Source organism: Neopsephotus bourkii, unplaced genomic scaffold (genome assembly GCF_033783945.1).
Source record: "Neopsephotus bourkii isolate Nb327-2 ecotype Australia unplaced genomic scaffold, CSIRO-AGI_Nbou_v1 NB_318, whole genome shotgun sequence".
In the NCBI taxonomy this organism is placed as follows: Eukaryota; Metazoa; Chordata; class Aves; order Psittaciformes; family Psittacidae; genus Neopsephotus; species Neopsephotus bourkii.
The window spans coordinates 10123301-10247699 of NW_026900826.1; the positions used below are offsets into that span (position 1 = coordinate 10123301).

A 124399-nucleotide genomic window follows, 5' to 3' on the forward strand; every position below is an offset into this window, starting at 1 on the left:
AATGCCAGGAGCTGAAGCATGCACTAGGCAAGGAGGCAGGCTCCACAGTCGGCATTGCTACAGGAGGGGTTTAATACAGGCACATCCTACCGGTGATCCCTTGCCAGGATTGGGGTGGGTATGGAGCAATGGAGCAGCTACCTGATGTTCCCTTCCCATGACTGCATCATCCAGCATGAGCTGCAGGGGATGCAGCCAAGAAAACACCAGTGCTAGGAGGTCAGCCAGCTCCCCAGATATGATCACAAGCCCCATTATCTCTTCAAACCTTATACAATTGCCTTCTCCATTCCAGATCTATTCCTCCTCATCTAAATCCTCCTCCTGTTCTTCCCCATCTCTCATCTGTGGTCACTCTCAGAGCATCACGGCCTCCCCAGAAGCGAGGGAAGCTGCAGGAGAACCTGATGCCCTGGGCCGCCACTCACCACAGCTAATGGGATAGACTCCAATTGACTGGCCCTAGCGATTTAAAGTTAATAAAATGTTAAAAGCAGCCCTATAAATCACCCATGCAGGAAGTGACCTGGACAGGAGGCCTAACGAGTTAGCAGAGGGTTTTATTTAAAAGCCATTTGTCTGAGGAGTGCAACGCAAAGAGTCAAATAACTCTTAGGAAAACAGCAGTGCTGGAGCTACCAGGAGGATTAGAGAGGGCTGGATATTTACAGCCGCGGATGTCAGTCTTTGCAGTGCTAACCGGCCCCTGCATCCCAGCTCATCCCAGCTCCCAGAAGGAATCAGGACAAGCCAGACCTCAGCTCTGATTTATGTTATTAGCTCACTACAACAGCCTCTTGCAGGCCTCTGAAACAGGACCCTGTGTCAGGCTGGTGACAGCATCTTCCTCCAGGCGCAGCTCCCCTGCGTTACACAGGGACTACACACATGGAGAAGCTGCGATTCCCTTGTTACTGCACAGAGCTGGTGCCTCTGTTTGCAAGGAGAAAACAGGAAGCCCCAGGACCTCACAATGCCAAACAATCCCAGAAGTTGAGTTTAGGGTTCCTAAACCGAATTCCCGCTCCTCAGCTGTGAATACTGATGCTGTGAGTACTGATCTTGCAGTATCGGGAAGGAGTTTCACCTCCATCAGCCCAGTCTCAGCCCCAGCTCACCCTCCACAAACCCAACTGTACTTCTTTAACCTCAAAGAGCAAAGAGCAGACAAGGGTGTTTCACTGGCACTAGGGCTCAGCTCCTTCCCAAGCACCCCCATTGCTCCCCCACCGCAGGAAGCCTTCAAAATACCCCAAAGGCCTTTTACAGCAGGAGGAAAGGCAGCGCATGCCTGCGAAGCCTCCAGAGCATCGTTAAGAGGCAAGTTATAGACAATTATCCTTGGAAGTACACCGGGGAAGCAGAGGCAGTCGTAAGGCACTGGTCCCACCCAAGACTGGCTCCTTGCAGCAGCCCAGGCTTCCTCCTAAACCTACGAGCAAATTCCCAGATGGGATACGGTCTGCAGGGAGCAGGTTACACCAGGAGCTACCCCAACCTCAGAATCACCCTTTAGTTGCAGGACAAGGGCAGTTCTCACCCGCTCCAGCTGAGGCGGAGAGGAGCAGACAGCAAGCAGGGAGCTGTGCGTGCTGCCCAGGCAACAGTGCCTACCTGGGCAAAACAGGAGATGCAGCAACCCAAGAAATAACCCAGCTTTCACTTGTATTTCATAGAATCATGGAGTGGTTTGGGTTGGAAGGGACCTTAAAGCTCATCCAGCTCCACACAGGCAGGGACCCCTTTCACTGGAGCAGCTTGCTCCAAGCCCCTGTGTCCAACCTGGCCTTGAACACTGCCAGGGATGGGGCAGCCACAGCTTCCTTGAGTAGCCTGTTCCAGTGTCTCACCACCCTCATAGTAAAGAATTTCTTCCTTATAACTCCCCTAAGTTTGAACCCATCACCCCTTGTCCTATCGCCACAGTCCCTGATGAAGAGTCCCTCTCCAGCATCCTTGCAGCCCCCTTCAGACACTGGAAGCTGCTCTGAGGTCTCTGCGCAGCTTCTCTTCTCCAGGCTGAACAAGCCCAGCTCTCTCAGCCTGGCTCCATATTGGAGGTGCTCCAGCCCCTGATCATGACTCTCCTCTGGACTTGCTCCAACAGCTCCGTGTCTGTACGCTGGAGACACCAGAACCCCTTGCTTTGCACAGACAGACAGACAAATAGACACGGTCCTTACCTTGGCAGGGATGCAGAAGCTGGGTCCCAGCAGCTGGTTCCTAGCAGCAGCCTAGCAGCGCTGGGGGGCTGCTCCAGCGGCTCTGCATGCAGCTCATGGCTCCCGGGCACAGGGGGCTGCGGGTGACAAAGGCACAGGAGACATCAGGCTGAGCACACACGGCCTCCATCACCCACCCAGCAAACCGGGCCCCAGAGTGAGTCCAACTCCAGTGTTAGCAAGGTGACGAGCTTGCAGTTTTCTATGTTGCTCTTATTTCCCCCCTCCCCACTATCAAGGGAGCAAGAGGATTCAGGCAGAAACTGCTTAGCTCTGGACCCTGAGCAGATGTGAACACCTGAAGGGGTCCATCAGCCCCTGAGAGGCTCCTGCCAGGCATAGGAACAGTTCTTAGAGGGTGTTACTGTGCTTCCAGCATCACTGGTCTGGAGGGAGGGAGGGAAAGCACAAGCAGCCCCCCTGCCCGCTGATGCACACAGCTAGAACATGCGAAGGAAGGAACCCCGTGGGTCAATGGGCCCAGCCAGGGTCTCATGAGGCCAGGGGCAGCTCTGTCCCTGCTCCCATGTGAAGGGGTCTCACTGCCAATCTCAGACATACAAAGAAAGGCAGGTCCTTGACCCGCTGATCTGCAAGTGCTCCTCCTGACTCTGATGCTGAAACAGAAGCAAGACCCTTTCCTGACAGAGGAGGAGGCACCTTCACCCCTCTTCTCCCCAGCTTCACCCTCACCTGCAGCACTATCCTCTCCAGCATGGTTCTGATTTAATACTCTTACACAGTGGTGAGGTCCCCAAGGCAGAGCTCACATCCTTTTTTGCATCTCAAACAGTTTTGAGCAGTCAGTGTTCAACAAATTAGTAATAAAGTGATGGCACCTTGAAAAATAGACTCTCCCATCCTCAGAAAAAGGGGCCACATCTCCCAATTACTCCAAAGGGCACCGCTTTAGACCTTGCTGAGCGAATGGTATTTAGATGCAGCCACTTTTTAATGGGAATGATGTGATCCTGCAACGGCTGCAGTCAAGTGTAGCACATCTTAAGATATCCTCATGCTGCACAGCAAGAGGGCAGGGAGGAAGAGGGAGGGAAGGAAATGCTGTTAGCTTAGGTGTCCTGTAGCAGCCATCCCCAGCCCGAGGTCTGGCATCCCATCCCAAGGTGCCAGTCCTGCTCAGCATCTCTCGGTCATGAGGAGTATTCACGAGGCTCATGGAGGAGCCTGGCAAATATTTGCCAAGGATTCCTCCAAATCTCTGAGCCCGCCATGTGCTTGCTGCAAATTTGTTTGCTGATCGTGGTCCTCGTGCTAATTTGCAGATGGAGAGCAAAGAATATGTACCTCGTAGGGGAAGGAGAGCGAGGAGGACCCCGTTCCACAGGGAAGACAATGCCACCGACCCTAATGAGGGCTCATAATTAGCACCTACAGCATCGGGACGCAGGTGGGATGCTGACTGTGGCCAAGGGAAGTGGTGTCTCAGCACAGACAGGACTGGGGAATGGAAGGATGCTGACGGCTGCGTGTCAGCAGCACATCTTCAGCCCATGGCTGGTGTTTCCCCTGTTCAAGCTCCCCGCACGGGCACATAGCAAAGGAAAAGCATGCTTTCCCCTTCCCGGCTGCCCCAGCTCACTCCCCAGTGAGCTTCCCACCAGTCTCTCTGGCGGCTTTTCCTCTGCTCTTGGCTCCTTCCCAAGCTCCAGCCCAGGCCAAGCACGCTGCTAATTAGCTGCACTAATTAATCACAGTTTCCATTGTTTATTCCTTTGTTCTCGCACAAACACCGCGCTGCCTGGCGTGGGAAGCTGCCACGGGCCTTCACGGAGCACCAGCCCGGCTGCGGAACAAAGCTGGAGCGGCTGACCCAGCGGAACCACAGGGCCTGAGGCTGCTGCCAGCCCCACGGGGGCATGGAGCAGGCTGGAGCATCCCAATTCCCATCTGCGGGCACAAGCACCACAGCCTGGTCTCCCTCTCTCCAGCCATGGGGATGGATGGATGGATGGATGGATGGATGGATGGATGGATGGATGGATGGATGGATATCTGACCATCAGATTTCCCCCAGGGAGACTCCCCACACTTGTTCCCAGGCGCGGGCGCCACAGCCGGAGCTGGCACATGGCCCCGGATATGGGAGCCATCTGCCTGCTCCCATGTAATCCTCCTGCATGCCAAAATCCTGCCTTTGAGCTCATCGGATCCACTGCCTGAGCATTAGGCACCCACAAAGCACAAGCTGAGCTCCCTTGTAAGGTGGTTCCCACTCCCTGAGGCAGCCCTGGTACCCTAGAAGCATGAGGGGGGGTAGGAGGATGCCCTGTCTGTGAGTCCTTGCCGGTGCTGGCAGGCTGTGCCGGGATGAACCCAACAAGACCATTACCTCTCTGCTTGCTCCCTTTTGTCAGGGCTTTTTTTAACCAGGTCTTTTTGCAAAGGTAAAAAACCAGACACCACCAAGGGGAGAGAAAAGGACTGTTAATCCAAGGGAGCCTGTGTTGTTAAATACAGAGAAATCCAAATCTGGAGTCCAACAGAGGCCAAGGTTTCCAGGCTTTGACACAGCTGACAAGCTGGAGCACAATGGGAAAATAAGCACACAGAAATAGGCAGGCAGGATAAAGGATTTACTGCCTCTTTCACAGAAACAAAAGAATAAGCTTAAATACTCCATTTAGGAGCTGGGAGGGGGGGGAATAGATCTGCAGGAAGGATATCTGAGCAGCAGGATTACAGGGAGGTGAAGAAAAACCACATCCTGCCTGCCCGGGGTGCAAGAGGGGATGGTGCTGCATCCCAGCCCAGCCTGCACCTCACAGCATCCACACACTCTCCTCCCTGGAGCATTTCTCCTGGGCTAACCCTAGCAGTGAGATCCCCCTCTTTGCCTAAATCCCTCTGCAGCACCTAGGTGCCACCCATCCCAACTAGTGAGGTTGAGGGTCAGACAGGCTTTTCCACGATGGGAAGGCTCCAGGCTCCAGGTTGCCCTCTATTTCTAAGGAGTTCATCTCAGCCCACCCCTGCAGGGCCACAGGCCTAGCGGAAGGAGAGCAGGGCTTTGGGGAACGGTTCCCTGCCGCCATCACTCCAGGTTTGTCCTCATTAGAGACAAGTTTGGAGCTCCCTGAAAGTTTCCTCCAACTCGTGATGAAAGGGAAACTCTGCGGAGAGCAGACAGGAGCCCGCTTTCCCTGATGAAAGCTCTGCAGTGGCATTTGGGGGGGTTCACTTTGAGTAGCGTCAGGCAGAACAGAACATTGCAACCAGCCAGGAAGAAGGTCTTACCCTTTCCATGGCAGGAAACCAAGTTTCCCAGCTGGAGCCCGGGACAGAACCCACCCTGGTCCTGCTGAGAAGCGAGTTAAAAGCCAAAGCCATCATTTCTGGGCTGAAACATCACAAGATTCACAACACACGGCCTGGAAGCGCCTTGCCAGAGCAGCTCAGACTGTATTTCTGAAAGCCCCAGGTGGCCAGGAGCTTCTGGAGGGTCATTTAGCCCATTCCCCCTTTAGGAATGGGGATTCACTGTGCCTAAAGCATGCCTGATGGTTACGGTCAAGCCTGGCTTTCAACATCGCCAGCAAAGCCAATCCTACAACCCTCCTTGGCAGCTTACTTGCTGCTTAATTGCCCTGATAGTTCTGCATTGAGGGGTTTGCTGTAAAAAGCAGCCTATTTCTCAGCAGCAACAAATACTTGGGAAAGCTTGCTCTCTGGCAAACTCTATTGTTCATCCCTTCCATATAAAACGTTCCTAATGAGGAGGGAAAGCAGGATCTTGGCTTCTTTCAAAACAATCTGAAATATTATATTAAAAACATGCACTGAGTGCTGACATATTTACTGTGTTGCTTTATAAAGTAAATTGCCTGAGCTAATTCAGAGCTTGACACCATTCAGACAGCACATAACAATGGGACTGGGAGGATCCCACTTTAGGCAGGTATGGAGCACCTCGGAGCTGCCAGACAGCCCTGACTCCGGTTCCAGTGGGACCTGAAAGCCACCGGTATCATCCAGCTGCAAGGAGAGGGATGTACAACCACTCGACATGTTCACATGAGGATGGCAGCAGGTTTCAGCCCTCATGACTCCTCCCTACCCAATCTCCCATCTCCTCATCTAGATATCGACAGAGGTCCAAGCTGGGAGGACATGGTACATACCATGCCAGGCTGTCCTGGCAATAGGCACCCATACCGTGGGAGCAAATCTCAGCCTTCCCCTCACCACACCAAGCCCAATCCCTTAGAAGCAGGAAGAAAGTCTCAGTTCATAGAATCATAGAATATTTAGGGCTGGAAAGGTCCTTAAGATCATCCAGTTCCAACCCCCTGCCATGGGCAGGGACAGCTCCCACTAAACCATGCCACCCAAGGCTCTGTCCAACCTGGCCTTGAACACAGCCAAGGATGGAGCATTCACAACCTCCCTGGGCAACCCATTCCAGTGCCTCACCACCCTAACAGGAAAGAACTTCTTCCTTATATCCAATCTAAACTTCCTCTGATTAAGTTTCAACCTGTTACCCCTTGTCCTATCAGTAGTGTTTGAGCTGGAGACATCTGGGTTTCTCTCCATTTAAAGGACCAACATCTTACAGGGTCTCAGCACAGGGAACGCTACAGCTGGGACAAGCATGGAGCATGTTTATGTGCATGTACCTGCAACCTAAACTCCTTCTGCAGAGTGGGTCACTGACATAAGGTCCTGGCTCCCCAGGACAGGTTGGTGCAGAACCAAAGCACACATCACAACTGCCAGGATGCAACCAAATCCAGGATGCTGCCCCATGTCAGGATGCAACCACAGCCCCCAGGCAGGGCACAGAACCTCAGAAGCCCTGGTGTGCCCTGACCTTTGACTCAGGACCCCAAGCCCTCTGAGAAGGTTCAGCAGCACCTCATCACTTCCACCCTCTCCAGACTCCCTTGGATTTAGCCACAACAGCAAACGGGCAGGCTCCCTACAGCCAGATCCACTGAGCAAGAGGCATGACAACAAATCAGAGGGACCTGGGGCCCCTCCTCATTTATATTCCCCTCCAGCTGTAGCCTTCAACATGGCTGAGGAATGCAAGGCAAGACAAGGCCTACAGAGAATGCCTAAAGATTATTCCTCTCAGATTCCAATTTATTTTCCATTATTAATGCTTTTGAAAGCCCAACACGTCCTGCAAACATAAAGAGCATGTTAAACATGCGGGCGGGAGAGCTGCAGAGCTGAGATGAGCACGTACCTGGCACAGGCACCCACCCAGCCAACCAGGGAGACATGGCCCCAGCAAGGCAAAGGGAAAAGCTTTGGGGCAAGCAAGCACCACCCTTGATCAGCAGACCCTGAAACAGAAGCTTGTTATCCCCCATAGGGTGGTCCCTCACCATGTCCCACAGCCCTGGAAAAGTGAGAGCATCATCCCCGAAAGCAGAGGTACCGCAAGCCTATGGCTGAGCATCACTCAGCAACAGAGAGAAGGCAGGACTGGGGGAGAGCCACTTGCATGAAGGATGAGAGGAGCTGGAGTCTTCCATAATGTAGAGAAAATTGCTTTCACCAACTAGCTGCAGGTCTAAAGCAATTACATCTGGGGGAAAGCCGAGATCACGTCTGAGTGCTGCACGCACGGTGGGTGCATTCTGAAATGCAAGAACTGAGCAAGGGAAAAACAGACAGAGAAAATGTCTTTTAAAAAATGATTTGATGCAGTAGGTGCTGAGAAGATGAAATAGGGATAACTCAGGGACGGGACGCATCCTGGAGCCAGCCAGACATCCCAGCAATGGGACAACAGAGAGCGTGGAAGAGGAGCTTGGGCAGCAAGCTCCCAGTGACACTGGGTGAGCAGGTGAGTGCTGTCTGGCCCAGCAGAAATAGGATGTGCCTTAATTAAAGCACCATTTGCCCTCCTATTCAGCTGCCCATGCAGGAAAATGGTGAGAAGCAAGAGTGACTGCAGTGACAGCATCAGGATCAGATCTCAGTGGGCTTGAACACCCTGGCAACACGCTGCCCTCAGATGAACACAAGAGGGATGTGGAGCTGCTGGAGCAAATCCAGAGGAGGCCATGGAGATGCTGCGAGGGCTGGAGCAGCTCTGCTCTGGAGCCAGGCTGAGAGAGCTGGGCTGGGGCAGCCTGGAGAAGAGAAGGCTCCTGAAGGGGAGACCTTAGAGCAGCTCCAGTGCCTAAAGGGGCTGCAGGAAAGCTGGAGAGGGGCTGGGGACAAGGGCCTGTAGGGACAGGCCAAGGGGAATGGCTTGAACCTGCCAAGGGGAGACTGAGCTGAGCTCTTAGGCAGAAGCTCTTCCCTGTGAGGGTGCTGAGGCGCTGGCACAGGGTGCCCAGAGAAGCTGTGGCTGCCCCATCCCTGGCAGTGCTCAAGGCCAGGTTGGACACAGGGGCTTGGAGCAAGCTGCTCCAGTGGAACATGGGGTTGGAACTGGGTGAGCTTTAACGTCCCTTCAACCCAAACCATTCTATTATTCTATGATGCTATGAAATACTGAGCCACCTTATGACTTCCATTCACAGACCTACAGGCTGACACAAAAACACACCCCAACACCTCCCAGTTAAAGCTTTTCAAAGACAGATGTAGACTGGGAGGCAACTGCTTTATTTGACCATAGATGAGAAGCTCCTTCAAGCTATAAGAAATCCTTGTGATCTTCCCTGTCAAGCCGTCACCCTTCACCACTGTTTTTCCCCTCTAATCTGCTGGAATTCAGAAGGATCCCAGGCCTCAAGCACATCTTCTCTAATTACCAACTGGGGCCGAGCTGCCCCGATCCCTGGAGCACTGACTGCTGCCGGCACTCCTTAGACACCCAATTTATCAGGCAGATGCCTCTTTTGCTTCCCAGCCACGCATCTTCCCCTCGTCTTTATCTGCTCTGGGGACAAGCATGGGAAGCGGAGCAGCAGCACCCACGGCTGCTGGTGACAGAGCCCCTTTTCAAAGGGCGCTGCCTTGCTTTTATTACCAGCTCTGGCCAAGTAGAATTGAGACATGAAGTAGATTTGTGCCCCAGATAACGGCATTTATTAGACAAGCTATTGAGGAGAAAACAAAAGCTAACAGTGGAGAGCCAGGAAGAGCAAGGATTAAAGAGAAAGCATCAAGAATACAAAGGGAAGCACTGTTAATACTTGGTGCTTCCTATCGGTGAATAGAAACCTTGAGTAGTCCCTAATGAAGCCTTAGCAAAGGTTAGTGTCACCCCACAAGAGGTGACAAACAGAAAGGTGTCCGCACTTCAAACAAAGCAGCATCCAACCCCTTCCTTCATGGTCAGATGTGGCTGAGCATCTCTGCCCCAGGGTGGCAGCCTCCAGCATGCCCATGACCCTTCTCTTTGCCTATATGAGCACCAGACACTGACCACACACTAGGATGCTAGGATCTGGGATGGCTGCTCCATCCCGTCACTGCACCCCACAGCCTGACCAAGGCAGGATGAGGAGGGAAGGGGAATTTAGTCTCTGCAACCCCTGAAGTGAGCAGAGCACTTCTGATAAAGCCAGAATTTTGCCTTCCCATGAGGAATGACTTGAAAATCATGGATCCATCTAGATTTTCCTATTGGACACCATCTGGTTTTCTCCCCACCAAAGGAGACACGTTCCTGCAAACCTTCCAATAAAAGCACATATTTTTGTGGGGGAAAGAAGTCTTCCATAGGAATCCTAACTATTTGATGATTCTTTCATCTTCCCTTGCTTGCTGGTTCACCACTGGCCAGTCCAAGCCCCTGGCTGGGGCAGGAGCTGGCAGCATAGGGTGAGGTGAAGAAGGAGCCCAGGCAGGAGCACGAGGGTGCCCTTGCAGCCTGGCAGCTCCCGAGATGTTCATTGCTTGTGACATGTTGTCAAAGGGAGACGCGCCTCATTAGTCAGAGCCAAAGCAAATGAGAAGGCTCCTTGGCCAATTATAACCAAAGATCTCAAATCAGGGATGCTCCATGGGGCTCACCACTTCCCCTTCAGCCCCGCCAACGAGTGAGAAACCAAGGTGAGATGGAACATAGATCCAAGTCCCGGCTTTTCCCTTTCACCAAGGTGGTGAATTCCCCATTTCCAGCAACCACCACACAGTCAGGCTGGATTCGGCATGGCCAGCTGGGAAAGCGCAGAGCCCCAGCAGCCACACCGGGAAAGCTGGAAAATGAGAGGCTTCCTTTTGCAAGGTTCTGTTTCCCAACTCCTGAAGCAGAGCTCATTGACTCTCCTGAGTGGCATTCTCTGCTCAAAACGTCTATTTTTAAAAGCTTTTCTCTTTTAAATGACGTGGTTTTCCTCTGTGGGTTAAGCTGAGCTGGCACATGCCTTTTGTGCGTGCTTTGTTTTTCATCTCACCTAGCAGGAGGGGAGAGGCTGCAGCCCTCCCCAGGCACCATCACCCAGGGCTGGCAGGGGACGGACACCCCTCGTCCCACAACAGCTTGCCCTGGAAGGCCACCTCCTCTATGGTTAAAGCCACTGGGATCCTTCCCGTCATATCCCATGTTGTTGGGGTGACCTGCCCCATGGATCCCAGCCCATCCCCTGGGCATGCAGGTGTTCATGCTGCCCTTCCCTCCCCAGCCCTGGCCCAGCCCCAGGCAGGTTGGGTCCAGCCCAGCAGCATCTGCTTAAATGAAACAATAAACAAGGAGCTGCTGCAGATTTCCCTTACACTGCAGTTCCTTATTAATCCCCACGGTAAACACAGAGGGGGAAAAAAAAAGAAGCAATTAACCTAAGAGGGATGCTTTCGGTTTAAAGATACAAATGGATGCTAAAAGCAGACAAAGGAGCCGGAGCAAACACATGGCAGAAGGAGTAGGGAGCAGCATCCCTGGCAAGGGAAGGAAGAGCATCAGGGCTTGTGCCAGCAGTGCCCAGGATCCATCACCATCATGGGAATGCAACCTGCACCATCCTATACCCATGCAGGGTCTGTCACCCTGGTGGGGCTTCATAGGGAGAGAGGCACCCCCTGAGCATCCCCATATACACCCCAGCCCGAACAGATTCTCCTCCCAGTCGGGCTTGCCATAGGAGCAGGCTGCAGGACATGGGGCTCTGGGGAATGGTCAGGCAGCAAAGCTGCAGTTACTTGACTGGAAAAGGGCCGGAACACTGGAAGTAACCTCCTGTGCCCGGTGACTAATGCTGCACACGGCTGCTTTAATGAGAAATGGCCATTTGAAGCTTAACAGCTCTCGGCAGCAGATTCCCCTCCTCTTCCCACTGTAGCTGCTTCCCATACAGTGCCCCAGCTAATTAATTACAGAGCACAATCCAATCAGTCAGGCCATCCTATTGCAGTTAAAGGCATTTAAGAGATAATGCCATGAAACTCCAGACGGACTGGCCTGACCCCAGCTTCCGACACCACCGGAGTACTTGGAAGCTGCCACCACCACCCCGGGTGACATCCCACATCCAAGCACACTGAAAAACCCCTTCAGTGCTCCCTGTGCACTGGATTTCTGAGCCCCTGATGACTCTAATGAGACCTGTGCTGTCCTCTCCCACTCATACCTCGCCCCTGGCCTCGCTGTGCCCACCAAACACACTCCAGCCTGGCTTAACACATGCACAGGGTGAGGGAGATGCCATCAGCTCTGCTTCTGCCTGCTCCGTATTTGCTTTCAGCATGGCAGAAGGCAGAGACTGGCTTCGCTGGAAACGGGCTTTGATGGCAAGGGGAGGAAGGAGAGCGGCTAAAGTGACAGGATGCTGCTGGACAAGCAGCCTCTTTATGGTTATTATTGTTGGCATTGATGCGCTGATCTCCATATGGGATGTTCTCAGCTTTGCAGGGATGGTTTAAATCTCTTCCCCGGGCTAAAAGCATGGGAGTTCAACCAAAAACTGAAGTGCTGAAGAATAAGTTATTAAACCCCTTTGACAAAGGTGGGGGCTTGTGTTAGCTCAGCCCATTTGGTCCTGAATCACTGCCCCTCCAACAGCCCCGGCAAGAGATTTATTCAGTGGGTGCCCTTAGTACCTCAAGGCAGCCTTGTTTCCTTAATCACACCCATCTGGGGCCAAATCCTGACCAACATTGCTGGAACCCTGCTGGTTCCCAATGGTATTAGAGGAAAATGGCTTTCTAATGGCATTAGAGAGAAAACCTGTGGCAGGCGACCCCAGCACCCCTGCAAAGGCTGGCTGTGGGTACACTGCTTTGTGCCAGCTGCGCTCCCAGCTGCCTCTTGTTCGATGATGAAAGCAGCTGATGCTGTGATTTACTGATCCTACCCGGGGTTAATTTTGCCTACCAGGGTGAGGATAAGCTCTTGGATTTGCAAACATTTTGAGGATTGTGGGTTTAATTATTTTTTTCCCCTTATTGTGTGTGCATGCATCAAAAGCTCTTATGCCTTGATCCGAAGCCAAGGCGAGGGATATACATCAAGTCTAAATACGCTCCTGTCACAGGTGGCATCAAAAGCTTGTTGCAGGTGAATAGACAGAGGGTTCTGCTCTCACTTGGTCCAGCCCATCTCACAACAGCTTGACCTCCAAGTGAGGAAAAGTCTGTTCTGTGCAGTCACTCATCCAAAATGCCTTTGCAGAGCTGCAGGCACAGCTAACTATGGCAAGGAACAGAAAGCACCTTCTCAGAGCCATCTTCCAGAGCCACCCCAGCTATCCTGCCTCAGGACCAGCACCATGCATCCCAGCACTGCAGCCCTGGCAGGGTGGGACATCCCCTGTGGGCACCGAGCTCCTCTGACACAGCACTCTGGAGAGGGAGGAGGCTTTTCCCTATGGAGCTGGGGAATCTAAACTCTTCCAGCGCTTATCTTGAGAGCTTCTGTAAAGCATTGAAGGGATTTTGGTGGGAGGAGGGAGAAGCTGGTCGATAAACCCTGAGGCCATCCCACCTTCCATGCCTAGTAGGTAGCTTTGGAGTATGTCTCCTGATGGTCCTGCAAAGACTATCTTGGGAACCAACAGAAACGAAGCAACGCTGAAAAAGCATCAGCCCCTCATCGAGAATGGCATCGACTTGAGGTTGTGCTGCCAGCCCAGAGCTGCACCGAGCCCCCAGAGCAATGCACCGGAGAAACTTGTTAGCCTTCAGCATCCATCTTCCCTTTTGCACAGCAGCTGGAGCACCAGGATCACTACTGGAGCCCGCTCCATCCCATTTTCTGTTCCCTGATCTGAACCCTTCCTAGGAGCCTCCAATTAAAGCACGGAACTGTTCTCAGCTCAGCCTCCCATGCATGAAAACTTCCTGTTATTTTGCACCTGCCAAGAGCTGTGTCCCAGCAGATTTCTCTTGAACTGACACTTGAGGATAATTAAACCCCTCTCTCTTCTCCGTTAGCAGCACAGCAGATAAAAAGGAGAGCCCCGGGGCTCTCAGGTCGCTGTTGCGGTGTGTGGCTCCTGTACAAGCCAGCAACATGAGATGAGACTCCGTTTCTCAACAGAGACATGGGCAGGGTGGCAGCTCTGCAACCTGCCCTAATTTGGTGCATTCGGGGCTGATCAGGTGAAGGAGGAGCTGGAAATCGAATGTCTGGGATCAAATCAAAGCCCCCTTGGTGCTAAACCTAGGGTATCCTCCATCACTGAGATCCCAAGGGGTGCAGCCGCGAAGGTCCAGGCACCCTCCTCGTTGCCTCTGGCTCTATCCCAGTGCAGGGACTGGCTCCCATCACACACACAGAGCTCCCCACAGCCCTGGTGCCCCACAGACCCAGCCCAAAGTTGGCGGCTTTTGTGGAGCGGGTGGCCGGGCGGGCAAGCAGCCGGCCTGCAGCAGCCGGCAGCCCCACGCCACGCTCTGCCCGTCTGCCGTGCGCGCTGCCGGAGGTTACTGCATGCATCGAACCTCAAAGCCGCGCTTCGATCGGGGCGGCTTTGAGGCTGGCGTTGAGCATCTGCCATCGCTCCGGGCTGGGCCTCCAGCACCCCTGGCCGGGGGTCCCCAACCCACCTGCCCCAAGGAGCCCCTTCGCACCGGGGGAACGGGGGGTTCCTCACCCCAGCCTCGCTGACAGGGGGCTGGGTCCCCCTTGCTCCGAGGTGTCGCAGGTGCCGCCCCCAGGGGATGGACCCCCCCCAAGCCCGAGCTCCGCTCCCGCCGCCGTTACCTGCGAGGGCTCGGTGTGCGGCCGGGCGAGCTGCGCCGCGCTGCAGCTGGGCTCGGCTCCGCGGGGCTCGGCGCATCCTCCGCCGCTCGGCCGGGCTCCCGCGCCCCGCTCCCCGCCGCTCTCCGCTCGGCTCCGCGCTGCTCCGCGCTCCGCTCGCCCGCACCCCGCTCCGGCGGCGGGGGCGAGCGCATACCCCGGCGCTGGCGGCTGCTGCCGGGCCCCGAGCAACGCGGCTCCAGGCTCCGCTCGCCGCTGCCGTACCGAAGCGCCCCGCCCGCCCCGCCTCCCGCTCCCCTCCGCGCCCGGCCCCGGTGACAAATCGCGGTCGGGATTGCTTTAAAGAGAGAGCGCCCGCAGAGCCAGCCCGGGGGTGCTGTTTGACACATACACACACAGAGACCCAGGGGCGCACGGCAGCCCCCGGGGCTGTCCATCACCCCTTGAGCTCCCCTGGGCGCCGGGCATGCGGTGCGGCTGAGCCCCGACAGCTCAGTGCACTGATGGCTGCCTTTGTTGCTATTGCAGCCATCAGTGCGGTGAGCTGTCGGGGCTCAGCTGTGTGTACCCCCACCGGTGCAGGGCACAGGCAACCCCCAGCAAGCAGGACACAAAGCAACACACCTCTGCTATCAGAGACCATTATCGATGTCCACAGCTGCCTGAAAGGAGGTTGTAGTGAAATGGGTGTTGGTCTCTGGTCCCAAGGAACAAGGGATGGGACAAGAGGAACCGGCCTCAAGCTGCACCAGGGCAGGTTTAGATGGAGCTGAGGAACAATTCCTGCCCCAGAGGTGCTCAGGCATTGGAACAGGCTGCCCAGGGCAGGGCTGCAGGCACCGTCCCTGCAAGTGCTCACACAGCGTGGAGATGAGGCCTCAATGCCATGGGGTGGCCTTGGCAGTGATGGGGAACAATTGGAGCAGATGAGCTTAAGGGCTTTTCCAACCTCACTGATTCAGTGATTCTGTTCTTGGGGTAGGCTATCACCTTCCCAGTGAACCCCAGTCCTGCTGCTGTCAGGGCACACACTGGATCCCACAGCACCTCCAACAGCCCGCAACTTGCCAGAGGGGCTTTCTAAGGAAGATTGTACCCATACGACAGCTCAGCAGGGTCTGGGGGAGCTGTGTGTGTCTTTCTTGGTGCTTGGAGCATTCAGCAACCATGCTAGAGACTGCCTGGAGATTATGGGCCCAAGCTGCCAGCTCTGCAGGGGAGGAAGCCCCATTCTTTGCTCCCTACTGCACCCCATGCTCAAGCAGCAAAGACTGCAAGATTGTTCTCTTCCAGATCTAAACTTATCCCCCTGGCTGGGTCTGCATTACCCCCTCCCAGGGCTGGGGGGAGATGAGGCCCCAAGGGCTCAGCACCCCAGATCCTACCCTGGAGAAAGGCACTGGGCTCCCTTGCACAAGCCAAGCTGCAGGCCCTCTTCCCAAAGCTGCCACCCTGCCAGGTATCATCAGATGTTTCTGTTTTCTCCTGTCAATATTCTCCTCATCCTTATGCAAGCAAGAGCTGAGGTCTGCAGGTCTGTGGGTTTTAATCAAAACTGGGATTCTCTCCACGGGGTTATGTTCTCCGTGTCTTGCTGGAATGACACAGTGTGTTCAGTGAGGGTTTGTAGAGCATCCCAGCCTGCTGCATGGGCATGTGCCCCTGGCTGTGGGCTACGGCTGGGTGCAGCACCCACATGTGGCAGGGGTGCTCGGTGCTGCACATCACTGGGCAGGAGCAGGCAGAGTGCAGGCAGCGCGCTCAGGGCAGTGTGCTCTGCAGCATCATTCCTCCCTACCTTATGCTGCAGCACTGATGCACCTCCTGATGCTTTCACGCCTGGCGTTTCTCATCAGTGAACACCATCTGTACCAGAGCTGGGCGTTGTTATGACCTTTGAGGCTCCATCCAGTGGTGGCTTCCATCAGATGCTTTTGTGTCTTACTATGATCCCAGGCACGGTGCCAGACTCAAAACCATGCTGAAGGCAGGGAATGGCTTTCCTCCGCTTGCAGGAACGAGATACAGGGTCCAAAAGACCTGCTCAGATGCCAGGATTGGGTCTAGAATTATTCTTATCCCATTAACACCCTGATAAGTGAGATAAGAAAACCCACCTGGTAGGAGGATTGTAAGGTAATTAATGCATAGTGTTAGTAATGATCTCCTTATTCCATCTCTGCTTATGATTACAAGAAGCTTTGCTCTAGTCCACCATGATGTGCTGCATAAAACAGCTATCTCCTGAATCTGATTTCCTGTTTGGAGATGATCTCTAGCTGAGAAATTACCTGCTCTCCAAACTGATTAGAGCCCTCATCAGCACATTCTTCACCCATCCTTTAGGCAGGCCCGGGAATATGCAGGGAATTGGGAATAATGCCATGCAGGAGGTAAAATCTGGAGCTGGTAGCCCAGCTGTGTGCCACTTCCAGAGGAAATCCAGACAAAGACGTGAGAGCAGCAGGTCACCAGCCCAAATCCGGGTGCTGTGATCTGCCCTGCTCAGGTCAGGGGATGCTTCAGCTCCTTCCCCTCTGGTGGCTGATGCTGGCTCATCATCCCTTCCACGCTGGGGGGGCTGTCCCAAGTGCTGGGTACCTGCCAGCCCCTAAGCAGAGGGATACCCTGCCTGCAGGAACAATGCTCCTTCCCATAGGAAACTGGGACCTTGGGAGCGCATGATACACCCAGTGTGTTCTGGAAGGAGGCTGGAGCAGGCAAGACCCTGCTGGATCCCACTTCATGGCCCCTGCAGTTGCCTCTGCTCCCTTCACATGCTGGTGCAGCTGCATTTGGAAAGCAAGGAGGTATTTCTCCTCCTCTGCTTCACATGGCTGAAAAGTGTCTCACAACTCCCATGGTTAAAGACTGTCTCCTAATTTCCAGCCTACATTAGCCAGTTTAAACCTATTTGTTCTTGTGCCAGCGCAGTCTCCTTGCGTAAATGGTTCCTTTCTGTACCTGGTATTTACTTGCTTGATATATTTATGGAGAGTAATCATATCCTTGCTTTTCCTTCCCTTCTTATGGCTAAACAAGGCAAGTGCTTTCAGTCTCACCTTATAAGACAGGCTTTCCATTCCCCCCACCGTGCTAATAGCCCTTCTCTGCACCACTTCCAGCACGGATTAATCTTGCTGGAAGACGGGCTATCACGGCTGTGTGTGGTGCTTCAAACAGCATCTTCCGAATTGCAGCTCCAGTCACAGCGGTGCCACACGTGCATTGGCGTTCCCAGTGCCAGATTGTCACCTGAATAAGGTGACACAAACAGGAGACCTTGCTTTGTGCCTGCCTTGCCTTGCACGCAGCCGTTGGCTATCCCATCCCATCCCATCCCATCCCAGTCCCTTGCCTTTCCCTCTGGCCAGCAGCAGAGGTTGGGTGCTCCTGCATGCTGAAGAGGGCTGGTTTCTCTCCTCTGCTGCACTGCGATGTGGACGTGCAGAGCTCTCCCTGGGGGGTTATAAACTCCCGTAGCCTTAAATGAAACTCACGGAGGACGCGCAGACTCATCCCGCTGAACGCAAGAGGGAGATGGTATCACCATGCTCCGATGGTCACTAATAACTTTGCCTCTCCCGCGCTATTCTCAGCAGAGATAAACCTCCGGTGTCTGATGAGCCAGAACAGAAATATCCAGTGGCTCCCTGTTCTCTTCTATTTCTGCTGCAAGCTGGTTAACCCTGAAATCCAATTACTGCTCATTATTCAGTGGAACTCGCCTCTTATCAAATGGACACATTGCTGTGCTGACTCCGAGCGCTAATGGAGCTGCAAATTACTCCTGCCATGCTGAGGGACCCATAGGTGTGAGCCCAGGGGTGCCTCTCCAGCACCCAAATGCCTTGGGGCTCTTGGACACCTACCCCAGGCTGCCAGTCGCTGCTGAGCACACTGCAAGGGTTCATGCAGCCATAAGCTCACCCTCCAGCCTGGTGCCATGGGTGCCATGGGCTAGTCCTTGTCCCCAGTGTGGGCTGAGCTTGTTGGGTGCAGGAATCAGCCTTTAACGCCTGTGGGTTACTGTGCAGTGTGAAATGCAAGGGGCCGATCCAGGCGTGCCATGTGCAGGAGAGGCTGGCTCCCTGCATTATCCCGGGAAGCGGGCGCGCAGCCAAGCCCAAATGCCACCTAATTCACATTCAGTGCTGAATTCAGCAGGTGGGGAAAGGCAAAAACAAAAAGGCTTTGCAGTTTTCTTTGCTGATTAAAGTCATGGCACAGCAAGTTTCACCTACGTTCATTAGCAGGGAGGGAGGGAGGGGGATGCTCCCAGCAGCAGCTGCTGATGATGCTCCCCCAGCACTGAAGAGGCAGCGGGGCATGAACCGAACCTGCTGCCCATGACCCTGTGCTGCATGGGCTGGACACAGCCCCAGGGGCCTGACCCACATGCTTTGCCCTGCACTTTCCCATCTTCCTCTCCCTTGCATTAGCCCACCCTGCCGTGATGACCTCAGGGACAGCTTCTGAGGTCAACTTAGCTGAAATAAGCCCCACAGTAGCCTCTGTTTCTCTTCCAGAGCATCCATCAGTCCTTCTCCAAGACAGTTTAGGCTCATCCCTATCAGAGACAAGTGATGGCAATGGCAGGGGATGCTCCAGGCGAGGTCTCCTGACGCCATCAGACGTGCCTGCCACACTTGCTGGCACCCACCACTGCATCATCTGCTGCTGGCGAGCCCTGACAAGCCCTGCCTGCCTCCCTCCCTCCTGCTTCCCAGGGGAATAAGCGTGTCCTTGGAGCTCCAAAAAGCTGCTGCTGCTCTCCCAGCCCTTTATGTATTGCACTGGCCTCCTGTGCTCCTTCAGAGAGGGGCTCATAGGAAGTTGCCATCTACTCACACCCAAGGCAAGAGGCCGGAAGCAGGACCAGCGTGATGGATGCATGAGGAGGATCATCCCCAGGCAGACACATTTCAGCTCCTCCACACTGTGAGAAGTCTGCAAAGCAAAGGAGGGGCTGGAGGTCCCCTGGCTCGGTGCTGTCCTTGGATGCTACAGAGCTGGGCATCCCAGGTGAGCAGTGAAAGCAGGCACTGGGAGCTGAGCACAGCCCCCTGCTTTGCTTCCATCCCCAGCTGCCTTGTCACCTACCATCATCCTGATCAGAGCCCATTAATTCCCTAGGCTGCTCTGCCAGTTGGATACAGTGATTAGCAAATGGCACCAGCAAACCTGGTCCTCTCCCCCTGAGTACAGGGTAATCAGTTCCATACCTGTCTGCTGGGCACCCACAAGAGCAGAAGACCACAAGGTGCCACCCTGAGCTCCTATGGGTCCCAACAGCTCCTCTTGGCCTGGTCACCACTCTCCATCTCAGCTTCCTCCTGCTGAAGGCAGAGCATCCCAGGGAGCCGCGGGAGGGGGAAGGTGGAAGAGAAGCCAACAAAAGAAACCCCAGTAAGTGAAAGATTAAACATAACACCAAGTAAATTAATATACAAGAAGAGACAGCAGGTTTTAAATTAACTCATTACACTGCGAGGCTTTCAAACCCATTTATTTACCCCATAGGTCCTGTGGCTTCATATGGAAAATGGCTTCTGCTTGACTGCTATTAAAGCTGGAAGGCGGCTACGGCAGGCGCCGGAGGCTGGCAGGCACCACCTGAGCGTGCCACAGATCTATGCAGGGACGGGTAATTGCACATGCAAAACGCTGGGCTGTGACAGCAAACAGGACGATTGAGCAGAGAAATGGGAATCCATTTCCATGCACAATTACCTGGGGGGGGGCTGAGCCACGGCGTCGGGTGATGACAGGACTGGGTGTCCCCCCCATCCTTCCCTACCCTGAGTGCTGGATGTGCTGTGTGATAGCATCCTCCTCTCCGTGCCTGCATGGATCCCCGGGGAGCAGGGTATTTCCATCCTCCCAGGAACTGGGGGACATGGTGCTGAGCTGGATAAACCTGGTGCTTATTAGGTGGTTAGAGAGCAGGCAGCTTAATGAATGAGGTGTTCGGGGGGGCCGGGTTACTGGGAAAAGGGGCAGGGAAGGAAGTGGATAGTCTCAGCCCCTTTGTTTGGGAAGCGGCTGCGATCAGGAAAGGCTCTCCTCAGTTCCCAGGTCTTACTGATGAGGCGGATCTGGTTCCTAATAGATGATAATAAACAAAAGGGCAAGGAGGGGGGAAAGAAGAAGCCCAGATCTGATTCACTTCCCTCTGCCTCCCCTCCAGCTGGCAAACAGAAGCCAAGCTGCACCCTGGGATGCTCAGCCTGAGCTATGGAGAAGTGGCGCTGCCTGAGGCAGACAGCACATCCCTCAGGGGCAAGGTCTGGCAATAGCCCTGACACAGGAATCACAGAGGCCAGGCCAGCAGCGAGCAGAGCCTGCCTTTGTCTCCTTGCCTTGGCTACTGGATTCACTGCACTACAATTCCCAGCAGCCTGCAGGAGAGGTTTTGCCTTGGAAAGCGGCATTGAGCAGGTCACGATGGATAAAGCACTTGGGGGGCTAGCTCAGCACTGGGCTGATGGACATGGGTGCAGGCAGTAAAGCAGCCCCAGGAGCATGGCGCCTTCCCAGCAAGGCAGAACCGAAGGCAGGGTGATGGGCTCAGGTCTTGCACACTCACAGTCTCCTACCTCCTCCCAGGGCGATTGCAATGCTTTACTTTGCCCTTCAGCAGCCAGCATCCACTGGCTGGGCAGGCAGAGGGGATGGTCCAGGAAATGCTTCTCCTGGGCCAGTCTGGGGAGCATGACACTGGGGGCACCTCTGTGCTCAGGCTGGAGCAAGCCTGCCTCTCCAAGGGCTCTAGGGACAATGACATTGTGGTCCCACATCACTGGAAGGAGCCCCCAAGCCCCCTCTGCATGTGACTCTAATTATGACACCTTCATCTCTGGGAACACCAGCCCTCCTTCCCCCCATTCATAATTCAGTGTGACACAGCCCAGCAAAAATCAATTCACTCTTATAAGAAAGTGCCAAGGCAAATTATTTCCCAAAGCTTTCAACAGGGCTTTCTTCTCCCCCAGTGACTGTATCTGTGGTGTTGGGTCCTAAATTAACAGCTTAACCCTTTGAGCTCTTCCAGTCTGCTGGAGAGCCCACCCAGACTGGTGACTGATGAAGCCATCGGCAAGAGCACCTTGTCACCTCGTTGCCCGTCCATTATGGGATGGACTCATCTAGCTGCCTACAGGCAAGTCCATCCATTTGTCCTTCCCTAAATCATCCCTCTAGGAACGCCGCTGGCTGTACAACCCTCACCATATTGACCTTGTTGGGGGAGTAAGGGAAGCAAGGGTTGCCTTGCTTCACAGCTGGGCAGTTTATGTGTTTGGGATCCCTGGAAACCACCCACTGTTTCCCAAGGCAGTTTGTGGCCATCAGAGGACTTATTTCTTTTCACAGTATCCTGGTAAAATCACCATTGGGAAAACCCATTTAGCATCACTGATGGCTCAGGATCCAGCCCTGATGTGTGCCATGCTCAGCAGCCCCCCGGGCACTGCAGGGGGACACCAGCCATGCTCTGTCTCACCCGCACTGCTGAACAGCACTTAGGAAGATAATGAACCTCTTCTTCCCTTGCAAGGTCGCTGGCTACCATGCATTGGGTCATTACGTGGCCTTTAAAGCTCATTAACACACCCAGTTCCCAAAGTGCAGGGAGAAGGAAGGGAGACAAATGATGTGGCTTGAAATTAGGGATAAGGGCTGTGAGGTCCCTGGGAGCACCCATTGGCAGAGCATCATGGTAGGGGGCTGCCACCCCCTGTCTGAGCACATGCTGGGAGGAGATGCTAAAAAGCCCTGAAATCGTCTGCTCAGTGAAGGCTTTCTCCAGCCTTGGGCCACAAAGCAGGGGAATCAGAGGGAGCAAACCTAGTAAAGGGAGTTTTAATCAGGGAAAAAGAAAAAGTGGGGAGGGAGAGACCAGATCAGAGCCGTAAACTGGCTGGAAATCAGTCCCTTCGTTATCACAAACACACGATCACAACTTCCTATCTGACATTTCATTAATTTAAGCCAGGAGTCTGGGGACCAGCGAGAGAAGAAGAAAGCACATTATTAATTTTAAAGACCTCCTCCCGGAAGGGCTCACGCTCCAAAAGAAGAGAGAAATGTTAGAAGAAAATTGTTTCTTTATAATTCCCCCCTCCCCTCACTGTCCTCCTCTGTCTTTTCCCCTCTAGCTGGAGGAGAGGCATTAAAAACCCAGGGCTGGGCTCTCCATGCCTTTCCCAGCCCATGGGCAGATGCAGGGTGGGATACAGGATTGTCCCTGCAGGCACCTGGGAATGAACCAGCAGAAGCCACCCGTTGTTAGTAACTCCTGGGCAGGCTTGCAGAGCCTCAGGAGATGCCCACAGCCGCTGCCCAGAAGCATCCATCTGTCCTGCATCCATCCCATCTTCCCTGCCTCAGAGGAGCTGAAGGCAAAGCTGCCAAAAATAAACCGATTCAGGACAGCGTCTCTATTGTAAGGGCAGATGGATGGCGCCGGGGCTTGCTTGAAAAGGCAGATCTAAAAGGATGGAATTAAAGGGCCTTTGGAGAAAGAGAGGCTTTCTGTTAAAGCTGGTGTGCTGCTTTGCAGATAAGGCTTCTGCAGGTGGAGTGCAAGGCCACCCTTCAGGTCTAATTGGGGAAGGGAAAAGCCCACCCCAATCCTCCCCAGATGCCTCCAGCACTATAAGGTGGCTTCCTTCCTCCTCCAGCTCCCACCATCGACTTGTTAAACATCACTTCTGGATCTCGGATCTACCCCATGTGTTTCAAGGGATTTCAGTCATCTTGGGCAATTATCACAGAGGACTTTGGGAGCCGCCGTACATTCCCACCCCTGTCTGCATGGCCGCACACCGCAGCCGCACGCTGCCCGCGGGGTGGCCAATTCAGCTCCATGTATTTTGACTGCCTCAAGTCCCGCTATCGATTTTTCTGTCAGGTCCAGCTGAGAATTGTGCTTATTAAAAACCAACCATCACAACCGGGGCTGAGCTGTGCTGCAATCCCTGCCTCCACGTGCGGCTTCCGCCTTCCCCAAGTGTGGGTCCTGCTGCCACCGCCCGTCCTTTGCTTTTGGGGCTGATGGGCTGGTGAGACCCATTGATAAGAGAGAGAGATCAGAGTCTGCTCAGTGCCAGCAATTACCTGTGTCCCCATCACACACCCTGGTGAACAGCATTAGCTCTCACCCCGTTTCAGCACAGGTAATTTTAGCTCTTTAGCCCTCACTTTATCTCTTCAACTGAGGACTTCATTTGCTGCCAATGAAACTGGTGGTTTCAAGAGCTGGGCCAGGTTACTTGCCTTCAGGCAGATGTTCAGTGCTACTCAGCTGCTGAAAATGGGCAAATAATAGGGAAAAACAATGATTTCCAAGCTGAGCCCTTCAGGAGCCTCTTGTACCAGCTCCTGACCTCACCAGCTCAGTGCTGGGCTCCCAGTGCCCAGAGGACAGCCCTGTGCCACCAGTCCCACCCCAGCTAATTGGGTTTTGCTCCTCGCTGCTATTAGACATGCCCTGGAAGGGGTAAGGAGGCACCAGAGATGCTGAAGCCGCCCCATGATGGCTTTGGCTTTTGTTCTCTTTTATTGCTGCTTTCTGACAGAGAAAAAACACAAAGGAGATATTTATGAGCCCTACCAGCGGTGGGTTTGGCTCTGGGCTACGTTTAAAGCACCTCTGTTGTTTCCCAGCTTTAACTGCCTGCCGGATATTTACAGCCTTTGACAGCAGGAGCCGGAGCCAGGTTAAAGCACCATGAGTGACCTGCACCTCCGGCGAACCTTTGTTAGGGCAACACAGGAGGAGAGGAGAGCCCCTGCATGAAAGCATGGCTATCTCTTCATGGTACCGCATCCCGCACCCCAAATCCCCATGTAGGCATGGCCAGGAGGTGCTGGGGAGGGATGCTGAGCACTCCCCATGTTCTACTAGTGTGGTCCCAGTTTGGTCCCCCTGTCCCTTGCTTCACACACAGGGGCTGGGGTGAGTGGGGCTCAGCAGCTTGCTCCTCTGCTTCCCACCCCAGCCATGGAGCTGCCTCGTTTTCGCTTCTCTCCCACGCTCCCCTTATCTCATGTTTATTTTTCTTCACTGCTTTTGCATCCTATTCATCTGTCTCTCTTTCCATCTCATCTCCCCCGTCCTGAAAGGCTTGTCAGGAGAAGAAAGAGCGAGCCCAGCTTCTCCCAGCTCTATTTACCAAATAAGGCCTGGAGTCAGGTTTTATTTAAGCAAAGGAAAATGAACTGGATGCAAGTAGGCCAGGAGAAGCATTTGTGAAGAAAAAGGATGACAACAAAAGGAAGACGAGCAAGGGAGCAGAGGCAGAGCATCCCCTCGGGATGATGGACACAAGCTCATTGCCAGAGCCCGGGTCCGGTGCCACAGCCTCAGCAGTTCTGCTTGTTAGTGGTGCCAAAACAGCATGGAAAACACAGGAATGCCATGGGAGGTTGGGGAGCAAATCAGGTGGCTAATTAGTTGGTTTAGGGCACCCTTTGTTTGAAGCCACAGTAGTGGTTTCCTTCCCCCCCATAGGCTATAATGCAATTAGACAGGCAGCAGCTATCAGAAGCAGCAGCATCAGTGGGAAGCCCCTCAGTGTTGGGGATCCCCTAGCAACAGGTATGGGGGGGAGGAGGGAGGGCTTTGATTTGCCTTATTGCAAACCCTTCCCCATGCCACAGGGGCTACAAGACATCCCTGACCTTCCTCCAGCCAGCCTGGACCCAGTCCTCCTCAGGGGATGCTGCAGTGCCTGGCAGAGAGCAGGGCTGGGGGCCCCATAGCACTATCGGGGTTCCTCCAAGAGATCCAGGGAGGGGATAAGGCTTTCAGGGGCACATTGCTCACTAGGATCGGGCAGGCTCAAGGCAGCCTAATCAAAAGCAAGTGAAAAATACATCTTTGCAGGCAAACCGCCACCTTTCTGGAAAATAGCCTCTAAAGAGGGGCCTGGCCCTGTGCCCAGGGAAGTTAACTTCAATTGACTCGCCTGCATTTCACTTCAGGCCCTCTCTGATTCTTCTGGAGCAGCCTTGTAATATTGAAGTGCTATCGCAAGGAAATTAAATCCACTGCACTTAGCATAAGCGCAAGCCCTTGCCCATGAGCCACTCTCTTACGCAGGCACCAGAGCATCTCCACCATCACTTACCTCAGGCTGCCTTGCAGCAAAGACACAGTCCCCAGTGCATGCAGAGTACCCAGCTCTCCTGCCAGGGAGGGCTGCTGGTTATTCATGGCCATGGCTCTTTGCTGCACAAGCCTTGCTGCCACGCTCCCAAGACAGCAGGGAAAGATCCCCAGCACAAACACCGCTGTAGAGAGCTTGTACATGCTATACTTTAGCCTCTCCCTCATGCATTCTCCAGCAGAGCCCTATCAATGCACTGCAATGGGAGCCTTTATATTCCCTTTAAATTAAACCCTAATTTACCCAGATAAGCAGGGCCTGGGTGGGGAGGCTGCCAAATCCCCATGGCTTATTGCCATTCTTTCTTATTAGCTGTTACTGGCCATCACCACAGTGATTTCACTTGCACCTCGTTAGGAGGCTGAGGTGGGATACAGCTGATGGTCAGCTAGAGCAGTAGTGCTGAGGGGTTCAGGATGCTCTTAGGGGGTGGATACTGACCCACTGGAGCTTGTCTGTGCTTCATGCTAAGGAGGACCAACATGGGGACCTGGGACCAGTGCTGGTAGCAAGAAAAGCATCCCCAGCAGCAAGCCCAGACCACTTTCAGCTCACCTTGTTATTGCCGTTCCCACAGCTGGACAAGCTGCCTGGCAAACCCTCTACCCACTTGGAAGTTAGCATTTCTTAAACCAAAAGCATGTGGCCTTAAATCCCCTCTTTCCTCTCCTTGTGAACAGATTTGGTCCAGGAGCCAGGCGTGCTCATCAGAAAGCCCCATACAAGGAACGCGCATCAGCTCCTAGCAGGAAAGTGAATTATTGAAGTCCAGGGAAGTTGTGACGAGCCAGCTGGGGTGGGCTGCTGTCTGCTCCAGTGAATTATTCAAAGCCTGGTTTTTAAGCAATTCCTGACATAAAGATGATGGAGACAGGGGAGGGAGAAAAGAGCACACTGCAAAGAGCCACTGTGATGCATCCTGGGTGTGGGGACCAGGCTGTCCCCTCCACAGGCAGACATCATAGAATGGTTTGGGTTGGAAGGGACCTTCAAAGCTCATCTAATCCAACCTCCTTGCAATGAGCAGGGACATCTTCAACTAGAGCAGGTTATCCTGATGAGATGGGGCTGCAGGCTTTGCTCTGCTTACACGTAAGAATATCTCTGTCCCCAAAATAAAACCCCACCACTGGATATACGTCTTAATGCTGTTTGATTCTAAAGCTGGATGCTATGATCTGGACGCAGCGGGGCTGGTTTAACCCCACCGGTGCAGCAAAACCAGGCAAAGAGAAGTCCTTGCTCCGGAGGACATCATGCGGATGTGATTTGATTTCAACAGAGCCGAAAGCAGCAGAGCTAGAAGATATGTGCAGTGCCGGGAGGGGGGAAACCCATCTCAACTGCCTTGGAGGCTCTAAAAAAGCCAAACCACAAAGGGAAACAAGAGGGAAAGCGAAAATACTTTATTACATCTGTTTGAAGTGCGGAAGATAGAGGAATGAGCAAACACCGAAGTGTTTTGGTTCTGCTGGCAAATGAATGTGCTGCTGAGCCTAATGGGATTTTAGATTAAAAGATTTAACGAAAAATAACAACCAGCTCCACAAATAGAGCTTTATAAGGTCAAATAACAGATGCATGTTAGCAAAAAAACACTGCCAGTCTTTCACCTCCTTCTGCAGGGATGCTTCTCCCAGCCCGAGTCCCAGACTTCAGGTGCTCTCCTCTAATTCCTGCCTTCATCCCCAGCAGTCATGTTTCCCGCTGAGGATGGCTGGGGAATAATCCTCTGGGATGCAGTTTTGGCTGCCTTTTCTAAGCAGGGCTTTGCAAGGAGTTTGGCACACCTTTGCAGAGCAGCAGGGCTGGGGATGGGGAGCAGAGACCCAGCCTGGATGGCACCAGGGATGCTCCATGGGGAAAAGCACTTTTCTGTCTGCCTCAGCATGCAGTCAGGGCATTGCTCCCAAACACCCAAGGGGGGTCCTGATACCCTCAAGACTCCCTTTTCTAGCAGGGCCATAGCCATCCCATCGCACAGGCTGGCCCTTCCTGTACCTATTTCTGTTGGGGATCAGGTGCAAGTCTCCCATGTCTCATTTTCGGAGCTATCGGGTACTGTCAGCAGCTACTGACTTCAAGGGCATCGGGGGGGTTTGCAGCACCCTTGAGAAATTAGGCAACTTCTGCACACCTAAATAGATGCTTAATGACAGACACTTGTGGGTGAGCGTGTTGGCAGCAGCCCAGGGCTGGGAGCACAGGAATCAGATACCATCAGGCTGCACGATGGGCACCATAGCCCCTGCTGTCCTTCACCGGGTCCCTGCACAGAGCTGGGAACCCAGGGGAGAGCTCCTGATGGAGGGTCCCCATGTCCCTGCTCCATCAGTGATGCTGCGGGGTGATGGAGGACCACCTGCATCTTGCCACCTCTGCCCCAAACCAGTGTTAAATGTTCTTCCTCACCTCCACAAGGCATTACCTCTAACACAGCGACACTTTGTAGTGCTTGTAAAACCAGAAAGCATCAACCCAGTGCTGGAGCTGGCCCAGGCATTTAGCTCTGCAATAAGGCAGAAATCAGGCAAATCCCTCCCTGCAGTGCCAGATACCAGCCCCATATCCTCTGCCTGCTCCTGCAACATCTCCAGTGGTGCCAGGGGAATGCACGGGGAAGGGATCAGCTCCATTGCAGTCTGTCCAGATTAATAATTGGATGTGCTTTAGGTCATGCTTATCCCTTTAAGCTCTTGTTCTCTAAGAGCCCCAGGGTGCTCTGTCCCTGCTTTGCCCTGCCATCAGCTCAGCCGTGGTCCCCATGGGACAGGGCATCCTGGGACCCATCCCATCCTCCTCCCACCCACCCCAGCAGTGAGGATGGGCTCCCCCAGCCCACATCCAACCTTCCCAAGAGGGAAGAGTGAGGGTGTGAACACACAGCATCCTCCTGTGGAGGGATGCTTGAGCATCATGCTGAGGAGCGGATCCTCCCCAGCAGCCACCTTGGACCACCAGGTGATTGGGAAGCTTCGTGGGCCTCTCCAGTGCTCTCAGCCCCCCTTCTCCCCCGCTGATTGCAATCAACACCTCATTCATACGCCTCTGTTTACTAATTTTCCAGGAGGTATCACGCTAATGAAGGGAGCCAAGCAATCAAGCAGCATCAAGCAGCATCCCAGAAGTGGGGAAAAGGAGGAGAGGGGAGGAAGAGAGGGTGGCTGCCAGGAGAAAGAGGGGAATGGGGTAGGAAGGGGTGGGAGAAGGGACTGAAGAGGCAGACAGGGGGCTCTCGGGATTCTCTCTGCCCTGCTACCAGCCCTGCATCCTTACCTGGAGTGGCTGGAGGACAAAGATGCAATGTCTGCAGCATCCTTGTGAGGGTGTTGAGGTAGCTGGGTACCACGCTGTGGAAGTTGAGGTTGCTTGGCCATGGTGCTGTGAGAAGGCTGAGTGCTTTGGAGGAAGTTCAGGTCGACCTTTGGAGAGCACATCACTGATCCCTGGGACAACAGGCTGTGCTCTGCCGTACCATCTGCCCTATGAGTTATAAACGTGCCATCCAATTGAGGGCTGCTCACAGGTATCAGAGTTAAAACTGGCTGCATCCCCACTGAGCCCAGCCGGTCCATGAACTAGAGAGGCCAGGGCAGTGACAAGGCAGGGCTGCATCTCCTCCATCCCCCCATGCCTTCACCTGTAAGCACACAGGTAAGCAGACCCTGCCTATCCCAACACCATCCCTTGCCAAGGTGCCTTCCTCCTATAGGGGGCTGTGGCAAGAGGAGCTGTGGGGCTGGAGGACCACTTGCCAGCATGCCAGCCCTCCAGAATAAGCAATAAAGGGTTGTCCAGCAGGAAGTAAAGACCCCAAGCTGCCCATACCATGCTGCCTGCAGCCTCTATGGCCCCTGTGCTTAGGTCCTCAGCTTCCAGCTGGCTCCTCTCAGGCAGGTCCAGCTCCATGCTCACTGCAGATGGGGACAGGCTCTCCATCACCTCCCACCTCTGCTGGAGCAGAGCTGTGGCCACACAGCTGCCTGTTGGCTCACTGCTGCCAGGACTGCAGCTTTGTGGATGCTCTTTGGAGCAAGGACCTGTTCTTCAGAGCAGAAAACCCCCTGGGGGACTGGTATCCCACGTGGGAAGCTGGGTCCTGAGGACATCTCCTTGGTAGAAAGCAAAAGAGAAAGGACGGCTTACAAGTGGCAATCAGGCAGCAAATAACACAGTGGAAGACAGACATGATTCCAGCCAGATGGAGAAACAGCAACAAACAATCTGTCTCCGGCAGAGGAAGCCCCGTCAGTCCCAGCCACCAGAGATGGGAGCATCTGAGGGGACCAAAGGCTTTGCCAGGTGCCCACTTTGACACCTCCCCAAACAAGCCCACTGGCACCCTGCTTCCCAGCCCCATTCCAACCCCGGGAGACCTCCCTTTTCCCCCAGGAGCGGCTTTTTGGGGTGCTACGAGCTGCTATTCCCTCCCCTCTAAACCTCAGGCACAGCTGATTGATGAATGGGCTCTCGACATGATTGATCTCTTTGACAGTATGAAATGTGGTGATTACCTGGTGCTAGTAGATTGTCCTAAGTGTATCTCACGCAGGCACAGGACATTTGTGCCATTATGGTCATTAACTCCATTGTTAGTGACTAATCTATGCAAAGATTTAGCCTGGCCTGCTTGAAGTGCCTGACGCGGCGGCTGTGTTTGTGCAGGAGACAGGCTCTGCAATGGGAAAAGGGATTTTAATCCATTTTTCCTTCCTTTTTTGGAATCCATTTATGGAGATCAGCATCCTCCAGGCATTTGTGCTCGCTCCCTTGTCATGGGCGTTTGGAGCTTTTCCCTGGTGGGACCATGGGAGCTCATGATGCTGAATAGCTTAGGGTAGTAAGCAGTTCCTCCAGTCCCTGGTGTCTCAGGAGCAGGGAGCTGTGCCACAGGGAAGGAGGGTTTTCTCTGCCATTTGCCAAACCTAAACTTCAGCCCAGAAACTTATAACCACCATAAATGACACCCAGCAGGGCCATAAGGGACCCAGCACCGTAACTCTAAAGCCATTTCAACCTGAATGACCGTGCAGCTCCAAACAAGGAGAGCAAATGCACTGCCTTTCCCCTCTGGGTCCCATCACCAGCCTCTCGCAGGGCTGCCACAGCCTTTTGCTCCCCTTGAGCACAGTATTTTCTCCTCTGAAAGCAGCCGTCAGCTGAGACCTAATCAGCATCGCTCCAGAAAGGGAAAGGAAACAGCAAAAACAACCCCTCCGCAGCGGCGTTGTAGATGATGCTCAAGTCAGGGGATCATTTAGGGGATGATTTATTAAAGAGCAAATAGGTAAAAGGAAGATTGGGCCGCGGGGGGAGGCACGACAGAACAGGAGGGATTTAGCAACAAGGCAAAAATAGCCTCAAAACATGGCAAATGAGGAAATAGCGACAGTTGCCATCCCCACAAGGATGCGTTCAACTCCTGGCTGGTGTAACTCAGCAGAGAGCCCGGGAAGCCAATGGAGCTGCAGTAATTGACAATAACTGCTAGTTTGGCTCTGTTTAAAAGCTCATCTTTATGAAGACAGCACTACGTGTGTGTGTGTGCACGCGTGAGAAAGAGGAGAGGCGAGCTGGGGAGGGTTTATTTACACTGCAGCCTCGAAGCTGCTTAAACTGATTTGGAAGCAGGTGAATAATTAATTGCGTCTTTAAGGAACCGAGCTGTTAATAATACTCCCCACAGTGGCAGTTTATAAATGTTCCTGTCAGGGCGGAACATGGAGCATCGCAGAGGGAATGGGGGGGGGGGGAAGCCTGAAGGAAAAGTCTTTCCCCCCGTTCTTCTGCGAGCAAAATGAATTAAAGTTGCCATTTTTCCTGTCATCCAGCTGTTGCTGACACCTGGATGTCAAATCAATATTATAATGACAGCGCCGCAGCAAAGAGAAAAAGGAAATAGGATAAAGAAGTCCTATTACTACATGGAAAATATTTATACTGCCTCCCACTCTCCAGGGTATAGGCTGTTAATTGAGCACAAAGGGTAGGATTTGCCTGGAGCCTGCAGAACCCATTGGTGAAGCAGCCGATAATGCAATGGTGAAACTGGGTAAATGGGTGCTGCAAGGGGAAGGTGGTTCTGAGCGGGACAGCACTTAGACCCTCCTGCCTCCAAGCAGTCCAGCACCTCCTGCTGCATCCATCCATGCATCCATCCATCGGGAGGTGCTTGCAGAGGTGGGATGCACAAGCAAACAGGTGCTTTCATGCTGCTTTCTCCCCTTGTTAATGATGCTGCTCAGCTCAGTGCATTCCAATGCCCTGGCTCACCTCTCACAGGCAAGCCAGCCCAAAGCCAGAGCCACCAGAACTACCAGGCTACAGGGATAAAAACAGCATAGCAAAACCCCCCTCCAGAGCCAGGAGCCGCTGGGGGGGCATCTAACCCCTTATGCTTCATGACAGGAATAAGCCTCTAATAAGAAGTTGGAAGGGAAGAGTTGGGGGAAAAGCTGCTTCCTTCAGGGAACCTTTGACCTGTACTGAGAGAGGGTTTTGGCTCCATGCAAGACCATGTCCCCCACATGGGCAGCCACAGCACAGCCTAGCCAGGGTACCACTGAGCATCCCCCAGCCCCAGAGGCATCAGCTGCCCCTTACTCCCACCCCACCCAGGATGTGTTCATGGGGACAAGAATGACTGAAGGCCTTGCTCACACTTTCTTGGGGTGGTTTTCTGCCTCCTTATTCCAGTGTGGGACAAAACCACCCCTCCTCACCTCTTCAATGCCTCAAGCCACCTCCTGCAACCTGTGTGCAGGGGAGAGGACAGGAAGAGACCGCACACTGCAGCTCCCAGCCTCTCCTCCTCTCCCAGTCCACTTCCAAGGTGGAAACCCAGCACCTGCAGAGCCCTGCCTCGTTTTCCATGATTAATCAGTTTGCTTGGGAGCAGCAGGACTCCCACCCTCATCCATCCGCCCCACAACAGCCACGTGTGAAGGCTGACGTTAATCAGATAAATGCCTTTGCAGTAGCACCAGCCATTTCTCTAACGCATGGTCTCCCTGGAGCTATTAATAATTACTCCAGACCCAGCCATTAAAGCATCACAAATAAAAAACGGGTTTAATTAAAAAATTAACTTTAGTGGCAGACCCACCGATGCTAAACGGGAAGAGCAGAGCATTCCTCAGGAGGGAAAGGAGTGGGGTGGTGAGGGGTGAGAAGGGTCACATCCCTTGGGGCTTTGGAGAAGTCCTCTGCAAAGCCCCTCTTGGCTTGGCCTCACAAACACTAACATGAGAAGGTGTCTCCCAGTGCCCTGTGGTTTCTCTGCTCCATACATGTGTCACATGGGGCAGAGTTAAGGTGATGCCCAGCTCGGAGGCTACAATCCCTGTTGCACCTTTCCCTGTAAATGCCTCTGTGCTGCTGGTGAGGGGATGCTCCTGCGTCTTCCCAAGCCCCTGGGAGCCAGATTCCACTGCTGGATACCCCCAGCCCCACTGGGTGCAGGATGAATCCTATAGAGTAACCCCCTTCCCTGGAGGCGCCTGTACTATCCAGCCAGGCTGGATTTACCATCTCTGGGCTGTTTTCACCAGTGGAAAAACATTTCCATTACCTCAGAATGGTTTGTAATGGGGGAAAGGGAAAAACCAAGTGAAGGTTCCCTCAGCCCCAGTTTCTGTGCCCAAGCTCAGAGATTCAGCTCACCGTGGCTGCCCCAGAACCATCACTTAGCACTGCACTAATACAGTGCCTGGTGCTAAAGTAAACCCCAGTGATGCTCTGGTGAGCTCTTGGGGTTACAGCCCAAACTTCTGCCAACGAATAGCATTGCTTGAGAAATCCTTCCCTCTGGCTGCCTCTCCTCCAGGGGTCTCAGGGTGCGATAACTCCACAGAGTATAATGAATCTCTTCCACTCACAACACTAGGGCTTGCAGAAGAGGGTAATGAACAGGTTCTGGGGGTGTTTTACACAAGCCTGATGGAGAAACATGGCTCAGCAGCGAGCCACTAACAAAAGATGCCTTTATTGCAGGAGGATGAAAGGCAGGATGGATCAAGGCAGAACAATGCTTCAGTGGCGGGGGCTGAATTAATTGGATATGGGAAAATACTTAAACACATCCATAGGGGAGAAAGAGCCAGGCACTCGTGCAGCATCGCACGCAGGAGAAGCCAAACCAATGCACCTAGATAAAAAGAAAGATGCTGAGAGATGATTTCTCAGCTGGCACAGCGCTGTTAACATCTCTGGAAGAGAGGCACAGATGATAAAGCCCCCTAAACTGCTGGATACATCCCCTGCACCTTTCCAAAGGCTCCCAAGGCATCAGGGCAGAGAAGGAATACCTTCCATCCTCCCAGCCCAAGAACCTGCTAATGAATGCAAGGAGTTTAATCCAGGGGATGTTGGGAATACAAAAGACTGAATGAATTTGAGTTGCTTAACCCAGAGAAGAGATGGTCAAGGGCGAAAGTGAGTCTGCAGATACAGAAGACAATGGCTGCACAGTGGAAGAGAAACCCTATTTCTCTCCATCCAGGAGAAAAAGGGTCAGGTGAGACATTAGGGATTCCCTTTCCAGCAATGTTGGGGAGGATATGTAGAAGCCCAGGTGCCAGTGAGTTACATGGCTTGAGTTAATCACCCATGGAAGGGTAGCTTTTAATGCAGTTACAACAGGAAGCGCAGTTCCAGGGCAGATGGATTACTGGTATGCTTTGGGTAATTATGCCAGGATATCTGCCCATTGCTTCCCCAAGCATCCCGCACCCAAACACAGCACCTTGGCCTCTGTCAGAACAAGGATGGGGCATTAAGGAGGAACATGACTTTATTCCCCATCAGACATGTGAGCAAACAGCCTGCAGAGCTATTACCCTTCACATACAGTGAGCAGAGATTAACAGTGATTTATCTCAGGCACTTCCCTTGGTAAGCATCCCCCTGCCTGGGCTGGAGGGATGCTCAGGGAAAGGGTGGAGAGAAAACACCCATGGGACATAGGGAGCCATGATTCATTGCTGTTCCTCTTTCTTGGAGGATAACCCAGTGGTTAAAGCTCTTTTAGAGACCTCAAACCCATCACTGCCTTCCCATGCCTCACCCCTGCCTGATTTTGGTGCATTTCACCTCTTTACAAGTAGAAAAGGGAAACAAAAAGAACCCACCCTAACCCTTCAGTCTCCTATGTGATGAGAGGAGAATGTTTCTGCTCAGCTGAAAGCCTTCAAAACCAATATATAACCCACCTGTAATAATGTCACACTTAAGGGAATTATTTCAAATCACATCTATTTGGGGAGATAGTAATTCAGACCAGCTTCCCCGGGGAGTGCTCTTCCCATGCGTGTGGCTCAACTGCCTGAGCAGCAGGTTGATGGAGCTGAGCAGCCTGCTTCACCCCATGAGGGGTCCTCAAATTCACCCGGCTCCCATGGGCTCTGCCACCTCTGCTGAGCATACCTGTGCCAGCACAGGGCTGGGTGACCCACTGAGGGCCCCACTGTGAGTTCAAGAACTGATGCCCATGGGAATAGGAGAGAAATCCCCCTGTAGAATAAATGGGGATAAAAGAAAGGAGACCTTAGAGCAGCTCCAGTGCCTAAAGGGGCTGCAGGAAACCTGGAGAGGGGCTGGGGACAAGGGCCTGTAGGGACAGGCCAAGGGGAATGGCTTGAACCTGCCCGAGGGGAGACTGAGCTGAGCTCTTAGGCAGAAGCTCTTCCCTGTGAGGGTGCTGAGGCGCTGGCACAGGGTGCCCAGAGAAGCTGTGGCTGCCCCATCCCTGGCAGTGCTCAAGGCCAGGTTGGACACAGGGGCTTGGAGCAAGCTGCTCAGTGGAAGGGGTCCCTGCCCGTGGCAGGGGTTGGAGCTGGGTGAGCTTTAAGCTCCCTTGAACCCAAACCAGTCTGGGATTCTATGAGAATAGCCCTTTTGGGTGAAAATAGGCACAGCTTCAGCCCCTCTCATGCAGCACACGTTAAGCAGCACTGCCAGTGCCAGGAGTGGATACCAAATAGAAAAATATCAAAGAAAAAGCTCACTTGGGATGGCTTCAACCCATCAGGGACAATGGGTGGATGTTGTTCTCCTTCTTGCAGCTCTTAAGCCCCTCTCCTTCTCCTCTTGAGCATCTTGAAGCTTTTTCTCAGCACTCACCAAAGACAGAGGTGACAACGAACCCAAGCCAGGCAGGATCCTCCTGGGCTTTCCTGCTTCCCTGGGCAGAAGGGACAGTGGGTTTTCAAGCACATGGTAAGAGCTGGGCACTTGGTGGAAGTCCAGCCTCTGGTTTTAATGACTGACAGCATCACCAATGACCCCTCTCCTCAAGCCAGGGCTGCTCCTCAGTGCAGAGACACATTTGGCAGTCGGACAAGCCTTTCAGCAAAGGAAGCTGAGCATCCTTGGTGTGCTCTGGGGGCAAGAGAGTGGCTTTCATGGTGTTTATGCCAGTGCTGCTGCCTGCACTGGGCTCTGCCCGCATCCGCAGCTCCTCATGGGGAGCACCCAGCACCCCACAGCGATGTCTTCCATTTGGCCATGTCTACAAAGAGCACTTTAAAGGGACTGAAAAGATGTGCCAGGGACAAAAGAATGTTATTTTACTAACCCGTGCTGGGGAAACTGGGACTGCAGTGGTAAAGTGAGGTACACAAAGACCCTGGGCTAAAGCTTCCTCAAATAGGAAACATGAAAAGACTCATCTCTAATCCCTACCCTTCCCTGGGATCTCCTCCCTAAGCAAAGATTTCCCCTTTGCTGTTGCAAAGCAGCAGGTTAACAACTAAATACCCTCCCCTAGAAGAGGCACAGGGAAGGGTTACTTGGCCATCAAGATGCACACAGCAGCCCCTTGTTGGCCCCAAATTCTGCTGATGCTGTTGTTTCTTAGCAGCTCCCCCTTGTTTTAGTACCAGGAGCATCTGCAGTGAGATGGGACTGCTCAGCTCTTTGGCAATCCCCTGCTCCTCGGCAGATGGGACTTTTCAAGCACTTCACCTATGGTGCTGCAGGCAAAGACTCCTTAAGCTGGTATCACAGAAGGGTAATGAGAAGCTGGGGTTGGTCTCTGCTGACCTGGCCAGGGCTCAGGCAGCAGCAATGCCAGCCTGGATGCCAGCATTATCCCACCACATTGTGCCACTTAGCTTTACCCCCTCCAGAGTGCCAATACAAAGGGAAAGATCCCAAATCCTTGGATGGAAGTTCCTCACAGCTGGCTCCAGTTCCAGGCCTTCACTGCTTCTTCACACGGATTCTTTGCTGGACTCCTCAAATTAAGGCTGCTAATTTACTCTGCAGAGAACTCTGCATCCTGCTGGTGCCTCTCTGCCAGCTGTGACCTCATCCCAGTGATTGCATTTGGGAGGAAATTAATAGACCCAGGCCATTAATTAATTGCTACTAACTTGTGCTGCGAACCGGACCCATCTCTCACGTTCACAACCTGCGCGGGAACCGCTCCAGATCCCTGCTCGCACAGCACTTTCCTCTGTTCTCATTCCAGCCAAGGGGCTCGGGTGGATGCTTCCTGCTGTACAGGCTATTAGCAAACAGCGATGCTCTAATTATCCCCTGCTCTGCTCCTGCAGAACCCCAAATGAAAGGAGAACCTTAAGAGCAGCATTCCCAGGCATTGGACTCCGGGTAACACCGAGCATCACAGAGGCACATTTCTAGATAGGAGCTGGAGAAAAGCAAATGCTCCAGCAAAATGTCTAAACACTGCACATATATTTTGGGTTTATTTGCTGGGCCAACCACTGAATCTTGTTTGCTGGCATGGTAGGTTGCTGCTTTCTGGGTTGTTTTTTTCCCTTCTTTCTCCCTGGGAGAACTTAATAAATCTTTGAAATCATCAAAAAGAAATGTAGCTTCAACACTTAGAGAGCACGGTTAAGTTACTTCCCGGCAATATAAACTAAGGCTGTAAAGTCAAACATTTCCATGCTGTAACATGAGATGAAAATGAGGGTTTGGGAGGAGAGGGAACAGGAACTTGGCTCTCCCATTGCTCAGGGTTAGAAAAGCCTAGAAAGCCTGGGGCTGGCTGGTGGTAGGGATGAGGACATCACTATCCCCCCCCCAGCCTTTGCTACCACCTCCCTCCTGCCACACACAGCAGCTCCAGCTCTGCTTATTACAGTGCCTGTCTCTGCCTGACCCTGCTCTGAGGCTTGATGAAGGACATGTACACCGAGTCACGCAGAGGGGCATGGGCACCAGCAGCTTCAATAAGGGACCAGCAGAGATGGATTGAATAACCCAGAGGGTGCTCACCTCCCTCCTTCCCTCTTTTACTCCTTTATTAATGCTTTTAGCCAGTGTTTGGGGAGATGGATGCTGTGGCCCAAGCAAAACCATCAAAACCCTTCAGTAGTGTCCCAAGGGAGGAGGCCGGTGGCACTCAGCAGCAGCAGGAACAGGGATGGATGCAGGCAGGAGGACGATGGATGCAGGCAGGCACCAGGGACAGATGCAGGCAAGAACTAGGGATGGATGCAGGCAGGCACCAGGGGTGGATGCAGGCAGCATTTCCATGGCAACACAGCAAAAAAAGCAGCATGGCAGCAGCCCCAAGAGAAGAAAGGAGTCAGGAGAAACTTTGCTGCTGGCGAGGGCACTGGGACACAGGTCCTCCAGCACTGGGGAGGAGCTGGGGCTCCCACCCCAGGGTGCAGCAACCACCCCAGCAGCTCAAGGGTGCAATAGCGTCCCTGCACACAGGTCCTCACAATGGAGTCCCTCATCCTTCTCCGGTGCTGGGGAGCTGTGGCTGATCATGATGCAGATTGCCAAGGCTGTGCCGTGCCCTTGATTTACTCTCTTAAGCCTCCTGCTTTCTAAATCTTGCTTTATTAGTATTACCACACAGCAGAGCACAATTAGCAGTGTATTAGCACTAAGGAAGCAGCCAGAGCCAGCAGTACCGCGGGTTATTGTGTAAACCCTGCCAGAGTGGCCATGCACACGTGCTCCCCCCATGACCAGGACACAGTGCCACCTCTCCCCATGGGCAAGGGGGACCCCCAACAGCAAAGCCCCCATCTCCAGAGCTTTCACCCGTTGCTGCAGCAGAGCTGACACTAATCCTGGCCACATTTAACCATTTATATTGATTACCCTGTCAGCTCATTTGAATAATTAAAACCAGATGGAACCCTTTGATGTGTTTAAGGGAGCAGCACCAGAAACATATCCCCGGAGCTGTGTGGTTTCAGTGCAGGGGAAGCTGGGCAGCTTCTGCTGTCAAATCTTCCTTGAGGTGACATTTGCCACCCTGTGCTGTACCTCCCATGTCCCCACCACCTCCAAGGATGGGGTGGTGGCGTCAGCTCTGTTCCCATCTCAGGGCTCGTGGAGGGAAATAGCTGCTGTTGTACACTGCTGCCATTCCTTGTACAAACAGCACTAAAACACCAGCCACAAACCTGATAAACAGCAGCAAATAAATGAAACCAGTGCCAGCAGCCAAACATTCCAGTGCCAACTCGTGTGTGTAGTGATAAAGAGGGTCCCATCCAGCCCCACTTTGGCATCGTGTCCCCCAGCTCCTGCTTCAAAGCCTCATCCTCCTGCAAGCCAGAGCAAAGCCTCTTGCCAGGGACTTCTGGCTTCTTAAAATGGATGGGAGAGACCAGTGCAACTCTGGTTACTTGTTATTCCACCGTCTTTTGAAAGCAAGTAAAATATTCCTGGCATGGCACTGGTTCCGCACTCCTGCCACCACGCAGGGATGAGTTATCTTCACAGAAAGAAGCATAGATTAATATGTCAAATGAAAGTGAACTATCGGCAGATTAAGATGAAAATGCAATGGCCGGTGACAGGGAGAAAAGGAGGAGAAAAAAGACAATGAAGCTCCTCAGGAGGACGGGAGCATTACAGATTGAGTCATTGATCAGCACTGGTGAAGTTGGAGGGAGCTGGAACACTCTGTGCAATGCAGGGGCCTTCCGCTCCTGCCCATTGATAGGATGAGCCTCAGCCCAGTCCAGTGAGGGATCAGTCACTGTGATGGGGACATCCCAGAGCAGCCCCTCACTGCTGCATCCCACCTTGCCATGTGTCAAGCCTTAGGTACTCAGCAAGCCCCTGGGATAGGGATGTTCCATTCAGGGAACACCATCCACACTCACAGCCACATCCCTGGGCCAGGGCAGCAGCAGGAGGAAACCCGGAGGGCTCGGAGCAGCTCTCTTCTTGCAGCACTGCCCCTAACAGCAGCTCTGCACAGAACAGCATCCTCCAGAGTGCTTGGAAGCTTCTGGACTGGATGGAGCTGTTGGGGCAAGTCCAGAGGAGGCCATGAGGATGCTCAGGGGCTGGAGCAGCTCCTGTATGGAGACAGCTGAGAACACTGGGGCTGTTCAGCCTGGAGAAGAGAAGCACATGGAGACCTCAGAGCAGATTCCAGTGTCTAAAGGGGGCTACAAGGATGCTGGGGAGGGATTCTTCATCAGGGACTGTGGTGATAGGACAAGGGGTGATGGGGTCACACTGAAGCAGGGGAAGTTCAGGTTGGAGATAAGGCAGAAGCTCTTCCCTGTGAGGGTGCTGAGGCGCTGGCACAGGGTGCCCAGAGAAGCTGTGGCTGCCCCATCCCTGGCAGTGTTCAAGGCCAGGTTGGACACAGGGGCTTGGAGCAAGCTGCTCCAGTGGAAGGGGTCCCTGCCCACGGCAGGGTTGGAACTGGGTGAGCTTTAAGGCCCCTTCTAACACAAACAAGGCTGGGATTGTATGGTTCTATGCTGGCAGCAGGACACTGCAGTGGGTCTGCATCCCACAGGCAGCCACAGGCCCCCACCATTTGTCCAGCACAACCGGTGCCCTACTCCATACTGTTAGCATCCAATCTGCCCCTCACTGCAGCACCCAGCCCTACCTTGCTTTCCCAACTCCAGGGCAACCATCAAAGATAAATACCTCAAACCTGTTTCTCCAAGCAGGAATGGGTGCGCTCCAGCAATGCGTCACAGAAACCTCCCCATTTACAGGTGTTTCTCGTCCAGGATGAGCTGTCGAGCCTCCTTTGGTTTATTTAGACATACTTCCAGTCCCTGGAAATGGATATTTATACAGCCCCAGTGTTTTGATGCATTTAGATGCCTGGATTTGATGGATCAAGCTGCAGGCTGGCAGCTTTCTGTTCCCTCCCAGCACATTCCCCTGCTCTCAGCCCCACTCAGTGGTACCAGGATGTGGCCACTGAGCTGTGATGCTGAGTAGGGTCCCGCAGCCTCCTCTCCCTGGTGGTAAAAGAGGCCAAACAAGATCCCTCTCCCTGCCCATCGCTCATGGGCATCATCAGAAGTAATTACATTTGCCTCTGGAAGTGCCCAGGGGATTTATCAGCCTTCACCACAGGGTCTGGCTGATTTAAAGTGGGATATGTATATACACAGCTATGTGTCAATATTGCAGACAGGATATCACCCCTGAGCACCAAACCAAGTGGGATGGGAGCTTGCAGACAGGGCTGAGAGGGAAAAGGGCAGGGAGCAGGCAAACAGCACTAACAAAGGGCCCTTTGCTGGGACAGGAGCTTGGGACCTGGCCCAGCATCCTCCCACCCTGATCCCATTGCAGGGGGAAATGTTGTGCCCAAGGGAGGGACAAAAGCAGCACCCGATGGCTTGCAGGAGATGTGCTTTTGGCAGATGTCAGGAGTGGGAGCACCCCATCCTTTGGCTACGGACAAGATGTGAAGGCATCTTTGCAGGGCTGCTTCTTCCTCCCTCAATGCCTGGGGTGCCACAGCATCTTCCATCAGTGCACCCCAGGCCTGGGCTCCCACCACCTCAACCAGGTTGACAGCTGGACAGGACATGACCCAGTGGAACAAGGGATGGCTCCTTCCACACAGAACCTTACAGAGCAGAGGAGGACCCTTGCAGGGCTGCGGAGGTTGGCTTACCCGTGCCGTGCTGTTGGTGCTTCTCTGTTGGATCAAGCCAGGGATATTTCCGCTGGTGCATCTTCTGGGAGGTGCTGGGTTTGAGAGGAGCACCCCAGGGATTGCCAGGGACAAGAACCAGAGGCTGGAGGAAGAGGAGCCACCCCACCCAGATGTGTGGACACCTGATGTCCCTCAGCTTTAGCCCTCAAAGCCCCAAAAGCATCCTCCTGCTTGGCACAGTCCAACCCGTGCCCTCCGCCCCATCCTTGCCCATCCAGGGCTGTAAAAGCCTTTGGTGGAGGGAGCTACCATGAATCACAGCGAATTTACAGCTGAGCTGTGGGAAAGGGAATAATATAACTCTGGGGAGACAGGCTGGCGGGGAGCGGCCATCCATCACACACACGTTCTGGGTTATTTACCACGGCTGCAGCTCGCCAAGAGAAACACCCCCTGCGCTGGACAGTCTGCAAACAGCCGGCCATAGGGACATGAACAGCCTCCGTCCTGCTTGGCACAGCAAACCGGGGGGATTATTGTCCCCTCCAGGACCCTCTGCCCATGGGATGAGCCCAGTGCCTGGCACATGATGAATCTCAGCTCCCCCCGCTCAGGTCTTGGTTCCTGGTGTGCAGGGGCCCGGCAGCAGCGCCAAGCAACACTTTTATGAGCAGCACTTAATTATTCACCCTTTTAAAACGTTGTGCACCATAAACCCGGGATGGAGCGGAGGAAAGCGATTATTATCCCACTTACTCTCTCCTGCTGGAGGCCAGCAGCACAATGGGCAGGCACAGCAGTGAGAGGCTGATCAAAACCAGGGCCCTGCCTTGCTGACACTGGCTCTTGTCCCCTCTACAATGCAACCTGTATGAGGCAAGGTGACACCTTCACCCGCACCAACACTGAGCACTGGGCAAGCAGCAGCCTTCCTCCCACAGCCATGAGGAAGACGAAGGGTGAAGCTCACTCACGCGGCAAGAAGCAGTGACACATCCCCACTTTGCACTGAATTAAGACCCACACAGGAAGATATAGGGAGGTGGGACTTGGACCTCGGGCATGTATCAGAGCTGTCAGGATCTGTCATCAAATCACTGCCTCCTCAACACCAACAGCATTAAATCAAGGCAGCAGAATGGGCAGGCGATGCTCTCCAAAGCTCAGCCCAGGCAGCCGCAGCATCCCTGTGATATACAGGAGTGATCATCCCCAGACACAGGCTGTATTTTGTTCTCCCACAATCCTGGCCACACCAAGCCGTTGGCTCCCACCCTTCAGAGACATCATTTGTCTGCTTGGCTCTAGCAGCTGCTTTAGGAGCATACCAAGACGCTCCTGTGCAATGGACCAAGAGCTAAACAAAGCCTCAGTTACATAAATAAACCTCTAATCATGCCCTGTTACATTCCTCAGACTGAAGCACACATGGAAGTGCTCCATCAGCTCAGGAGGGATTTGAGCTTTAAGGCAGGACTTGCAAATCCTGCGTGTTGGGTTTTCCGATGGCCTGTGGCTTGTCCTCGTGTTTGGCAGATACCTAGAGCTCCATTCAGCTTGCTCATTCTGGTCTGCTTGCAAACAGTCCTTGATCCCATAGGGGAAGGTGGATGTTCAGCCCAAACCCTGCGTTCGCTTGGGGTTGGAGCCATCACAAGGAGCTGCTGGCATCCTGCTTCCCAAGCCCTAACAGAGAGGGAAATGGATCTGATTTACCCAATGGTTGAGGAATGAGGAGGGATTTTAGGTCCACTCCCAACCTGGAGGCTTTCTCTCAGTTCTTTCTTTGCTGCTTTCCTTGACTTGGCAGTAAGAAATCAGGGGGCCGCAGAGCCCGTGGCTCGTGCTTGGCACAGGGGAAGCAGAACAATCTTTTGTTCATTTACTGTGACAACCGCAGTTCAGACTTAAGTATTTACGATAATGTTCCCGGGCGCATTAGGGAACCTTCTCCTAGTCCATAAAAAATAATGACACCTTAGTACTGAGTGGCATCTAGCTACGGGCTCTGCTACTGCACCGGCCGCAGCACGTGCAGCTCCAGGGGTCACCCCTTGTCTGCCTCGTGGCTGAACCCATCTCTTGAGCACCCACAGGAAGGGTGGGAGACAAGCCCTGTATGGCCCCCCATCCAGTGCAAGTGTGCTTTGTAGGTCCTTACGGGCTTTTCCTGCCCCTCGGAGCTGTAACACCATTCTCAGATGCAGAGACATCATCCTGGTTCATCCGAAGGCAGAGGTCTTTGCCCAGCACAGCCCCAAAAAGCCACCCCCAGCAACCCGGCAGGTGTGCTTATACCCACCTTCCAGAGGAGCAGGAAGAGCAGGACAGGTCCCTACAGTGCAGCCAGGACAAAGGTTACCAAGGGAGGGGACATCAGCAAGACCCCTCTGCAGTGCCCTGCACTGCTGCAGCCTCTGCACAAGCAGGCAATGCTCCTCTCCAACACACCTCTCCATCCGGCTGCTTAATCCAGACAAGCCTTGTTGCCCTCTCTTCCCCATCACTGCGTTTGTCAGCAGCAGAGGAGGGAGAATCCAGTATCATTCCCAGCCTTCATCTTTCTTGGCTTGTTGAGAAGCACCCTCAGAGCTGAAGACTGTACCTGGTCCCCCAGGTAGGAGGGCACAGGCTGTTGGCACAGGACACTGAAGGGACACAGACCTGCTGGAGTGGTACCCAACCAAACCAACCTCTATTTTATCACCTACACACCCATAACACACCCACATGAATGTCTGCAGCCTATAGAGTCCTGAGAAAGGGAAGCTGTCTCCAGGGATGTATTTGTAGTCCCCACTACTGCAGCCCCTCTCCTGCAGACACATCCCCTCCTGGCAGCCCTTAGCATCACATTTTGCTCATGTCCATTGCACTCCTATAAATACCTGCTGCCCAATCCCAGTACTTACTGCACCAGTATCCACTGACACTTTTACTATGCCTTTCTCCATTAGACATAGGAATTAGGAAAGACAGTTGGTATTTCATCATTAAATGTATCACATCCAATAAATTGATCATTCTTCTGTGCTGATTATTATCAGCTCGCTTTATATCAGTTCAGAGCAGTTACAGTGGGTTTCTTTTCCTCCACCTTCAAGGAGTAGCATGGTTTCTCTTAAGATCTGTTATAATCAAAGGATTAGAGCTGTGGAAATGTCCTTTGCATACACAGGAAGGTTTTTTCTCCCCTGCTCTCCTTCTCTCAGAGAGAGATGCTTTGAAACCCTGGCTCCCGGCTACACAATACTGCCTGTACCTGACCTGGTTTAATTTTAGTCTTGCCTGAATCTGCCACCAGCTCATTTAGTTGTAGCATTGAGAGCTCTCCACAGAGTTGGCCACAGGTCAGCTTTGATTACAATTGCTGATTCCACCCGTGTCCTGCAGCTCTGACACAGCTTTGGGCTGCCAGGCACCTTCCAGTGCAAGGCTGTGACCCCCCCCCCAGTGCTCCCGCATCCCTCTGCTCCAGATGGCACCCATGGGATAGGGGACAGGAGCCGAGCCCCTCTTTCCTCAGAGCACAGCACGGGTAGAGAGCAGGATTTACATCATGTCCACTGCTTCGCAGGCTGCAGAGAAAACGAGGTGGAGATTTTCTGTTGGGATATTTCCAGCACTTCTGACACAGCGAGTGATGCCCCAGGAAGAGCTGACCCAGCTGCCCGGTTGGAGCCATGATGGACCAAGCAAGACATCAGAGCACGGAAAATTCCAATGAATATTCAGCTCGAAACTTGCTCAAATATTCCCCAGGTAAATCTGGCTCTGTATTAATTTCATCCTGCACACTAAGCACATTGTTATTGCAGAGACAGAGCCACACGACAGGATAGAAATCAATCTGGGGTTCCCTCTCACCGGAGCAGAAGGATTTAAATACCCCAGCTACAAGGGCTCTGAAGCAGCACCCCACTGGCACCCCTTCCATCACAGATGTGGCCACATGTGGTGGCAACACCACCACCCTCCCTGCTGGCACGGTGGCTATGGAGGAGCAGGTTGTTGCTCTTTTGGTTTGCATTTTTCCAGGGGTATGGAAAAAGCACTCTGAAAATAGGCACATAAATACTCTGGAAACACAATTAGATCAGTTCTGTTGACCTCGGAGGCAACCCTCGCCAAGGCTTTTGCTGAGTCTCACAAGTCAGGAGGAACATGGCAACATAATTAGCCAGTGGAGACCAGAGCAGTGAATCCCAGCTCTCTTCTCCGAACAGACCCAGCCATGAGAGCTCCGTCTTCAATCCCAGCACCTCCTCTGGCTTTTCAGCTCCCTTACAGCAGACCACAGCTTGCCCCACTTCATCTATACCCCTTTCCCCCCTTCCCATTCCTCACCCTTGCATTTCTTCCCAGGCTGTAATTGGGATGATGGCCACGTTTGTGGATGTGTTTGTCATCGAGCTCGTCTTTTTGTCCACTCCATAACACAAGACCCACGCCAATGGATGCATTCATCATTCCTATGTGCTGCTCTGGCACTAATGTCCTCGTGAATGTTGCTGGATTGCTTGGGAGATAATGAGTTTGCATCTTTAACAGCTCCTTCAATATTTGTAACCGGCTCTGTCTTCGCGTGGCTCGAATCTCTCTCTTACCAGGAGGTCTCTAATTGTGGCATGATGTGTCGGTTCAGCCGCTGATCACCAATCACTCTGTCAGCCAGGCCCTCAAAGCAGCACCTGGGGACCAATTCGCTCTGGTGACATGTCCGACAGCTCCACATAGTCCCAGGAATAGGGATGCGCACGGTAAGGACCGGGATGCAGCCCCACAGCCAATGCAGCCCCTGCTGCAGGGGCTCCAGCAGCAAGAAGAGAATGCAAAGAATCAGAGATGGGTGATTTAGACTGGGGTTAGGAATAAGCCAACTGAAAATAAGCAGCCAAACTTCAGGAAGCAGCTTCTGCCTTGTATTAAGTTTTGAATCACTACCTCCTCTAAATCAGCCCTGGGAATCAACTCCTGCACTCAGGGTCAGCTTCTGCCTGGCTGCTTGGCCCTTCTAATCCCTGAAATCACAATTCCTCTCTCCCCATATGAAAACTGAGTTGGGGGGGAGCAGCACCCTGCTCCATGGGTCAACATTTCAGTATCTCTTTAAAGACACCTTGTGCCCTGCGGGATGCTGGTTGGGCTTGTCCATCACACACCACAGGGAAAGTGGCCACCCCCAGCTCTTCCCACATCCCATTTGCACCAGTATGAACTGGCACTGGAAAAGCAGTCCTAACCAGGAGGGTGTGAGGAGGGAGCAAGGGATGAACTGCCCCCAGCCCTGCCCTCCATGCTGGTGAGGATGCTGCAGCTTTCTCCCCACCCCACTCCGCTCTGTGCCTTGTTCTGCTCCGAGCTCAGAGGGTATTTCAGCCATTTCAGTGCTTCTAATCTCTTTAGGAACATTGCTGAGAAACACAATTTCAAGCCTCCCAAGATGTGACATGACTTGTAATTCGAGGCAGAGGTGAGCGCCTACCACCCCAGGGACAGAAAATAAACAGGCTCCGCATGCTTCTGCTCCCAGCCCTCCTCCCCACGATGCTCACATTCCCAACCCCAGTACCAAAACCTCAGGCTGGGGGCCTCAAACATCCCCTTTTGGCAGGAGGGGACCTTCAGCCTCATGTCCTTGGAACCCAGCACCCTGGTAGAGCAAAGAAGGGGGTGGAGAAACACCCTGGTGAGGAGGTGAGGATGTGGGGCACAGGGTCTGCAAACAGGAGATGCTGGCACTGAGGAGGGAGAGGATGGAAAGCGAGCTGGACCACAGCATCCAGCCCCAGCCCCAAGTCGCTGCACAGAGAAGATGAGGAAGCCATTTCAGAGCAGGTTCTGCACAGTGAAGAGGCTGTGCAGTGCATTCCAGAGTGCCATCTGCTGGCACTCATCCTGCTCCCCACCAAACCACCCCCCCAAAACCAGCCAGTGTGAGGGTCCCCCCCACAGGAATCCACCACACCCCAGTTCAGCTCCCACAGCTCCACTTGTATTCATCTCTCTGCAGAACCAAGTTGCCTGTTTGGATCCGTGTCTGGACTCAGATGTGCTCTCTGTTAAGCAGCTTGCAGGGTGCTGCTCCCCACATTAAGCTCTGTACCCCTGCTTAGACCCAGCTCCCAGGGTAGGGACTGCCCGCACCAGCGCTAGGCAATGATGCTCATACACACTGCCTCATTCCTCAGCACTGGGGTGGGCGAGGCTGAAACAAGAGGAGAAATAATGCTGGCAATTAGCCTTGACATTTCTGGGGCCAAAACAAGGGGGAGGCAGAGGAGTGGGAAACAGCACTCGGCGGCGCTCAATCTCGGCATACCCAATTAAGCATCCCAAATTTCATTCTTAAAAAGGAATCGCTGATTTTCACTGGAGAACACAGTGTTTGCTGCAGGTCTGGGGGTGGCTGCTGGTCCCCTCCCAGTGCTGTGGGGTTTGCTTTGTTCCCTTGAGCATCCCATGCGGGTCACCCCACCTGGGAGAGGGTGGAAGGGGTGCGATGCCCATGGTGCAGGAAGGCGCTGGCTGCCTTCGTGCTTCACCCACAGAGGAGGAGATGAAAGGCAGGCTGCAACCCTGCAAACTTGCATGACTTTCATTCGTCACCAGCACCGCTCGGATGTTAATTGCAAGATTCCTCTGTATTTAACACAGCAACACATGGAGCTCCCCAGCTCTTTTGGCTGGGGGATGGTTTCATTACCATTTCCTATATGTTCGCTTTAAATCCCCAGTAATCCCCCACAACTGGAGCCAGTTCCAAGCGAGCGGAGAAATCCAATTTAGGATCCTCTTCTCCCTGGCTCTGTAACCAGAGCCTCCTTCGTGCGGCACAAACATCCAATTCTGCTGCTTCACCTCTCAAGAGCTGCCCCTGTGAGACTCACCCCGATGAAACAGCCCTCAAACGGCAGCTCCGGAGGTGAGCTCGGGGGTAAGGTGGCTGCAGGCTGCACTGCTCTGCATCCCTGCGCCACGCTCCTGCACCTTATCAGCGGGCAGGTCCCCTCTCACACCGTGACCACCACACTGCTCCATACCCATCACCGCCCAGGCAAGGATGCTCCAACACATGTCAGCACCCAGGGGCTCCAGCTATTAGAAACCTCCTAAGGGCATGCAATTAGCTCACACAACACTCAAGATATGTCCCAGGGGAGCTGCTGTCATCAGGAACCAGGACAGCCCTTGGCTGTCTATCACCACAGACACCCCAGTCCACGCTGTCCTGGGCAGCATCCACCCAGGAAGCCTTTTGCCAGGGCTCTGCTCTCATTCCACAGGCTAAGAACGGATCAGCATCCAGCTTCCCCCAGTTACTGCATCCCTTTCTCACCAGCTCTCTGGCACCCTGTGAGCATGGGTAAGAAGCCCTGCACATCTCCAAAGCCCCCCAGTGAGCCTGCAGTTCCCAGATCAAGGTCAATGACTTCCAAACCATACATCACCAGCTGCCCCACATCTTGGGGTACAGCCACAGCATCCCCCTGTCCCATCAAAGGATGTGAAAACCACCATACAAAGGATCCCAGTTTCCAGCCATCCCACACCAGCAGCCATCTCCCTAGATACTTTCCAGGTAGCACTTCCCCCGCCTTACTGCCTATTCCCAAGACAGTTTAGTCCTCCCAGTGCTTCTCTTCCATTCTTATTTAATTCCCATTAATCCCTATTAAACACAGCATTCAGAAGTCACTCCAGCACACTTAAAGAAGATTCCCCCTGTTTCCCAGGGCTGGAGCCACACTGAGAAACCAGGGGCACGGGGTCAGTAGTAACAGCACTGAAACAGAACTTGGGCAAGACACAGTGAGCTTTCCATGTGTTTGAATCCACAGTCCCCTGAAGCCTTATGCTTCCGGGCTGGCTTTCATCCTCTTCCATGCTAGAGCTGGTAGGAAAGGGGTTTTATCCCCCAAAAGGACCATTATCCTTAGGGGACCATGCTGCAGGGACGCAAAGGCTGTGAGGGGAGAGGGGGAGTCAAACCCATCACACCAGAAAGCACCAAGTGGATTCAGTCTTTGGAGCTTGCTTCACTTTGTCTCTTTAGATGCTGGGCTGCAAATTCACATTTCCCAGGCAAAAAGGCTTTTGAACCAACTCTCCCCCATTGGGCCCGCTCACCAATCACCCGAATGGGACATGGCTGAGCATTTCTGAACTCCTGCTTTCAAACTGGGGAGATGGATCACGCCTGACCTTCCCCACAGGCACTTGCTTTGACAAAGGAGCAGTTTCCAACAGCAAAGAGAAAACCAAGCCAAGGCTACTCCAAAACATCCATCCTCATCCTCATAGCTGAGACCCAGCCCTTTCCGTCCACCTGGTGTTCTTCCTGTGTGGTTAATGGGGAACCATCCCCATCCAGCCAAGGACTCAATCTCTTGGTCCTCTCTCTGCACACAGCCTTGGCTCACACAGGATGTGCCTGGTCCTTCTAGCAAGCTGCAAAAGAGAAGCAATGATTATCTGTACAAGAATGAAATTTGATGCATCTCCCTAACAGCTTGTGGAAAATCAGTAAGGATGGGGAATTCTGTCCCTGTGTAAAGAAACAGTTTGGGGATGTGTGATGTGTGCATCCAGGCAGGAAGGAGGTATAGAGCCAGGAAGGGGGGGCTCTGCTGAAGGGTAGGAGAGGATGGGGACTGTGCATGGGGAGTTGGACCCATGGGTGCCAGGGCTGGAGAGAGCAAGTAGGAGTTGATGGGATGAGGGACATGAGCTCAGGGAGGGGCTGAAGCCAGGCCGTGCCTCAGGGATGGGGCTCTTCTCTCATCCAAACCACTTTTGCTCCGTTTCCACCCTCTTCCCTGGCTTTGCTCTTATCAGAAAGCACTGTCCCTTTCCCACTATCTCCATTTCCCTCTCTCCATCCCAACCCAGACCCAAGCAGTGCACTCACTGAGCCGTTTCACCAAGCGGAAACACACCAGAGGCAGGGTTTCCACAGGGCAATGGCTCTATTTGTGCCGTGTCAGCAGCTGACAGCTTTCCAGGGGCTGGGCAGAGCTGCTAGTGGGCAGCAGGATCCCTGCAGGAGACAAGCCTGGCCCCAGGCTGCCGAGCTGCCACTCACCCTGACATCTCTTCTATTATTCTTATTATCCTTTGCTCCGTAGCGCACCCGCTGCCTGCTGAGCTGCTGCTCTCCAGCACAGCTACACCCTGCCCACCAGGGGCCTGCCTTTATTACTGCTATATTCCTCACGGCTGCCTCAATTTTCCCCCTCTTCCCTGTGGGGAGCTGAGAGGGAACAAGGACACAAGAGGCACCTTCTGCAGTCATCATTGCGGTGTCTACCCACGCCCAGACAGCAGCTCTCTGCGTCTCCCGAGCATCACCTGCACCACTGGTTTCAGTGAGGTTTCACTGCCTGGGTGTTCCAGTCCTACCAGCACCTCCCCACTGGGAGCACGTCCTTGGTTTCAGCGGTGTTTGAAGCTGGAAGAGGCTCTAGATGCCTCAGGAGTGTTTTTCATGGGTAAACAGACCCTTTTACCTCCGTGTCACTGGCTCGGCTCCAGCCCTGGGTCAATAAAGACAGAAAGTCATTGCCAGCTGATGAATGCCTGCCAGGGAATAAGGCATTGGTCTCAGTCTAGTTATGAGGAGACTGATGTCCACATCCCAGCTGCTCCTGTCACAGCCACTGCCAGCCAGCAGCCTCCACCAAGGGGAGGTTTCCTTGCCACGAATCAAAACCCAAGCACCCACAAATGTATTGCTGGGAGCATCTTCTCCCCCGCCTTGGGCCTTCAACAAAGCCAAGCCAGGAGCTGGTTCCCTTCGAGTCAGTGCTGGGGTCCCACAGCACAACATGAGCAGGATACCCCTCATCACCAGTTTCAGGCTGGGGCAGGAGGCGATCAGAAACCTTGCCTGATCTGAGGAGAAACCCATCACCTCCAGCACCTTCTCCCTAGCTCTGTCCACAGACTCTATATTCAAAGCCCACTGGAGCTTGGTTCTGGTACAGGATCAGATGTTCAGACTTTAGGGTTTGCACTGACACCTCCAGCTCCCACATTCAGATATTTAAGAATCCCAGTAGTGAGCATGTGTGGAGCTTCACAGTTGATTGTCATCCCTCATTTCTGCCATCCAGAAGCTGGTATGCATCTTTGCAGGCCAATACAGCCCATGGAAACTCCATTTCACCCTCCAGAAGGAAAAGCTGGTGATCTGGGAAGAAAAAAAGCCTGAGACCATCTCCCCCTTGTGTTAGAGTGCGAACACCAGAGAGTCCCCACACACTCCTAAGAGGCAGTTACTGCCTCAGAAGTCCCAGCTTTGACCCGAAGGATGTACAGGGCCTCCTCACTGCAGGACTTGGGTCCCTGTAGCACTGGTCCACATGCCTGGAGGGATGGAGAGAAGCCAAGTGATTGGCAAAGCATCACAGAGCAGAAGACAATGGGAACACCAAGATGTCCTTGAGGTGCCACCAGCGCCAGCCTTGCTCCATGGAGCCAGGGAGGAGAAGGCCCCACTGTGCTATGCAGGGGGACAGATCCAGCCCCTCGTTACTATGGTGATTAACACAGTGACAGCCACGTGCCACAGGATGCTTTGTGACAACAGTGGGTGCACAGGCAGGCAAGGGAGCATCCGTGGTCCCAGGCACTGTGCTGGGACCTGGGAGCATCCCTCTTTCCTCCAGCACCCAAATGCCACGGCTCAGAGGCTCCAGCTGACAAGCAGGTTAAATTGAATGTTTCTCCCTTTACATTTCCCTTTCCAGCAAATAAAACCAGAGTAAGATAAAAATATATGACGCTGAAAGGGGACACTGCCAGGGAATTTTTATCAGGTTTCATTTGCATTCTGCTCCTCATTTGTTTGCAGCGCTCTCTCCATCACTGAAAAATAGCTTTTTTCCCCTTCCCTTTCCTGAGTTTTGCCATGTTTCCAGCTGGCAACTTGGGATTGGAGCCCCTTATTCCACCACTGGCCCCTGGGCAAAGCATCAGGTCCAGCTGGGCTGCTCCATGGACAGAGCATGGTGCAGGTAACCCCTACAACGAGGGGGTTTGCCCCATCCTTGTGATTATAACGGCAAGCCTGAAGGCTTCATTTCTACCCTGGCTCCTGGAATTAGCAGCTGGAAGGAGAAGACAAGCATCCAGTTAACAACCCCAATGCTTGAGGGATCCCAGCTCCTCCGCCCCATACATTTTGTCAGGTTATTGCTCTCAGCCGCATCAGGACCCAAAGGTGGAAACCCCAGGCCCTGGTTTCTTCCTCAGGACAAACTGATGCCAAGCTAGACATAGTCTAGAAGCCTCCACAACCTTTACCTACACACCAGGGCAAGCCCAGTTTCCCTCCTCCCTGCCTGGCCCCTGCTAATTTCCCCAGCCACTGTGATAAATGACTGTGCTGGCAAAGTGACATCTTTCTAATCTGCTCCAAGACAGATGGGTCCCGCTGCAGGGAGAGAATCCCCCAGTGAAGCTTGACTGGGAAGGAAACCACAGCACCGGGAGCTGGGGTGATGGGAGGGAGGGGGCAATCACTGCATCTTCCTCTGGTTATTCAGTCTCACCCATCCCATTAAAGCTTTGGGGGCTTCAGGGTTGTGTAAAGGAAGGAAAAGGAAAGGGGTGCAGGGAATGGGCTCCATGGAGGGTGTCAACTATACTGCAAGCCCAGGAGCCAGGGTGGGGAGATAGAGTACAAGCATCTTATCCTGTTTATTGCACCCAGAGAAACCACCACTTTCCCAGGTAAAGGAGTCATCTGCATCTTCCCCCAGTGAGCTTGAAGGAGGGAACAGCTCCTTGTGCCTCTCACATCACAAGCTGAGGCAGCACCAGGTAAAGCAGCAGCTTTCTAGGGTCAAGGCACAAAGGACTTCATGCTGGTGCTTCAGTGCACGCTCCTGGCAGCCTGCAAAGGCATGCCTGGGAGGGAAGCTCACTGCAGTTAGCCCCTGCCTGGTCTGTTTTGGTGACACCAAAGAGAGACAACAAGGGGCCAAGCGGCAGGAAGGATATTTGGGAAGGAAATCAGTGCGTAATAGCAAAAGTAGGGATTGGGATGGGCACAGAAAACTCATGTCTGCTTTTTAACTGGTCTCCCCTGGGAAAGCTACCACCAGTGCCTGTGAGCTGGTGGAGCCACAAGGGCACATGTATCAGGAACAGAGACAGGAGGGACACTGAGGGCTCCAGGGTGACCTGTAACCCACCTCAGGACTCACAGCAGGCTCTGGCAATGGGCTATCCTCAGACCTGCTACTGTCCCACATGGCTCCATCCCGGTTATTTCTCCCTGTCAAAGCTTCACCCCTTCTCCCTCACAATCACCTTTGTTCACCACTGAGTACCCACCCTTCAGGACTCACCCCTATGTGGCTCAGCTCTGATGAACACTTCATCCTGGCTGGGATGGGCTGCCAGTGACCTGCTCTCCATCCTCAGGCCACCTCCAAACCTTCCCTATGGTGCCGCCTTACATCCCACAGAAACATGCCCATCCTGACCTCCTTAACCACATATCCCCCCTCCAGCCACCACCAGTAGCCAGACGCTACTGGAAGAGCGGAGGCGGCTGGAGCTCCGGCAGCCGCGCTGCTTGCTCAAGAGATGGAGAGCAGCGGAGGCTCTGTGCTCACAAGGACGGGCCCCGGGGCAGCCTGGATGTGCCAGGGCTGCTCCTCTCACCCCCACCTCCGCTGGAGCCGCAGGAGGGACCGCGGCCGGGCTGGCAGCAGAGCCCCACCGCTCCCTTTGCCCATCCCAGCCCCCGGCGCCGCGCTCGGAGCAGGACCCGGTCCCGGTCCCAGGCGGGCTCGGAGCAGCATCCCCGGCGCGGAGGGCAGCGCGGTGCGTTGGTGCCATCTCCTGGGCTGCCGCCTGCAGCCTGGAGAAGAGAAGGCTCCTGAAGGGGAGACCTTAGAGCAGCTCCAGTGCCTAAAGGGGCTGCAGGAAACCTGGAGAGGGGCTTGGGACAAGGGCCTGTAGGGACAGGCCAAGGGGAATGGCTTGAACCTGCCCGAGGGGAGACTGAGCTGGGCTCTTAGGCAGAAGCTCTTCCCTGTGAGGGTGCTGAGGCGCTGGCACAGGGTGCCCAGAGAAGCTGTGGCTGCCCCATCCCTGGCAGTGTTCAAGGCCAGGTTGGACACAGGGGCTTGGAGCAAGCTGCTCAGCAGCATCCCTTCAAGCAGGTTCTACCAGAAGCTTCCTGAGACCCTGAGCTCTGTCACAGCCCAGTTAGATCCTGAGACCTCACTGGACACCCGAAGTGAGCCTGAGCAGCCAGCACAGCTCACCACTGCTTCCTGGATGCTCCAAGGGCTTGCTCCAGCCCTCCCCATGCTCTCTGAGGGTTCCCCCTTCACACAGTAGAGAACTCACTCCTTGAAAACACATCAGTCAATATTTATCTAGTGTTAAAAGCCCGTTCCTGGGCCTGACAAGCCCCGGAGAAGCTGGTGAGCCTGCTGACTCCAAATTACAGCTCAGTTCCTCTTCCAAAGCACCCTAACTCCCAGATAAAAATAAATGGGCTTTATTGATTTCCTTTTTTGAGCTAACACCAGGGAGTGATGTGTTCAGTGCTCGAGAAAGAGCAAAGGGTATTAGTCACAGGGAAGTACAGCCACAGCACTCTGACCCCCCTCAGGGTGCAAATAAAGCCCATCTCACACCAAGCCCCCCGCACAAGGCCTGGGGCAAGCAGCAGGATAGCTGGGGGTTTGGCCCACACTGGTTATCCCATGGTCCAGCACCATTGCAAGGCCCCAGCACAAAGATAGCCCCCCAGCACTGTCCTGCACTGCCCATCAGGTTGCTTTGGGGAGACTTTAAAGCCCACCCCTATGCAGAGGTTGCATGCAATGTGCCCAGGTGGGAGCACCCTGAAGTAGCACCAAGGCAATAAAGAGATGCTTGCTTACCATGCTGCAGACACATCCTGGTCATGAGGGCAAGGAGAGCCCCTGTGCTGGGCAGGCAGCTAGACAAGGGATGCAACCCCTCTGTCCAAGCAGGCAGGGCCACCACCAGAGACCAGCATCAACCCCATGCCCCACCACATCCCTGACGAGGAGAAACAAGGAATGGAGGCACTTGAGCTTAAATGCAGGGGGGCGGAGGGTGTGGGTGAGAGCCCAGATGGGGCTCATCAGGGCAATTGGAACACTCAGGGCCCTGCAACTCTGTGAACTGTTTTGTCTCCTTACATCAACAGCATGTCCCTGCCGCACAGACTGCTTGGTTGGTTGCAAAGAGACAAGAGAAAGGCTTGGGAGGACACAGGGCTGTGCTTCTCATGCCTAACGCAGCAGCCCCGACTCCCCACAGCATCCCCTTCCTCCTTGTTTCCTCCCCAGAGGCACGGCACACCGGACATAGCGTACTAACCCCGTGACATCCCTCTGTACAACCCCAACCACAGAGACACTGCACATCTGCCCAGCTGTTTGCAACCACAGTCACGAGGTTCATAGTGCTTTCTCTGAGCAAACCTCCCCGAGGTGACCATTATCCTAAGCACTGCATGTGTCTGGGACAGGCTCCAGCCTGGCTGGAACAGCACCCAGCTCATGTCCTGCTCCTCAGGGAATGGGTGCATGGCAAAGGCCACCCCAAAGGAGATCCCTCCGGCTGGGTCATTGCTTCGACCAGGTCAGATCTGAAGGGTTTGCTTTGTTTCCTATAACATCCCTGCAGCACTTGGGAAGGCAGATGCTGAGGAGCTAAATCCCAGCAGCATTCATGAATGCGCTCCCTCCTGCCAGCACCGGATGGGATATTCCTTCCAGACGCTGGCGGTGCGCTCCAAGCACGCTTGCTGCTCGCCTCTCCTCCCTCGGATGGGCTCTCTTCCCAAGCTGCAGCCCCTCACAGCATCAGCAACCCCCAGCCTTGCTCCATGGGCGGCCCAGCCCCTCCTCTGCCGGTGCTGGGTGGCAGGTTGGGAGCTTGGGGCTTGTGCAAAGCCGAGCCAGAAGTCATGTTGGGGTGAAAAGCCAAGCAGGCTTATTAAAGGGTGAATGGGGTGTAATGGGGTGTCTCCTCCCTGCAGGTGAACACCAGCATCCCGCTGCTCTGAGTTACTCCAGTCTCAAGCAAACAGAGAATGCTGCTCTCCAGGAAAAAGGCTCTCCAGGGAAAGGGCTCCCGGCTTCCCAACCTGTGCTGGTCTTGGATGCAGCGGATGAAGAGGGGCTCCTGTGGATGAGAGGTGCCCATGCATCCCTGCAGGCATGGCAGGACCCTGGCTCGGGGGGTGTGGAGCCCCTCGGCAGCCCTCCTCACCTCCCTCACACCGGCTTCCCTGGAAACACATCCTAAACAGAGCGGGGCTCGGATAAATAAACGCATCCGGTCAGCACGAAAGGAGGGAGAGCAGCCCTGAGCCAGGAGGGACAGAGACCGCGGCAGCCTCAATACCAGCCCCTGGGCTACAGAGGAAGGACAGACTTGAACTTGTCTGATTTCCCCCCAACCCTCCCCTATGTACCCCCCCCCATCAGCGATGTGGCACTCACCAAAGGGCAAAGGGAGCTCCTTGATGCCTGCAGATGGAGCTGGGGGCACTCAAGCATCAGCTCCTCACACTGCAGAGCAGGTTTCATGGCAGAGCCAAAGGCACTGCCCCTCCGCTGCTCAGCCAGATGTTGGCTCAGGCAGGGCCTGGCTGAGGGATAGCAAATGTGCTGGCCAGATGTGGGGCTGTGCTCGGGGGCTCCGGCAATGGGGGTGGCTGAAGGGGGCTGCCGTGGGGATGTTTCCCTGGGTAACATATGAAGCTTCAAGCAGAGGTTGTAATATCCTGCCTTGAGGGGAAATAATGGTCATTAATAATAAGCAAAGTGAACGGTTTACTCTGTCATTGCTAGGCTTGTCTCTGCTGTTTTCCCAACACCTCCTCCCGGTCAGTGCTGGGTGACACTGAAGCCAGCATGGCCAGCGGGCAGCATTCCCTGCTGCCAGACAGAGGAAACCCTACCTGCAGAGGCAGGAGCCGGCCAGTGAGCATCACCAACACAGAGGATGCTCAGGGTGCTTGGAGGTGTCTTCTTGCTCGAGCCGTATTTGCTGCCTCTGCTTGAGGCCAATGTTCCTGTGGCAAACGGTGGCTCATCCCTCGGTGCCACAGGGAGCGAAGCAAGCTTGGGAATGGGGAAGCAGGAGCAAACCCAGGGAGAGAATCATAGAATGATTTGGGTTGGAAAGGACCTTAAGCTCATGGAGTTCCAACCCTCTGCCATTAGGGACACCTTCCACTAGACCAGGTTGCTCCAAGCCCCTCAATCAGCCCTTAACAAGGCAAAGAGGGGACTGCTAAGGACAGACAGAGAGCAAAGCAACACAGAGGTCCTCAGAAGAGCTCGAGATAAAAGGCAGGAAGGGGAATACTTGACAAAATTGAATCAGTACAAATCAGCAAGTCTGGGTAATGTGTAACCCCCAGACTAAACAGAATTAGCTAATGAACTTACCCAGCCCCTGACAATTCCTCATGGAAAGGTACTGAGAAAACGGCACATCCCAGCTTTATTTAATGTCTTTATTAATGATCTGAAAGCAAGAGTAAACAACAAATTAATCACGTTTGCAGATGACTGTAAGCTGGAAGGTGTTGTAAACACTGTCAAAGGCAGCAAAGTCACACCGAGGGCCCGAAAGAGGTTTGAAGTAAACCAGCAGGAAACAAGCCATACGTAATCCATCAGTGGAACACGGCGTGGAGGGGGAAAGGACCTGAAATACAGACATCCATGAGGAAGGAGGGGGGTGCTGCTCCAGATCCAAGCAGAAGGCTGGGAGCAGCTTTAGAGGGGATGGAGAGATGGGAAGTGAGCTACGCTGTGAGCAAGGAGAGCCCTGAAAACTGCTTGGGCTCTGTGGGACGAGGAGCAGGGATCCTGGCTGGGTGGGATGCTGCGTATCCCAAGGATTGTGTCCTTATCCTCAATATGTGCAGCATCGGCTCTGCACGGAGGGGGAAGCTGGGAAGCCCTTTTCCCAGTGCATGGTTGGACTGTTACGAGCCCCGAGGACTGTCCGGTTGCCTTTAGTCCGGGTGAGAGCCGCTTCGGCAGGCGGCAGGGAAAGGGCTAGAGCCAGGGACGGGTAACACGGCTTCGGGACTCCATGGACCCCAAGAGCCGGTTGTGTCGGGGACAGCCACGGAAGCCCCCGGAGCCACCCATCGCACCCCAAATCACTCTCCTTCCCCTCTCGGTGACAGCGGCCGCTCCTCCCTCGCCTCGCCCCAACGGAAACAAGGGTGCTTTGAGCAGCGGGTGGGCAGGGGCCCCTTTAAGAGAGAAAAGATTGACTCTGTCATCTGAGCGAATTCCTCCTTCCTGAGTGGCGGCAGAAGTTACAGGGCCCTCCCTCAACTCCCCTTCATTAAATATAGTAGTAGCTGCAGCCCTCGCCTGGAAGCGCTGCTGGAAGGACGGCTCTGTGCCGTACCCGGAGCCCCAGCCGCTGCTCCAGCCCTGGGGGACACCATGGGTGCCCGAGGTGGCACTGCCACGCTGCTGCTGCTGATGCTGCTGGCCTGCCAGCCCCCGGCTCTCAGCGCAGGACCCCCGGCCGGAGGTAAGCCCCGTCCCAGCGAGGGATGGAGCGGGGAGAAACCCAAGGGATAAGGCTTGGTTTGGGGAGGGATGGGGACCCAGCGGTGTGTGTGCGGGCGGTCCTCTCCCCGAGCTGTCGCCAAGCTGGCAGGAGCAGGGAGAGGGAGCTGCCCGTTTCGGGTGTTTGGGCCAGGCTGTCCTGCGTGCAAAGCCGAGGGAGGGATCTGGGCTGCTCATCCAGGGTGGCGATCAGGGTGCTGGGTACCTGATGCTGTGCCCAGGGGCACCTGGGTGGGATAGGGCTCGCTCCCTGCACGCACGCAGGAGCCGCAGGGTCTGCACCGTGAGCAGCCCGAGGGCGAAAGGCACCCTCCCTGCTCCATGGGCACGGAGCATGGGCACATCCTGCAGCCCCCGCACGGAGAGCCAGCCCAGCCCTCCCTGCCCATGTTTGGCCTTGCCACAGTAGCTCTTTGCAGGGCAGCCCCTCTCATCCAGGGTGGGATGAGTGGGAATCACGGAGCCGGGCAGCATTTTCCAGGGCGTGCGTCACCTCCCGGCTCTGCTCCGTCCATCCGTCTATGCTGTGCACGGGGTGGCTGCGTACATGGGGCCAGGGAGCCCCGAGGGGTGCAGGATCACCCCTCACATGATGGGGTACCCCCAGGGGAAGGAGCCTAATGCCGCAGGACAGGGGATGCTGGCTGCTGCGCTAGGACAGAGCTGGGCAGGGAGTTACTGCAGGGCAGAGAGCAGAGCGGGTGCTTTATATCCAGTTTATATCCAGCTAGCCCAAGAAGTGGCAAGGTTTGCCCACACAGTCCTTGGCACAGCAATGTGTCCTGCCTCAGCATCCCAACACCCATCCTGCATCCCACCCTGCACCTCCTTTGCACACCTTCTGCTTCCTCCTCTGCTAGGGGATGCTCTGAGTTTCAGCTGGCTCTGGACATGGGTCCCATCCTGCTTGGGACAGGTCTGTGCCTTCACATGACCCTCAAAGCTGCACTCTGGATCTAACCAACCATTGACACTGTGTTAGCAGCATCCACAGCTTCAGCAGTGATGGGAACTGAAAAAGCGCTTTTTCCCCTAAGGCATCCCAAAACCAATATCACATCTCACTGAACAGTTTCTCTTCCCAAACCTCTCCAAGGGCTCCAAACAGCAGGTTTGGAAAGCAGTTTCCAAAGGAATTACTGACCACCCCTGGGCTTTTGCTCCCCAGCCATCTTCTGCATCCAAGTCTGTGTCGGTGCAAGGAGGAGGATGAGGAAAACTCCATAGCCTTGTGGCTCTCAACACATATAAGGTCCCTGCAGGTCCCTTGTTGTCCCTGCTCCCTCCACAGTGAGCAGGTGGCCTCCGGGACATGTTCCTTCCCTCCAGCCTTGTTCCTTCTGTTTTATTCCACACACTAAAATGACGATGCCTGGCAAGCCGTGTGGAAAAAACACCCCTATTGTTAGCAAACAGAGTGGTCTCCTTCATTCCTGACCTTTCCATCCCAGGCACGGATTTCACCACACAGAGCCATTGCCCGCTCGGGTGTCCGGGATGTCCCCCCGGGCTCCTGGCATTCTCAAGCTCTTCCATGGTGAATGAGCTGCAGCAACCCCTGCCTTAAACCAGCACGTGGCTTTCACTGGTATCAGCCAAACCCCCTGGGCACAGCTCCAGGGATCAATGAAAGGGAAATATCACAGGAAAGGGGGTTCGAGCTCATTTTCTGATGCTGGGGACTGTTCCTGCACCCAGCTGAACCAGATGTGCCAGCTGTGACCCTGGGTCTGGGTACCAGCTTTCTGCAGGCTCCTTCTCCATGGGAGCACCCCTGCTGAGACCACCAGTGCCCATGGTCTCATGGGCATTCCCATGTGAATGCGTTTGTGCTGCTTCCAAGCCCAGGTTCAGGGGCTTGGAAATGGAAAATTTTCAGCCCCACATGGGAAGAGTCATCGTGCACATCAACAAGTAGGAGATTGTATCAGAAAGAGAACAGCACTCATAAAACTTGCCCTCTTGACACCCAAGTGTGATGCTTTAGTAAACTGTTCTTAGGCAGCTTGCTTCCCCTCCGGTTCCCACCGAAGTCACTCATAGGCTGAGCTCCCCCTACCCCAAAACCAATCTCCCTGAGGGTTTGGAATGAGGAGGGATGCGGGAGGAAGAAGGAATTGGATGCGTGGGGTGCCTATGAGCTGCATCCACCCCGAGCATCCAACAAGAGGGTGCCAAAAAGCCACCCCCCAAATGCTGGTTGGACACCTCAGCAGTGGTGATGGGAGTCCCAGGGAAGTGAGTGTGACCCCGGCTTGTCCATGTCTGCCCCAGGACCAGTGTGTACCCCAGGGTACCCAGCCAGGACCCTTCCTGCCTCTCTTTTCCTCTCCACTTTTGGAAACCAAACTGATTTCACCAAAGTTTCTTTTCTGTGGATGTGCCGCATGTTTTGAGGTCACAGCTCCAAGCAGCTGGAAAAGCTTCCAGCTGATGGGAAAGAACAGGAAAAAAAGGCTAAAAAAGGGGGGAGAACGCAAACTGGTATCGTGGGAATTGTCAAGAAATATTCTCGTCTCACTCTTATATTTAGCAACAGAGAGCTGTGGGCAAATATATAATACACACATTCCTCCAGGATCGCAGGACAGGGTTAAGACGGAGGAACTGAAGTCAGGTTGAAGGCTGGACAGTAACAGGGCCTGGGAGGCAGCAGCCAAATCCTGTCTGTGTGCCTAAATAAAGCTCAAAGCACAGACTGTTCGCAACAGGCCAACAGCCCAGCCTGGCTCCCAGGGGCTGCTTCCTCGGCCCTTCCTTTCCAGGTGCCGGGCTCTGGCTTGTGTCCTTTTTGGGAGACAAGCGTTAGCATCACCCCAGCCTTCAGCTGGGGCAGTGCTAGAAACGCCTCAGCTCCTCTCTGTTCACTGTCTGGGTCTGTGCAGGTACTTTTAGACTGGAGCTGAGGAACAATTCCTGCCCCAGAGGTGCTCAGGCATTGGAACAGGCTGCCCAGGGCAGGGCTGCAGGCACCGTCCCTGCAAGTGTTCACACAGCGTGGAGACGAGGCCTCAGTGCCATGGGTTAGTGGTGGCCTGGGCATTGATGGGGAATGGTTGGACTGGATGAGCTTAGAGGGCTTTTCCAGCCTGCTTGATTCTATGACACTGCACAGCCTGCTTTGCTACCAGCCCCTTCACTGCCACCTACCTTAAGCCTCCTGGAGTCACAGAGCAAGGAGGGTGCTCATCAGAGACCCCTCATTCCCAAACCAGCCCTTCCCTGAGCCATCTCCCTAGTGCCCTGTGCTTGTTGCCATGCTGCATGTGGATGGGATGCCCTGCAGAGCTTTTCTAGGGTCAATGTAACATCAAAACTGAGGTCAAGAAGAACGTGTGATGAGCAGAGCTGCTGCAGTGGGAAAGGCCTTGCCTGCACCATGCTCATTTTACTTGTGAAGCCTGCAAATGGACCAAAGGCTTCTTGTTAATGTGCCACAATCAGAGAACCCACGCTGCACTGATGGAAAGCCAAGGACCGCTTTGCAAAGCAGACCCACATTGGGGTAGCTCTGGATTCTGCAAAGCCAGGCTTAAAAGCAGAGGAAGGGGACTGTTACAGCTCTTCCCACCCCTGGGATGGGAGGATGCAGGTTTGCCGCCTGGTTGTTGCCCGTTAGCTGTCACTCATCCTCAGGACAGACCAAATAGGGCCTGCGAGCATCGCCCTGCCAACCAGCAGCGAGGTGGGGTGATGGATGTTTATGCCCCGTGCCCTGGATCCCAGAGGGTGATAAATTCCCATTTTCCATCCCTCCTTCCCAGGGTGTTCCAGTTGCGCATGGCCCCGTGCAATACCTCTGGGAGCTGCCCTGTGCCCAACGGCTGCTCTTGGCTGCCTGACAGCCGGACAGACAGCCAGTAGCAGACAGAAAGCATCTTGGGGAAGCGAATGGTGCTGCCAGAACTTGATGGGAGTGGAGAAAGTCATGGGGCAAGCACGGTTTGGAGGTCCCATCATGTGCCTTCAAACCGAAGAGAGATAAAAGTCACCATCACTGTGACTCACTGGCCTTCGTGAGCTGTGAGTCAGCTTAGGATGGCCCCGTGAATCCCTGCTGCTTCTTTTGCCCAAATCTTGGCATTCTGATGGTTGTTTTTCCTCTGTGGGCAGGCAGAGGAAAGGCAGGAAAGGGAAGGGTGTTGAGGGCCAGAGCCCTCCGTTGCTTGCGGTGCCATACCCAGGCAGCTTAATGGATGCTCCCCATCTGCTACCATGGAATCATAGAATCACAGAATGGTTTAGGTTGGAAAGGACCTTAAGACCATCCAGTTCCAACCCGCTGCCACAGGCAGGGACATCTCACACTAGACCATGTCAGCCAAGCCCCCAGTGCTCCCCAGTGCACAGGCAGAATGCATGGGGGGGGGGGGTTCACCAGGAATTTCCCATTCCCTTTCCCAGCCTCTGGCTGGGCTTCAGTCGGGCTCCATCCCACAGCAATCCCTGGGCTCACCGGGGTCATTTCCTCTGGGAGCTGGGGACGAGAGAGGGGAGCGTTGGCCCGAGGTGGATGTGGCTGAGAACAGGCCCGTGCCGTGCCCCGCAGCCCTGGGAGGGGATGTGAGCACCCGCTTCCACACCCCCACAGCCCCCCGCGGCCCCAATAGAGCAGGAGGTTGTTGGCTCTGTAAACAGCTCCTGGCGCTGGCTTCCCATCCATGGAAAACCAGGGGGACCGCGGGAGTGGGGAGGTGGGATGGGAGGGGGCTGCCAAAGGGATGCGGAGCAGAGAGGGGATAGGAGAGGAGAGGAAAGAGAAGAGCAGATTTCAGCTCTAGAAAGCAGGGGGGGAATGGAATACTGTCTTTGCAGTTAGAGCTGCCAGGCAGGCAATTCAGCATGTCACCCCCAGATGAGTGAAAACTAGCCCCTCTCTCCCGCTCCACACTACAAACACCTCTCCCTGTCCATGGGGATGCCTTTCTTTGCCCCTCACAGCACCCAGCATCACTAAAAGCCCATCCTGGCCATGGCCCTTGCAGCTGGGGATGGTGTTGTGGGCACTGCCCTGCCAGCTACAGCTACAGCCAGATCACCCCAGTGAAAGCTCCTTCCCTACCCCTGAGCCCAGAGCTGGATGCAGGGATCCTGCAGAGCTCCAGCATCCCCTCCATGCACTGCTCCATCCTTCCCCCCTTTTCCCTGACTTTGGCTGATAACCAGCCCCCGTCTCGGCATTCCAAGAGCCGTTTGACACAAGCAAGGTTGGGAAACATCCGAGCCTGGGCAGCTGGAGATGGGCCCCTCTCCAGCGGTGCTGTTTGTTGACGGCAGGCGAGGATCTCTCCGGTAACATCCAGCCATTCCAGGGGTACTCTGTGCATCCCCCAGCCGGTCCCCTCGCCAGCTCCCAGGGAGGCTCCTTCCCCGCACTGGGGCTGGAGATGGGCTCGGGAATGGGCACCAGTCTGTGATGGGATTCAGGGATCTGCAAGTGGGGTGTGTGCCCTGGGTGCCCAGTGCTTCAGCCAAGGTCCCCCTGCTCCTGCAGCGCTGGGCTGGCCAGGATGGTCCCCCCATCCGCCACCACAGGCCCTATGAGCCTTCCCAAGCATGGAGCCGGAGCAGGGAAAGCTGTGGGAGCTGGGATGTGCAGGGTGGAGCTGGAAAACCTGCCAGCCAGTGCGTAGGGAGGGAGAGGGCTTGGGAGAAAGAGAAAGAAAGAAAGAAAAGAGGAAAAAATAGAAGCAAGCCCGACTGGGGTGGTTTGGAAACCACGTCCTCTGGGGCTGATACGATATTTCCAGGCCAACCTCTGGCAGCGGAAGCCTGACTCACACTGCAGGGGACAGTACAAAAGCCCCATTGAGCCTCCTGCTTCCCCAAATCCTCCCACTTTTTCCCCCCGCTTCGCTTCCCAGGGCAAAAACTCCAGTCACTGCTTCCAGCTCAGGCTTATTCCTTAAGTCCCTCCGGAGCCATTCAGGCACATGGCATTAAGAGCTCTCCATCCCTGCTCCTGCTCACGCCAGGCCTGGGGTGCAGCCGATGTGTGTCCGGGGCCGCAGCAGTGCCAGGGATCAGCTCCTTGCACTCCCCTCCGTGGCTCTGCATCTGGCTGAGCAGGAGAGAGCAGGAAATACCATCAGCTTATGGGCCGCTTGAATCATTGTAAAACCACGCTGGATAAGCAAGAGCTGGAGCTCTGGAGCTCCAAGCCAAGCCTCCTGGACCCCGCTTTATGGCCTCCAGCTCTAGCAGCTCCTTCAGGCTGCTTTGTGAGGATGGGGAAGGCAGGCAGGAGCAGGCAGACACGTGGGGCTGGAAAGACATGGGGTAACACAGCAGAACCCCTCCCAGGCAGCACAGGATGAGCTGGGTCTATGTTTTCCCCTGACCTTCAAGTCCGTGGGCTGCAAAAAGGCCCTTTTCTTCCCCAGAGCTGTGAGGCAGGGGAAGGCGAGCGGGAGAGCATCTGGCAGGGGGACAGGGAGAGGAACTGGATTCATAAACACAGACGGAGGGTTTCAAAGCAGCGCAGTGCAGCCAGAGGTAGGGGTGGAGGAGCTGCTTCGGGAGGCAGGAGCCAGCAGGATGGGATGGGGGCAAAGCAGAGCAGCCTGGTCCACAGGCTCTGCTCCTGCACCTGAACCAAGGGTGATGGCCACGTCAAGCAGCCCGGTGCAGGGTGATGGGCTCTGGGTTTGCTGGCGGTGTCCCGGGAGCTGCTTTCCAGCAATCTCTGCTGGCCGGCACTCCTGGAAAGCATCAGCCCTGGCCCCGGGGAGCCCCGCTGCGAGGGAGGGCCAGGTGGAGGGTGGGAGGCAAGAGCCGGAGCTCTGGTTCCCATTGCCGGGGTTCCAGCAGCACGCACAGCCTTGGCTCCGGATGTGGGAGCTGCAGTTGCTGTCTGCAGTCATGCGGGATGAAGCCTGGAAGTAGGGATGGAGTGAAAAAGCCTCCTCCATGTAGGAGCAACCACAGCAGGAGTGGAGCTGTGCTGATGACACCCGCCTGCAAATCTGGGGGCTGAACCCCACAAGCAGGAGAGCAGGGAGAGGCTTTTCCCTGCTCTCCTGCTTTATCCCTGTTGTTCCCTGGGGCTCTGCCCCATCCCAAGTGCCTGAGCCCGCCCTGGAGGAACCAGCCCTATGCTGCCTGTAGAGAAGGGTCCTGCTAGCATGGGGGACCATGTCCCCAAGTCCCCTTGGGCTTGGATGCCATCACTGCAGCCCAAAAGTGGCTCATGTGTGACCAGTATCCGTCGTGCTGCAGTGACCCAGATGAGTGCTCAGCCTCTGTTCTGCACCCAGGCAGGTCTCTGGGCAGCCCTGAAGGCAGCAGCAGCCCCCCAGTTGTCCCCCCCGTCCTCCAAGCAAGGCCCCCACCAAACCCCAAAGGCTGTGTTTGCCTTAGCCTGCCCTGCAAGCTGCTCATTTCCTTCCCTGGCCATAAATAAAACCACGCCGTAAAACGAAGGGAATGTGTAACATAAAGAAGCCTTTCTCAGTAAGATCCCTTCCTCCACCCTGTGCCGGGATGGGGGCACAGCCCAGCCCTGCCACCTCTCGGGGTGCAGCCAAAGCATGGGGGAACGCAGGTCCTGTCGGGAGCCAGGCTGGGATTTAGGGAGGCTGAAGCTTGGGGACACCCATGGTGGAGGCAGAAGGACTGGTCCTACCCATCCTGACTGTGCTGGCAGAGCTCATACAGACACTGCTGGGGACCAAGAGGGGTTCCCGCTGCCAAGCAGCATCCGCAGGGCTGGGTGGGTGCCCTCAAGCCCCCCTGGTGCTTGCACAGCAAGTGGGCGACACCACCTTATAAAGCCATGCAGCTAAGAGAAAACCAACCCCAAACAACTCGGACGGCCTCAAACCAGCTCCTGGTGCTGCTGTGGAGGAGAGGAACACACCAGGGTGGGTGCCCCAGCTGCACCCCGAGCGAGGGGGGCTCAGCAGCATCACCAACACAGGGGCTGCTTGATGGCACGGGAAGGAAGGAAGGGCAGGAAGGGGAGCAGCCGCCGGGCTGGGCTGCCCCAGCGCCCGCACAAGCCCGGGGCTGTTCGGCCAACAAGGAGCCTTCATTCCCGGGCTGTTTTTCCACCGGCGGCGCGGCCGGGGCGGGACGCGGCTGCAGACACAGGGAGGCTTTCAGGGGGGGCCTGTGTGTTCGCACGGGGCTCTCCTGGCACCCGCACGGGTGATTAAAGACCTGCCTGTAATGGATTCCAGTCCCCTCCCTGCAAACACACACCAGTGCCGGCCCCCACCTGCCCCACACCGCAGCCTCAATGGAGCCTTGTTGAGCGCCCGGCCCCTCCCCAGGCTGGGATTGCTCAGCTCCTTCCTCCTCGGCCTCAGCATCCTCCTCGGGAGTCTCTGCAGCACCTTGAGGACTCCTCTGTACCCCCCACACTGATACAGCTCCTAATGCACACCCCAAAACGCGTCCCACGGGCAGGGATGGGGATACCCCAAGGTGTGGTAGGAGCCTGTGGGTAAGGAAGGCATCCATCCATCAGCTCACATCTCCCACTGCATACCCAGGAGACATCTCCCTGCTCCTAACCCCCGCATGTCCAGCACCAGCTCTCTCTGCAAGCCCTTGTGCTGAGCTTTGTGAGAGCTCTCCCTTCCCTAGGATGAGAGTTGGCTCCTCCGTCCTCCTACGTGCGGGGGAGCAGTTTGTGTACCGAGATGTTAACAACATGGAGCAGAGCCCAGAGCAGCCCCATTGAGCCCCAGACCCCGGGATAGGCGGGGATCCCACCCCCTCCACAGTGCTGCTCATCACCGGTTCTGCACCCGGAGCCGCCAGAGCCTGCGCACTCTGGGGCTGCCCAAACCCTCCCTGAACACCAAACACCAGCAGTTGGAGAGGCCGAACCCGCCGTGCTTCCAGCTGGAGGAGCAGGGGGCAATGGCCCAGCATCCCGGTCCCGGCGCGTGGCCGGCGGCTGGCCAGGGTGCCGGGGCCTCGCACACAGCCCTTGCTTGTTCCCTGGCCCCGGGAGGCGCAGAGCACACGCAGGGCCCCGCTCCCAGCCCCTTGCTCCCTGTTTTTGGCTCTTCTCCTGGGTGTTTTCAATGCAAACCCCCCTCCAAACCCGAATGACAGCGCAGCCTATAATCTGCTGGCTCCTGGCCGGCTGCTTGGAAACTGTGACGGAGGCCCCTCTCGTCTCGTCAACGCCTTTCCATGGGCCTGGCAAGGCAGGGACAGCGATTTCCCGCAGGACACCGCGCGCTGGGAATGGCAATTATTTATAGCCAAGGCGAGCGGTGCCCACCCCAACCCATGGCCAGGACATGCAGAGCATTGCTCCCATGGCGGGGGAGCTTGAGCATCTCCATCCAGGGACGAGGCTCAGCTTGGGGCACAACATAGCTATGGAGTGATCCCCTGGGAAAGGTGCTTTTGGGTCACAGGAGTGCATCGGCATGGGGTGATGTTGGGATGCTTGGCTGCCGTCAGCACACAGATAGGGCTGCATGCCTTGGAGGGGGTTCCCTATGTTCTCTGTCCATGTTCAAATTGGAGCTGTGGGATGATGCGCCCTGTGCCAAGGAGGCTCCTTCAGGGTGGAAAAAAACCCCTCATTTAGGAAAGAAAAAAAACCCCAAAATCCATCAAGCCACATTTGCTGCATCTTTTGCAATGTGGAGGGTAAGGAAGAGGGGAGAAGGAGGTGAAAAACTGCGAGTCCCTTGTGAACGAGAAATGCCACAGGTCAAGTGGTGTTCTCATCCTCATCCTGGCCAGGCTGCTGAGCAGGGGAGGAGAGCAGCAAAGCAGGAATTTGGGAAGACAAACAGCAGTAGTTCACACCACTGCTGCTGGAGAGGAACCCCAGGCAAGGTTCCCTCCTCCCTCCCCAGCAAACAGCACCACTCCCCTGGGCATCCCCACGTTCAGCAGCTCTTTGTTGGTAGTATTTGATGGGGGAAAGAGTGGAAAAACATCTCTGGCAGCTTCTGGAGAAGGGAGGCGGGACACAATGTGCTGGCTGCGGCACTGCTGCCCCTTGTCACATTGGAACGCTCCTCCAGCCCCAAAAGTGAGCCCCAACACGAGCATCGCTGGGCTGGCAGTGACACCGGTGGTGGGTGAGAGCAGCCGCTCGGTGCCCATGCGAGCAGCACGTGGTTTGGATTAGGGGAAGCCACAAAACCAAACCCCAGTGAGAGCCAGAGCACGGAGCACGCATGGGGAACCTCGACAGGAGCCAGCACATAACGTACATGCAGCATCGCTGGGGAGCACAGTACATTGCATGCATGTGTGCATGCCTCGCCAGGGCACGAGCACGCCTGCCCGGGGCTGGGCAAGGAAAGAGGAGGGGAAGAGTCCCTGTTATGGTGTGCCCAGCTCACCAAACACTAGGACAAGGTGGTGGGGAGAGCGGCACCCATCACCCTTGGCCACCGAGCAAGGTGTGCTGGGGCTGGGTGGCTCTGCAGGGACCCCTGGGAGGAGGGAGCAGGTCAGGAGAGGACAGAGCCCTGTGAAGAACAGCAAAGCTCCTCTGAGTCACTGGGCTGAAGAAGACAAGGGAGGCAAAGTGCCCCGTGCCAGCGGCAGGAAATGAGCAGGCTTGAGCAAAGGGCTTGGTATTAAAACGAGATATTTCCATAGTTCCATGCTGCCATTTTTTCCCTGCCCACAGCGGGTGGGGTGACGGGCTCGCAACGCCCATGTTATTCTCATAAACCTCAGGAGAAAGCAGAGGTGTCTTCTCTAGAGCCAGCAGCAGCGGTGCCTCTGCTCCTGCAGGGCTCAGGAGAGCATCCCCTGCACAGGGCACGGCTCACAAAAGCACACTGAGCCAAAGGAGAGAGCTCCAACACTGCCCCTGCCAGACTGGCACCACACAAGGCTGGCTGTGGGGCCTCCAACCCAGCTTGGGTCTGCAGCAGGGTGGCTTTGATGGCAAGCAAAGTACAGCAGGAAGGCTTCGCACACATAACCTGGAGCACTGCGACTCCATAGGGTCTGAGAGCTCCTATTCTCCCCCCTCCTTGACACGTCCTCCCCAGATGTGTACAACTTACAGCTCTTGCTCCTGCTTCGCCCTGCAAGCACAGAGTTAACCTTGCCATGGGCTGCTCTGGAGCTAAGGCAGACACGTGCATTTAACATGTGTGCTATGCACATGCATGCATGAGCCAGCTCAGCGTTATAAAGCACTCTAAAATTAAGCCTTGCCACTCCCTGTGCTTTTAATTCTGCCCTCTCCTTCATGTGCCCTGTGACACAGTCTTTCATTTCATGACCACATGCCATTGCGCTGAGTCCCTCCAAGGGTGATGTATACTGGGTGTTGAATGGGTTCCAGCAGCATATTCAGGCGCCCTGTTTAAGCAGAGGCTTCTGTACAGGCTCACATCCACATATGGATCACAGGCACACACATTGAGTCCTCCAGCACGGATGGAGCAGCCACCTTCAGGGTGAATGTCAGCAGTGTTTGGATGATACAATAAATAATACTCATCAAATCCCAGACTGGTTGGAAGGGACCTTAGAGCTCATCCAGTTACAACCCCTTGCCATGGGTAGGGACACCTTCCACTAGAGCAGGTTGCTGATAGTCACAGGGTAACAATTTGCCTCCTAACACTTGGGAACTCAGCCACATGACAAGGAGAAAGCTTCTTCTATAGAGCTCCATGGGCAAGAACCACCACCTCTGCCTCAGCACCCAGCCCCTGGGAAACTCTTCCCTTAGGAAAAGCAGGAAACAGGCTCCCTGAGGGTCTGTCCAGGCTGCAATCACAGCCCCCTGTCACAGGGATAACGGGGAAGGACTGATGGGTGTGCTTGGGAGGCTCCAGGCTCAGCACTGGTGGGTGTGCCTGGCTCCATGCTCAGCACCCACACTGCAGGGCTGGCAGGGGGTGTCCTTCCCTGCCTCACCCGCTCTCCCTTCTCTCCCCAGCCTCCTTCTTCGGGGACGGCTTCGTGGAGATGCCGCTGGCGGATGCATCGCGCACGGTGCGGCTGCGCCTGCAGCTCTACACCAGCCAGCGGAACGGGCTGCTCTTCCTGGCCGCCGGGCAGCCCGACCACCTCCTGCTCCAGCTGCGGGACGGCACCCTGCAGGTCAGCACCCACCGGGCTGCGGTCTGTGGGGCTCCATCCAGGGCGAGGATGGAAGGGCAGCACCTGGAAGCAGCAGCCCATGGGGACAGATGCAAGCACAGACCCCTGCCAGGGGATGCTGAGCTCAAGAGGAGAGTGAACACGGGCTTGGGATTATCAGAGACACAGGGTCCAGCTGGGGGAAGCTCTTCACCGCTACACAGAGTAGTGCTGGGGAGCATCACGGAGACACCCAGACACCAGCACCCCATGGTCAGACATGGTGCATAGCATCCCTGGGGTGCAAGGGGTTAGTGAAGAGAAGGGATGAGATGAGAGAGGTCTCCCCTGTGCTACCACAAGCCAGATGGAGCTAGGACATGGGAAGGGATGAGGGCAGAAGAACAAAATTCACTCTTGTGGTTATGGTGTTGGCATTCACCATGAAGGAAAAGAGCAGGGAGCATCCGAGATGCACATCCTGCCTCTGTGCAGCACAAGCTGGGCCACCAACCACATCTAAACCAAAGCAGGACAGCAAGTGAGCAGCTGGCCGGAGGTCTCCCTAATGCAGACCATGTGTCTCAGAGGCCACCAGCTAACCCTCTGCTCCAGCAGGCTCCAGGCTGCTGCCTGTGGGGAGCAAAGCCTGTTATTTCCCTGCCCGTTCCCAGGGGAAGCAGCAGCCCAGGGTGCAGGGAGGGAGGCTAGCAGGCAGGATGGGGCAGGGAAGGAGTGAGCATCTGGCAGATGTGGGGAGAGGAGAAGCCCAGATGTGGGACCGGGAGATAGAGGAACACTGGGAAATAACCACAAGACTTGGGAATGAGTGAAAAGGAGGGAAATTCAGAGGATGGGACAGAGAGGGCATGAAGAGAGGCGGGATGAGGGGCACTATGCCTGGAGGTGGAAGAGAGCAGGGCACAGAGCAGCAAACAGAGACCAAACCACTTGTGGGTGCCCAGGCAGGGGTCCGTGCTCCAGCAGGGATTGGAGGTAGATGCAGAGGTGTCCCCTTGCTTGCGCTGAGCACTGTGTCCTTCCCTGCAGGCCAGGCTGCGGCTGGGCTCGGAGGAGGTGATGCTGCAGTCCCCAGCGGAGCTGCAGCTCAATAACCTGGCAGTGCACGACGTGGAGCTGCTGGTGGAGGACAACAGGATGACGCTGACCATTGACAGCCTCTTCAACAGCTCCGTGGACATGGCAGGGCCTGCACGGGAGCTGGACATCCAGCACGGCCTCTACGCCGGGGGGACAGGCAGCCTTGACCTGCCGTACCTCACCGAGGCCAGCGCACCCTTCCGAGGTTGCCTCCACTTGGTGACATTCAACGGCCTGGATGTGCTCTCCTCCCTGTCCTCGGATGGCAGCTCCAAGGTCTTCCACCGGGTCCAGGAAGGCTGCAGCACACAGTTCTCTGCAGAGCCCGAGGAGCCCTTTGGGTTCCCGGGGCCACACTCCTACGTTGCATTTCCCACGTGGGAAGCGAGGGAGGAAGCAACCATTGAGTTTGTGATAACAACCAGTATCACCCAGGCACCCCTCATCTACCACGCAGGGCTGGAGAATGACTTCTTCTACCTGGAGATCTCCAACGGGCGCCTGAGGGGATTTGTGGAGAAGGGGAACGGCATCATTGTCCTGCACAACAACGTCTTCATCAGCGATGAGCAGCAGCACTACGTCAAAGTCCACACAGACATCCACAAGTTTGAGATACTGATAGATTACTACGCCTCATCCACCTCCAACAGGGGTATCAATAACTACCTGGACCTTCAGGGGAACCTCTTCATTGGAGGTATGAATGATAAAGCTCTGCAAAGGCTGAGAGAGCACCATCTTGCTTTCATCTCGGTGTGGACCATGACCAACAGCTCCTTCGTTGGCTGCTTGGAGGACCTGCGGATAAACCTGCAAAGGAGGAGCCTGCAAGATGCCGTGATCACAAGGGACATCACATTAGGCTGTGGAAAACAGGACCACTACTGGGAATACGATGAGGTGTACGAGCAGGATGAGGCACCCACCTCCCCACCTCCAGATGTCTGGTCAGGAGCTCCAGGGCTGGTGGTGGAGCCGTGCCGGCCGGACAACAGCTTCCCACCTGCCTTTGCCAACATCAGCAGGCTGCTGCATGTCAGCCCCCTCATCGTCTCCGAGGGGGGCATGGCCTATCTGGAGTGGAAGCACGCCCAGCCAACAGTGGACTTGAGCCTTGCAAACATCCGCCAGTCCCAGATCCTCTTTAGCATCACCAACGACCCAAGGCACGGCCAGCTGGAGCTCGACATCCCTGGGTCCAGGAGCAGGAGGAAGTTCACCTTGTTGGACATCGTGAATCGGAAGGTTAGATACATCCACGATGGCTCCGAGGGGCCCATGGACCAGCTGATGCTGGAGGTGACGGTGACAGCCCAGCAAGGGGTCCCGGAGTGCTTGCGGCAGGGGCAGATGTACCTGCTGCCCATCATGATCAACCCCATCAATGATGCCCCGCAGGTGATCTTCCCCCATGGGAACCACATGACAATGCTGAAACACACGCGGAAGCACCTGACCACCGACATCCTGCAGGTCCTGGATGATGACACATCCTGCGATGACCTGGAATTCCAGCTGCATGGTGGCCAGCAGATGGAGGAGGGTTATGTGGAGTACGACTTTCACCCTGGAGTGCCCATCGAAGAGTTCTCCTGCAGGGACCTGGAAGCAGGCAACGTAGTCTACGTGCATCAGAGCGGGACAAACTCACAGCTCACCTTGCAGGTGAGTGATGGCACAGTCCCGAGCCCCATTGCTACCTTAAGCATCCTCGCCATTGACCCCGACATCCACCTGCACAACAACACTGGTCTCTCCATCTCCCAAGGAGGAGCTGCACGCATTACCACAGCCAACCTGTCAGTGGAGACAAACGCAGTGCAACAACGGGTGGCTATTCTCTATGTCCTCACAGAGCCCCTAAGGTATGGGGAGGTCCAGAAGCAAGGAAGCATGGGAGGGGAATGGAAAAAAGTTGAGTCTTTCCACCAGCAAGACCTGGAGCAAGGGCGCATCCAGTATTTTAGCACAGACCCGGAGCACCGGCTGGAAGATAGCGTGGAAAAGCTGAGATTCAAAGTCCAGGTGGGGCAGAAAGTGTTGGAAAACAACACCTTTCTCATAAGGATTAAAAGAGCCACCATTAAGATGAAGACCATGGTCCCCCTCCAGATGAAGAATAAACGGCACAGAAACATCACCACTGAGGAGTTGGAGGCAATGTTGGAAGATCCAAACTCCACCCCAGTCCCCTTCCACTATGTGATAATCCAGGCTCCCAAGAAGGGAAACCTGGAGCTGCTCGGCAACAGGCTCACCGAAGGCTTTGGATTTAGCCAAGAGGACCTGCAGAGAAGCCACCTGAGCTACAGCGTGACCATCAGGAACTCTCAGCAAGCCGAGGACACCTTCCAGTTCCGCGTGCGTGCGGGTGAGCAGCACTCTCCTGTCTATACCTACACCATCAGCATTGGTGGGGACCCCGATGCACCAGCCCTGACCAACGTCCTCCTGACTGTGCCGGAAGGCGGGCAAGCGGTCATCTCCAAGGACCACTTGTTTGTGGAGAGCATGAACAGCATGGACTACCTGTATGAAGTGATTGAGGGGCCCGCGCACGGGAGGCTGGCCTGGGCCACATCCCATGGCTGGGCCTCCAGAGAGGAGATCACGGAGTTCACCAACGATGACATCCTCCAGCGCCGGCTGCTGTACCAACACGATGACTCCGAGACGCTGGAGGACGACATCCCCTTCGTAGCGACCAGGCAGGGTGATGGCAGCGCTGAGCCCGAGGCAGAGGAGGTGAGAGGTGTTTTCAGGGTCTCCATCCAACCCGTCAATGACCACACTCCGGTTCAGGTGGTGAATAAGGTGTTCAACGTGGTGCGCAATGGGCAGCACCTACTGACAACAGATGACATCGCCTTCACCGATAAGGACTCCGGCTTCTCCGACACGCAGCTGGTGCTGGCGAGGAAGGACATTCTCTTTGGCAGCATTGTGTCCGTTGATGACAGAAGCCACCAGGTCTATCGGTTCACACAGGATGACTTGAGGAAGAAGAAGATCCTCTTTGTCCATTCAGGGGCTGATCGGGGCTGGATCCAGCTGCAGGTCTCAGATGGTCTCCATCAAACCACGGCCCTCCTGGAAGTACAGGCATCAGAGCCCTACATCAGAATAGTCAACAACACCGGTCTGGTCATCCACCAAGGCAGTCGCGGGAGCATCGATTCCTCTGTTCTCAGCCTGGAGACCAACATGGACATCAGGTCAGATGAAGAGATACGGTTCCTGATAACAACCCCCCCGAGGTGGGGCACTGTGCTGAGAGGGGAGCAGCCGGTCATGGCCTTCTCCCAGAGGGACCTGCTAGCAGGAGAGATCTCCTACCGCCACAACGGGAGCAGGAACACGCGGGATGAGCTCCAGTTCACTGTAGAAGTGAATGAGGTGGCAGTGGAGGACACGCTGGCCATCAGCGTGTTCTTGGACACCCATCCCAGCCCCCTGCACATGGTCAACCACAAGGAGATCCACGCCTTCCAGGGGGAGGGAGCTGGGATCAAGGAGGAACACTTACTGGTGAGTATCCCCCTCTCTAGTCATTCCCCAGACATGCATCACTTCCCCGGCCACCAAACCAGGAGAGCCACCCATGGGACTCCACTTTACTCCCACCTGCCCAGTGGAAATGACTTGTCGGGCTTTGCCATGGAGTAGATGGGGGGTTCTGGCATGGCATGAGCAAGAAGGTGTCTCTTGCAGCTTATCCTACAGCCAAGCCTTAGGGTATTGCACAGCAGTGGGGCTGTGGGGCAGTCCAGGCTTGCAGGCGCCAGCCCCACACTCACACTGTATCTCCCCCATACTCCCAGGTGACCCATGAAGAGATCCCTCCCCAGGACATAGTCTACCTGGTGAGAAGGCCCCCAACCTCTGGCTTCCTGGCAATGCTTCAGCACGACCAAGACTCAAACGAGCAGCCCAGCCTGGACCCCATCCAGTCCTTCACCCAGGAGGATATCAACAGCGGCAGAGTCCTCTACCTCCACTCCAAGCCCCAGGAGGAGCGTGACCAGTTTGTGGTGGACATCACAGGCAGCAGTGCGGACCCTCTGGAGGGGGTGGTGGTGAGCCTGGCCGTGCTCCCCAGCACCGTCCCATTGGATGTCCGCAACATCACAGTGCCAGGAGGTGGCTCTGCCACCCTCTCCACAGGCATCCTCAACATCCCCAACCCCTACTACGTGGCTCTGGGTGTGGAGTTCATGGTGCTCGAGCAGCCCAGGTTCGGCATCCTCCTGAACAGCGAGCGGCCCGTGGGTGCTGGGCTGCACAGCTTCACCTGGAGAGAGGTAGAGCATCAAGGGTGCTCCTTGCCTACCACACTGCTTTCGCAGGGAGGTTGGGAACATCCCAGGGTGGGCTCCAGCCCTCAGCAGCTCTGAGAGGATGGGAAAGGCTCCTCTCCCCATCCAAGATATTTGCCCTTAGGATGGAGGGGTTTGGGGTGAGGGGCATGCATCACCCACTATGGTGTGTTTAAATGTCCCTGGGGATACAGGGTGGGGATGCAGGCAGAGCACCCACACCGGGTTGCCCCGGAGCGACTGGTAGGTGCGCATCTTGCTCCCTCCTCCCAGGTCGGGTGCTCAGGTCCCCTCCCCGAAGGTCACCCAGCCCTTGCCCCACAGGTGGAACGGCAGCAGATCCAGTACCGGCAGCACGGCCCCGGCGCCAGGACCGACAGCTTCACCCTGCTGGCCAACGCCTCCGAGGTGGATCGGCAGAGCCAGCCCAGGACCATCTTCATCACCATCCTGCCCCGCGGATCCAAGGGGCCCCGGCTCAGGGTCAACGCCGGCCTGCAGGTAAGATGCCACGGGGATGGACGGGCAGGCACATCCACGGGGCTCAGCGCCAGAACACCGAGGGGTGGTGGTGGTGGGGTCTAGTCCCTCATGGGGACCTCACGGGACCCCCCACTCCAAGCCTGGTCACGCACCTCTGGCAAACGGGGCACAGCAGAGCAGGGACGGGGTTCAGAGGCAGGCGATGGGCTCCGGGATAGGGAGGCGGTTTCACGGCGGGGCGAGGAGCTGCAGGAGGCGGAGACCGGCTCCGCTGGCCCCTCTCCTTCCGCCCCGTCGATGCTGCGAGCGGCCGCAAGATGGGAGCATCCCCCCGCAGCAGCGCTGCGGCCCCGCAGCTACGTGCCACGGCGGCAGGCAGCGGCCCCGCGCCGCCTCTTCTCGGAGCAGCCTGCCCCAGGGCCCGCTCCATCAGCACAGAGTGCGAGTGCTCCATTGTGTAGGCACCTTTCACAGCCCTCCTGATGCCCATCGCGGTGAAGTCAGAAGCAAGCAGGTCTCGCCAGCCGCTGGAGTCCCCTCTTTGCTTCAGGCACCTCCTGCCCCATTAAGGGTCACTAATTGCAAATTGCAGCAAAGAAATCAGTAGCAAACAGGAGGGCCACACACACCCCACACCCCCCAGGCTATCCTCACCCTACCCAAGTTTTCCCAAGCTGGCTGGAGAGAACGCTGCTCTTTCCATCACAACCATCATGGCCAGATCCTCACAGTGACTTTGGGAAGGTGTCTGGGAGCCTGGACTCCGAAAAAGATCATAGAAACATAGAATTCCTTAGGTTGGAAAAGATCCTTGAGATCATCAGGTCCAACCGTTCCCAGCACTGCCAAGGCCACCACTAACCCATGGCACTGAGGCCTCATCTCCATGCTGTGTGAACACTTGCAGGGACAGTGCCTGCAGCCCTGCCCTGGGCAGCCTGTTCCAATGCCTGAGCACCTCTGGGGCAGGAATTGTTCCTCAGCTCCATCTAAACCTGCCCTGGTGCAGCTTGAGGCCGGTTCCTCTTGTCCCATCCCTTGTTCCTTGGGAGCAGAGCCCAGCCCTCTCCTGGTTCCATCCTCCTCTCAGGCAGTTGTAGAGATGCTCCAAGGGAAGGGAACAGGCAAGGAGAGGGACTCAGGGCAGCCAGCAAAGTTTGGGGCACCCCATCCACAGCCAGCCCCTGCTCTAGGCCTGCCTCAGTTACACTCCCCAGTCCAGGAAGCTCAGCCCCTTCCCAGCAAACCCCTTTTATAATGCCAGGAGTTCTCCAGGATCTGTCCCAGCTGTGCACAAATCCTGCACTCCCATAGACACTGGTTAATCCATTAGCTGCTGAATCCATGGTGGCCCCATCCCTGCTCCAGAGGCCACAGAGCTCCTCTCTGCTGGCCCCCTGGCTCTGGCAGGTTGGAGGGAGCCGGCAGAGCAGCTCTGGCCCCTGTGCCATCCATTAGACACAGAGCTGGCCCTGTGAGAGAGGAGGAGAAGGAGGAAGCTCCTTCCCTGCCTTATTTTTAGGCAGCCCATTATTAGCGCAGTGACTGCGAGGCAGTCGGGTAACACATCCTTCCCTCCCAGCCACCGTGCTAAAAAAAGGGTGAAGGGAAAGGAAAAGCTCCCAGAATAAACCCTGAGTTTATTCCATGTGCCTTTCCATCGGGATCCCCCCCCGGCCCTGGGAGGGGTAACCTCGGCTGCCCGCAGGAGGGGCTCTGGAGCTGGGAAAAGCTCCCTGCTCCCAGCAGGAGCAATGCTAAAGCAACCCGAGGCTCAGGAGGGGCCCGGCCCTGCTGTGTTTGTGCTGTGGCGAGAGATGACTTCAGCGTTTAAAGGTCAGGCCGGGTCCAGGGGAGAGGGATTGCACAAAGCTTCCTTCCCTCTGCTGCCTGTGCCGGCCAGCGCCGGGATGAGGAGACAAGGGGCAGGGTTCAGACCCCACAGCAGAGCCCTTTGGAAAGGACCCTGCAGCTCGGCCTCAAGCAGCTTCTTGAGTTGCAGCAGGAGAACGGGTGGCAGGATGCCACCAAGAGAGAGGCTTCCAGTGCTGCACCAGCGCACACGGGCACGCTCCGGGCGCTGCTCCGCGGCCTCTGCTGGAGAACAGAGGCGACACAGAGGCTGAGCAAACATAATGGGAGCAGGAACCAGGCAGGAGGCTTTAATAATGCAGAGGACGGGGAGCATGGCGAGGTGGCTCAGCCCCGGTGGCGCGGGCTCTGAGCCACCGTGTCCCAGTGAGCAGTGATGCCCGGTGCTGCCCGTCCCCCCCGCCTACAATCACCTCTCCAGGCTTTGACCACAGCTTGGCACCGAGCCCCGGCTGTGGTAGCAATTCCAAAGGGCACTGGAGTGACCTGGCTGTGGAGAAGGAACAGCCTGCAACTCGGGAGCACACACAGCACAGCAGCAGCTCCCATTGCCGCCTGTGTCCAGCAGTGCTTCCCCCACCCCATCCCTCCAAAGCGGTGTTTTCCAGCCTGCCTCCCGCCATCCCACAGGGACTTCCAAGGGATTTCATTTCACTGCCGGCACCCACACCCACTCAAGCAATGCTTTGAGTTAGGCCAGCTGAAAGCAGCAGAGAAGAGCTCATCACAGGCAGCTGAGCAGCAGAGCCAGTGCCGGGGTGTTGTCCTGTGGGCTTGCGGGATGCAGCACATCCTGCCCCTCCACCCTGCATGAGCTGCAGGAAGGCTCAGCCGATGCAGCCCATGCTTTCTGGGCATCCTGAGAGTGAAAGGCAGCTTTGGGGTGTGATGAGGTACAGCAAAGGATTAGGAACAGGGAAAACTGCCTCCAGATGGAGATGGGAGATGCTGGGGCTTGAGAGAAGCGGCCCTGGGAAGCCTCACAGCGGCCCTGAGCTCAGCTGCATACTTGTCATTCCTGCAGGGTTTGCTGGGGCGGCTGGTGGCCTTGCTGCAGCCTTGGGAGAGCACAGCGGGATGGGTGCTTTGATGGGAGCATGAGCTGCGAGAAACATCCAGCCTGGGAGAGATAGGGCTGTAGTCATCACGTACCCAGGGAGCGAGTTCAGGGCTCAGCGACCCCACTAAAAGCCCTTTCCCTGCAGAGCAATGGGGAGCAATGTGTCAAAGGCACAGGACCGTGCCTTCTTCCATTCCCAGTGCTTGGGAAAACTGAGGCACACAGGGGCAAGCCCTCCCCATTGCCCTCCTGCACACACCATGCGGATGCATGGACCATGGTGGCAAACCTGGCAGCGGTGCAGAGTGACAGAGGCATCCCCCAGCACACAGCCAAGGCATCCCTGTGGGCCGGGATGTGCTCAGGCACCCAGTGAAGCGTTCTAAGTGGGGATGGGATTTGGAGCTGGCTGGGGAAGAGGGGAGAAGCGCTGGGAGCCTCACAGGGGGTTACAGCCTCTCCCTATCCCCCAGCTGCGGGAAGGCGCCACGGCTGCCATCAGCCCCTATGTCCTGAGCGCCGAGGACGAGGACTCCCTGCCGGAGGAGGTGATCTACTCCATCCAGCCCCCAGCCAATGGGAAGGTGGTGCTGAGGTCGGCGCCCGGTGCTGAGGTCCGGCGCTTCACCCAGGCCCAGATTAACAACGGCCTCATCCTCTTCATGCACCAAGGTAGGACAGGGCTGAGGTGCCCTGGCCCCCTGCATCAGCCTGAGGGAGGTGGTGACAGCACTGGAGGGGAGCTGGGCCACCAAGGTGGATGCGAACCCCATCACTCAGCACGCTGATCCAGGTTGATGGTGGCTGCAGCCTTCTCTGCCCCAATGAATGCCCAATGAATGCTTTCTGCAGGGCAACTGGATGGGGGCTTTGCCTTCGACCTGTGGGATGGTGAGAACCTGTCTCCTGGGCACTTCTTCCTCATCAGGGCACAGAGGGAGCCCCTCATCAGCCTGGCCAAGAAGCAGAGCCTCACCGTGTGCCCAGGTGGGTACAGGAGTGTTCCCCATCCTCCCAGTTGGATGGCAGCCCCTTGCACCAGCCCCTGCCTGCGCACTGTGAGCGGCGAGGCCATGGGTTGAAATCCATCCCGGCCATGTTTTCCAGGTGCCCTGCAGCCCATCACCAGCCAGAACCTGCAGGCAGTGAGCAACAGCCCCGCCAGCTCCACCGCTCTGTACTACAGCATCGAGCAAGCCCCGCGCCTGGGCAGGCTCAGCACTGCCCAGGGAGAGGAGATCAGGAACTTCACCCAAGCCCAGGTGAGCTTTCCCTGTCGCCAGCATCCCAAGGCACAGCCCTGCATCACCCCACGGGTCCCAGCCCGGCCCATTGCCACCAAGGGCACCTGATCCCTGGAGGAGGCAGAGCTGGGCTGCAGCCGCATCCTGGCTTTCCCAGCTCTGCCGAGGGCTGCTAAAGAGGGATTAAGAGCTGCCGCCCCAGCACCGGCTTTACCACGGCCACCAGCCCCGGATTTAGTGCTGGGAGAGGCTCAGGGAGTTATAATCCCCTTCCCTTAGCTCCCTCCCTGCTGCAGACTGGCCGTGCTGGCTGCTGCTGCAGGTGAGAGCAGAGCGCAATGCTTTCACCCCTGCTCTGAGCTCTGTCCCACAGGGACAGGCTTTGCAGGGCATGGCACAGGGCTCATTGCTAAGCCATCCCTCAGAAGCACACACACCTGGAGCTGTGCTTGCCCAGCCCTTCTGCTGAGCCTCAGTTTCCCCCGCTGAGGGGCAGAAGCATCCTGGCAGGGAGGCACAGGATGGCATCTGTACCACTGCGGGCGATGATCCCCATCTCTTACTTAACCAGTGCTTGGGTGCTCCCTCCTGGAGCTGAGATGAGAACCCAGGGTGCACACATTGGCTCTGGCACAGCATCACCAGCTCCTCCGTCCCCAGTGCCACAGTGCCCATCACACCAGCGATGAAACAAATGCACTGTTTTCCACACGGGTCTGTATTTTACCCTTCGGCAGAGCTCATGGAGGTTTTCTTTGCTCCTAGGTGGACAGCAGGTTGATTTTCTACCAGCACGAGATGCCAGAGAAGCCCTTCTGGCTGGCTCAGGATGCCATCCGCTTCCGTGTGGTGGCTCCCACGACCATCTCGGATTCCTTCATCCTCCTTGTGCTGATCTCCTTCGAGGCAAAGTGTCCCCAGCGCTCAACCCAGCTATGGAGGAATGAAGGTAAAGAAGGAAAGGAGAAGTTAGGGACAAATGAGCTCTCCTGAAGCTGGGATTGTGCAAACTTTAGGACAGCTTGTTTGTACGTAGACAGTGATGTGCCATTTCCCACGGCCAAATAAGCATGAGCTTTGCATCAAGCAACATCTAAACCTGCATCCGTCCTTTAACTGGCTCTCTGCACAACTCCTTCCTGCATCGTCTCTCCAAACCAAGTCCCAGTGATTCTCATGCCTCCCAATTTCTTCGCAATCCTCCTTCCTCTGCTCTAGCTTGCTCTCCTTTAGCTCTGCTCTTCCCTCCAGCAGATCCTGGCTCTTCCCAGGCCTCACAGACCTTTGGGTTTTCCCTCTTCTCCCCAGGTCTCCAGCTCCCAAGGGCTCAGCGGGCTGAGATTGGCACCTCAGTCTTGGATGCCTCCAACCTCCTGAGCCAAATCCTGGCCCCGGAGAGAGCTGCACACGATGTGGTCTTCCTGGTGACGGGGCTACCGGCCCATGGGCAGCTCCTGGTGGCCGGTGTGCCCCTGGAACAGTCTCAGCCATTCTTCCTGCAGTCAGACCTGGCTGCAGGGCGCCTGGCATATGCCCATGGTGGGGACAGCGTCTCTGAGGATCATTTCAGGTTCAAGGCCTGGCTCCGGCCCCGGGCGCAGCGGTCCCTCCGTCCCCCACAGGAAGGGGTGGTCATCTCCGAAGCCTTCAATATAACAGTGACCCCCAGCAGCATCAAGCCACTGCAGGTGGTGAAGCAGCAAGAGGTGCTGAGGGTGCCCCCAGGCTCTGTGGTGACGCTGTCCCAGGAGTACCTGGATGTGGCAGATCCATGGGGGTCCCCAGAGGAGATGGTGTACAGCATCCTCCAGAGACCTCCTGCTGGCCACGTGGCCAACACACACAACCCGCAGGAGCCCATCGACCGCTTCACCCAAGCGGATGTCAACGCAGGCCACGTGGTGTTTGTGGCCAGCGGGAGCCATGCCCCAGGCGCCCTGGCCCTCAGCCTCTCCGATGGCCACCACCCGCCCACCCTGACCGCTCTGGACATCGAGGTGCTGCCTGCGGGGAGCACTGCCCCCAGCCCCGTGCTGCTGGAGGTGCCCCAGGACCTGAACAGGGCCCCCGTGTCCCACCATCACCTCCTGGGCGCCGCAGGGCTGGGGGCGGGCAATGCCCTGTACAGGATCACCAGGGAGCCAAGGTTTGGCCAAGTGCAGGTCAACCAAAAGCCGTCACGGGGCTTCTCACAGAAGCAGTTGGACCGCGGGGAGGTGACGTTCACCTTCATCGACCTCAGCTCTCCTGAGGATGCCTTCCAGTTCCTCGCCATGTCCCGGGCAGCAAACAGGACCGGGGTGGTGAACGTGACCGTCCGTGCCTTGGTGAAGGCTCGGCCAGGCAGCCTGTGGCCCAGGGGCACCACAGCCCTGCTGGACACCAGTGTCCTGGATGCCAGCGAGCTGGCCAACCGCACCAAGAGCATCCCAGTGTTCAAGGTCCGCAGGGCACCCCATGCCAGCCGCCTGGTGAGGGTCTCCAGGGACCCAGGACAACCCAGCACTCCCATTGAGACCTTCAGCCAGAGCGAGCTGGAGCAAGGGTTGGTGGGACTGGAGCTGCTGGATGCTGCAGAGACCGACCAGCCCCTGCAGAGCGACAGCTTCGTGTTTGAGCTGGTGGCTGCCGGCGTGCCACCCGCAGTAGCATCCCTGGGGTACAGCACTGAGCCCTACAACGCCTCAAAAACCTATGGTGTCACCCTGCTGACTGCCCCCATGGCAACCTCACCTCCCATGTCCCAGCCCCATGGCACAGCACGGAGCAGTCCCAATGCCAGCGAGCTGGGCATGCCCCCCACTGCCTGGCTGGGCCCTGGTGCCACCACCAGCCCCAGCCCCGTGGAGGGGGGCACCTTCCTCAGCTTCATCGAGGCCAACATGTTCAGCATCATCATCCCCATCTGCCTCATCTTACTCCTGCTGGCCCTCATCCTGCCCCTGCTCTTCTACCTGCACAAGCGCAACAAGACAGGGAAGCACCACGTCCAGGGCACCCCCTCCTCCAAGGCCAAGAATGGGGCTGTACCGGACCAGGAGACCTTCCGGAGGACGGACCCCAACCAAGGCATCCCCCTAACGACTGTCAATGCCCTGGAGGGCAAGGGCACAGGACCCCCATCCCAGGCCACGGGGGCACCCCCAGACCCCGAGCTCCTCCAGTACTGCCGGACTTCCAACCCCCCCCTGAAAAACAACCAGTACTGGGTGTGAAGGGCTCAGGAATGGGGCACGAGACCTCCTGCGGGTCCAGAGCCTCCCAGATACAACCACCACCTCCTCCCGGCTCTCCTCCTCCTCCCTGGGAGCTGGCATCCCATGGATGCAGGAGGGCCCTGGGGATACAGGGGCTGCCCACCCGGGAGCCCCAAATCTGTGTGTGGCTTTGGGCAGGGGAGCGGAGCTCTGCATAAGCAAGGCAGGACAGGCAAAATGCCTGAGCATCCCTGGGGAACGCTGACGCTGGGTGCTCACTGGGGCCACCCCACAGCGCTGGAGGACCGGTCCCCACCGAGCCACCCAGGCAGGTCCCAGTGGTGGCTCCTCCATGGGCAGCTCTTGCCGTAAGAGGGAGGATGAGGAGCAGCTCACGCTGAGTCAGGCTGGGGATGAAGCTGCCCAAATCCCCCAGGGCTAGGCGGGCTGACACTGGAATGGGGCTTGGAAAGAACTCCGTGGCCAATGCCAGGGGAATTCAGGAATCCCCACCCACTTGGAAAGAAAAACCCTGCCTCGCTGTTCCTCTGCGTGCCTGCCCTATGCTTCATACAGCAGCTTGCACCCAGCCCGGGGGGGGGGGGGTGTTGCACAACGGGGAGGGATGGCAGGAGCTCACCTGGGCAGGGTGACACCGGAGAGGAGAGCAGGGAACCGGAGCCAGCCCCGGTTTTCCGCTGTCTCCTCCAGCACAAGGAGTAAACAGCGTGAGCTGCCTTTGCCGAGGTGCATCATGCTTTTCGTAAGCTGGAACGTCCCTTGCCAGGCCTGTTCTGAGCCCAGCGAGCTGCCGAGAGACGTTTGGAGGGAATGGACCAAGCTCTAGGCTCTTACTCAACTTTTCCCCGGGCTGGAGTCCTCAAAGCTTCAATAGGAATAGAGGGAGAGCAGAGGGAAAAACTGAGCGCTGAGCCCAGGATGGGTCCCAACAATAACACCCTGCTCTGCTGCAGCTGGGAAGCTCATCACAGGGCACAGCCCGCTCTCACAACACGGATGGGAAGCTGCAGCAAGCCCCCGGGGACCACGGGGATGTTTTACACTTGCACCCTCTTATCCAGGGTAAAAACCCATCCCACAGTCCCTCCCCACACCAGCAGCCCCGCTCCCAGGCTGCGGCACAGCAGGGATGCTTGCTTGGAGCACACCGGCAGCTTTCCTGGCTCTATTTATGGTGCCAGATGCTTGCTGAGAAGGCAACACATCCTCCTGGGCACCCACAGGGTGCGGACAGGCAGCCCCATGTCCCCCAGCCCCATGGCACAGCACCTCCAAGCCCTCCTGGCCTGATGGGTGCCAAGCCTGAGCACTGGTGCCTCCCTCCCTGCTTCCCACCTCCTACCCCATCTGAAGGGGGAAGCAATGATGTTTCCTACTGCACAGAGGCAAATCACATCCTCTCCCCTCTGTGAAATGGGGACAGTGCATGGCTGACCACAGCACTCGGGACCACCTCTGCAGAGCAGAGGGAATGCCATTGCCTGCATCCTCTTTGGGATCACAGCTCTGTGCCTTCCCCATCCCATCCACATGAGCACCTTCATCACCTTCGCTAAGTGCGCGCCCCACAGTGAGGGATGGAGGTTTGCAGGGCAGCTGGTGGCAGCCACCGAGGGCCCCCTTGGAAGCATCCTCCGGGTTTTCCTTCCCAATGATTTTCTCCTCGCACCCAGGGATTAAATAAAAGGAACGTGGCCTATTTTGTCAGGAGCACTGAAAGCGAAGCAGGTTATTTTTAAGGCTTGTGGTTGTATTTCCACTGCTGGGAAACCTCCATTTCCTGAGGTCAGGGGAGGACAGGCAGTAACCTGGGAAACCCCAGTGCAGATCCTGGCTCTCCGGGGTTTAAACCCAGAGCAAAGCTGGTGACTCCACTTGGGTTAGCTGGGGTTTGGATGGGGCGGGATCATCACCGCACCCCCAGGGAAGGGGTGAGGGTCCGGGCTGGCTCCTGCCTGCCCACGGAGCAGGCAAACCACAGCCCAAACACGCTTCAGAGTTTCCTGGCCAGGCCCTTTGGCTTCCCCACACTGCGAAGCACCAAAGCTGCCTGCTCACAGAGGCACAGCCCATCCTCAGCTTCCTCCTCTCCCCAGTCTGGGCCAGAACCGCTCTGACCCAGGAGGTTTTGGGGGTGACAGGAGCAGGGCTGGTTATGAAGCTTGCTGAGCTTTAGGGGAGATCCCGGACTGGTTTGGGTTGAAGGGACCTTAAAGCTCACCCAGCTCCAACCCCTGCCACGGGCAGGGACCCCTTCCACTGGAGCAGCTTGCTCCAAGCCCCTGTGTCCAACCTGGCCTTGAGCACTGCCAGGGATGGGGCAGCCACAGCTTCTCTGGGCACCCTGTGCCAGCGCCTCAGCACCCTCACAGGGAAGAGCTTCTGCCTAAGAGCTCAGCTCAGTCTCCCCTCGGGCAGGTTCAAGCCATTCCCCTTGGCCTGTCCCTACAGGCCCTTGTCCCAAGCCCCTCTCCAGGTTTCCTGCAGCCCCTTTAGGCACTGGAGCTGCTCTAAGGTCTCCCCTTCAGGAGCCTTCTCTTCTCCAGGCTGCCCCAGCCCAGCTCTCTCAGCCTGGCTCCAGAGCAGAGCTGCTCCAGCCCTCGCAGCATTTCCATGGCCTCCTCCCCACCTCCTCCTGCACCTCCAGCTTCTGGTGTCTCCCCAGGCTGGGCACACGGGGGTTTCTCACACTCCCATCCCTCCTCTGCCTTCCCCCCATTGCTGTGCCCAGCCTGGGAGTGCAGAGAAACGCAGGGTTGGGGTGGAATGGGGACATGAGGCATGGGAGCAGCAGGAAGGGTGGAGGAGGTGTCATCAAGACCCTCATATACCTACATGCAGGTTCTGAAGGCAGTGGGTCAGGCTAAAGCGAGGCCAAGGGAAAGCAGGGGGTGGCAGAAAGCAGGGCAGGAGGCAGAGGACACGCAGATAGAAAGGAGCGAGGAGGCTGCGGTGACTCACGGAGGTGCAATGGGAGGGATGTGACAAACCATCCCTGCCACCACCTCCTCACGCGTGGGAGAGGCACGGCAAAAGCAAGGACATCACCCAGCAGAGCAGCCAGAGGAGGGAGGAGGACTCCATAGCTGGTGTCCTTGGCCTCTGTGCCACCTGAGATAGAAGCACCTCAGGTTACCTGGGCTGTCACACAGGGGCTCACGGGTGGCAGAAGCCAGTGGGTGTCATTTCTGTTGTGTTCTGAGTTCAGAACTCACCCTTGCTTTCTGCAAGCCCCAGGGATTCCTAGGGCAGGGTTTGTTGGGAAGCCCAAACGCAAGGCAGAGCTTCCCCAGGCCACACAGCTGCGATGGAAAGAGAGAAGTGGATCCTAACCCCATGGCCATCTCCCATCTGCCTCCTCTTCTGGGTTAATAAGGAGGGCAGCATTGTGGGGGGGACTCTGTCACAGCTCCAGTGACATGAACCAGTTTCCAGGCACCTATTCAAATGCAAACAATAGGCCAAACAGGTTTCTTTGAGCAGCCACCCAGGGCAGATGGCTTTGAAACCCTTCCCACAAGCTTTAGCCAAGGAAACACAGGGGTTCAGCAAAGGAGGGAGTTTATTCCCAGCCCATCCAAGCCCTGCACAGGAGATGGGGATCCAGGTAAGCATCATGCCCACAGCCTCCAAATTCCTCCCCACCACAGGCTGCAGAACATTGTCCACAGTGTTCTTGGGGCCAGACACACAGCGAACCCATGGACCCCTCAGCTTAGGCAAGCAGCCCACCTCTGCTCTGGGGAGGCAGAACATGGTCCAGGGGCTCCTGCCTCCTTTTCCCCATCCCCAAAACCTCTTTGGCAGCTCCACCAGCCCCGGGAGCCACCCTGGATTCCGCTGGGAGCCGGGAAGAGCAATCACAGGCAATAAGGAGGCGTCTCTAAGAGGACCCCCATTCCTCCCACAGTGGGTGCAGGACCTGATGGGGGTGGCTGGATCCTCCTGGGAGCCAGACCTGCGGTGTGGGGCAGGGCTCAGCACCTCAATGCGAGCCTCCCTCCCTGCGTGCCTGGCCCGGGCAGGCCATGCCCACAGCCTGCAGAACAGGCTCAGCCTGGCAGCGAGCCCGGCAGGGCAGGATGGAGCCTGGGGAAAGGAGCAGGCTGCAGGCACTCACCCTCCCAGCGCTGTCCCCAGCACCCCGGCAGCCTCCCACTGAGCTTAACCTGCAGGGCCAGAGGAGCTCCTTGGGTGCTGGCAAGCAGAGGAAAGGATGGAGAGGTGAGGACCCGGGCATCAGGAAGCATCCATTCCCCCTGCAGCTGCTGCCTGCCATGGCTCTGCAGCTGGTTTAATGTAAAACAGATTGAGCCCCAGCTCCATTTCCACACCCAACAACTCCAGACAGACAGCCAGTGACGGAGGGACAACCACAGCCAGAGCCTGGGCTCTCCACCCCTCCTGCAAACCCAACACACCCAGAGATGCAGCTCCCCAAAGCAGAGGACCTACCTTCCCTGGGCTCAGAAGGACATTATCCATCCTGGCACAGAGAACTGGGACAGGGTCTGCCCTGAGCATCACCCCAGCTCCGGCTGGGGGGGAACCAGCCCTTTGCAGAGCACCAGGGCTGCAGCGTCCAGCAGCAGAGGAATGAGGAGAGCTGGCAAGGCCCAGCTGCAGCTAAAGGTGGCTCCCAGCCCATTCCCCTTGCACAGGCACTGCTGATCCCCCCGTAACCTCGCAGTGCTGGGAGCAGGAGGCGCATCCCCATCGCAGCCAAGGGAAGCGGCTGGTGCTGCGGCCCAGGCAGGGTCACGCTTCGGAAACACATGAGAAGTGCAGCAATTAGCGGGTCAGAGCTGCCAAGTCGGAGCTGTCTCGCTCTGCCCCGTGCCAGTGCCCTCCCTTCAGGCTGCCTGGGGTTGCTCCTCCATGCAGGCACAGCTCATCACCTCCCAGCGCGCTGGGGATGCATCCGGATGGGACCTTGGGCAGTGAAATCCCACCCCACGGCTCCATCCCCTGCACGTGCAGCCCTGGAGCTGATGTGCCCCTGCTCCCCGTTGGCAGCCAGCGTGCTTGCTGACGTGTGCCAGCAGCACACCGTGCCCGGCAGGCCTCATCCTGCCCGGCCATGGCCATCCCACCGGGAGCTGCACGCCTTTGCCGTGGGGAGGAGCCAGGTCAGGCCACTGCGCTGCTTTGGTGTCTGAGCCCCGGTTATTGAGCACCTTGGGGCTGGTGGTACCCAGCACATCCCCAGCTTCCCTATGGGACCCCGGGTGCTTCCGCACTCAGGAGGGGGTTTTCCTTCCATGGTGGGGACAGCCCCAAAGGGAATAAGCAAGACAAGAGCTCCTGGGAACCATGCATCAGCTGCTGCCATCTCCCCACCCACTGTCCTGCCTCGGCCTTGGCTTTCCCACGCAGGAGCAGCCTTGGGAAGCGGGAGGAGGAAGCGGACCTGCCCCATGTTCCCAGCGCTTCCTCTCAGCCCTGCGTGCCCCGGGGCTCTGTGCCTTGCGGGGCAGCAGGGACCGGGATGTGTCCTGGGTAAGGGCAGCAAGCAGAGCTCCTGGGGCTCAGGGAGCACTGTGTGCACCCCCATGCCCCTCCCCACCACCACCCTGCACCCTGGGGTGCCCACCCAGCAGCAGGAGCACTGGGGCAGCCACTGGGATGCTCAGAGCTGGGTCCATCCTCCAAACCTTGGTGCTTTCACAGATGTCACTGGGGGGGGGGGGGAGCAGGAGGATGCTCAAACCACCCACTTGGCCAAGGCAGACCCCAAAACCTGTGGGGCAGGAATGTTAATGGGAAGTGGGTTCTCCCAGCTGATGGGTTTGCCACACTGAGCCAGCATGGTCCAGACATGGGGGTACCCAAAGGGGTGGCTGGTGGGGCAGGGACACCTTTGTGAGTGCTGAAGGGCCACCTTTGGGGAAACTGAGGCACAGCCTTCAGAGGGGGTGCATGCATCCCACAGGGACCTTGTCGTGCCCCTGAACCCCTGCCAGGACACCGGAGTGAAGGACAAGCTGCTGGAGCAGCCGATGCTGTCATGGTGCTGGAGGATGGCAGCGGCAGGCTCAAACCCAGTGCCCATTGTGCTCCAGAGGGAGAGTGGGGGTAAGGAACGTGCCATCCTGCACAGAATCCAGCTTCCTCTGTGCTGGGCTGGTGCCAAGGATGCGGCCCAGGGTAGGATGGGGCTGGGGTTGGGATGCGATGGAGCAGGGCAAAGGCTGTGGGATGCAGGAGCAAACGCGTCCTGCCTGGACGGAGGTGTGCTCATCCCACGGCTGGGGCCAAGGCAGGCTCTGGGAGCAGGGAGCAGATCCCGCAGCATTCCCAGCGCTGCTGTTGTTTGAACAATACCCCGCTGGCCTGCATGCCGGGGCTAATTTTAACCCTGGAGCCAGGCCAAACCGGCCCGAACTTTCCTCACTGCGATGCATCCCAGCCATTTCCCTTCACAAACAAGGCCCCCGTGCCAGCCCCGCAGGCAGCGGCACACTGCCCAGGGTCCCATCCCGACAGACAAGGCAGGATTAGCCCTTCAGTGGGTGCTTTGGGCTGCTGGGAGCACCCCCCCCACTACCCACAGCACTTTGGGAGCTGGCTGGAATGTGGGATGCTGGCTCCCCGGGATGCTGGAGCAGCTCTGTCTTCCACAGCCATCTCTGGGAAGGAGGTGGGAGGGGTTTTTTCTACTGACAATTTTATTGAAAAGGCTTTGGGGCTGGGTTTTTTTTTCCCTTTTTGTTGTTTTTTCTCCCTTTTCCCAGACAACAAAGAGGTGCCCTCGGCCTCTGTGCTTCTATTTAAAAAGTGATTGGTAAAAATGCTGCAGAAACATTTGCGAAAAATGGAAAATATCGAAAACCTCTCGTGACAAAAAGAAACAAAACAAGAAATCATTCTCTTCCATATAAAGATCTTCTTCTTCTTCTGGTTTTCTTTCCATCAGAAAAGCTTGGAGTGTGCAAAATGTCGACCGCTTGGATTTCTTCTATCCCAGCGGGCTGGGATGCGCTCACCTCCCTGCTGCAGGAGGGAGGGCTGGGGAAAGCTAAACATCACCGGAGGTACCAGCACATCCATCTCTCTTGTGACACCCCCGCAGTCCCCACCACTCACGGCAGGGTGGGAGGTCCCCATGGAAAGAGGTGGCACATCCAGCCCGTGGGCGAGCCCTTCCCTGCCCACCCGGGAAGGGGGGGAAGAAAGCCCACAGGTATTTGGTCACTAGCGTGATGAGTTCCCACCGGGTCTCAGCCCGTCCCAACCGGAGGAGGTCTGCGAGGCCGTGGGGGAGCGAGCGGAGGCGTTAGAGGTTGTCGTACATGCGCAGCGCCTTCTCCAGCTGCTGGCTGACGCGCTGGTAGAAGATGATCTGCTGCTTCAGGTAGGACTGCATCATCCTCTTGAAGTCGGCCACGCGCCGCTCGTGGAAGTGGTTCATCTCGGCCTGCAGCGCGAAGCCCACCACGCGGCAGCGCTTGCGGATCCCGTCCGCCTCCTCCTGGTCCATGCGGCCCTCGTCGCTCATCCGCTGGCTCTCCTTCACCTTCGCGAAGGCGCCTGCGGGGCAGGGGACAGGCTGAGAGGATGATGGATCCCTGCGATCCCCCTGCCCCTGGCGTTCCCAGCCAGCACAGGAGTAAGGGAATCTGTGTGCTCCCAGGCTGCCATCTCCCCTTGCCCATCAATCCCCATCCCTCTCCTCAAGGAGTCTTTTCCCTCTGGATTCCCCAACTCCTTTTCTGCCCCATCCCCAGGCTGTCAGCTCACATTTAGCTCACATTTTGGGGAGTCTGGGCTACCAGAGGGCTGCGACTCAAGGCTTGGGGTACAAAGCTAACATGGGGCAGTGTTACCACAGCCAAGCCCCCTGGCCGAGCCTACCCCACAGATGCTGATGTACCTCCACGGATGGGGTTCAGGAGCAGCTTTGGGAGACCCCAGGCTGGGAGGTGGTGAACTGGGATGCAGGAAGGACATGCAGTACCGGCTGGAACTCGCTGGGAAAGCATCTCCCTCTCCCAGAGGCAGCTGATGCTCTGACACCACTTTTCCCCCCTCCTTCCATTTATTTTTACAGCTTGGTTTCGAAAGAATCCTGCCTGGCTCCGGCCCTGCATTCCTCCCCCTCATTAGCACAGAGGATTCAGGCAAACAGAGATCCTGTTTGCCTGAACACAGGGTCTGGCCCTCAGATCTTTCCCCTCTCCCTGCCCCTCGCTGGGTGCACCAGACTCAGGGTGACAGCGCTCCGGCCGTGCCAGCCCTGCTCCCAGCGGAGAAGAGGAGGAGGAAGAAGCGAAGGTTGGAGGCCAGATCCTGCCCACACAGCCTCGCTTCCGGATGGGATCCAGCCCCTCTTCACCGGGGCCATGTAAACAACGTGGGGAGGGACAGGCGAGGAGGGGACCTGCATCCTCCCCTTCCCCTTTGCCTCCCGCAGGGATGCGGAGCAATGCACGGACACGTGCGGATGCCCTGGCTTCACCCCAGGGAGAGCTCCCTGCCCCCACGATCCAGGAGGACTGCATGGACTTCGGCCCCGCTCCCCGCACCGACACACCCGCTGCTGGGTGCAAAGGGACACCCAGCCCTGCCTGCGGCCTCCCATGGGAAGGGCAAAGCAGACTCTGCTCACCCCGCTCCTCCTCCCTGACACCCCAAACACCCTGGGGACTGGTGAGGGGGCAAAGGAAACACAGGCAGCATCCAAGGTGCCTGCTCCTGGGCTCGGAGGGGCAGGGACCTACTCCTGAGTTTGACCCTGGTTGTCTCCAGCAGGTCCAGTGTGGCCAGGGGACTGCAGCAGGGCTGAAGGAAAGGACACTTCCACATCCCACCAGCCCCGTGCAGAACCCCCGGCCCAAGGCCATGTCCCAGCCCTGCAGCAGCAAACTCTGAGCCTCAGACAGAGAGGGAGGATGAGGAGGAACAAGTGGTGGTGGATGGGGATGCTCATGAGGTCAGGGCAGGTCACCCTGGCGCCAACAGCTCCTGCTCAGGGCCTGGGGGGAACAATGCCTGCGTTGACCCCTTCAGCAGCACCTGAGGAGCCCACAGCATCACTTGGGACAAAGCCTAATGCTGGACCCAACAGCCCCAGCAGCCTCTCCTAGGCTGGGGCAAGCAGGGAGCTGAGCAAGCAGGGACCATGCTGCCTCCTTGAGAGCCACAGGCCCTCACCCTCATTCCCACCCCTATCCTGATCCCCCATTCCCATCACTCCACAGCACAGGATTCCCTCATTGCATCCTGACCCCCACTCACATGGGGCCATCGTGCAGAAGAGGTCACCCCAAGGGGAGGAGCCACCCTTACCTTTCTGGAGGTGGATGATGTCTGGGAAGTTGGAGAGGAGCCCTTGGTACAAAGAGAGAGTGTCCAGCATGAGGAACAGGTCATTCTTGGGCTGCTCAGCGAACATCTCCCCCACGGTCTCATACGTCTTGCCCGTGTGGGAGATGGCATTGTTGAGGGCATCCAAGCTGTAAGGCGGGTCCATGTGGAAGGAGTGGCTGATAGCTTGGAAGGCATTGCCCAGCTTCTGGAATTCCTTCCGGAAGCCCCCCACGTGCTTGCGCACCAGCTCCGAGGCCACGTTGGTCAACTGCAGGACGCTGTCGTCCATCTTCTTGCTGAAGGCCTTGAAGGCATCCACGCGGTCCTCCACGTCCTGCAGGTCCTGGTGCTCCGTGGGGATCTGGATGGTGAGGAGGAAGCTGGCGCCCACCATCTCGTCCTTCTCCGCCCGGCGCTTGCCCAGCTTCCACTGCTTCTCGTCGCGGCAGCAGAGGAAGTGCTGGAAGCCCTCGTACTGGGAGAGGACGGGGTGGCTGGTCATATGGTCCATCCAGAGGATGAGCCGCCGCTTGCGCTTCTCGATGAAGTCCTCCTCGAAGCGCCCGGTGGCCTGCTTCTCGGGCAGGTGGGGCACCGAGATGACCGTGAACTTGTGCAGGAGGCGGTTGTAGAGCCAGTCAAAGTGCTTGTACCGCCGGTACACGGGCGAGTTGATGTTGCTGGGGGTCAGCTTGTAGGAGATGTAGCTCTTGATGCCCTTGAACTTGGTTTGCTTGGTGGGGTCCTCCACGGAGCAGATGAAGGGGTGAGGGTTGGCCCTCCACTGGGGTCCTTTGGAGCCCATCTCGATGCAGTACACCTCGGCGATCTTGGACATGAGGGGCACGTCCCCTAGGATGAAGGCTTCCACCCCCGAGCGGACGAAGCAGGAGAAGCGGTTCAGGTTCCTCCCCACCACGCTGCCCCTCTTGGAGGAGCTCATGCTGTCCTGCCGCTCCAGCGCCGGCTTGGGACGGTAACCGGTGTGCTGGTCGTGCCCATAAGCTGGGGGGTACTGCAGGCTGGGCGAGGGGTGCCCGTTGGTGCCCGGCGCGCTCCGGGGCTCCTCCACCACCGTGCACGCATCGTCCCAGTCATCCCAGTCATCATCATCATCATCCTCAAAACTGCCCTGGTAGGGGATGCTGGGGTTGGAGGGCGCTGTGTAGAAGGAGGAGTCGTGCCCGGGGGAGCCGGCCGGGCTGCTGGAGTAATCCGTGTAGTTGGAGCCGGACCGGGAGCGGAGGATTTCAACGTAGGAGGCTGGGAAGAGGCCGGTCTCCCCGCGGCTGTTCTGACCCTGTAACCACCCATCCAGGGAGTTCTCGCTGAAGATGACGAGCTCCTCGTTCTCCTGGATACTGATCTCCTCTTTGTTTTCGCTCTGGAAGTTGTAAAGAGCTCTGGCTTTCAACGCCATGGCCGGGCCCGGGGGCACACACAGCAGCCAAAACCCCCACACGCTGTGGGAATGGGAAAGGGCTCGGCCGGCTCCTCAGGGAAACAGGAAAAGCTGGAGAAACCCCCTTCGAGGTGTCGCCAATGTCCGTGTGTCCAAGTGACCCCCCGATCCCGGCGCCCCGGTTAAGAACACCATTCCCCGGTCAGGCGAGCAGCATTCCCGTCGCTCCCGCGGGATGTAACCCCCGGCAGGACCCGGAGCCGAGCTCGGCCATATCCTCGCAAGTTTTCGCTCGCTGGGACGCTGATCCCGCAGTTTCACTTTCCAAGAGGAAAAGACGTTGCTGCCAGCGAGGAAATCGATCCAAAGCGACTTTTCCCGGCGCTCCTGTGGGTAAAACAGCAGTCGGCGGGTGCCGGAAAGCGCCGGGAACCGACCCCAAACGCAGCCCAAGCTCCTGGCGATCCCGGCCCCGGGATTTTGCAATTCCCTTCCGGCCCGACGGCCGCGGGTGGTTGGTGCTGGGTTGTTGGTGTAGGGCTTTTCCCGCTGGAATCCGCCAGTCCCCCGCAGGACCGAGGGCACGGGCTCCCCGCAGGCCCGCGCCGGGGCCGGTACCGGGAGCTCCCGGCGGCTGCCAGCGCCGGCGGCGGAGCGGAGGGAGGAGGGCTCCCGTCCCGGCCGCGCCTCCCGCCCCTCCGCGGGCCCGGCGGGACGCCCTCACCGCATGGCCGGTTCAGGGCGCCGGGGGGGCACCGCCACTCGCTCCTACCGCTCGGGACTCCGGTGCCGCTCTCGGTACCGGCGTCCGGTGCCGGTGTGTGCGCCCGCTGCGCGCCGCCGCGGCTGCTGCCCGGGGCTGCCGGTGCCGGTGTCGGTGTTGGCGGTGCCGGTGCCGGCGGCGGGGCTGGCCGCCAGCCTCCCGTGACGCTGCCCGGTGCGCAGCGGGGGAGCCGCGGCAGGGCGCACGCTGCCCTCTGCAGGCAGCCGGCCCGGGGGGGCCACGGCTCCCGCTCGCACCGGGGCCCGGCTGGCGGCACTGCCCGCTCCCCTTTCCCAGCCGCGTTCCGCTGCCCGCCCCGGAGTCACGGAGCGGCGGCGGGGTGGGTGTGTATGTGTGTGTATGTGTGTATGTGTGTGTGCCGTTAACCGGGGGGAGCGGGGCACGGAGCCTCCCCGCCGCATGAGGGCGCTGCAGGCCCCGCCGGGCGGAAGCGCGTCAGGGCGGGCGTTGCCATGGAGGAGCTGAGCGCGGCGCTGGCGGCCGGCGTGTCCCTGGCAGCGCCCAACAGCCCCGCGGGCCCGCACCCGCGCCTGGCCGCCTACAAGCCCCGCGGAGGCCCGGGGCAGGAAGAGCGGCGGCAGCGGCTCCTGCGCCTGCAGCGGCAGTGAGTGCTGTCCGCTTCCCGTTCCCCTTCGCTTCGCGTCCCGCCGGGCCGCGGTGCCTCCCGCAGGGGACGACCCGCGCTGTTTGTTCCCCGTCAGGAGGCGGCTGGACTACGTGAACCATGCGAGGAGGCTGGCGGAGGATGACTGGGCAGGGATGGAGAGCGAGGGTGAGGAAGGGGAGGATGCGGAGGAAGAGGAGATGGATGTGGATGCTGGCAAGAGGCTGCCCAAGCGCTATGCCAACCAGGTGAGGAGCTGCTCAGGGCCTGGCTGCGCTGGGGCTGGGAAGGATGGGTCCTGCCTGTGTGGTGCTCGGAAAGGAGCTGCGCCTCAGCTCTGTCTCTGAGACGTGCCGTGTTTAAGTGGAGGATGGATGGAGATGGGCTGCCTGTGCGCTTAGGGAGATTCTAGCTGGAGTTTGTTATGTGTCACTTGGTTCAAGAGTTCTGCCTCTCCCCATGTCTGGGACACTGGGAAGGGAAACCTCGGTGGATGGGTTTTATCAGCCTGGGTGCCATACTGGTCCTAAAAGACTGACAGTGTCCCCGGTAACCATGGCGAGGCCATCCCTGAGGAGCTCACCTTGTCTGGGCTTGTTACTCCTCATGTTCAGGAGTCTCTAAGCCTTACCATGTATTTGAAAGTAAATCAAGTGCTGGAGGGAAGCTGGAGTGGGGACCAAGATAAGGAGTGCCCAAGCAAGGACACTGTTGTAGTGTGAAGCTTTTGTGAGCAGCTGGGAAGCAAAAGCAAAGCTTGGGGGGAGTCTGTCGTGCAGGTTGGTTAGAGGGAGGGAAGGAGTCAGCCTCCTACCACAGGGTGATGAGCAGCACAAGTTGCCTGCGGCATGCTCAGTGTAGCTGCTGAAGCCAAGTCAAAACCTTGTTCCTTTCTGCTTGAGCTAGGAGTTTTCCACAGCTTCAGGACAGTTGTTACTCACTGTTGTTTGCTCCTGGATTTCTCCACAGCTGATGCTGTCAGAGTGGCTGGTGGATGTCCCTGTGGATTTGGAGCAGGAGTGGGTTGTAGTCGTGTGTCCCGTTGGGAAAAGGGCGCTGGTTGTGGCATCCAGGGTAAGCAGCAGCCATGGTAATGCCGGTAAAGCACCTGTACCTGTTTCCCAGCCAGCATAAGACTGGCCTGTGTGTTTGGCTTGACTTAATCTTTCTCCTCTCTTGCTTCCTCACAGGGCTCGACAGCAGCTTACACCAAGAGCGGCTTCTGTGTGAACAGGTTCCCATCCCTGCTGCCAGGGGGGAACCGGCACAGTTCCATGGGAGAGAAAGGTAACGGTGTGAGGAGGCATTTGGGATAGAGAGAGTTCCCTGTCTCTCCCTGTGTGTGTGTGGCAGGCTCAGTGCTGCTGCTCCAGCTTCCCCGAGCTGTGCCTTTGTGTGCTCCTTACAGCTTGAGGGCTCTTCCTGTGCCTCTGGGGATAACTAAGCGTGGACAGTATCCAATACCCTTATGCTAGATAAGAACAGCTTCTAATTAGCTGCCTGCTTTACTGCTACTCTTAAACCTCAACATCCTCTCTGTCTTCCCAAAGAGAGCTGTGTGCACTGTGCTTTATTTAATACCTTTTGTAGCTTCTTGCTTGCCCTGAGGATGGTTTACTCTTTGATGCCATTTGCTTGGAGCACGCCTTTGCTTGCTGTGCCCCTGGCTGGTACCTCTGTAGCCTTGTTGGATTCCTCAACCTAAAGGCTTTTTGTGGTCACAGCATGTGTTAGCAGAAGGGGATCCCTCTGCACCTCACAGCCTTACATCAGGGTAGGCTTAATGCTATTTGCTCTGGCATTTGCCTGTTGGGTTGGGCAGTCCCTGGAGCATGTCTGGACCTCTCTGTGTTTGTGCACGCAGTGTACTGCATCTTGGACTGCATCTACAACGAAGCAAAGCAGACTTACTATATCCTCGATGTGATGTGCTGGAGAGGACACCCTGTTTATGACTGCCAGGTACTGAATCCCCCTCCTCTGCCCTGCCCTCCTTCTTGTTCCCTGTTCCACAAGCTGCTTTGCAGCCAGTGCTGAACATTGTCCACTACACCCTAGGATGAGTATTTTATCTAAGCACCACCATCATCTTTACTGATGTTGTGCTGGCTACTGGAATAGTGGGTGTCTCTTTCGTGGGTAATGGGGGACACAGCAGATTTGGGGTGCTGGCTGGTTCTGCAGTGAAGCTGAGTCTGTGCAGAGGGATGGAGATGCTCGGCAGGGTCTCATCGGTGATGTGTACTGGATAGTTATTATGTCTGCTTCCTTTCACAGACTGACTTCAGATTTTTCTGGCTTTCCTCAAAGATCCAAGAGGAGGAAGGGCTGGGAGAGAAAAGCAGGATTAATCCCGTAAGCTCTTTTGTACTCAGGGGTGGAGGAAGGGGGGGGGGGGGGGGTAAGCTCTCCTGTTCAGCAGGCTTCAGCGCTTTCTTTCAGAAGCGGAAGCTGCTTTTGTTTGCCCCTTATAGATCAGGCTTCAAAGTGTACTTCTGATGAAATGGGATGCCACGTTCAGGATGTAAATAGAACCACTGAGTATTGTAAATGAGCGTGGTTTTATGTTCCTCAGCCAAAGTGCTGAAGGAGATCAGAAAGCAGGGTATCAGCTAACTTCCACGCTGCTTTTAGCCTTCCCTTGAAATGCAATGGAAAACCAGTGTGGTTTCTACAGGGGCAGTGTTGGTCGGCAGCCTGGCTGCGATGGGATTTATTCTTGCATAGTCTTGTGAGCTCGCAAGGCAAGGGGAAAGGCTTGTAAAGCTTTAACCTTCCCTCCTGTTTAAGCTCACTGCTGAAGGTGTCGTTTAGATGCTAGATTGTCACCTGGAGTCCCACTGAGCAAGAATAAAGTCTTCCATTGAAGACTTAAACATGGACATCAGACCTAGAGCCCACAGCAGCTTGGAAAGGGATTTTTGAGGACAGACAGAAGAGATTTGGCAGCCTGGTTTATGGGACATGGTTTGCAGAGTGTGGGACCTGATGGCTCTGCAGCCCCTGTGCATGCTCAGCCACAGCGCAGCAGAGCAGCTCCTGGGGGCTGGGCAGATGGTGGGAAATGGGTATGGCTGCTCCTGTGCCAGCAGCGATGGTATCTGTATGTGGAGAACATCCTGTTCTGACTCCGATGGGAATATCCACAAGACAGCTACCTAATGAAGGGGGGTTGTTTCAGCTTTCATTTCCTGGGTGGAAAGAGTTGCTTGGCTGAGGCAGCAGCCTGGAGCAGACGTCTGTCTGCTTTGCATCCTGCCCAGAGGTCATCATTTTCTATTTCGGTTAGAAGAGCATCTCAGGGGCAGCTCTCCTGAGAAGTCCTTCCTGCAGTCTTAAAATGCTTGGATAAAAAAAGGTATGGGAGCATGTGGGAGCTGTGCCCTGAGGCTTTGCCATCCACATCTCATTAAATGCCAGAGAGGGAGTCGTGGAACCGGGATGGTAAAATACCTGAAATAAGTCATTCTGGGCACTGTAGATTTCATGCTCTATGGGCATTGTGGGTCTTCTTTTAAAGGTCACCTTCTGTTTTTGGGAATGAGGTTTGTGAAATTGCAGTCAGGTACAAGCTTTATCCATGACTGATGGAGAGATGGTGGGGGTTACTGCCAACAGCCATTCCACCCCATGCTCTCTGGTGGCAAGGGTGATTTCTGTAGGTGTTCAAGCACTCCCGGTCTGTCCAGTGGGCTATGCTTGGCACCAAAGCACAGCTTGGTCCTGTTGTTTTGCCTCTAGATCTGGGGTTTGCTGTTCTGAATCCCATCAAGAGGTCTGTCTGTCCCAATAACCCCGAGTAATCACAAAGACCGGTTGCTGAGGGAAGAGTAAGATATTGGAGATACCCATCATGTTTCCCTCCAACTTCATCAGCCAGTGGTTATACCTAGATCATGGAGTTAATGGCCACCAGTGGACCTGCCTTTCAGGAGCTGGTCTGATCCTTTTTCAAGCTTACTTATGCTGTTAGGCCCCTGATACCCTGTGACAGGAAAGCCAGAGTTTAATGATGTGGTCCCTGCTTGAGGTCTCCTCTCCAGTTACTTTCCTTCACTCTCTCCCTCTCACACTAGAGCAAATCCTTCTTCCCTGTCCACCTCCACGTTGGTGCTGGATTCAGTGACCTGTTCTGCTTTAGGCCTTGCACTTGTCTCTCTTTTAACCCTCTTTTACTCTTTCAGTTCAGATTTGTGGGCCTGCAGAACTTCTCCTGCTCCGCGGACAGCCTGTGTAAGGTGCTGGCTATGGACTTCCCCTTCGAGGTGAGAACATAGTGGGGGGCTGGACCTCAGCCTTGGAGTCAGCCCCACTGCCAGTGCTTGGAGAGGCATGTCCCGTTTGTTCAGGAGCTCTGAGCTGTGCTGCTGTTTCCCTCTGTAGGGGATGGATGCCTTTCATGCACGTGACTGATCTCTTGCCCTCTCACCAGGTACAGGCTGCATCCAACCAAACTAACTACGAGAGTTAAACCGTGTGCATTAGCACTCCCTCTCTTTGGGCAGCCTTAGTTTGCTGCTATTGACAACCTGGCAGAGCCTCTGGGGAAGGCAGGGTAGGTGCAGACATGCAGACTGCCTCCAGAAGCAGCACAGCTCACTTTCATGCAGCAGTGTGATGGACAGCCAACCTTTCCAGTGCCAAAGCTGCTCCTGCCTGCTGCCCTGGGTGGGCTGACGTGGGTACAGGCATGAGGACCTCTGCCATGTGCTCCCCTTATGCAGTGGTGTTTCTCCAGAGGTCTGCAGGGTGGGCAGAGTGCTGTTTTTCTCTGCCCTCAGCCACAGGCTCTGTGTTTGCTTAGTGTAGCTACTTCCATCTGTCTGTGTGTGAGGCACTCAGCTATCTTGTGTCTTGTGGGGAGGAAGGGGAAGGATGCTGGGAAGCTCCTGATGGTTTCAGATGGGTTTGGGTGTTAGCAATGGGCATGTGAAATGTTCTAGGGCTGGGGGCAGGTAACTGCAACAGACATGGCTGGGAGGGGTTCAGATGAGTCTGTCCTGCTTTTACTACCATAGGGTCTTGTGGATGGGATAGCACGAGCTCTGCTCTTTGCTTTATGGAGCTGGCAGCCTCCTGCCTTTGGCTCCTGCAGTTCTTGGCTCTCCTCAGCAGTCATCCTCCCCATAAGAGCAGCTGAACTGGGCACTGGGCACCTGCCTTTGCTGCTTCAGCTTTAGGAGTAGGTGCTGGTGTGCTGTTCTGCTGACCTGTGGGAGAAGGGCAGGACAGGCAAACCCATGTGCCACCCCTGTTTGTGAGCAGCGAGAGGGGCTCTCGTGAAAGCAGCTGCGTCTGCTTTAGACCATCCTGACTCACCTGGCACTGCAGCAGAACAGGATGGAGGCAGTGGCATTCCAGCAGCGTCAGTGACAAACATCTGGGAGCCAGAGGCTCCTCCTGTGGCTGCAGAGTGCCCGGTCCCAGCCCTAGGATCAGGAACAGCCTCTACAGAGGTTACTTGTCCCCTAAATCAAAGTCCACGTGAGGGCTGTTTCAGCCTTCTGCATGTCAAAGCCAGGATAGTCACTAGAGAGGGGTGGAAAGTCCCATCCCGGGTTTCCTACAGCTGACTTGCCCAATGCCAAATGCTTTGAGTGCCTCTGCAGGAACAGCCATTCCTGTATTTACTGCAGAAAGCTTCATTCCTTCCTGAGGCATCTGCTCCTGGGAGGAAAGGCTGGGGAGAATTGCCCCACTGTGGTCAGAGCAGAGAACTTGCAGCCTGTGAAGGAGAGCATTGCGAAAGGCATGGGGAAGGAGGTGGAGCTGAGCAGTCTCCCTTGTGATTCAGCTGTGATTTGCCTCCCAGGTTCTCTCAGGCCAAAACATACGACCTTGATAAGTGCAATGTGGCCTAATTTGGCTCAAATCAGATGGTAACACCCAAAAACCCCATGATGCCCCTTCCAGGAATGAAGAGAGCCCTGGATCCCTTAATGAAACATGGGTCCATTCATGATGGCCCACAAGAGGGAGCCCAAGAAATCCCTGTAAATAGCTTCCACCCCCAGCACACAACGCAGTAGACTTTGTAGGGGACAGAACGCAGCCTTGCTATAGATAGTACAGCATAACAGAGGTCTTATGCCTGGCCCCAGCATTTGGGATCCTCGCAAGGCTCTAGTGCATGTGGTGGTGACAGAGGGGGTCAGTGCTTTCAGACCCGGGTCTTCAGAGTTAAGCTGTAACCTCCCGTAAGGAGCAGAGCTGGTGTGTTCAGCAGAAGTATCTTCCACTGAATCCAATGGACTTTGGCTCAGGTGCCCGGCACCGGGTTTGCAGTGGGTTTTGGAGTGGATCTGAGGAGTAAAAGAAGGCAGGGGGGAGTCCTGTGGAGCACCTAAACTCTGCAGAGCACCATCTGCAGCAGCCTTGAAGGGTGCAACCCTGCCAGGGCAGCTCCAAGAGGCAAACGTGAGGAGTCTGAGGTTCAGCCCTTCCTCTGCTGGGGCTGGTGTCAGTGCAGCCAACCCATCCAACGAACTGGAAGGCATAGGGAGGAACTGAAGAGAAGTCCGGGAGAGGAAGAACATCCCAATTCCACCATTCTGAGCTGCTTGGGATTCTTCCGCTTGGGGGAGATCTTTGGAGCTGTCGGAAAGGCAAAAGCCTTTCCAGGCTCTGAACTTTAAACCAAAGCATTCCTGTGGGTGCTGGAGAATCCCCGTTGCTCATCAAGTGCCTGCCCCCACAGGAATGGGCTGGATGTGCAGGCATGGTGCCACAGACTGGGGCTCTTCCCAAGGTTTCCCAGGAGGCAGGGGGAGGGAAACGCTTTGTGTTTTAGGTGGATATTCCAGGAGTTACTGCTTGGGGAAGGGCTTGGGAGCGATTCAGCCCAAGGTGGGCTCTTGTTCACATCTCTCCTGCCCACTCAACCACTCTTAGTCATGGCCAAATGGCCTCTTAAGAGCTAAGAGGAGCAGCACCTCCAGCCTTAGTCAGCCTGATCCAGCCTCACCCAGCACACCCCTGGGAAGCACAGGAAGAGGGGGAATGTGGATCCCTGAGCATAGTGGGGCAGTGGGGGAAGCTCAGCCGGCTGCAGAGTGAGGAAACAGCAGCACAAGAGTTAGGGCCTAAACCTTCAGAAGTCCTGAGTGCCCTTAACTGTCATTGATTGCCAGAGAAGTTCCCTCTTGGGAAGCATTAGGAATTCATTGTGCCTAAGGCAGCTGGAGGAGGCAGCAGTTACGCTCCTCAGCGTCACCAGCTCTGACTAATTACTCTCCAAATGTATTATTCAAAATACCCTTAATCCAGTAAAGTGGCCTCTCTCTGCATTGCCTTATTCAGAAACCCCATGGCTTTCCTGCAGGATGGGCTCCCAGCAGCCAGAGGAAAGCGCTGGTTGTGCTGCAGTCTGCAGGCCTGGAGGATGTCAAGCCATGAAATCCTCTGATCCCGCAGGTTTCTCCTTTCCCTTCCTCTTTATTGCACTGCTTGAGGAAAAACGATCCAGCTGGGAGGTTTGGCCTGCGAATGGAGCGTGGGGCCGTCGTCTGGCGCCCTGGCATCCACCTGCAGAGCCTCCAGCTCTGTTCATTCACTCCCTGTCTCTTTATACAGGTTGACGGGCTTCTCTTCTATCACAAGCAAACCCACTACACCCCCGGCAGCACCCCGCTGGTGGGCTGGCTCCGGCCCTACATGGTACCCGAAATCCTGGGGCTGGCCGTGCCCGCCACCGTGCTCACTGCCAAACCAGCCTACGCTGCGCGGCAGCTCCAGCAGATCATTGAGAGCAAGAAGAGCAAAGAGCTGGCAGCAGCAAAGGGGGACCCGAGCAGCTCGGCGGCCACAAACGGCCACTACGAGCTGGAACATTTGTCCACCCCTCAGCCAGGAAACGCTCCCGAGGGCTGGGATGGAGCAGGGAGCCACATGGAGAACTGAATTAGGCTGCTGGGACAGAGCGGTTGGGTAGGAGAAAGGAAAAGGTTCCCTGCTTCTCACTGTCCCTCACGCTCCCTGAGAAGGGGGCAAAGGTAATGAAGATAGGATGTGTTTAAAGGGCATGAAGGCAGAACGTCTGCTGCAAGTGCCTCTCTGGGTTATGATGATGTTGGGTTTTTGTTAGCTTTCTTTTTTTGCCAGGGCTTTTGTGAAGCCTCAACGGGACTGCCCGGCTCTTTGCTAAGGCAGTCGTGCGGTGGGAAATGAAACGATCCCGCTTCAGCTCCTCACCCTGCTGCTGTTAAAGCCCCTGGCAAAGCTCCAGCATAGGAACAGTGCTCAGACCTCCGAGGTGCAGCTGCTGCTTGTAGCAGCTCCACCTCCCCAGCCCCGGAAATCAGCCTTTGATCCAGCTCTTTCCCCAGCCCTTCTCAATGCAAGTGTTGTGGTCAGTCCCCTTCTGGGAACCCAAAGTTTACAACAGGCTGCTGTAAATCCGAAGGCTGAGCTTTCCACACCCCACCTCACAGAGAAAACCCCAATTCCCTCGTATCCCCTGCCTCCAGGCACGGCTTTGTGCACACGAGCATGGCAGGAGCCTGTCCTCGAGGCTTTCCTCAGTAGGGGGAGGAAGGAATGGTTTTGCTCTGAAAAACGCCAGCATTGATCGTGCCAAATAAAAGGTTTCTCAGAAAGACAAATTCTTGAGCGTCTTCCTGCTACCTAAGGGTGGCTGCGTGCTGCGCCTCCAAATAGGGCTGAGAAACTGCTCACAGCACTCCCTGGAGCAGAGGAAACGCTCCTGTGGGTTCCAGTCTCCGCTGTCCCTCTTGGCTCAGGCCAAGCCCGCTTTGCGAGCACCAGCTGCTGCCTCTCCCTGGTTTTAGCAGGGAGGAAACGATCCTCCTCCGTATCCACAGGTTTGTTTTCCAGAGGGAGCTGCAAACCCTCTTGCCATGGGGTGAAACACCAAGCTAAACACAGCCCTTTCATCCATGCAACTGCCCCGGAGGAGGGCCAGCATCCAGGCAGAGATAGGGCGCGCAGGGCTGGCTGCCTGCAGATAGCGGGGGCACTTGTATCCTGCCCTCCCACCCCTGGCTTTCCCAGAAGAAGGCTTGTTCCCGTGCCAAGCGTGTGGGCTGCCTGCGCGCTGACCGTGCAGCCGCTATTGATTAGAGCAGCGGGCAGCAGGAACTGGCCTCACTCCCCCTGCTCCGGAGGGGAGGAAGCAGCCCCTCGGCTCTGCAGCGTGCGGATGCGGGCTCTGAACGGCTGCTTATTTGATGAAGGTTTAGTGTGATTTAATAAAGCCGCTGGCCTGGGAGGACAAACATGTGGGCTGCCTTGTCCTCCCCAGGCTGCTGGTTCCCCCCATCCTTTGGCTGGCAGGGAGAGCCCTGGATGCCGGGAGCCCGCATCCAGCCTCCTGGCAGCGGAGTTTTCCTTCCATTCAGGCAATTAAAGCCGGAGGTGGGCATCTGGATGTCAGCTCTGCGCATCCCTCAGGGCAAGAGAAAGCTGCAGCTCCGGTTACCGCTGCCCTGCAGCAACTGTTCAAGGTCCTGCAGCCTCCGGAATGGGAGTGGGAAGGGGAGAGAACCCAGCTGAAGATGGGGGCTGCTTTCTGCTGCGTGCTCCGATGGATGGAAGGGAGCGAGAGCGAAGCAACCGGAGCTTCCCGCTGGCTCCAGATGATGCTGCATAGTTTCCCTTTTAAAAGCAGAAGCTGGGGCTGGAGGAATAAATATTTGCCTTCCAATTCCTGTTGGAAACGCAAGGCTGTGTTTGGAGAGACGGTGTTAAACGGGAAGTCACCGGGGCCAGCGCCGGTTGTTGCTGTGACTGTTTTATGTGCTGGGTGCGATCCCGCTCCGCTCCCAACGGGAAGGGGCAGCAGCTTCAGCAGGGACAGAGGTGGGGTCACCCCCCCTGAGGGCTTTAACTGCGGCTGTGTTGCCACCACAGTCCTCCTCGGGTCAACAACGTCCCCTTATGCCAGGGCCTGGGCTTTGGTGGGGCACAGGACCCTGCTCCTTCCCCGCAGACCCTCGGCACTCCCCAGCCGGGGAACGCGGTTTCGGGATCGCAGGGGAGGAAAGAGCTGGGAATCCCGGCCGCGGCCCCTCCTGCCCCGGGGGGAGTGCTGCGAGCATCCAGCGCTGGCAAAGGAGGACTCTGATGCCGGGAAGGGCCGGCGGGGAGAGGCGAGGCTGCGGGTGCCCCGGGGAGCCGGAGCCCCGGCCCGGGGTCACGCTCACACAGGACAGAGCGCATCCAGGGATGGACGTGGGGCCCCGGGGCGGGCAGAGCGGAGGATGGCGGCCGGAGCTCCCCGCCACCATCTTAACGGCTGCAGCTGCCGCTGGGGGGGCCGGGGAACGCGGTGGCCCCCCGGGCTGAGCCGAACCGAGCCCGGGCAGGGCCATGGTGGAGGTGCCGGCCCCCAGCTCCCCGCCGGGAACGGCTTCCGGGCCCCCGCCTCCTCCCGCCGGGGCCGGGCCGAGGGAGGAGGAGGAGGAGGAGGAGGAAGAGGAGGAGGGGAGGGGGCTGTGGGCGCTTCCTGCCGCCGCCCCCACCGGGGCAGAGCGGAGCGGGAGCTGAGCCCGGCCCGGCCCAGCCGAGCGGCGCTTCCCTGGGGCCAGCGGAACTTCCCGGGGGGCCGCGGACAGCGCCGTTTGTTACCGGTATCTCGGGGCTCAGCTCGGATCTTGGGGCACTTTCGGCGGGGACCCCGGGGCGGAGCCGCCCTCGCCCAGCCTGCGGTGGCCGGGAGGGGCCGGTGCCAGCAGCGCCGCCGGTCCCCGGGGATGGGCTCCGCCGGGGCGCCCGCCGCTTAGCCCGGCTCTGCTCGGCACGGCCCGGCCCGGGGCACAGCGGGGCCACGCAGCATGGCCGCGGAGCTCAGCGCCGAGGAGGAGCAGGTAGGTCCCCGCCGGGTCGGGCTCGGGCTGGGCAGGACCCCGTGCGCTGCTCCCGTACCGGGCTCTCCCGGGGTGGTTTTTTCCCAGTGGGGCGGTTCTCCCTAAGGAAAATCCCATCTACAAAGCCCCCACCCCGCTCCGGACATCCCCGCACCCGCTATCCCCGCACACTGCACCCGCACAGCACCCCCATCGCTCAGGGCTCCCCGCACACCCAGAGGCCTGCGCAGGGGCGTGCAGGGCGCTGGGGTCCCGCACCCCCGGTAGCGGGGAGCCCCCCCCCCCCCCGGTGCCGGTGCCGGTGCCGGTGCTTGGCCCCGCAGGGCCGGGGGGCAGCCTGGCGCGGGGCTGCGTGTGCACGCTCTTCCCACGCCCCAGGCCGCCCGTGACGTCCCGGCTTCCTCCGCCGGCCCTTGCGTCACCGCGGGAGGATGTTGCTGGGCTCCATGGAGCCAGGCGGGGAGCACGGGATGGAGACGGCAGCCCCCGGCTCCCCCCCCTCCCCCGCCTCCTTTGTGTGCCCCCATCACCAGCGGTGCCCACGCTGGGCTCTGCATCCGCACCCCGAGCCCGCTGGACCGGGATGCGGAGGCTTCCTCGAAGCCAGGCTCCCCTCGGGTGGTCGCATCAGCCAGCTTGGGGCTGCGGTGCAAAGGGGAAAGGGACCAGGGGGTCGCTTTTGGGTTTGGTTGGTTGCTTTTCTCCTTTAAAACATCCATCTTGTCCATGGGGGGGGTTCCTAAGCCCCCATTGCCCCGCTCAGCCAGAGCTGGATGAGTCCATCCCGCAGCCCATGCTTGGGAAACGCAGCACTCCCAGGGTTTCTCCTCCACCACACCTCCCTCTTATCAGCTCCGCTCCCAGAGCCTATCCCCAGGGTAATCGAATCTGCGGGAGGTGGGGGTGTTTGTGCCCCATGTCCCTGCGCGTGCCCTTGATTTGTGTTCTGCATCACTGAGAGGGCAGAGCTTCCAGCAGGCATGGCTCTGGAAGCCCCTGCTCTGGCAGGGAGGCTCGGTTTGGTTTGGTTTGCATTGAGAGCTGATGTCCAGAGGGTTTGTTCTGTGTGGGAATAGTGGATGGGGAAGATGAAGGGGTATTTGCAGTAAGGGCTTCAGGTCTGGGTCATCAGGCTGCCCTTGGTGCGGGCCTCTGTGTCTTAGAAGCCAAAATAGTGTCAGTTTCTTTCTTCTCATTGGTGTCCATCCCTTTCCTGCCACGCTCTCATCCTCCTTGGGATCATCGGGATTTCCTCTGCTTGCTCCATTCCCCCCCGTTACCAACAGCAAGCCTGGGGTGAACTCACCCCTCTCCTCTCCCTGCCAGCCTCGGGTTGTGTCCTGCTCTATAGGATCTCTGCAGTTCCCAGCCTATCCCAGAGGGACCAAGCGGATGTTCCTCGGGGGTTTTTAGCCCATCTGCCATGTTACAGGAGTCATTCCTCCCCCGGTGCTGAAGGAGGAGGGTGGCTTTGAAGAGCCCCATGTTCCATGGCGGTGGCTTTGTCACCACCCTGCCCTGGCGCAGCGGGGACGCAGATGACGCCAGCGTTCCATAGAGCAGCATTGTTCAAAGTGCCCGGCTGCGGGCCATGGCACCCCTGGTTCCTGCTGCCACCCCGGAGCCAGACCCCTCCACACCTCTCTGAATCCATATGGGATGGGGACACAAACGATGGTGGGAGCCTGGTGCTGATGCTCAGCTGGGTAACACTCTCCTGCCATTGAGTGTCAGCACTGGTAAGCTCGGGATGTTGTTTTGTTCCTGGAGAAAGCTGGAATTCATGGCTGCCAAACCAGTGCTTGTTTATGTGGAGCTCCCTCCTTGCAAACACCCCGGCATCCCTCGAATTGGATCCTGGAAATGGGATTGCACGCAGTGTGGTGTGTTGGATGCTGAGGAAGGAGACACTGAATCACACAGCGCATCCTCTTGCCGCTGTCACTGTGCCCCTCGGGGCATCCTTCCCATCATCTCAGGGTGTCTTTCTCATCTCCAGCTGTGGTGTTGGTCTGAGGGCAGTGGGAATGTGCCTGGCATCCCTATGCCACGCTGGGGAGGGAGGATCTCTGCTGTTGGTTTGGGTTTGCATCTGTAGCGCAGCTTTGGGGCAGCTGGGGGACTTCCTGGCAAAGCTGGGGATCTGTTCCTCATCTTCGCTTATGGATAGGATACATACATATATATATGAATAGGATATGTATATGGTAGGATATATACATATATACACACACATGATGTGAGTGCTGTGTTAAGGCTGAAGGTGGTTTGTGTATAGACCCCTTTATTTTTCCGTCCCACTTCAACACAGGGGAAATGGTTGGAAATCTGGTCTATAAAAGAGCTGGTTTTGTTTTGCCAAAGCAGAGGCTGCTGGAGATGGAGCCATGAAGATAAATGTGCCCTATCAGTGCAGCTCCCAGGAAGAGCTCCTGCCAGGCACTGGGAGGGGTTGTTGGATGCTCTGTCTCCTTGGTGCCCCACTTTACCTGTTCCCCACCAGTCCCTTGTCCCCCACTACTGCAGATAAGTGGGGACCGATCCCACTGGCAAAGGAAGGGCTCAGAGCCAGGCTATTGAGATGCTCTTTCAGGTTGCTCCTGGCTGATGCTTGCCCAGACTCTGATATGAGTTAGGGAGCTCCTGGCTGCGATGAGCCGGGGGTCTGAGCTGTTCTTTAGCACCTTCCCATAGCCGGATGAGCCCTTTCCCCTTTGGAACCTGTCTGTTGTAACGCTGGGAATGTGACCCCTGGGATGAGCCAGGCTCCTTTGGCTCATGTCATGAGTGGGGCTCGCTGCTGCTGCCAGCCTTGCGCCGCCGATAAACCCCGGCCCTCGGCTTCCTCCGGTCGGAAGTCATTAATGCCGAGAGCTTTTCTGGCTCAATGGCTCCAGTAACTCCGTGCCTGACATCCAACACCGCCGCCTGCCTGCGCTGCCTGCACCCGGAGCCAGCCTTCGGCGCTCGCTCTCCCTCCTCCTCCTCCCCTTGTGCCTGCCATGGCATCCTCTGCTCTCGTGAGGATGGAAACCCTCCGCTTCGGGGGGTGGGAGCGGGGTGTTCCGGGGACTCCCTCCATCCTGCCCGCATCCTTTGAGGGGTACACGATCCCCCTCAGGGCTCCTGTTCGGCGCAGGGGCTCAATACACAGCACAAAGGGAAGATGCTTCCATTAGCACATGAGGTTCAGATGCATTTCTGATTCATACATTTAGGGTTATTTTGCTGGCATTCGGGGCTTGGAGGCCTGCTGGGAGGTTGAAGGTTCATTTTGTGACTTTGCTCCATCAGTGCTGGGGTTGGAAAAGTTTCTTGGTTTCTCCTGATTTGGGGTGCTTGGGGAGGGAAGGGTGCTTGTGCAGGATGGCCCTAGTGTATTACGGGGCTGTGAGGAGCAGCGGAAGCATCCTAGGACCGTGCACTGAACCCTTCTCACCTGGTCTCCTATGGCCATGTGAAACTGGCCTTACTGGGTGAGCTGGTCCGTGTCCTGAGCATGTCGAAGCACCAGCCCTTGTTACCCACGTTCACATGGCCACGGTTGCTGCTCCACAGCGGAGCTGCAGCCCTGGGGGCCGTTGTTGGGTGATGGATTCCCTCTGCGCTGGGGTTGCTGTGTCTGAACAGGAGTTTGCTGCCTGTAAAACCCTCCTTCCGCTCCCCCTCTCCCTCCCATGCGTCTCCCCCAGCCCCAATGCCAGCACCCTCCCACTGGGTCCCTTCCCCACGCTGGCATTGCCCCATCTCCATCCTCCTTCCCCAGTACTTGCTGTAGAGCTCCCAGCCTCACCCAGAGGAGCTGTTGAGCCATGCTCAGCCCCTGCCCATGCACTGAGGACCATGTAGCTCCCACTGTATCCAGGGATGCTCCTGGGTCACTGTTCCCCATCCTGCTGCACACCCCTCGTCTCTCCTGCAGGCGACCAAGCAGTTCCTGGAGGAGATCAACAAGTGGACGGGCCAGTACAATGTGTCCCCGCTCTCCTGGAACGTGGCCGTCAAGTTCCTCATGGCCCGCAAGTTCGACGTCCTGCGCGCCATCGAGCTCTTCCACTCCTACCGGGTAAGCAGGGAGGGCTTCAGCTCTGTGGGATCTCTGGTCCCACGGATGTCCCTTCCCTTAGGATCCCAGCCTGGGTTGGGTTGAAGGGACCTTAAAGCTCATCCAGTCCCAACCCATGCCACGGGCAGGGACCCCTTCCCCTAGAGCAGCTTGCTCCAAGCCCCTGTGTCCAACCTGGCCTTGAGCACTGCCAGGGATGGGGCAGCCACAGCTTCTCTGGGCACCCTGTGCCAGCGCCTCAGCACCCTCACAGGGAACAGCTTCTGCCTAAGAGCTAAGCTCAGTCTCCCCTGCTTCAGTGTGAACCCATCACCCCTTGTCCTATCACTGCAGTCCCTGATGAAGAGTCCCTCCCCAGCATCCTTGTGGCCCCCTTCAGACACTGGAAGCTGCTCTGAGGTCTCCACACAGCTTCTCTTCTCCAGGCTGAACAGCCCCCATTTCCTTAGCCTGTCCCCCAGTTTTCTCAGCCTGGTTTTGTCTTTTTCTTTCACTCGCTTATGAGTTTTATCTGGATGGAAAACTCCTATTCCAGCCATGGCGATCACTATGGAGATCCTGGTGACCCCAATCCCCTCCACTGAGAACAGTGTGTGCGATGCTGCAGAGCATCTCCCCATAGATAAAGGATATATACACACCAGTAATACCTTTCCCATCCTAGTTTTGCTTAGCTGCTCCTCCCTATGCTTGAAAATGGGGCCACGGAGCAGGGGTTTCCCCTGGGGGGCCGGGTGCCCCATAGGGATGTGAAGGTGGGTCACACCAGCTCCCTGCCCGCAGGAGACGCGGCTGAAGGAGGGCATCGTGAAGCTGAAGCCACACGAGGAGCCGCTGCGCTCGGAGCTGCTCAGTGGCAAGTTCACCATCCTGGTAGGTTGGGGTCCCCCCCTCCCCGAGGTACCCCCTGGTGCTGGGGGTGGCCTGACCCTGTTCCCTCTCCAGAGCGTGCGGGACCCCTCGGGAGCCTCCATCGCCCTCTTCACAGCCAAGCTGCACCACCCCAGCAAGAGCGTGCAGCATGTGGTGCTCCAGGCGCTCTTCTACCTGCTGGACCGAGCGGTGGAGAGGTGAGCCTGCGGGGTACACGTCCCGGGGGTGAGGGGAGATGCTGCTGCGTGCTGAGGGCTTGGTGAAACCCCTCAAAAGGCTTCACGGGGAAAGCATGTGCCACCTTCCCATGAAGGTGAACTCCTGTGTGCCTCTGTGTATCCCATCTATAGTTAGGGGAGAGAAGGGGTCACAGCATCCTGTGTCTTCCCCTGGGTTGAAGTCAAGCCAGGCATCCCCATGGGGACGTTCAGCAGGGGAACAAAGCCCCTCCAGCCCTGCAGCAGGCTCTTTCCAGCCTTTCCCTGCCCTCATCCAGGTTTCAGTGCAGCAGAGCCCCTGGTTCCTGCAGGCTTTGGCTGGGGAGCAGCAGCCCTGCCACGGGTAATGTGAGCCCTGCCAAAAATACAATGCCAGGATGTCCCATGTATCCTGCTGGGCTCTTTCTGGTTTTGAACATACCCATCATGGGTGGTGCAGCTGAGACGGGCTTAAGGCTTAAGCCAAGGCTTAAATAAGGGTTCTTAAATAAGGAGCAGCTGGGAAATGCAGAAGTGAGGCTGGGTCCTGGAAGCACAAAGGGGAATTTTTGGAGTCAGCAAGTGGAGGGCAGGGCTAGACTGCTTGTGCAGGAGCTGAGCGGTTGGATGTGATGGGGTTGATGTTGGTCTTTGCCATCTCTCAGCTTCGAAACGCAGAGGAACGGGCTGGTGTTCATCTACGACATGGCAGGCTCGCAGTACACCAACTTTGAGCTGGACCTCAGCAAGAAGATCCTCAACCTGCTCAAGGTAAGGGTGAGGGTTGACCTGGTGTCTGGGGGTGGCTTTGCTCACCAAGGACATGAAGTGCTGTGGGCTTGGGGTGGGTTTCCACCCTGGACCATGCTGACCATGTCTCGGCTGAAGTGCACCAGCCCCATAGGGCTCAGGAAGGCGCTGGGAGCCAGACCCAGCCATGCTGCAGTATCCCATGGCGGGGAGGGCTCAGCTGTCCCGGCTGGAATTCCTCCTGCAGCTGCTGGCAGCGCTGTTGGGAAAACAGATGCAAGTTATTCTCCAATCGTGCTGGCATTTGGTGCCTCCTCCCTTCGCTGGAAGGAAGAAATAACAGCAAATACTGGCTGGGGTGTGCGCTCTGAGCAAACCCGGGCTCCCCCGCAGAGCCAATCCCTTATCCTGCCTAATTCCATGGAAATCATTTGATTTCCTATGGGAAAAAGATGTGCTTCAGATGTGGCACTGCCGCTTCGGGGTCCCTTCGGTATCACCTCTGCTGGGCCATGCCCCCACACGCTGTCAGAGCATGGAGAGGGGCTGGTTCCTGCCCCACAGCGTGGCTCTGACCCCCTCCTGCCCACAGGGAGCCTTCCCGGCCCGGCTCAAGAAGGTTTTCATCGTGGGAGCGCCCATGTGGTTCCGTGTGCCCTACTCCATCATCAGCCTGCTGCTCAAGGAGAAGCTGCGGGAGCGGGTGAGCGCAGGGACCCCAGCACGGGACCATTGGGGAGGGCTGGGGCTGGTTTCCTTTTGGGACAGGATGGTGTAAGCACCCTGTGCCCCTCAGCCCCATCCACTGAGCCCAAATCCATGAGAAGCAGAGGCTCCCTCGGTTTCCTCCATAGGAGCCAACCTGCTTTGGTGTTTTCAGCAAGTAGCTTTGGAAATTGCCTTTGGTTTCTTCCCTTGTGGGGCGGCTGCCAGCAGCAGCAAGTGGGGGCAATGGTAAAGCATTAAAGGGAAAGGAAACCTCTGCTGAGCACACAGGAGAAAGGGAACTTTCAATACCTGTGCTCAGGCCCTACCTGGCAAAGGCAAACCCACCTGAACCAGCATCCTCAGCACCAGTGGTGCTGATAGAGCCCAGCTCCATGCTGATATCTCCCTGGGCTGGACTTTGCCCCTCTGCTTTGGGTAGGAGCTCAGGAATGTGGAGCTGGGTGTCAGTGTGGACTCCCACCCTGGGAACATGAGGTGGGGACAGCCTTTGTTGCCCCACTGATGTCCTCTCAGGTCCCCTCCCAAGGCAGAGGAGGAAGGGGGAAGACCCCAATGCAGGTTGGGGTCCATGGGAACTGGTCCAGGCTGTTGTGATCTCTGTCCCCTTCCCCTCAAACCCTCCCCATCCTTCTTGGAGTCACCCCTGTGCTTCCCTGTCCTCCTGCAGGTGCAGATGGTGAAGATGTCGGAGCTGAAGGAGCACCTGCCCCGGGAATGCCTCCCCGAGTACCTCGGGGGGTCCCTCAGACTGGACCCCCTGAGCTGGAACTGCCGGTTCCTGCCGCAGCAGAACGGGCACCCCGACCCCCTGGACGAGCTCATCCTGGTGCCGCTGGCGGCCCCCAAAGACAACGGCTCCGTCCACGTCCCCGGGCCCAAGTCCGTGACGCTGCAGGAGCTGCTGGAGCACGTCAGCCTCAAGCAGAAACGCGGCATCTATGAGGAGTACGAAGACATTCGGCGCAGGAGCCCCGCGGGCACCTTTGTGTGCTCTTTGTGAGTTGGGGGCAAGGAGCCCATTGGGGGGACCCCTCTCTTGCAGACCCCTTCCCTGTGCTCCTGCTGCCTCTTTGAGGTGCGCTGCTCTGGGTTAGCCATGGAGAGCCCCAGCTTAGTGATGCTGCCAGCCGCCTTTGGGGCTCTTGCAGCCGCAGGGGGACAGCGGGGACAAGGAGCTGGCTGGGACTCTGCTTCCCGAGGCTTTGGCCAGCTGATGGCAGCAGAGCCCATGCTACAGGCACTGAAGGCTTGTGTGGAGGGAGAAACGTTCCCTTTCCTTCCCTGCCTAGAAAGCATCCCTACTTCCCTCTCTTCTCCCCTGCCTCCCAGGGCACCCTACAACCAGGAGAAGAACCGGTATGGGGACGTGCCCTGCCTGGACCAAACCCGTGTCAAGCTGGCGAAGCCGTACAGCCGCCCAGAGGTGAGCCAGCGGGGATGGGAATGTGGGGTACCCCCATCCTGGCTGTCCCCCCATCCTGGCTGTCCCCCCATCCTGGCTGTCCCCCCATCCCAGCCATGGAGCTCCAGAGGGCTCATGCTGTGCATGCTTTTGTCCCTGCAGCTGACTGACTACATCAACGCGAGCTTCATGGATGGCTACAAGCAGAGGAACGCTTACATCGGGACTCAGGGTACGGCGCAAGCCACCAAGGGGTCATTTTGCTCCTGGTGCATGAGTGGGCTTCACCTCCCTGCCCAGCATCAGTCACTGCCCACAGTGGGGGACATCCCGGGAGCAGGGAGCAAGTCCCCTGCTCTGTGGGTGGATTTGGCCCTCTCTGGGTCCCATCTGCCCAGGGATGAAGCAGCAGGGAGCAGAGAGGGGGGATCAGGGCTGAGCCATAGGGATTTGGTGCTGGAGCAGGGGACAGTCGCTTGCAGCTCCAGGCAGGGTTGGTGGATCCACACTGGGGTCGGTGCCCATGGGAAAGGGCTCTGGTTGCGGGTAAGGGACTACTGGGCAAAGGGGCTTGATGCATGTGGTATCCCTGCAGGGCCTCTGGAAAACACCTATGGGGACTTCTGGCGCATGGTGTGGGAGCAGAACGTCCTGGTGATCGTGATGACAACCCGGTGAGTGCTCATGGGGGCACAGCTCGGGTTGCCTTGGGGAAAGGAGCGTTTCTGATGTTGGACGGGCAGCGCCGTGCTCCCTGCAGTGACCCTGCAGCCGTGGTGCCAGGCAGAGCCTCGCAGCGTGGGGGAATCGCATCAGGAGTAGGCCATTCATCCCATGTGGGGACCAAAGGCGGGTGGCATGGAACATGTCCCTAAGCAAGGCGGGGAGGACATCACCAGCTTGTCCTTGTGCTGCTCCCAGGCTGGAGGAGGGAGGCAGGAGGAAGTGCGGGCAGTACTGGCCCCTGGAGAAGGACACGAAGGTGTGCTTTGGGGCGCTGACCATCACCAACCTGGGCGTGGAGAACCTCAGCCACTACAAGAAAACCATCCTGGAGATCCACAGCTCGGAGGTGCGTGGCTGCAGCAGCCTGGCAGGGGGACACCGGGGTCCTCCATGGCCAGGGGAGAGGTCTAACCCCACTGCTTGCCCCCAGACCAGGGAGCGGCGGCTCGTGTCCCACTTCCAGTACCTGAGCTGGCCGGATTACGGCGTCCCCTCCTCTGCTGCCACCCTCATTGACTTCCTGGGGGCTGTGAAGCAGCAGCAGCGGGTGGCAGTCAGTGCCCTGGGACCTCGCTTCAAGGGTCACCCAGGGGGACCCCCAGTCGTGGTGCACTGCAGCGCTGGCATCGGCAGGACAGGTAATGGGGATGAGGATTTGGTGGGCCCAGGAGAATTACAGAATCCCAGCCTGGTTTGGGTTGAAGGGACCTTAAAGCTCACCCAGCTCCAACCCCTGCCACGGGCAGGGACCCCTTCCACTGGAGCAGCTTGCTCCAAGCCCCTGTGTCCAACCTGGCCTTGAACACTGCCAGGGATGGGGCAGCCACAGCTTCTCTGGGCACCCTGTGCCAGCGCCTCAGCACCCTCACAGGGAAGAGCTTCTGCCTAAGAGCTCAGCTCAGTCTCCCCTCGGGCAGGTTCAAGCCATTCCCCTTGGCCTGTCCCTACAGGCCCTTGTCCCAAGCCCCTCTCCAGGTTTCCTGCAGCCCCTTTAGGCATTGGAGCTGCTCTAAGGTCTCCTCTTCAGGAGCCTTCTCCAGGCTGCCCCAGCCCAGCATTCTTGGGCACTAGATGCTGGCTTCTGATGCCCATGGCATCACGCAGGAAGTTGGTGGGTGTGCTGATGGCCACTGCTGCCCCTCTCTGATTCTCCCAAGAGGCTGCAGTGTCTCTTTGGTGGCTGACCCCATCCCCGTCGCCATCCCCAGGTACCTTCTGCGCCCTGGACATCTGCCTGTCGCAGCTGCAGGACGTGGGCACGCTCAACATCTACCAGACGGTGCTGCGCATGCGGAGCCAGCGCGCCTTCAGCATCCAGACCCCCGAGCAGTATTACTTCTGTTACACCGCCATCCTGGAGCACGCCCAGCGCGAGGGGCTCCTGCTCACCAACCACAGCCGGCCCGCCCCGGACAAGAGCTCGCCGGGACACTGAGACCCACAGGACCCGGGGCTGCCAGAGCCGCCTCTGCGCCCACCGGGACCCAGCAGTGTGCAGGCACTGCCCATCCGTGACCATTAGCACTGCTGTCAAACTGTGCCTTATCAACCCAAGGGGTGGCTGTCGCTCACTGGGGGCAGAGGATGGCATGGAAGAGGCTCTCGCTCCTCCCCATGGTGTTTGTGATGGGTGGGTGGTTGGCTGGTTGCTTGGGGAGGTGTGGTTTTTCTTCTCTTGGAGTTGTGTTCTTCTTTTGTTTGATATATTGGTTTGGTGGGACCATCTCAAATGTATCTAAGAGGGGCTTTGTAAAGCCCTAGGAAATGTATTTCCAGTCCTGCCCCTGCCGGGGGCTTAGGAAGAGGCACCTACTTCAGTCTTACCTGCCACTACGTCTGTGTGTCTGTATGTATGTGTGTATATAATATATCCACGCTGTGCCCGACCCCGGCTATTATATAGATACATATATACAAGCACCCGTTACTGCAGCTCCCGTGGGGCCCTCCTGTCCTGCCCTCTCCCTGCTGTGATCCCTGGAGCGGTGAGTTTGGGCCTGGCTCTGTCTTGTCTTCCTTTGTTTCCCCCTTTCCTGCCTCCCCTGCTCCCCACGGGCAGCACTGGTACCCGGTACCCTATGGGGATGCTCAACAGCATCCCCTGCTTCCCTTCTCTCGTCTTCCCCATCCTCACCTCCCGCTGGGAGCCTGTGCTCCTGGGAGGAGGATCTGGAGGCCATTGGCTGTGGGTTGGCTCACCAGCATCCCCTGCCCCTTGGGGCCTCACTAGGTACGAGGTGATGGGGCCGGACAGAGGGATGCATGGGGACCGACCGGCTCTCCAGGTTGCCAGCAGTGGGAACCCAGCCCTGTGGTGAGTCACGGGCTGGAAGAGCGCTGAGCACAAAGAGCCTGGGCCCTGGAGAGGTGACAACCGAGGGCCGGGGAGCTGGGGCTGCAGCGCCTGCACCTCGGGCCTTTATACTGTAATAAGCTCTTTGAATGTGTATATTCTTATTTTTTTATAATCTGGGGGGGTTGAGGTTTTGTTTGGTTGGTTTTTGGTTTTTTTTTTATTTAACATTAACTTGATCCAAGCCAGAGCCAGAAGTTATTTGTAAATGTTCCTATTTTGCTCTCGTTCAGAGAAACGTTTTTGTTGTTGTTACTTTTTGGGTTTGGTTTTGATTTGATTTGTATCGACCTATAAATATACTACCAGTGACCAGGCCTTTGGGCTCTTGTGGAGTCAGTCTGGGGCAGGAGAGGAGAGAGAGGGAAGTTGAGGGCTTTGTGGTCCCCAAAAATCAAGCTGGCCTCATCCCCGGGGGCACACAGCCCTGCCACAGCCTCATAGCACTGTGGGGAACATGGGGTGGGATATGCATGGGGCTGGAGGGCTCAGGCCCTGGTCCTGGGTGAGGCCCCATGGGAGATAACCAGGCTGCAGGCAGTGTCCCTGGGCAGGCAGGATAAGGGCTGGAGGGAAGGAACAAGCTCCCTTCCATGCTCCTACCTCTGTTCTCATGCCCCACAGCATCCTCTCCTGTCCTCCTTCAAGCAGCAGGCTCTTTGGAGCTGCCTCTTTGTGTAGTCCCTTTCTCCACCTTCCTTCCTTCTATCTTTACGAGTAATTCCTTAGGAAGTGCCACCCTGATGACACCAAACCTCTGCCTGTGAGGAAAACCCAGGCCTTAGCTGGAAAGGCAATGCCCTGGATGGAGGGGCCAAGCAAGCAGGGCCACACTGTCAAAAAGGATGGGCTGATTTGAGCAGGGTTGTGATGCTACAGGTGTCACTCAAGGAATGGAAGCAAAGATTAAAGGAATGGAGGTGTTGGGCATTACTGGTATTTCTTCAGCTCCTTCCATCCTCTGGGCAGCATCCATTGTCTTCCTGCTGTCGGGAGCATTCAAATGGTGGCAGCAGCATTTGGCTGCTGGATTTGGGGTGAGGGCACAATACCGCATGGGCACAGCTGGAGGGGAACGTGGCTGGGCTGGCTGTGAGCTCCAGGGGTGACCGCCTGCCCCAGCGCCTTTGGGTGCGAGTGATGCCAGTCCTGGAGCAGCAGCCACAGCCTGAGGCTTCAGGGAAGGGAAGACATAAGGTGGCGGGTGCAAATGAAGCCCTAGAGCCAGCAGGAGAGCACATGTCCCCGAGCAGGCTCACAGATAGGTGGGAAGAGCAGCATCTGTGTTTGCTCAGCTGGAGTGAGAAGAAGCCAAAAGAGGCCTTTCTGCCATTGGGAGAAGAGGAAACCTGCAAGCTGTGTCAGACTTGGCCATGCCAAACGGGGGCCAAAGCATGGGTGGGATGGCTGGAAAAGGACTGGTGGCAGCAGCAGGGTGTCTGTCTCGGAAGGGTGCATGCCCCAGTGCCATGGCTGGGTGGGATTTGAGTACTCCTGGTGCCGGGCATGTCCTGCCTGTGGAGCTGTTTTGTTTCAGCTGGGGGGTCTCCTTCCTGCTGTGCTCCTCAAGCAGCGTCGGCCTGACCTGCAAAGCAGCTCCCCCAATTGGGCTGGCCTGGAGTTTCCCTCCCAGTGCCTGTTGCAGGGCAGCTCCAGCATCCAAGGGAGCTCCTCATGCCTGGGAAGAAGGATCCTGGTGCCCTTTCTTCACCCAGCTGAGCTTTCCTGCTGGCATGTGTGCAGGAAATCCAGAGCAGGGCAATGGAGCTGGTGCAGGGCTGGAGCACAAGGGTGATGGGGAAGGGCTGAGGGACCTGGGGGGGTCAGGCTGGAGAAGAGAAGGCTCAGGGGGGACCTGATCACTGCCTCCAACTGCCTGACAGGAGGATGGAGCCAGGAGGGGCTGGGCTCTGCTCCCAAGGAACAAGGGATGGGACAAGAGGAACCGGCCTCAAGCTGCACCAGGGCAGGTTTAGATGGAGCTGAGGAACAATTCCTGCCCCAGAGGTGCTCAGGCATTGGAACAGGCTGCCCAGGGCAGGGCTGCAGGCACCGTCCCTGCAAGTGTTCACACAGCGTGGAGATGAGGCCTCAGTGCCATGGGTTAGTGGTAGCCTGGGCACTGATGGGGAACAGTTGGACTTGAGCTTACGGGTCTTTTCCAGCCTGGTTGATCCAGTGATTCCATGATTCAGGAAGGGGGTGTTTGCGTCTCATTTTCAGGCCTGTGCTGTGAGCAGTGGCTCTCCCTAGGCTGTCAGGAAGGTGCTGGGACCACAACCCAGCTTTAGGTTATGCCCTGTGTCCCACGGGCTGTGGAATCCCACCCAACCCCACTCAGCGTGCAAGGGTAAAGGCAGTTGTGCCTTTTAGCTGAATTCTGTGTGATGTGGGCATGGAGAACCAGAGCATTTCCAAGAGACCCGTGTCCTGGCTGCCCATCAGCATCATGGTAGAACACCAGGCACCACTGTAAAGAGGGTGTTTAACCAAAAGGCACTTCAGGTTCATGTTAATATATATTTATTTTAAGCTTAATTTTTCTTTTTTTGCCTTTTAGAATGTGTTAAGAGCAGCAGTCGGTGGGGCTGGACTTCAAACTGGAGGGTTGGAGGGTTTGTAACTGGCCCAGAGGCCTTCAACAGGCAAATGACAGCAGAGACAGGCAGAGGATTCCTTTGGCTGCCTTTGGACAGCAGAGTGGAAAGGGAAAACACTGGCTCTGAATGGGAATTCGTAGACCTCAGCAGCTCCCTGCAAGGAGGGACAAGATCCCATCTGTGCCGGAGGCGGAGGAAAGGGTTGTAAGCATTTTCCATGGGAAAACAACCCAAACACTCCCCCCCCACCCCAATGACTATTTCCAAGGCTGTGTTTCTTGTCAAAGCTGGTGTTTTCAGTGCTCCTGCACAACATGAGGGTTTGTTCCATCCCCTCCTCCTCCTTGTGCCAGCAGGTCCTGCTTGGCACTGGGATTTCTGTGGAAATGGCCACTTCATGCAGACAGCCAAGTGTTACTGGGAATGAAGCTTTGAGCTGCTTGAAGAGGGGTGGGAGGAGGTTTGCTTTGCCCTGCCTGCAGCATCACCCTTTCCCTGGAGCACCCCTGGGATGGGGATCAATCACTGCCAGCAAAAGTCACAGTGGGGATGTCCTAAAACTCAACAAGACCCAGCATGAAATGCAAAGAGGCTGCAGATGGGATTTAAAGGGAGATTCCAAAGTGGCGATGCCATCCCTGTGCCCACCTGTTTCACTTGGCTTCCTGCGTTTCTTGGCCGGGTGTGCACTGCCTCACTAATGACCATCACTCCAGTGCTTGTAATTGGTCCTGGGAGTGTGGAAACAGCCTGGCTCTGGAGTGCTTCATTTCTCAGCCCTCCTCACCACCAGCTTCCCATGCTTGCTCCATGGTGGCACAGAAGCCCCCCTGCAGGGTCAAGCACCTCCTGTCACAGACCTTTCAGCACCTAAACTGAGCTGCAGGTCCCAGCCAAAGAGGTGAGCGAGATGTGTGGTGTGTGCAGCTTTATTTCCTCCCTCTGGAGTGTGACCAGGCCAGGCCAGGCTCCTCCAGGCAGGCAGGGGGCTGGTTCCTGTGCAGCTGCCTCCATAACTGTGGAAATGCTGTGAGGAAAAAAATAGCAGTAGAATCCCAGCCTGGTTTGTGTTGAAGGGACCTTTAAAGCTCCAACCCCTGCCATGGGCAGGGACCCCTTCCACTGGAGCAGCTTGCTCCAAGCCCCTGTGTCCAACCTGGCCTTGAGCACTGCCAGGGATGGGGCAGCCACAGCTTCTCTGGGCACCCTGTGCCAGCGCCTCAGCACCCTCACAGGGAAGAGCTTCTGCCTTATAGCTCAGCTGAACTTCCCCTGTGTCAGTTTGAACCCATTCCCCTTGGCCTGTTGCTCCAGTCCCTGATGAAGAGTCCCTCTCCAGTATCCTTGTAGCCCCCTTCAGACACTGGAAGCTGCTCTGAGGTCTCCACGCAGCTTCTCTTCTCCAGGCTGAACAGCCCCAATGTTCTCAGCTGTCTCCATACAGGTGCTCCAGCCCCTGATCATCCTCATGGCCTCCTCTGGACTTGCTCCAGCAGCTCCATGTCCTTGCTGAGGACCCCAGCACAGCACACAGTGCTGCAGGGGGGGTCTCCCCAGAGCACAGCAGAGGGGCAGGATCCCCTCCCTGAGCTGCTGCTCACACTCTGGGGGTGCAGCCCAGCACACGGGGGGGTTCTGGGCTCAAGCGCTCACTGAAACCAGGTCATGGGGATCTTCTCACTCAAAACCCCCAAATCCTGCTCCTCAGGCGGCTCTGAACCACTTCTCCATCCAGCCTGTAGCTTTGGGGTTGCCCCGACCCAACTGTAGGAGCTTGCATTTGGCCTTGTTGAACTCCCATGTGGTTAACAGTAATAAAGAATCATAATCACATTCGAAATCAGCCCCATCCCGTGTTCAGCACCGGCTGTGTGCAAGGCCCAGGGGATCACCCTCTTCCACCCTTCCTCCGCGAGGCCTCTCCCTCCACCGCCCCCACATCGGTGGGCGGTACGGCCGTGACGCTCGATACGGCGGCGGAGAGGAAGGGGGGGGACACGACCGGGAGTTCCCCCCGCTTCACTTCCATTGAGTTCATCGTTAATGCTCGGTACGAGCCACTTGAGCCCGCCCGGTCCCTCACTGCGGCGGGAAGAGGCCGCTGAGGTAACGCGCGCACCAACGGACACCAACGGGAACGGGGAGCACGGTTCTCGTAGGCCACGCCCCCTCGTTCCCTATTGGCTGCAGGGCGTTGCGCGGGCCTGGCTCCCCCTCCCCTTCTCTCCGGTGCGTGCGTGCGTGTTTCCCCCCCCCACGTGTAAGCAGCCCGCCCCGCAGGGGGCGCTGCCATCCCGGAAGTGAATGGGTGGGGGGGGGACAAAAGGGAGCACCGCCTCTCTCGCCTTTACCGGGAGAAGCCGCTTTCCGCTTCACCGGGAGCCGCCGACAAGCGCCCCGCCTCCCCATCACCTCCCGGCGGCGGGAGGTGATGTGAGAGGGGGGGTTGTCGGAGAGCACGTGCGCCCTCTCCGTGAGTGGGGAGGGGGGGCAACGGTTTCCGCGCGCGCCGATGTAAACATTCCACAAAAGAGGGGGCGTGGCCTCACCGTTGGGGGCGTGGCCTCGTCCCGCCGCGTGGGCGGGCTCCCCCCCGCCGTGACGCTCGGCGAAGCCCGCTCAACGATTGGCTAGTGCTTTCTGCCCGTAGCCAATAGGGAAGTGGAGGAGGCGGGACCACCGAAAAGGGGCGGGACGCGCTGCTTATACGGACATTTTTCTTCGGCGGTCGCTGCACCCCCCCCTCCCTCTTCAATACTCCCCTCCCTTTCCTCTCCACATCCCCTTCCTGGCGGCCTCAGCCCATAGGAGAAGACGAGGTAGGCGGGATCAAGGCGCTGATTGGCTTTTCCGATGATTGGCTTACTGGCAGAGCAATAGGCTGTCTCGGCTCCCCCCCCTAAGCAGAGGGGGGCGGGATTTCCCGGGGAACAGAGAAGCGGGCAGCGCTCCGCCGCGGCGGCCGACAGACGGTTACTCCATCTTACCCCCCCCTCCACCGGGAGAACCCCCCCCTACACCTCCCTCCGCCCGGGGCTCCGGTGCCGCCCCGGCCCGCCCCCTTCCTCCGGGAGGAGGGGCGCGGGGACCCCCCCCTCCACTTCACCGGGGACAGCCCGCCCGGGAGGGGCCCGCCGGCCCCTGACCCTGAGGGAGACTCGGCCGCAGCCAGGGCCTGCTTCGAGGTAAGCGGGAAAAGCACGGGGAGTGGGGGGGCGCGGAGGGGGCGTTAGGCCCGGTGCCGGCCCCCTCCGGCGACCCGTAGGGGGCGGGGCCTGGCGGGGGGGGGAAACGGTCGTGGTGGTGGTGGTAATGGTAGGTTGGGGGGGGGTCCGGTCCCTGTTCCCCGTCCCCGGGGAGCCCCGGCCCGCGCGGGCGGTCTTGCGTCCGTCCGGCCCCGCCCCGCTGTGCGCGAAGGGGGTGTCCCGGCCCCGGCATGGCGGGAGCGGCGGGCGGAGCGTGCGGCGGCCGCTGGGCGCGCTGCGAGGCGGGCAGCTCCCGCCCCTCCGCACGCCCGCCC

At 56.9% G+C, this 124399-nt stretch overlaps 5 protein-coding genes and 1 long non-coding RNA gene across 6 annotated transcripts in view; 3 read left to right on the top strand and 3 right to left on the bottom strand.

The window, feature by feature from the left end:
• LINGO1 (leucine rich repeat and Ig domain containing 1) overlaps positions 1–14520 on the bottom strand; it is a 443400-nt gene extending 428880 nt beyond the window's left edge. Inside the window, exons 1-2 of the mRNA XM_061347698.1 lie at positions 14293–14520; positions 2184–2299 (exon numbers count right to left, since the gene is read on the bottom strand). The gene's annotated coding sequence lies outside the window, so the exon portion shown is untranslated. The remainder of the gene's footprint in view (positions 1–2183; positions 2300–14292) is intronic.
• A 44081-nt stretch (positions 14521–58601) lies between these two features.
• On the top strand, positions 58602–84782 carry CSPG4 (chondroitin sulfate proteoglycan 4). Its single transcript, XM_061347705.1, has 10 exons — positions 58602–58896; positions 70822–70985; positions 72015–75596; positions 75890–76369; positions 76709–76885; positions 80273–80471; positions 80652–80786; positions 80907–81061; positions 81809–81992; positions 82352–84782. Exons 1-10 carry the CDS (start codon positions 58806–58808, stop codon positions 84256–84258), a joined length of 7074 nt encoding a protein of 2357 aa, XP_061203689.1. The 5' UTR covers positions 58602–58805; the 3' UTR covers positions 84259–84782.
• On the bottom strand, positions 81741–85015 carry LOC133209209 (uncharacterized). Its single transcript, XR_009724636.1, has 2 exons — positions 84881–85015; positions 81741–81976 (listed from the first exon to the last, which is right to left on the bottom strand). It is a non-coding gene; the product is annotated as an uncharacterized LOC133209209 (long non-coding RNA).
• A 5892-nt stretch (positions 85016–90907) lies between these two features.
• SNX33 (sorting nexin 33) lies at positions 90908–95636 on the bottom strand. The gene is made up of 2 exons (XM_061347706.1): positions 93550–95636; positions 90908–91791 (listed from the first exon to the last, which is right to left on the bottom strand). Exons 1-2 carry the CDS (start codon positions 94988–94990, stop codon positions 91538–91540), a joined length of 1695 nt encoding a protein of 564 aa, XP_061203690.1. The 5' UTR covers positions 94991–95636; the 3' UTR covers positions 90908–91537.
• Positions 95637–96148: 512 nt separating this feature from the next.
• SNUPN (snurportin 1) lies at positions 96149–104527 on the top strand. The gene is made up of 8 exons (XM_061347707.1): positions 96149–96360; positions 96458–96608; positions 97330–97434; positions 97551–97647; positions 98225–98322; positions 98638–98715; positions 100545–100625; positions 103933–104527. Exons 1-8 carry the CDS (start codon positions 96209–96211, stop codon positions 104257–104259), a joined length of 1089 nt encoding a protein of 362 aa, XP_061203691.1. The 5' UTR covers positions 96149–96208; the 3' UTR covers positions 104260–104527.
• A 2403-nt stretch (positions 104528–106930) lies between these two features.
• On the top strand, positions 106931–117422 carry PTPN9 (protein tyrosine phosphatase non-receptor type 9). The gene is made up of 13 exons (XM_061347708.1): positions 106931–107183; positions 111106–111249; positions 112033–112122; positions 112195–112319; positions 112985–113090; positions 113662–113772; positions 114466–114794; positions 115128–115221; positions 115363–115432; positions 115796–115874; positions 116122–116272; positions 116357–116564; positions 117135–117422. Exons 1-13 carry the CDS (start codon positions 107151–107153, stop codon positions 117359–117361), a joined length of 1767 nt encoding a protein of 588 aa, XP_061203692.1. The 5' UTR covers positions 106931–107150; the 3' UTR covers positions 117362–117422.
• The last annotated feature ends 6977 nt before the right edge of the window (positions 117423–124399 follow it).

Excerpts from the sequence above, each read along its gene's own strand:
- CSPG4 (XM_061347705.1), top strand. The coding sequence starts at position 58,806 with ATGGGTGCCCGAGGTGGCACTGCCACGCTGCTGCTGCTGATGCTGCTG. Across the intron at positions 76,370-76,708 it reads ACAGCTTCACCTGGAGAGAG|GTGGAACGGCAGCAGATCCA; the intron begins GTAGAGCATCAA and ends CTTGCCCCACAG. Across the intron at positions 80,787-80,906 it reads GAGCCTCACCGTGTGCCCAG|GTGCCCTGCAGCCCATCACC; the intron begins GTGGGTACAGGA and ends CATGTTTTCCAG.
- PTPN9 (XM_061347708.1), top strand. The coding sequence starts at position 107,151 with ATGGCCGCGGAGCTCAGCGCCGAGGAGGAGCAG. Across the intron at positions 115,433-115,795 it reads CGCTTACATCGGGACTCAGG|GGCCTCTGGAAAACACCTAT; the intron begins GTACGGCGCAAG and ends GTATCCCTGCAG. Across the intron at positions 115,875-116,121 it reads GTGATCGTGATGACAACCCG|GCTGGAGGAGGGAGGCAGGA; the intron begins GTGAGTGCTCAT and ends TGCTGCTCCCAG.
- SNUPN (XM_061347707.1), top strand. The coding sequence starts at position 96,209 with ATGGAGGAGCTGAGCGCGGCGCTGGCGGCCGGCGTGTCCCTGGCAGCG. Across the intron at positions 98,323-98,637 it reads ACCCTGTTTATGACTGCCAG|ACTGACTTCAGATTTTTCTG; the intron begins GTACTGAATCCC and ends TTCCTTTCACAG. Across the intron at positions 98,716-100,544 it reads AGAAAAGCAGGATTAATCCC|TTCAGATTTGTGGGCCTGCA; the intron begins GTAAGCTCTTTT and ends TTACTCTTTCAG.
- SNX33 (XM_061347706.1), bottom strand. The coding sequence starts at position 94,990 with ATGGCGTTGAAAGCCAGAGCTCTTTACAACTTCCAGAGCGAAAACAAA. Across the intron at positions 91,792-93,549 it reads CATCATCCACCTCCAGAAAG|GCGCCTTCGCGAAGGTGAAG; the intron begins GTAAGGGTGGCT and ends CCTGCCCCGCAG.